Genomic DNA, 144,179 nt, shown 5'->3' on the forward strand with positions numbered 1-144,179 from the left:
TGAAACATGGAAAACAACTTGCAGGTGCTGGCATCCCCATGAACCTGCCACTCTTGCCCTTCTAAGTGTTAGAGGCAACCGAAAGATGCTGTCAAAAAAGCCTTCTTGAGTTGCTGCTGTACATCTTGTAGATGGAACGGACTGCTGCCACATTGTGATAGGAGTAAATGTTTAAAGTGGTGAATAGGTTGACAAGTCAAGTGGCTGCTTTGTTCTGGATGGTGTTGAGCTTCCTGAGTGTTGTTGGAGCTGCACCCATCCAGGCAAGTGGAGACCATTCCATCACTTGACTCTTGCCAGTGGAAAGGCTTTGGGAGTGGACAAGTGAGTCACTTACTGCCTCGTACTCAGAGCTTGACCTGCTCTTGTAGTCACTGTATATTGTGGCAAGTCCAGTTAGATTTTGGTCAGTAGCTACCCTTAAGATGTTCATGTTAGGGAATTTGTTCAAAAAATAAATATAGTTTTAAGGGATTTAGTTTTGTGTTGGTAAAAATAAGCCCTTCATCCATCTGGTTTGGACTGTGTCAAGTACAAATAACACTAATGTCACACCAGGATAATGATCATCAACTATAAAGTGTCTAACAAGTTCCTCTTGACAACAGCAGCACTTTCATTGTCAAACTTATGATGACCCCGGTTGATGTTATAACGGGACAGGAAGATTCCAGAATGAAACTTTAATTCAAAAGATTGTAACTTTTACTTTTCTTTAATAAAACATGGAGGAACAAACCCCCAATTAGCTCTAGCAGCAAGAAAATAAGTTATTAAATGTGAATAAATTGGATTATAATACATTACTGCTTTACTCCTCCTTTAGCCTAACAATAACACACAGGATTCACATGGATTACAAAGTACATTTTAAATACAATGGTCTAGATGACCCAAATCTAGGCTCAAAATGTTTGCTCCATTCACTCTCCATAAATGCTGTCAGACCTGCTGAGATTTTCCAGCATTTTCTGCTAATTTATAACTTGTTGCATTGCTGTTTACCATGTCTGCTACTCACCTATATTGTAGTGTCTTCAGGCTGACACCTTATTTTTAGGAATGCCTGCTCGCTGCATTCTCATTGATACTCATTGAACGAGGGTTGGTGCCCTTGGCTTGATAGCAGCGGTAGAGTGAGGCATGTCTAGCCATGAAATTACAGATCATCATGGAATACAATTCTGTTGTACTGATGACCCACAGTGCTTATGGAAATCTAATCATGAACTGTTGTATCATTCTGAATCAATCTCACTGGTGATTCTTGTTCTGATTCAGATCTCTGTAAACTGCATTATGTCACCTTTTTGGTGTTATGCATTGGTATCCAACAGGCTACACCACCATAGAACATAGAACATTACAGCGCAGTACAGGCCCTTCGGCCTTCGATATTGTGCCAACCAGTGGAACAAATCTAATGACTCTCAAACCTAAACTATTCCAATGTTATCCATATGCCTATCCACTGACCATTTGAACACCCTTATAGTTGGCGAGTCCACAACTGCTGCAGGCAGGGCATTCCACGCCCTTACTACCCTCTGAGTAAAGAATCTACCTCTGACATCCGTCCTATAATTACCATCCCTCAATTTAAAGCTATGTCCCAGGGAAGAACATTGCTGGATCGTATTGTTTAGACCATTGATACGATCAGCAGACAGAGTTTCTCAAACCTACTGCCGGCTTATCACAGCGTCCAAAGTTTAATGGTTCTTGGCTTTTTGCTTCCACTTCCCTATCTGTGAAGCCCAATCTAGGTGTGCACATTCTAAGTGAACTTGATTTGATTTATTATTGTCACATGTATTAGTGTACAGTGAAAAGTATTGTTTCCTGTGCACTGTGCAGACAAAGCATACCATACTTAGGAAAGGAAAGGAGAAAGTGGAGAATGTAGTGTTACAGTCATAGATAGAGTGTAGAGAAAAATCAACTTAATATAAGAAAGGTCTATTCAAAAGTCAGCAGGGAAGAAGCTGTTCTTCAGTCTGTTGGTACGTGACCTCAGGCTTTTGTGTCTTTTTCCCAACGGAAGAAGGTTGAAGAGAAAATGTCCAGTGTGATTGGGGGTTCTTAATTATGCTGGTTGCTTTTCAGAGACAACGGGAAGCATAGACAGAGTCAATGGATGAGAGGCTGGTTTGAGTGATGGACTGGGCTTTGTTAACAAGCTTTGTAGTTTCTTGTGGTCTTAGACAGAGCAGGAGCTGTACAAAGCTTTGTAACAATCAGAAAGAATGCTTTCTATGCAGCATCTGTAGATGTTGGTGTGAGTTGTAGTGGACATGCTGAATTTCCTTAGCCTCCTGAGAAAGTGGAGTTTGCTTAACTATAGGATTGGCGTGGAGGGACCAGGGAGAGTGTTGGTGACCTGGACACCTAAAAACTTGAAACTCTCGAATACATTCATCACCATTGAAACAGAACTTCTGACACCAAAACTAAATTTACTTCTCCAAAGTTAACATCCCCTTGAGACACTGTCATTTTAACCCGTGGCAATTTTCTAATCTGATTCCAGAATAATATTACCTGATATATGAAATCTGAGATACTCTTTAATCACTTACTTCCAAATTTTGGAAGATGGTGTAACATCTTGGACACCAATGCACAACATCAAACAAATGACATAACACAAGTTTACAGGGGCCAGATTTAGAGCAAGGATTGGCAATGATTTGATTTTGATTTGATTTATTATTGTCACATGTATTAACATTCAGTGAAAAGTATTGTTTCTTGCGCGCTATACAGACAAAGAGAAGGAAACAAGAGAGCGCAGAATGTAGTGTTACAGACATAGCCAGGGTGTGGAGAAAGATCAAATTAATACAAGGCATGTCTGTTCAAAAGTCTGTTGGCAGTAGAGAAAAAGCTGTTCTTGAGTTGGTTGGTACATAACCTCACACTTTTGTATCTTTTTCCCAATGGGAGAAGATGAAAAGAGAATGTCCGATGTGTGCGGGGTCCTTAATTATGCTGGCTGCTGTGCCGAGACAGCGGGAAGTGTAGACAGAGTCAATGGATGGGAGGCAATTTGTGTGATGGATTGGGCTACATTCATGACGTTTTGTAGTTCCTTGCGATGTTGGGCAGAGCAGGAGCCGTACCAAGCTATGATACAACCAGAAAGAATGCTTTCTATGGTGTATCTGTAAAAGTTGGTGAGAGTTGTAGCTGACATGCCAAATTTCCTTAATCTTCTGAGAAAGTAAAAAGTAAACATTGCCAAAGGCCAGCAATACATCATCAATGGACACACCATCTGAATGCCTGATTGCGTCTATTATGGGTCATCGTGCTACTGCTGAACTTGAGTCCATTCCATGCTGTATTCAAAGATCTTTTAAGCAAATATGATTCTTACTTCTACGCAAGAAAATATAGCTTTATTCAACTTGCACTGGTTCAACCATGATTTCTTTAAATATAACTGAGCTCCAGAGACAGACCTGTCAATGACAATGTACAGATATGACACTGAATGTATTCATTATTTACTTCCCACTTCCATTCAATCAAGATGAGGGGGGCACAAGGGATACACCAGGAGTTAAAAAAGGAGTGTAAGAAAGGCAAGGTTACAGTGATCATGGGGGATTCCAATATACAGGTGGACTGGGAACATCAGGCTGGTAGTGAATCCCAAGAAAAGGAATTTGTGGAATGTCTACAAGATGTCTTTTTGGAGCAACTTGTGGTGGAGCCCATGAGGGAACAGGCAGTTTTGGTGATGTGAAATGTGGCAGACTTGATAAGGGAGCTGAAGGTGAAGAAAGCCTTTGGAGGGCAGTGACCATGATATGATAGAATTCACCCTGCAGTTTGAGGGGGAGAAGCTGGAATCAGATGTAACAGTATTACAGTTGGGTAAAGGCAACTGCAGAGGCATGAGGGAGGAACTGGCCAGAGTTGATTGGAAGAGGAGCTCAGCAGGAAAGATGGTGGACAGGAAATGGCAGGAATTTCCAGGGGAAATTCAGGAAACACCACAAAATTTCATCCCAATGAAGAAGAAGCATACCAAGGGGAGGATGAGACAACCATGGCTGACAAGGGAAGTCAAGAACAGCATAAAAGCAAAAGAAAGAGCATACAATGTAACAAAGATTAGTGGGAAGCCAGGAGTTTGGGAAGCCATTAAAGACCAACAGAGGACAACGGAGAAAGAAATAAGGAGGGAGAAGCTGAATTATGAGGATAAGCTAGCCAAGAATATAAAAGAAGATTGAAAGAGCATTTTTTAGACATATAAAGAGTAAGAGAAAGGCAAGAATGGACGTTGGACTGCTGGAAAATCACATTGGAGAGGTAATAACGAGGAACAAAGTAATAACAGAGGAACTGAATAGGTACTTTGCGTCAGTTGTCATGGTGGAAGACACCAATAACATACCAAAAATTCATGTGAGTCGGGGGCAGAGGTGAGTATGATGGCCATTACTAAGGAAAGGTGCCAGAGAAGCTGAAAGGTCTGAAGGCAGATAAATAACCTGGGCCAGATGGACTACACCCCATAGTTCTGAAGGAAATAGCTGGAGAGATAGTGGAGGCATTAGCAGTGATCTTACAGGAATCACTGGAGTCAGGTACTTCCCAGAAAACTGGAAAATCATTAATGTAACATCCCTGTTTAAGAAGGGAAGGAGACAAAGGATAGGAAATTAAAGGCTGGTTAGCCTGACTTCAGTCATTGGTAAGATCTTAGAGTCCATAATTAAGGATGAGATTTCAGAATACTTGGAAGTGTGTGGTAAAATAGGGCGGAGTCCGTATGTTTTCATCAAGGGGATGACAAATCTGTCTGAATTCTTTGAGGAGGTTAGATAAAGGAGAGCCAATAGATGTTATCTACTTGGATTTCCAGAAAGATTTTGACGAGGTGCCGCACAGGAGGCTGCTGAGTAGGATAAAAGCCCGTGGTGTTAGGGACAAGCTACTAGCATAAATAAAAGATTAGCTGACTGGCTGAACTGAGGCCAGAACTCTCTACTCACCTGACGAAGAGGCAAACCCCAAAAGCTTGTGGGTTTACTATCAAATAAACTGGTTGGACTTTAACCTGGTGTTGTGAGGCTTCTGACTGGCTGAAGGCAGAGAGTGGGAATAAGAAGGGTCCTTTTCAGGATGGCTGATGGTGTTGCGCAGGAGTCAATGTTGGGGCCAAAACTTTCCACTTTATATATCAACTGAGGGCATTGTAATGAAGTCTGCAGATGATACAAAAATAAGTGGAGCGACAGGGTAGTACTGAGGAGGCGGGGAGGCTGCAGAAGAATTTGGACAGGTTAGGAGAGTAGTTAAAGAAGTGACAGATGGAATACAATGGGAAAGTGTGAGGTTATGCACTTTGGTAGAAAGAATAGATAAAAGTTAGAACTCTTACCTGTCCTTAACGTTACTTTAAAATGAAGAAAACAACGCACTTGCTACCCACCAATCAGCTCCCTCCCTTGTAGTCTCCACTCCCACAGCAGGGCAAGACCACTTTCTGAAGACGAAAAAATTAGACAGCAAAATAGAAAAATAATAGCTCTTGTCCCTCAACACAGAATTCCCACCTTGCTCCAAATTCCCAAATATCCTCACTCACTCTGGCTGTGTCTCACACAGGTAATGTCTCTCCCAGAACTGCCAGTCTGCTAATCTTACCGATCATCAGCTTCCATTTCTTAAACACAGTATACACACTGGTGTCTTTGAGAGAAATTGGTGTTCCAAAAGTCTCAAGAACCCCTAGTGATTTGTCATTGCTGTATGGGAAGATATTTGTATTTCCCTGGTTTGCAGGGAATGTGTTTTTGTTGAAGTTTTGCTGGAGTTTTTCTTGAATGTTTTGTCTCCCATGATGTTACTAGATACTCCTGGATCTATGAGAACTCCTCAGCAGCCAATGGTCATTGTCAATAATGGTTGTGCCTGAAAGAGAGCACAGAAATATTTTCAGGGTCATCCTTCTCTACATTGGCTACATATGTTTCACCTTTTTGTTGTGTTATTTGTATGTGGCATGCTTCTGAAGTACTGGTCTTTGGTGTTGAGTTCTCAAATAAGCAATAAATGCGAGCAAAATTGTTGACTTTTCCACAGGCTTTGTACAGTTTACCAGCAGTGAGACATTCTGTCCGGTGTAGGTGAGGACCGGCACAGTGGAAATATTGCCTGGACAAATCGTAACTCTGATTGTGAGACTGTTATTGTTGTTTTTTTGAAGTGATTTTCTGGCACTGTGAACAGCGTTCACAGGAATTGACCTTGGATTGTGATAGTTATAGTTGGCAATTTCAGCTCCAGTAGCTCTGAACGTGATAGTGATCTTGCTGACTCTCGCAGTTCTGACAGCTTTCTGTTTCTCTCAAGTGCTTTTCAACATTGTTGACAAGAGAGAGACAACCTTCATTTATTTGTTTTTTGAGTGCCCTTTAGACAGGTTTAGCATCACCAGGTTTGCTCGTTGCCTCAGTCATTTGCAGCATTGATCAGTTGTCTCGTTTCCATCTTTCTTTTTCCATCTGTGGGGCATGGGTGTCGCTGGCTGGCCGACATCCCTAGCTGATGTTGGAGGGCAGTTGAGAGTCAGTCACATTGCTGTTGCTCTGGAGTCACAGACCGGCTAAGGGCAGATTTCCTTCCCTGAAGGATTTTGGTGAACCAGATGGGCTTTTCTGACAATCAACAATGGTCATCAGTGGATTCTTAATTCCAGGCTTACTATTTTTATTGAAGTCAAATTCCACCATCTGCTGTGGTGGCATTGGAACCCGGGTCCGCAGAACATTAGCTGAGTTTCTGGATTAATAGTCCAGCAATAATACCACTAGGCCATCATCTCCCCAGGAGGGCATGTGCTTAGATGTGGTTCGTAAGTGAGAAGACAATTGTTTTGTATATTGTATTTCTCTTAGGTGTTAAATTGGCTGTTGTGTGAATTTTGCTGAGTTGTCGTCACTTTCATCTTGTGCAGAATCTCAGAGATGCCTTCCGATTCTTCACTTCGATAATAGAAAAGTAAGGCCTTTATGCTTTTGGCATCTTTGATTACAGTTACGATTGTTACTAATATTGATGAAATTTGTAATCCCAGATGTTTACTAAGTGAATAAAGCCATAAGATCTCAAGGTTTTAACCAAAATGAAGATATTTTAATACATAAGAAATGGCAGAGCAGAATGTAGCGCATGGAAATCTGCATTGCAATCCTGGAAAACCATATAGAGCCATAGAGTCACAGAGGTTTGCAGCATGGAAACAGGCCCTTCGGGCTAACTTGTCCATACCACTCTTTTTTTCAAACTCCTAAACTAATCCCAATTGCTCGCATTTGGCCCATATCCCTCATTACCATCTTACCCATGTAACTGTTTAAATGCTTTTTAAAAGACAAAATTGTATCCGCCTCAACTACTACCTCTGGCAGCTTGCTCCAGATCTTCTGTGTGAAAAAATTGCCCCTCTTTCACTTTTGTATCTCTCTCCTCTCATCTTAAGCCTACGCCCACTAGTTTTAGATTCCTGTAGCTTTGGGAAAAGATATTGACTATCTACTTTATCTGTGCCCCTCATTATTTTATAGACCTCTATAAGGTCACCCCTCAGCCTTCTACATTCCAGAGAAAAAAGTCCCAGTCTATCCAGCCTCTCCTTATAATTCAAACCATCAAGTCCTGGTAGCATCATAGTAAATCTTTTCTGCACGCTTTCTAATTTAATAATATCCTTTCTATAATAGGGTGACCAGAACTGTACACAGTATTCCAAGTGTGGCCTTCACTAATATCTTGTACAACTTCAACAAGACATCCCAACTCCTGTATTCAATGTTCTGACCAATGAAACCAAGCATGCCAAATGCCTTCTTCACCACTCTGTCCACCTGTAACTCCACTTTCAAGGAGCTATGAACCTGTACCCCTAGATCTCTCCCCAACACCACTCTCCCCAACACCATTTACTAAGAAAGTCCGGCCCTGGTTCAACTTACCAAAATGCATTTATCTAAACGTAGTGAGTGTCTGCAGCTTGGGCAATTCTGGATTAGAGTTCCCGAGCTTAAAGCCAGGGTTGTAGGCATTAGCATCAGATCAAGGACTATAAGGTGGATGAGTGGACTGATCAGGATTCAGTGCATGGGCAGTACCTGGGACCAGACCCTCTCCCCCTTGAGCCAAGCACTCACCTGAACACCTCTGATGGGTTATATTCACCAGGTTCGTGCTGTGGGAGACCCGTCATGATTCACAATTGTTGCGCCGCATGTCGCCATGAATCCAACAGGGAGGTTTAGCGGGTATAGATTTAAAAGTACTCAAATGGGGATCCCACCGTTGAACGTTGAGATCACTGGTGGCGCAGGGATAATCACTCCTGGAAATCCCACTGCTGTAAATCCCACTTTAGAATTCCAGTGCGATTTCTTTGCTCCCACCGCCAATCCCCCCTCCCCAAAAAACGAGAACCCGAAATCAGCTCTGGGGAGTTTAACAAAAATTCTACATCAGCGAGTAAGGTCATTTTGCAGTGAATAGAAGTATAAAGACGTAATTAAATATTCTTTATCTGAATGCACAAAGCATCCGCAATAAGGGAGAGGAACTCATGGCGCGAACAGAGGTAAATGATTTTGATCTGATGGTCATTACAGAGACATGGGCTGGGATTTTCCAGAGGATTTGAGAGGTGCCATTCCATTCAGAAATCAGTAGACATCATGCAGCCTAAAAGTGGTGAATGAAAGTGATATCTAATACATAGGATAACAGAGTTGTACAGCACAGAAAAGGCCCTTCAGCCCATCGAATCTGCACTGACAATAACCAACACTAAAAGCGCACTAATCCCATAGCGCTCTAGATAACATTAAAACAAAAATTAATGTGCTGTAGATCTAAGTGACTAACATTGCCCTTGCCCACGATGCGCATCTACAATTTCCTAACCTTACAAATCCTGCCGTGATGTCTAGGTGTGTCCCCAGCATACACATCTGAGGTGGAAGTGGCCTCTCGTCTTCCACACCCTGTTGCCTGAGATGCCCTTGGCAGGTATCCTCTGGAGGACTGACACCCAGAGGGCCTGGTAATCCATCCTGCTAATCCACCTAACCTGCACATCTTTGGAATGTAGGAGGAAACCGGAGCACCCAGAGGAAATCCACACAGGCACGGCGCAAATGTGTAAACCCCACAAAGTTACCCAAGCCCGGAACAGAACAAAAGAAGATAGGAAGAGCTTTTTTCAATATATAAAAGGTAAGGGAGAGGCAAAAATATCCATTAGACCACTGGAAAATGAGGCTGGAGAAGTAATAATAGGAAACAAAGCAATGGCAGAGGAACTGAATAGTTACTTTGCATCAGTCTTCATGGTGGGAGTGAGGTGAGTGAGAATTGCGTTCATAAATAGGGCATATATAGACACAAACTCAATGACAAGATGATGGTTGGGATGCGACCAAACTACTCAACATTCAGGAGAACAGTGACCACGACACCACAGCAACTCTGCAAGACATGCCGGATCATCGACATGGATGCCAACACCTCACGTGAGAACACCATCCCCCAGTTACACGGCACATACTCTTGCAACTCGGCCAACATTGTCTACCTGTTACGCTGCAAGAAAGGATGTCCCGAGGCATGGTACATTGGGGAGATAAATGAATGGACACCACGCGACGATCATCGGGCAGAAGTGTTTCCTTCGTATCGGGGAACACTTCAGCGGTCACGGGCATTCAGCCTCTGATCTTTGGGTAAGCGTTCTCCAAGGTGGCCTTCACGACACACAACAGTGCAGAATCACTGAGCAGAGACTGATAGCCAAGTTCCGCACACGAGGGTGGCCTCAACCGGGATCTTGGGTTCATATCACACTATCTGTAACCCCCATGATTTGCCTGGGCTTGCAAAATCTCACTAACTGTCCTGTCTGGAGACAATATGTAGAGATGCTGGCGTTGGACTTGGGTAAACACAGTGGGGTTGTCAGACTTCTTACTGTGGAGACAATACACATCTCTTTAACCTGTGCCTAATCCACTCTCCACTCACATTGCCTGTATCTTTAATCCTTGATTACCTGTAAAGACTCGCTTTCCAGCCATTATCTTGTAAATTGAACATGTGTCTATATGTGCCCTGTTTGTGATCACAAGTCCTCACCCACCTGCAGAAGGAGCAACACTCCAAAAGCTCGTGCTACCAAATTAAACCTGTTGGACTTTAACCTGATGTTGTGAGATTTCTTACAGTGCCCATCCCAGTCCAACGCCAGCATCTCCATATCTGAGCCATCTTAAATTCTGGTTTTATTCATTTTAAAATGTCATCTTTAAAAGTACGTCTCTAAAGGTTATAATACCGTCAGGTAGGTGTTGTGTTTTGGCAGGCACTGAACAAATACATTTTGATCTGAATCTTTCAGTCAGTAAGCGCGATCGGGCCCCCCAGTGCCAGGGACCCGGGTTCGATTCCCGGCTTGGGTCACCACCTGTGTGGAGTTTGCACATTCTCCCCGTGTCTGCATGGGTTTCCTCCCATGAACACCAGGAGAATGCAATTAGGGGTCAGTTATGCTTTGTGATGGATCTTTCCCATCCCTCCTGCCACGGGAATCATAGCGGGTAAGGGGCAGTGCGTGCAAAAGTCCATTGACCTTGGGTGGGATTTTTTGTTTTTGGGATGAGTGAGGCCGGAAAATCCCACCTATCGAACAATTGGAATCCAGGGATCTCACCATCCTGTCATTGTGATGGCGTTTGTGACAGATTCATGATCTAAACTGGCAATCGCAAAGAGTAATGTTTAAATTCACTGCTGATTCTCTCACTTTTAATGTTTTGGTTTCTAATCAATTGTTCACTTTTCCTCTTTAGAATTATAAAATCTGTACAGTGCAGAAGGAGGCCATTCAGCCCATCAAGTCTGCACCGACCGCAATCCCACCCAGACCCAATCCTCACAACTGCAGGGATTTACCCTGGTCCCCCTGACACTAAAGGGCAATTTAGCATGGCCAATCCACCTAACCCACACAGCTTTGGACTGTGGGTCCAAAGCACTCAGAGAAAACCCATGCAGACACGGGGAGAACATGCAAACTCCACACAGGCAGTGACCCAAGCCAGGGATCGAACTCGGGTCCCTGGCACTGTGAGGCAGCAGTGCTAACCACTGTGCCACAGTGCCACCGTGTTAGATCAATTTAGACATTCAAAACTAGTGCTGACCATCCCAACAATCAACACCTCAGGATGTGACAATGTAGCTTTAAGAACATAAGAACTAGGAGCAGGAGTAGACCATCTGGCCCCTCGAGTCTGCTCTGCCATTCAATAAGATCTTGGCTGATTTTTTTTGTGGACTCAGCTCCACTCACCCGCCCACTCCCCATAACCCTTAATTCCTTTACTGATCAAAAATTTATCAATCCTTGCCTTAAAAACATTCAATGAGGCAGCCTCAACTGCTTCACTGGGCGGGGAATTCCACAGATTCACAACCCTTTGTGTGAAAAAATTCCTCCTCAACTCAGTCCGAAATCTCATTCCTCTTATTTTGAGGCTATACCCACTAGTTCTAGTTCCACCTGCCAGTGGAAACAACTTCCCTGCTTCTATCTTATCTATTCCCTTCACAATCTTATATGTTTCTATAAGATCTCCCCTCATTCTTCTGAATTCCAATGAGTATAGCCCCAGTCTATTCAGTCTCTCCTCATAAGCCAACCCTCTCAACTCTGGAATCAGCCTAATGAATCTCCTCTGCCAACGCCAGTATATCCTTTCTCAAGTTAGGAGATGAAAACTAATCACAATACTCCTCACCAGCACCTTATACAACTGCAACATAACCTCGCTGTTTTTAAACTCCAACCCTCTGATAATGAAGGTCAAAATTCCATTTGCCTCCTCAATCACCTGCTGCACCTGCAAACCGACTCCTTTTGATCCTTGCACAAGGTCCCTCTGCACAGCAGCATGCTGCAATTTTTTACCATTTAATTAATAGTCCATTTTGCTGTTATTCCTACCAAAACGGATGACCTCACATTTACCAACATCGTACTCCATCTGCCAGACCCTCGCCCACTCACTTAGACTATCTATATCCCTTTGCAGACTTTCAAAATCCTCTGCAAACTTTGCTCTGCTGCTCATCTTAGTGTCATCTGCGAATTTTGACACACTACACTATCCCTACCTCCAATTCATCTCTGCAAACTGTAAACAGTTGTAGTCCCAACACTGCTCCCTGAGACACACCACTAGTCACTTATGACTAACCAGAAAAACACCCATTTACCCCCACTATTTGCTTTCTGTTAGTTAACCAATCCTCTATCTATGCTAATACATTACCTGTAACACTGTGCACCTTTATCTTATGTAGCAATCTTTGGTGCAGCATCATGTCAAATGTCTTCTGGAAATCCAGATACACCACAGTCACATTGTCCACTGCACATGTAATGTTCTCAAAGATTTCCATCTTTTCAACATGACTTTCCCTTCATGAACCCATGCTGTGCCTTACCAATGGTTCAATTTATATCCAGGTGTCTCTCTATTTCTTCCTTAAAGCTAGATTCAAGCATTTTCCCTATTACAGAAGTTAAGCTAACCGGTCTATAGTTACCTGCCTCTTGTCTACCTCCTTTTTTAAACAGTGGCGTCACATTTGCTGTTTTCCAATCTGCGGGAACCACCCCAGAATCCAGAGAATTTTGGTAAATTACCATTAGTGCATTTGCTATTTCTTTCAGTACCCCAGGATGCATTCCATCAGGACCAGGAGACTTGTCTACCTTTAGCCCCATTAGCTTGTCCAACACTATCTCTTTTGTGATAATGACAGTTTCTAGGTCCTCATCTTCCTGTCATTAATTTTTGGCATGTTATTTAGGTCCTCCACTATGAAGACCGGCACAAAATATCTGTTCAATGCCTCAGCCACTTTCTCATTTCCAGTTATTACATCCCCCTTCTCATCCTCTAAAGGACCAATGTTTACTTTAGTCATTCTTTCTTGTTTTATATATTTGTAGAAACTTTTGCTATCTGTTTTTATATTCTGAGCTAGTTTACTCTCATAATCCATCTTACTTTTCTTTATAGCATTTTTCATGGCTTTCTGTTGACCTTTAAAGATTTCCCAATTGTCTAGGTTGCCACTAATCTTTGCCACTTTGGATGCATTTTCTTTCAAGTTGGTACCCTCCTTTATTTCCTTAGATATCCATGACTGATTATCTCTTTTTCTGCAGTCCTTCCTTATCACTGGTATATACTTTCGCTGAGCGCTGTGAAAGGTCGCTTTGAAAGTCCTCCACTGTTCCTCAATGTCCCACCATAAAGTTTTTGCTCCCAGTCTACCTTAGCCAACTCCTCCCTCATCCCTTTATAGTCTCCTTTGTTTAAGGACCAGACACTGGGATTGGATTTTACCTTCTCACTCCTTCTGTATTTTAAATTTAACCATACCGTGATCGCTTCTTCTGAGAGGATCCCTAACTGCAAGATCGTTAACTATCCCTGTCTCATTACACAGGACCAGATCTAGGATAACTTGCTCCCTCGTAGGTTCCATTACATACTGTTCAAGGAAGCTACCGTGGATACATTCTATGAACTCCTCTTCAAGGCTGCCTTGACCAACCTGGTTTGACCAATTGATATGTAGATTAAAATCCCCCATGATAATCGCTGTACTATTTTTACATGCATCAGTTATTTCTTTGTTTATTTCTCGCCCCACCATGATGTCATTATTTGGTGGCCTACAGACTACGCCTATCAGTGACTTTTTCTCCTTACTATTTCTAATTTCCACCCAGGACTTACTCCTGGTAGAGTGTTGGGGAGAGTTACAAAACAAAGAGATCTAGGGGTGCATGTTCATAGCTCCTTGAAAGTGGAGTTACAGGTGGACAGAGTAGTGAAAACAGCATTCGGAATGCTTGGTTTCATTGGTCAGAACATTGAATACAGGATCTGGAACATCTTGTTGAAGTTGTACAAGACATTGGTAAGGCCACACTTGGAATACTGTGTACAGTTCTGGTCACCTTATTATAGAAAGGACATTGTTAAACTAGAAAGAGTGCAGAAAAGATTTATTAGGATGCTACTGGGACTTGATGGTTTGAGTTATAAGGAGAGGCTGGATAGACTGGGGCTTTTTCCCCTGGAGCGTAGAAGGCTGAGGGGAAAAAGGTGATCTTCTCGAGATCTATAATGAGGGGCACAGAACAGCTAGATAATCAATATCTTTTCCCAAAAGTAGGGAAGTCTAAAACTAGAGGGCTTGGGTTTAAGGTGAGAGGGGAGAGATACAAAAGGGCCCAGAGGGGCAATTTTTTCACACGGAGGGTGGTGAGTGTCTGGAACAAGCTGCTGGAGGTAATACTAGAAGCAGGTACAATCTTGTTTTTTAAAAAGCATTTGGCCAGTTACATGGGGAAGATGGGTATAGAGGGATATGGGCCAAATGCAGGCAACTGGGATTAGCTCAGGGGTTTAAAAAAAAAGCACATGTTTGGCCAAAGGGCCTGTTTCCATGCTGTAAACCTCTATGACTCTATGACTCTATTTCTCTAAATGGATTGAACCTTTTTTTCCATAGAACCGATATCATCTCTCACTACTGCCATAATGCCATACTTAAATGTCAGAACTACACCATCTCCCTTACCTTCCTGTCAGTCCCTCTGAACAGTCTGATACCCCTGGATGTGTAACTCCCAGTCATGTACATCCTGCAACCATGTCTCTATAATGGCCACCAAATCATACTCATTCGCAATGATTTGTGCCGTCAACTCATTTACTTTGTTTCAAATGCTACGAGCATTCAGATATAGTTCCCTTATACTAGTTTTTGTACCTTCTTTTTGAATTCTAACATTTCCAGTGATAACATCTCCTGAGTTCTCCTTCCTTTTAACATTTTTTGTGATTTTTGATGTAGTTGGAAAATTTTTCCTACATTTTGTCCTTGCTCCCTCCTTCTCGGACTCCTTACATAGGCTCCCACCCCCCTGGCATATTAATTTAAACCCTCCCCAATCGCTCTGGCAAACATTCCCCCTAGGACATCAGTGCCTGTCCTTTATTGGTACAACATTGGTACAGGTCACCCTAATAACAGCATGAAGAAGCTGAGGTGTCCTTCTCATGGGACGCCACAGATGAGAGGTAAAATAAACATCCTGGGGCTATGAAAAGGACAGAATTGACATGGATGAGGCCTGAGCGGTTGACTGAGAGTCTTACCAAAGTAATTATACCCAATGCTGAGAAGTTGAGGTTCTTTTCTCTTTGTAAATACATACATCCGACATATCCTGCCCACAATCAGGAATGGTAAAAAATCGTGAACACTGCCTGGCTGATTGGCCAATACGCCAAGTTGCATTTCTTTTTAGCCAGCCAAGTAAAATAAATTAGACAAACTCAGGGACAAAGCAAGATGGGCAGTACCCAAAAAGAGGGGAAACCACCCAAAAGAGAAGCCAAAGCAAAAAGGAAACTTAAAACATTGAATCCAAATGTGATTAAGGGGGTTGTTAATACAACCCAGCCCCTGCGGTGCCCAACGAGCATGGAAGGCCTTGATGGTGTCCTCGGACACCACATGCCCCCTCTCTAAGGACGCTCGGCCATGAATATAACTGCAAAAGAGGGGCAGACAGTTGGGATGGATTGTCCCCTTGATCATCCACTGCCTGGATCTGTTTATAGTTTGTTTGGCTAGGCTCAGGAGTAGGTTCACAAGGAGGTTGCCTGCCTTACCAGCGACCCACCCGCCCGCACCCCCCCCCCCCCCCCCACCCCCACCCCTCCGCATTGGATGCCCATAAGCCAAGCTGCATGGGCCACATAAAATTAGGACCAATTGCATCTTTATTGGGCTTAAGTGCCCTTTCTGTCAGCAGACGTGCTTCCGACTCCTGCGTGCTCCTGCCAATATCATACAAGGGCACCATAATGTCGGGATGATGCACGCCCAACATGATTCTTCTCACACCATCTCACCTGAGTTCGAGTCAGGCACAGGTTCAGTGAAATTCTGGTCCTTGATCTTATTGTGGTGGGATTAGGGGGAACAGCAAGCAGGCATAATTCTTACTACAGAAGCCACCACCGTGATGTCCCAATCTCATAGAAACTAAAAGCAGGAGGTGGCCATTCAGCCCTTTGAGCCTACTCTGCCGTTCATTTTGATCATGGCTGGTCATCAAATTCAACATCCTGATCCCCCTTCCCCTCATATCTCTTGATCCCTTGAGTCCCAAGAACTATATCTAATTCTTTCTTGAAATCAAACCAATGTTTTGGTCTCACCTACTTTCTGTGGGAGTGAATTCCAACAGTCTCTGGATGAGGAAATGTCACAGAATCTGCAGTGCAGGAGGAGGCCATTTGGCCCATCGAGCCTGCACCAACAACAATCCCACCCAGGTCCTGTCCTATCCCCAGAACGCCACATATTCCCTCTCCTGATTCCCCTAAAACTAAGGGGCAATTTACCAAGGCCAATCAACCTAACCCAGCACGTCTTTGGACTGTGTGAGGATACCGGAGCACCCAGAGGAAACCCATGCAGACACAGGGAGAACGCGCACACTCCACACAGACAGTGACCTGAGGCCAGAATCGAACCCGGGTCCCTGGCGCTGTGAGGCAGCAGTGCTAACCACTGTGCCACCGTGCCACCTCACCCCAGTCCTAAAAGACATCCTCAAACTATGACCTCTAGTTCTGGGCTCCCTCACCATCGGGAACATGTTTTCCAGCGGGGTTAACCACGATTCAACCTTTTAGAAGAATTTCCATGAGCGAGGTCAAACATTTGAACGAAAATTCCATTTCCATTTCGCGTTTGCTGCCTTTGGGGTATTTGTTTTTACAGGGTTCAGACGGGGAATGATTCATAAAGATGACCCAGAAGAGCCAAATCTGTGTTGCTAAATCTGATGCAGACATGAAACCAAAAACTTGCCATTCATGATAAGGGCTACAGTGCTCAATACTCAAATTACAAATAATCCTGCAGCTGTGAATGTGCAATTAGGCAGTCCATCTGTGGAAATAGCTCTGTGAGAACCTCACCATTTCACAAAGCAGCCTACCTTCATGTTAATACTGACACACCTTCAAAATCTATGCCAAACAAATCTCACATTACATATCTGTAAATTCATTAATAAAAGCTTTCCAGTCCATCCAGAGATAATAAACACACAGCTCCTTTCTGGTATTGATACTTCTGATCAAGCTTCTCTTAAGGGCATTGTGTGATGCAAAGGTATCTGTTACCCAGCAGACTTCTTTCCTTCTAATGTGAATGACGGTAGAAAGAGCAGATTTTAGTCTGAGAACATTTTTGGGTCAATTAAAAAAAAAACATTGTGACTATGAAAACCGACTACTGTACTCACACACACCACGCTCCTCACTGTGGCTTGTAAATGTCAGGTCGTGGCATGTCATATCGCAGAGCAGGCAGCGAGAGCGAAAAATCAATCACTCCATTCATTTTGTGTCTGTGTGGTGTGTGTGTTTTGATACCGAAGAAGCCAACTCTTAAGTGAAATCCCAGGGCCACCCATTTTCATGAGAAAATTCTGTGTTCCTTTGCGTGTAGATGGTAATCGACACCTCCGTTTTCGATCCGCTTTTCACTCAAAATGATCAGCGTCGTGTTTTGAACTCTTGGTTGTTGCGGGGGGGCGGTTGGTGGTGTGGATTCTCTGTTCTTGACCATGGTGGGAATTACTGCGAGCGAGAATGGAAAATTCCGGCCAAAGCCCCCATTCACACTCAGCGGCACTGGAAAATCCCAGCCATCAACAAGGATGGAAGATTTTGGCTAAAGTCTCATTTTACAGTTTTCCATTTGTTTATCCAGATGTTTGGCGTTCTATTCGGGGGCAGCCGATGGCCTAGTGGCACTGTCACTAGGCTATTAATCCAGAAAGTCGGATAATTTTCTGGGGACCCGGATTCAAATCCCACCACGGCGGATAATAGAACTCAAATTCAATAAAACATACCTGGAATTAAGAATCTACTCATGACCATGAAACCATTGCCAATTGTTTGAAAACCCCACCTGCTTCACAGGAGGGGTTTTCACAATAACCTCATTGCAGTGTTAATGTACGCCTACTTGTGACAAAAAAAACTTAACGTCCTTTAGGGAAGGAAATCTGCAGTCCTTACCTGGTCTGGCCTATGTGTGATTCCAGAGCCACAGCAATGTGGTAGACTCTCAACTGCCCTCTGAAATGAACCAGCAAGTTACTCAGCTGTCAACCATTCAAGCAGGCAGCTCACCACCACCTAGAGATGGGCCAACTAGAGATGGGCAACAAATGCTGGCCAACCAATAATGCCCGTGTCTCATGAATTAATATTTGATTTGATTTATTATTGTCACACGTATTAGTACACAGTGAAAAGTATTGTTTCTTGAGCTATACAGACAAAGCATACCATTCATAGAGAAGGAAAAGAGAAAGTGCAGAATGTAGTGTTACAGTCATAGCTAGGGTGTAGAGAAAGATCAGCTTAATGCAAGGTAGATTCATTCCAAAGTCTGGTCGAAGCAGGGAAGAAGCTGTCCTTGATTCGGTTGGTACGTGACCTCAGACTTTTGTATCTTTTTGTATAAAAACAATTACTTGGAATAAGTTGCTTCACTCAATGCAGATCTGCCTCGCATAGCACTTATTTCAATGCTTTTATTATTCGTGTTTATCCACTCAAACCTTAGGTTAGAAATGTCCTCTCCACACACACACACACATACACACGCATGTGGCTGAAAAAGAGACTGTGTTAAAATGAACGCTGGAGAGGTTTCAGCAATCTCAGGGCCTCATACTGAGGTGAGTGTTAAACACAATGGGATAGACTACTCCTTCTTGTGGGTGTGGGGCTTGCGCTCAGTCAGCAGAGTGCACTGACTGGCTACCCATTAATACAGACAAGAAGCCACTTTGAGGGTTGACGTTATTCTGAAAGTTAGTCCAAAACAGCAGCCTGGCTGTCAGATCAGTGGAACGGGGGCCAAATGATCTACTCCTGTTCCAAACTCAAATGCTCATTCCCATGTTCACAATCAAAATGTCTTTAGAATCCCTACAGAACAGAACCATTCAGCACACAGAGGCTGAACTGATAACAATCCCACCCAGGCCCTATCACTGTAACCTCATGTATTTAACCTGCTAATCTCCCTGACACTAAGGGGCAATTTAGAATGTCCAATCCACCTAACCCCCACATCTTTGGACTGTGGGAGGAAACCGGAGCACCCGGAGGAAACCCACGCAGATGCGGGGAGAATGTGCAAACTCCACACAGACAGTGACCCGGGCTGGGAATCGAACTGAGGACCCTGGCGCTGTGAGGCAGCAGTGCTAACCACTGTGCTACTGTGCCGCCCCTTTAATTGCTTTATGAAAGCGCAGTTCAGCATCTCCACACTTGGCCTCATCCTACAGTTGCCCCATTTTACTTTTGTTCTATATCTGCAGTACTTATATCATAATGCAATATGCAGGTGTATCGGGAAAAGGCAGGGGAATGTCACTAAACCATAATGCTCTTTTGGAGAGCCAGTGCAGATGTGAAGGGCCAAATGGCCTCCTTCTGGGATGTACAATTCATTGATTCTGTGATAAATTTATAGGGCAATTGATCGATTGTGTCTCCTCACCACTACTGCTTGGTCATTCAGAATGCATCATAATTTATAGTGATATATGGATCAAGCCATGTAGTTTGAAGTAGATTATGGTAGCCTGTTTATGTTTTGATATCCTTTCCTTAATAAGGACCTGAGGAAAGTGGTCAGTTGTTGAATTTCATTAGTGTTTAATGCTTCTGGTTCCTTTAATGCTGCAAAATTTCCCCATACATTTCCACATACAGGAGGGTAGTGAGTACCACAGCGCTGTACACCTTCAGTTTTGTTGCTGAGCTGATTCCTCGATGTTTCCATACTGTGGAGCGCAGTCTACCGAAAGCAGAACTTGCCTTTGCTATTCTGCAGTTAACTTCTGTATCAATAGTCACTGCTTGGGAGAGGGAGCTGCCAAGATAAGCGAACTGGTCCACTGCCTGTAGTTTCTGTCCTTTGATTGTGATTGAGTTCTGTGTACAGTGCATGAGGAGCAGGCTGATGCATGACTTTGGTCTTTTTAATGTTGATGATGAGTCCAAAGTTGCCCCAAGCCGTGGAAGATTTGTCCATACTGATTTGCATCTCTGGCTCTGAGCCAGTATACAGGGCACAGTCATCGGCAAAGAGGAAGTCTCTCAGAACAGTCTCCTTCACTTTGGTAATAGCTTGAAGTCTCCTAAGGTTGAAGAGCTTCCCATCCACTCTGTACTTGAGGCTGATTCCAGCAACACTGTCCTGGAAGGCATCATTCAGCACGGCAGTAAACATCATGCTGAACAATGTGGGTGCGAGCACACAGCCCTGTTTGACACCACTGGTGACTGGGAATGCCTCAGAGGATTCTCTGCCATCCAGTACTCTGGCTACCATGCTATCATGGAACTGGCGTACCATCTGAATGAATTTGGTGGGGGGTGGGGGGGGGGGCAGCTGAACTTAAAGATGCTTCCATCGTACACCTCTACAAGAGGAAGGGCAATCGGCAAGTATGTAACAACCACCGAGGAATCTCGCTGCTCTCCATCACAGGAAAAACCCTCGCAAGAGTCCTGCTAAATCGTCTGGTCACTCGTCTGGAGCTGGGCCTGCTCCCACAGTCACAGTGTGGCTTCCACAAAGGTCACAGGACTATTGACATGATTTTTGCTGCGTGCCAACTTCAGGAGAAGTGTCAGGAGCAGAATCGCGAGCTCTAAGCAACCTTCGTAAATATGCATTAAATAATAAAATAGAAGCTTATGACTAGCTGCACTATTGACAAATCTGGATTAAATTCATCACCATTTTGGTGAGGTATCAAATGCTTATTGGCCCCAGTTGCTTCACATAAGCCAAGCAATGCATCCATAACAACGTTCCAGGGATTTGAATTCAGGTCAGAGAAAGATTGAAATTTCTTCTAGCTGGAAATATGGTTCCTATATTGGGCAGTAGGAAGATGCCACCAATTCAACAAATGTAGGAACATTTGAGTAAGTTTTGCAACTGCTACCTTTTCTACAAATAAAAAAACCCAAAATAACAAAGTGAAAATGATTTTAAGTAGCAAGGATGTGATTGCACTTAAAGTGGTGCAGAGGAGGGTGCAGAGGAGGGTGCTGAGGAGGATGCAGAGGAAGGTGCAGAGAAGGGTGCAGAGGAGGGTGCAGAGGAGGATGCAGAGGAGGATGCAGAGGAAGGTGCAGAGAAGGGTGCAGAGGAGGGTGCAGAGGAGGATGCAGAGGAGGATGCAGAGGAAGGTGCAGAGAAGGATGCAGAGGAGGATGCAGAGGAAGGTGCAGAGGAGGGTGCAGAGGAGGGTGCAGAGGAGGATGCAGAGGAGGATGCAGAGGAAGGTGCAGAGAAGGATGCAGAGGAGGATGCAGAGGAAGGTGCAGAGGAGGGTGCAGAGGAGGATGCAGAGAAGGGTGCAGAGGAAGGTGCAGAGGAGGGTGCAGAGGAGGATGCAGAGAAGGGTGCAGAGGAGGGTGCGGAGGAGGATGCAGAGGAGGATGCAGAGGAAGGTGCAGAGGAGGGTGCAGAGGAGGGTGCAGAGGAGGATGCAGAGGAGGATGCAGAGGAAGGTGCAGAGAAGGATGCAGAGGAGGATGCAGAGGAAGGTGCAGAGGAGGGTGCAGAGGAGGATGCAGAGAAGGGTGCAGAGGAGGGTGCGGAGGAGGATGCAGAGGAGGATGCAGAGGAAGGTGCAGAGGAGGGTGCAGAGGAGGATGCAGAGAAGGGTGCAGAGGAGGGTGCGGAGGAGGATGCAGAGGAGGATGCAGAGGAAGGTGCAGAGGAGGGTGCAGAGGAGGATGCAGAGAAGGGTGCAGAGGAGGGTGCGGAGGAGGATGCAGAGGAGGATGCAGAGGAAGGTGCAGAGGAGGGTGCAGAGAAGGGTGCAGAGAAGGATGCAGAGGAGGATGCAGAGGAAGGTGCAGAGGAGGGTGCAGAGGAGGGTGCAGAGGAGGGTGCAGAGGAGGGTGCAGAGGAAGGTGCAGAGGAGGGTGCAGAGGAGGGTGCAGAGGAGGGTGCAGAGAAGGGTGCAGAGAAGGATGCAGAGGAGGATGCAGAGGAAGGTGCAGAGGAGGGTGCAGAGGAGGGTGCAGAGGAGGGTGCAGAGGAAGGTGCTGAGGAGGATGCAGAGGAGGGTGCAGAGGAGGATGCAGAGGAGGGTGCTGAGGAGGATGCAGAGGAGGGTGCAGAGGAGGGTGCAGAGGAGGATGCAGAGGAGGGTGCAGAGGAGGGTGCAGAGGAGGAATTCTGTTACATGTCTTTAAGGGATAGCAGCACAACATCATTAGAAGGGAAGTATGTCATGTGATCCAGGCAGTTTCACTTTGGGCTGTGAGCACAGCACAGCACACACAGCTCTGATCTCTTTACGCTTGCTATAAATGTTCTCATATGATTCACCTTAATGAGTGAGCTCATTTACCCAATCTCTTGTAGATGATGCTACCTTTATATCATTATAACAATAAAATATATTGTTCAGCGGTGGCAAACAGAATGGCAGCAAGATTAAGTACAGATGTGACATAGTGAACAGCCTTAGATCGTACTACAAGGCATGAGGTGGCATGGTGTGGGTATAATATGTAGGGATATGGGGTAGGGCCTGGGTGGGATTGTGTTCGGTGCAGATTCGATGGGCTGAAGGGCCTTTTTCTGCACTGTAGGGTTCTATGATTCTATGAATGTTTCGGTTAGTCTGCAACAAAGTCACAGCTTTGGACAGTCTTCAAATTGCAGTTTGGTGACTGCACAGGAAAGCTTTGGGAACACTGAGAGAGAAAGGGAGGGAATTGCTGAGGCCTTGAGAGAAACCTTTGTATCCTCACTGGCTACAAGGGAGGTCCCAGAGGATTGGAGAATAGCCAATGTTGTTCCTTTGTTTGAAGAGGGCAGCAAGAATAATCCAGGTAATTACAGGCCGGTGAGCCTTACATCAGCGGTAGGGAAATTAGATTTGGAGGAAAATGTTTGATTAGTAAGTTTGTGGATGACACAAAGGTTGGTGGATTTGTCGATAATGATGAGTTTTATTCATTTGATTCAAGCTGGAGTCCAGACAAGATTCCAGAGCTGATAAGACGCGGTAAAGTTGCAATCCAAATGTCAACCACTTAACGGGGAGGTGTTGGCTTAATAGAATGACCACTAGACTTTTAATCCAGAAACTTAGCTAATATTCTGGGGACCCGGGTTCAAATCCTGCCACAGCAGATGGTGGAATTTGAATTCAATACAAAACATCTGGAATTAAGAACCTACTAATGATCATGAAACCAGTGTCGATTGTCGGAAAAAAAAACATCTGATTCACTGATGTGCTTTAGGAAGGAAATCTGCCGTCCTTACCTGGTCTGGCCTACATGTGACTCCAGACCCACAGCAATGTGCTTGACTCTCAATTGCCCTCCAAGGGCAACTAGGGATGGGCAATAAATGCTGGCCCAGCCAGCAACACCCACCAACGATTAAAGAAAACTGCTTCGATTCTGTAAGCAAGCTGTGCATTGGCCAAGTCTTCTGCAGGATTTTCCAACACTTAGAACGTAACTAATCATTACCAAAATATTCTGCTTTTAGCAATTCATATATCTTGAAGCAAAAGATTAAAGCTAGATTTCGTAGCCAGCTCTCCCAAAGGAAAACTATAAAATCTATGGTCTTCTTTTGTGGAATACTTTTATATGTGCGCTGTTCTTATTTTTTAAACTGCTTCAGGTGCTGATGTTGGCTGAAGCAATCCTCGTGAGCATTCCAACCAACTTCAACATCCAAAGTACCGCAGCTCCTTAAATATTGCCGCAAAACCTCCAAGGGTTTCCTGGGTTTGAATAATTGTCAGTCGCGTTCAAAAATGACCAACCTTCCTACATTTAACTGAGCAAATGTTTGTCTTTGTTTGAAGCTAGTTTGGCTCTCCTCTCAAGATTCACTGGCAACCAAATAAAACATAAAATATATGTATCAGGTTTAGTCGGGTGCTGTGCAGTGGTGACTATTCAGAGGTTGCTCCTTGGATCTAAACAGGCAGCGTGCAACCCTTCAGTTTTTATCTGATGTCCTACCAGTTTATCTCCATGTTTACCCAGAGGTGTTACTGATCACGCGTGCAGCAATGGTATCAAAACATCACACTCCAGGTGAGCCCCGATGCTCAATGACGTTTTGAAAAATCCACCTTCGGGTACCCCCTGTTTATGAGAGGAGTTCTGCATCTGAAACAACTGCTCCCCTAATTGTTTTCTTTGGAGGGCGAGTTAATGGTAGCATTCTGTATTTCATTAAATTGGTTATGTATCTGATTTAACTAGTTACTACAGTGAAATCATTCTCCCCGTGATTTTTCTGCGATGACTTCATTACGATATTTGTCAGGGCCCGCTGTATTTTTAGTGGAAGAAATAATAATTTCAAGATACATATGGTGAATTTTACAGCTTTGAAGCTGGGCGAGACTGGCAATGGTGCATTAACCTTTAATTGCACCCACTTGTGATCTGGCAGCTTGCAATGGGCAGTAATTTAAAGTACATTATTTTGTCTACTTTTGCACCAAACATTACGCAAGGATGATGTAAAGAAAAAAGGCAAGAACATTGGAAAAGTCACAAGGATTTAACTGGAACAATGACCACTACATTGCTTATCTTTCCAACTTGAAGTAGTTGTACCATTGTGGAGCTGACCTACGATTAGAATCTTTGGAGAATAATTGAGGGGAATAAGCAATCTTTTGTTGCTGAATTTCAAAGCCAAACCATTGGCAGTTCTGCAGATGATGTAATGTGGCAAATTGTGCTGAAGTTTGTTATTTTAACAGGGACCGCCCTCGCCCCCTCTCCGTTTATTCGCAGCAGGAATACTCAGTGGGCACTTAGTATCCATCCAAACATTGTTCCAACAGGTTTGAGTTTTCGTACCTTTGAAACTTTGCAATGATCAAAAGGCAAAGGAAGAGACTGGTCCAGAGTAATTAAAAGGGTGATGCGCTGTAACACACAAAGCAGGTTTTGTATTCATGCAGGCCCCCCCCCCCACACACCTGTTCCCCACCACCCCCCAACTCTCTCACACCGTCCCTCCCACCACCCACCCCAGACCCTCACAACCCCCACCGCCAGCCTCACCCAAGAAAAAAGTCAGTGGGTGTTCTGGCCGCACCCCCCCACCCTCTCCTCCTCCCCCCCTCCCCGACATGCTTTCCGACAGCAGACACAGCTCGCCATTGTCCGCTGGTTGCTTCTTCCAGTCCCGCCGATGTCTACATCCCGCTGCTGGGGAACCCGCTGCAGGGGGGGCGGATGGCCACCTTCAGCAGGACTGGAAAATCCCTCAGGCGGGTAGGGCTGGAAAATCCAGTCCCTGACAATATTTAAATTTGGGTCAGTTTGGAGAGGCAGTTAGATGCAGGCTTAATTCCAAACAATGGTGAAATCTTACCAAAAGTTGGTTCCGGTGCGAAAAAACGGAATGTTTCCTGCCCGCCAACCAAGAAGCCACACTGCTCTCCATGAAGGGGGCACGGAAGAGACTGCTCGATGGAGTGGCGCAGAGACAGGAAACCCTATACCCACTCTGCAGGACGCAGCCTCCCAGCAGGGTCACCAGCCTCGCCTGGGATGCAGTTGCAGCCCTGGGCAGCGCGAGTGCACTGCAGAGGAGGTCGGGACAGCAGTGTTGGAAGAAGATGAATGATCTTTCTCACTCAGCCGGGGTAAGTGGACCTTTCCCAGTCTCCCACTGGATGCCCTTGTACACCTCACACATCCCCCAACCCTTTGTCTCACTCAGCAACCTTGGCCTCTGCCAACACCAGGCACTAGGATCCTTCACCCCTCCCTCAATCACCATGTCCCCTCCAATAGCTGCGATGGTCTGCACACTTCAGCTCCCACCCAAGCCCCTGACCTTCCAAACCTCATCACTATCTTCAATGTTCACATTGCCACCTACGCTCTCCCTGTCTGTGTCACTGCAGGACAAACTGAACCACAACAGGCATCAGTGAGCCCATGGCCAGTTGGAGTCAGACCTGAGACGTGAGCTCTCACAGGTCCTCGAGAGGAGGAGGAACATGTCTGCGTTTCTGGTGAAGTTGGAGCAGCAGAGAAATGTGGGAATCTTTGACACATAGACGGTCATTCCTCAAGTCACAAGTGAGTCATGAATGTTCCCTCCGTGTCTCCTGTAATGCACTGATGCCATGTTCCTTCTCTGGCAGGTCATCCTGACATCCCCTGGAGTCAGCGGACTCCACCAGTGCAGAGGGTGACTTCTCCGACCCCACTGTTGTAGAGTGTCACAGCTGACAGCCACACCCAGCACCAGCGCAGATACCCACACCTCGGTGGGTCCAATAATTAGGCAGCCTTTGGGCCACTCACTAGTGAGCCCCTCACAGCTCTAGATCCATAGCGGGCAGAGGTAGGGACATCGCAGGGAAGCAGCACTCGGAGGGATGCCGGAGCCTGAGCCCCTTGCCAGTGATGTGCCCCCAGGCTCAGTCATCTCACAGCTGCTGGAGCTGCAAAGCACGGTGGCACAGTGGGTTAGCACCGCTGCTTCACAACACCAGGGACCTGGGTTCGATTCCCAGTTTGGCTGACTGTCTGAGTAAAGTCTGCATGTTCTTCCCATGTCTGTGTGGGTTTCCTCCGGGTGCTCCGGTTTCCTCCCGCAGTCTGAAAGACGTGCTGGTTAGGTTCATTGGCCCTCAGTGTATCCAAACAGATGGCGAAGTGTGGCAACTTGGGGCTTTTCACAGTAACTTCTTTGCAGTGTTAATGTAAGCCTAATTGTGACACTAATAAATTAAATTTAAAACTTTAAAGACAGAATCGCAAGTCTCAGGTTTGCATACCAGCCTTCACAACCACTTTAAAAGAAGGGGTGCCCTGACATGAAGGGTAGATAATGCCTGCAAGTGACCCCTCCTGACCCCTCTCTGCGAAATGGTGATTCTGGGACCCCTGACCCTGAGTTGAATTTATCTGTGTGCCAGGGTCCTCCGCAGTGTCCCCTGAGCAGTGCACACTGCAGAGGTGGCCTGAGTGCTTACCTCTGAAACCCCCATCTAACGTCAAGGTGCCAGGTTCATTCTTATGTCGACTTTCTACAAACTCGCTGAATATCCAGTGAGAGGGATGGTGGGGGTGGCGGGGGCGGGGGGGACAAAGTCCCAGAGAGAGTGCTCACTAATGACGTGCTAATATATTAAAACGAGCTTTCTATGCCCCCGTGGTGTGTCTCACGCCGCTCCGCCAGATAAGATCGGAACTTGGAAACTCGCTGGCGTGAATCCTGGCCTGTGGATTTTGAGTGTGTGCTGCCACTCCCACAGAGAGATAGTGCAGGCTCCAAACTGCCCCCAGTGTGTTCACAGGAGAATAATCATTCCGGTATAACTCAGGAAAGTATTTTGGTTGGGAGCTTAGCAACTTTTCCAGTCTGAACTGGAATTGTCACACCACCATTACAAATGAATCGAGGGATAGGGAACGCTGATTTGTTGTTTGGCCTCTTTATGGGATCAGAATGAGGCAACCTTCTATTTTTCCATTGCTTTTCTCATGGACAGTGTGCATCATTCCGAGGTAGGGGTTAAGCTGGGCACAATGTACTACAGGGGAGGCTGAATGGTTGCTTTCACCCTTCCCTTTTGACACTGCCATCTTCTAGTTATACAGCTAAAATGGAGCACACCAACTCCCTCCAACACCATTCCTCCATTCTCCAACTGATGGCCTTGCCTGGTTCCATTCTTATCTATCTACTTGTAACCAGGGAACCTGCTGTCATGGTTTATCTTCCCCTCCTGCACCATTACCCACGGTGTCCTCCAAAGATCTACCATTCAGCTCTTCCTATTTTTAATTACATTCTTCTTCTGCTCGGCAACATCAACTGAACACACAGCCTTGGATTCCACGTGTATGCAGGATGGCATGGTGGCACAGTGGGTCAGCACTGCTGCCTCACAGCGCCAGGGACCCGGGTTCGATTCCCGTCTTGGGTCACTGTCTGTGTGGAGTTTGCGCATTCTCCCCATGTCTGAGTGGGTTTCCTCTGGATGCTCCCCTTTCCTCCAACAGTCGAAAGATGTGCAGGTTAGGTGGATTCGCCGTACTAAATTGCCACTTAGTGTCAGGAGGACCAGCTAGGGTAAATGCATGGGGTTATTGGGATAGGGCCTGGGTGGGATTGTGATCAGTACAGACAGGATGGGCCAAATGGCCTCTTCCTGCACTGTAGTATTCTATGACTCTATGCTAATGACGCCGTATACAGTTATACCACTAGAACACAGGAATTGGGTGCAGGAGAATGCTTTTTGGCCCTTTAACCAGCTCCACTATTCAATAGCATCATGTCTGATCTGACTGTGGTCTCAACTCCACATTCCTGTCTGTCCCCCATAATCTCTGACTCCCTTGTCAATCAAAACTCAATCTTACTCAGCCTTCAATTTGTTTATTCAGTAACCCAGCCAGCACTGCTCTCTGGGCAGGAGAGTTCCACAAACTGAGAACTCTCAGAGAACAAAACAAAATCATGCCTTTGGCTTAAATGGGAGTCTCTTTGGTTGGAGCTTTCCTGTCTCGCTGCCAGGAGGAACCAAGAATTTGGTACTCAGCCAAGACTCCATTCACAGCAGCGGGACTGGAGAATCTCAGCCTCAGGCGAAATCAGAGAACTCCAGTCTTTGTTTTAAATTGTGTCCAGATTCCCCGGGAAGCATCCTTCCAAAACCCACCTTGTCAAGTCCCCTCAGGATCTAATATGTTCCACAAAAATTGCCTCTCATTCTTCTAAACTCCAACTCAGCCTGCTCAACCTTTCCTCATATGACAACTCCTCCGTCCTGGGAATCAGTCAAGTTAACCTTCTCTGCACTGCTCCCAGCTCAATTATCCTTAGATACGTAAGGAAACAAAAGCTCTACGCTGTACTCCAGACTTTGTCTAAGGCCCTGCACAGCTGCAGCCTCACTTCCCTTCTTTTGTACTCAATTCCTCACGTAATAAACACTAACATTCCACTTGCCTTCCCACTCACTTGCCGCACCTGATTCCTGAACCAGGACGCCCAGGTCCCTCTGCACTGTGAGTTTCTGCAGTCTCTCTCCGTTCAAATAATAAACTGCTTGCCTATTCCGGCAAAGTGGATAAGTTCACATTTTCCCGTATTATCCTCCATTTGCCAATGCTTTTGCCCACTCACTTAACTATCTAAATCTCCCTGGACTCTTTGGAGGCAAAGTGCTGAACGAGCTTGTAAACGGGAGAGAATCGTGTCGATTCTTTGGACAAGTTCCAAGTCGCAATCATGTGGCACTTGGTTAAAAAAAGGCTTGATGTTATTCTCGTCAGTAAGGGACAGGGCATAGCCTATTCTTGCCAGGAATTCAGCTGCTGAGCTCTAGGGTGCGATAGAAACATAGAAGATAGGAGCAGGAGGGAGGATAGGAGAAGGCCATTCAACCCTTCGAGTCTTCCCCACCATTCATTACGATCATGGCTAATTGTTCCTCTCAATAGCCGAAACTTGCTTTCTCCCCATAATCTTTGATCCTATTCGCCCCAAGTGCCACATCCTGCCACCTCTTGAATACATTTAATGTTTTGCAATCAACTACTTCCTGTGTTCGCACATACATCCCAATCTCCCAGATCTCCCACACAGTGTACACAATGCACTCGGAGACCTCCTGTCACCACCCCGCCAATGTCACCCCACTTCCCAATTACTGTCCCCAGACATCGCCAATATCAGTAACATTGTGAGAGGCAAAAAACTGGGCACGATCCTGATTTTTCACCTCCGCCTGATTTTACCGTCTCACCACACTGATCCATATGCGGGGTGAGCCGGGAAGATCGCTCCCTTTGCCTCCTCTCGATAATTTACTTTCTTACCCACCTTTGCACCATCAGCAAATTTAGCCACCATACATTCAGTTCCTTCGCCCACACCACTGATATAGGGCGAAATCTAGGCAAAAAAATGGCAGAGTTGCCTTCGGTAAGAAAACCAGCGTGTTTCTCTCCAGATCTTACACCACGCTGCCAAATAAAATTAACGGAATGTCTTTCACGCCATCATGCAGGGCCTCGTCATGTTGGCAAAGCCCAGCTGCACTGAGATTGGGATGCCATGTTTAAAGGGCCCTCTGATAAGAATAGCAATAAACCTCTCCCCAGCCCACCACGGGGGTCTCAGGGACTCCCCACCAAACCCACCTCCAATTGGAGCCAGCATTCATTCTGACCCCTCCCCCCACCCCAATGATCACTGGCCCCTTCATCCCCTTCCCCCCCCAAATTACTGACCACTTTCCCCCCCCCCTCAGTAGGAGCTGACACCCACCAGTCCTGATCCCCCCCCACCCCCAAACGCCCATCACTGGCATCCCCCACTTTCCACCTCCGCTCTGGCCCACCACTACATACAATTAAACCCCACCCCCGGCCCCAAGAAGCTCCCACTGTGTCCCACCACCGACAATTCCCCCAGCACAGGCTGTCCACTGTCAGGTTGGCAATCCCAAGGTGGCATGGGCATGGTGCCAACCTGCCAGTGCCAATGTGTGCTAAGGGACAGTGCCAAAGGACATTGCCAGGCCAATGTCTGGCCATGCCCCTCTCTCCTAGAGGATAGATTTACCTTTACAACCCCGAGGTGACCCCTGCGACAGGTTCACGTCTGGGTGAGCCTGTTGTAAACCTTGTTGACGTGGCAGTTTGAAAACGTGGGGGGTCAATATTTGGCGAGGGGGTGCGTCAATAATATGGAAATATATTTAAATAAATGTAAATTAAGTTCACGCCTGTTATGGGCATGAGCCTGATGACATTGTCAGCGAGGGGTGGGGGAAGGTCCAAAATCGCAATCTCATCAGTGAGAACCGGCACCTATGAGCTCCCACTGGCATTCTCACGGACAGCGGGTGCGGGCTCAAGATTGCCCCATGATTGTAAATAGTTGAGACCCAAGCACTGATTCCTGTGGCACTTCACTAGTAACTGTTTGCCAACCTAAAATGATCCTTTTATCCCTACTCTCTGCTTCTTGTTGACTAGCTGCGCTCTACCCACCTTCATACATTACCCCTACACCATGACAAGTAATCTTTGATGTGATAACTTATTGAGGCCAATCTGGAAACCCAAGTACTTAACATCTAAAGGATTTCTTTTATTCATCTTGTTGTAACGTAGAGTCATAGAGGTTTAGAAACAGGCCCTTCAGCCCAACTTGTCCATGCTGCCCTTTTTTATTTAAACCCTTAAGGGATAAACCTTTAAACCCTTAAATGCCTGCATTTGGCCCATATCCCTCTATACCCATCTTACCCATGTAACTATCTAAATGCTTTTTAAAAGACAAAATTGTACCAGCCTCTACTACTACTTCTGGCAGCTTGTTCCAGACACTCACCACCTTCTGTGTGAAAAAAATGCCTCTCTGGACCCTTTTGTATCTCTCTCCTCTCACCTTAAACCAATGCCCTCTAGTTTAGATTCCTCTACCTTTTTGAAAAGATATTGACTATCTATGCCCCTCATTATTTTATAAACCTCAACAAGATCACCTCTTAGCCTCCTACACTCCAGAAAACAAAGTCCCATTCTATCCAGCCTCTCATTTTAACTCAAACCATCAAGTCCCGGTAGCATCCTAGTAAATCTTTTCAGCACTCTTTCCAGTTTAATAATATCCTTTCTATAATAGGGTGGCCAGAAGTGTACACAGTTCTCCTGAAAGAATTTTAATAAATAATTCAAACATCATTTCCCTTTCACAAAACCATATTGAGTTTTCCTGAGCATATTATGAATTCTAAATATCCTACTCTGACCTCCTTAAGGACAGATTTTAACATTTCCCCTGTGGCAGTACTGGGCTAATTGATCTATAGTTCCCTTCTTTCTATCTCCCTCCTTTCTTGAATAGAGGTGTAACATTAGTGATTTTCCTATCCCCTGGGACCTTTCCAGAATACACTAAAAAGTCTGACAACACCAGGTTTAAGTCCAACCGATTTATTTGATAGTAAACTCACTGTACAGGGCACTGGTGAGGCCACAGCTGGAGTACTGTGTGCAGTTTTGGTCGCCGCACTTGTGCAAGGATATTTTGGCCTTGGAGGGAGTGCAGAGGAGGTTCACCAGGCTGATACCGGAGATGAGGGGGTTAGACTATGAAGAGAGACTAAATAGACTGGGTCTGTACTCGTTGGAGTTTAGAAGGATGAGGGGGGATCTTGTAGAGACATATAAGATGATGAAAGGGATGGATAAGTTAGAGGTAGAGAGATTCTTCCCGCTCAGAAAGGACAGTAGGACTAGAGGGCACAGCCTCAAGATAAGGGGGGGGCAGTTTAGATCAGAGTTGAGGAGGAACTTCTTCACTCAATGGGTGGTGAATCTCTGGAATTCTCTGCCCGTTGAAGTGGTGGAGGCTACCCCGATAAATGTATTTAAGACGCGGGTAGATAGGTTTTTGACAGACAAGGGAATTAAGGGTTATGGGGAGAAAGCAGGAAAGTGGAACTGAGCCACTTCAGATCAGCCACGATCTTATTGAATGGCGGGGCAGGCTCGAAGGGCTAGATGGCCTACTCCTGCTCCTATTTCTTTTGTTATGTTCTTACTGGCCAACAAAAACTCATAAGCAGTGGAAATCTGAAACAGAACTATTGCAGAGGGCTCACAGAGTGATTTGCACAAAGGGAAATGATGTTTAATTTCTAATCGCCTGCTGGGTTGCTGCTCATACCCAACATTTGCAGGTTGCAGCTGGGTGGGAAGGGAAGATGAGGTTTAAACAGCAACCATGGTCCTGCGTCTCTATCTCACAATGTGAAAGCGCCCAGTTATCAAGTTATAACAGATTATTGTTAGGTGTCTGTAAGAATGGAGCACATACCCTCATTTGGCAATGTCCACAGCTGAATGAGCAGGTGTAAGATTGATGGGTCAGGACCCTGAATATCAGTGTGATCTCCTGCTTTCTAAAGAAAGTTTATTTGTTTGTGTCACAAGTAGGCTTACATTAATACTGCAATGAAGTTACCGCAAAAATCCCCCAGTCGGCGCACACAGGCGCCTGTTCGGGTACACGGAGGGAGAATTCAGAATGGCCGATGCACCTAACCAGCACGTCTTTCAGACTGTGGTGTGGGGGGGTGGGGGGGACCGGAGCACCCAGAGGAAACCCACGTAGACATGGGAGAAGATATAAACTTCACTCAGACCAAGCCGGGAATCGAACCCGGGTCCCTGGTGCTGTGAGGCAGCAGCGCTAACCACTGTTGCCACTCATTTGTATATTTAAATGGTCGCTCACCTGCCTCTGCTTCTCTGACGGGGGTGGTGGTGGGGGTGGAGGGTAGGGTGGTGAGTGGGTGGAGGTGGGGGTGGGGGTTGAACATCCAGTGCCGGCGCCTCACTCAATAAACCCTGTGGTCCTGAAAAGTCTTGTCAAGAGCTCACAACAGCTGCAGTCTTTGTGTTCATAGGTGCCTGAATGTAAGAGGGATCACTTTCCCAATTTCAAACAGTCTCTCATTTCATAAGTTGGCTGGAATCCCCCTTTAAATGTTGGCAGTATTATGACAAAATATTTTCCTCTGTTGCTTATTTTTTTTGGGGGGGGGCGGGTGGGGGGGAGAGATGGGTGGTGGGGGTCTGGTTCTGACACAAGAGAGAATGGAGGAGGACTGATCTGGAGGTCCCTTAGACTGACTGCGATTGTTTGCAGTGCTTACCCAGAGGAGGCTGGAGAGGATCTGTTTCAAAGATTAAAACAAAAATGCAATTCTCACAAGGAATTAACAAAACAACTGGTCCCACAGATTTCCTTACAAATTTACATTCCAGCTAAAAATCGGGAAAAGAGTCCATTAGTATCGAAAAGCGATGCACACAAAAAAAATAATCTTCTGCAGAGCCGCGAGCTGGGTGAACAGGCATCAGCTGCAGATACTAAAGATGAGTCCTGGTGGAATCAAAGAAGCCAGTAGAGAATTGAGTTTCAGTCTCTGCACCCCATGGGTCAGCTTCTAGTTCACCAAGTGATTCCTTTTTGTTTATCGATTAGTGTCACAAGTCAGCTGACGTTAACACTGCGATGAAGTTACTGTGAAAATCCCCTTGTCGCCACACTCCGGCGCCTGTTCGGGTACACTGAGGGAGAATTTAGCACGGCCAATGATCCTAACCTCAATGTGGAATGCCATAATCATAGACGAGGGTCATGGGTGGAGAGGGGACTCACAGTGTTAAAATGGCGGCGCAGGCTTGTTAGGCCGAGGTGTCTGTTTCCCGTGCTGTGTTGTTCTTTGTTCTTACCAGCACGTCTTTCCAACTGTGGGAGGAAACCCGGGGGAAACCCACGGTGAGAACATACAGACTCTGCGTGGACAGTGACCCAAGTCGGGAATTGAACCCGGCTCCCTGGTGCTGTGAGGCGGCAGTGCGAACCACCGTGCTGCCCACTCAGTGTGCCCGACAGGAAGTGCAGCTGCAGACTAAAGACAAAGTACACACTTGACTCCAGTCTCATTAAGGACCCATTCTCGTATAAAGATTGCCCACCTGTTAATTATAGACCCCATGAAGCTCATTTAAAAGTAGTAACTACTGTTACCTCACTCTTCTGTGGTGTTAGGTAGAAGTTGCAATCATTAGGCCCATTCTCTTTTCCATCCTTTCCTTCACTGTGTGGTGACATAGAGCGTGCACAGCGAGGAGTTGAAAGTACAACACAATCAAAGTGAGGGGGAAACGCAAAGCTTTGATCTTGTAATCATTGAGAACAAACAGCCGACTCAGAACTACTGTCCAGAAAGAGCTTTGAAATCCAATTTTCTTAAGCCTACCCCACACCCCCCCACCTCCCCAACCCCATTAACAAAATCAACAACAGTTGTCAGCACTAATTTTGCATTTTAAGGGCGTTCAGTAACAATACATGTTTATCGATTTAAACATTGAAGCACACTAACAAAGACGCAATAATTGTGTCACGGAACATTTAACTCATGATTAAACTTCTCTCTGTGTATTCTTGTCAAACACTTACTTCACCCCTCACTTTCTTTATTACTCAGGAACATCTGGCAGCCAGCATTTTACATGTTGCCTAATTTTTCTTCCAGAGACAAAAAAAAATGGATAGCATGAACTTGCCAGCTGGTTGACATTACATCACACCTGAAGTAATTGGATCACGATGGTTTAAGTGCTGCTTCACTTTATTTTTTTTTGACCAGTGTAAGCCACTCTAGATGAGACTTAACTTTGACTAACCGTCGAGAATTTCAGCTCTCCAGGTATGTAAAAATCACGAGTCCTGCAGGGGAATACTTCAAGGTTTCAGTGACTTAATGTTTCAGTCAGGCAAAAGGCTCAGCAGAGTTCACATTATTCATCACCTTGCGATCTCAGATACACCTTCAACAGGGCAAGGTCACTGACTCAGCACACACTCATTGCTAAGCCAAGGATGTCTGCCACCTTCATTACATGGGTGGTGGCCATATACCCAAAGATTTTGGGCACAATCTTACTCGCCCTTCACACCAAGCACCCGCTGCAGTGAGGTTAGAGAATCTGGACGCCAGCCAAATCTCTGTTCACTGCGGCGGGATGGGAAAATGGTAAGAACATAAGAAATAGGAGCAGGAGTAGGCCATCTAGCCCTTCGAGCCTGCCCTGCCATTCAGTAAGATCATGGCTGATCTGAAGTGGATCAGTTCCACTTTCCCACTTTCTCCCCATAACCCTTAATCCTCTTGTCTATCAGAAATCTATCTACCCGTGACTTAAATATATTCAGCGAGGCAGCCTCCACCACTTCAACGGGCAGAGAATTCCAGAGATTCACCACCCTTTGAGTGAAGAAGTTCCTCCTCAACTCCGTTCTAAACTGCGCCCCCCTTATTTTGAGGCTGTGCCCTCTAGTTCTGTTTTCCTTCCTAAGCAGGAAGAATCTCTCTACCTCTACCCTATCTAGCCCCTTCATTATCTTGTAAGTCTCTATAAGATCCCCCCTCATCCTTCTAAACTCTAACGAGTACAGACCCAGTCTATTCAATCTCTCTTCATAGTCTAACCCCCTCATCTCCGGTATCAGCCTGGTGAACCTTCTCTGTACCCACTCCATGGCCAATATATCCATTCACAAATAAGGGGACCAAAACTGCACACAGTACTCCAGTTGCGGCCTCACCAGTGCCCTGTACAGTCGCAACAAGACCTCCCTGCTTTTATATTCTATCCCCCTCGCTATAAAGGCCAACATCCCATTCGCCTTCTTGATCACCTGCTGCACCTGCAGACAGGGCTTTTGAAATTTGTGCACAAGGACCCCCAGGTCCCTCTGCACTTAGCATGCTGCAGCTTTTCACCCTTTAAATAATAATCCCTCCTACTATTATTTCTACCAAAATGGATAACCTCACATTTGCTTTTGATTTTGGGTCTTGATTTTGGGTTTTGATTTTGCTTAAGATTTTGGGTCTTTCTGTACGGTGAATTGGCAAATGTGAAGGAAGGTTAGACAAGGTCAGGCAAAATCAGGGAGCTTGCTCAAATGTTATGTGATGCCACGATCATCCAGTAGAGTAAACACTGCCTACTTACTTTTACTGAGACAAAACTAGAGGCATTTTGCATAATTCCTCCTGCACATAGGAACTTAGAGGTAATACTTTCATAAGTTACATGTGCTTATACCATGTTGAAATATCTTAATGTACGTCACACAGTTAGTTACTTTGGAAGGTAGGTGACTGTTGTTCTGTAGCAAAAGCGTCAACAATTCTCTTCTAGAAAGGTGGGTCAAAAAGCAGTGAGATGAATGGTTGCTCCATGTTTTTTGGTCATATTCTTTAAGTGAGGAATGTTGGCCAGGAAACAGCTGAACTTTCTGAAATGCATGATACTTACACATTATTATCGCATCACTATCTCAGATCTTCAATAGGAACTGATTCAGAAGTCCTGCAGCCTGCTACTTCCATCAGCACTCACTCATTGCTAAACCAGCGATGTCTGCCACACTCATTATATGAGTGTTGCCCATATACCCAAAAACGTTCTGGAACATAGAACGTAGAACAGTACAGCACAGTACAGGGCCTTCGGCCCTCAATGTTGTGCTGAGCTTTGTCCAAAACCAAGATCAAGCTATCCCACTCCCTGCCATTCTGGTGTGCTCCATGTGCCTATCCAATAACCGCTTGAAAGTTCCTAAAGTGTCCGACTCCACTATCACAGCAGGCAGTGCATTCCACACCCCAACCACTCTCTGAGTAAAGAACCTACCTCGGACATCCCTCCTATATCTCCCACCATGAACCTTATAGTTATGCCCCCTAGTAACAGCTACATCCACCCAAGGAAATAGTCTCTGAACATCCACTCTATCTGTCCCCCTCATCATCTTATAAACCTCTATTAATTTGCCTCTCATCCTCCTCTGCTCTAAAGAGGAAAGCCCCAGCTCCCTCAACCTTTCCTCATAAGACCTACCCTCCAAACCAGGCAGCATCCTGATAAATCTCCTCTGCACTCTCTCCAATGCCTCCACATCCTTCTCATAGTGAGGTGACCAGAACTGCACACAATATTCCAAATGTGGTCTCACCAAGGTCCTGTACAGTTGCAGCATAAACCCACAACTCTTGAACACAAACCCCCTGTTAATGAACGCTAACGCACTATAGGCCTTCTTCACGGCTCTATCCACTTGAGTGGTAACCTTCAGAGATCTGTGGAAATGAACCCCAAGATCTCTCTTTTCCTCCACATTTATCAGAACCCTGCTGTTGACTCTATAATTCGTATTCAAGTTTGTCCTGCCAAAATGAATCACCTCGCACTTCTGTCTGCTGAATTGATCATTGGGTCAGGACACCCTTTTTTCCACTACAAGGGCACCAGCAAGCAAGATATAAAGACGGTGGACATTGATACTGATAATTGGAAGACAGTTGCAGGAGACCACAATTGCTCAAAGTTGATGGTTTGAAGGAGTAATGGGAGAGCCGAGAAGAAATGAAAAGCTGGCTGGGAGAGGGGGGGTATGCGCCCAGAGGAGACAGAGGCCAGAAAACCAAACATCTACTCAGCCACTGTCTTCCTGTGTGGCAATGCGGCAGAGACTGCCATGCCAGAGTGGGGCTCCTGAGCCACACCAGGCGATGCTTAACAAAGAGTTGGCCATCACAATGCAAACCATCACCTCATGAAATGGAAGGGTGCCACCTCTCACATCATCAAACTGAGGAGGAGATATCCCACCCCCCCTCCCAATCTGCCAGTCCCCGGTTAGCCTAAGCACATAGTAGCAAATAAACTCAAGTGTTTTCTCTTGTATTACTTTGCCATTTTTTATTGCAATGTTGCAGAATGTCTGAAGATAAAATACAACTAGTTACCACCACAGTGCGTGCGTTTATTCCTACACAGACAAGGTTCAGGTATTTGGAAAGAGTAATGTTTGAAATCTGGCTGGTATCTGAATTTCAAACGACTGATCTGAATCATTCTTGTGAGCACAAGTCCTTCGGCGAGTCTTCCCCCCAGTAAGAACTACGGCAACTTGAAGTATCCTTTCCTGGAACTTGTACAAGAAGCAGAGAAAAGGTTGGTCACCTGCTTAGAAACACAATCCATGAAGCTTCATACAACATTAAAATAAACAATTCCTTTGCTGGAAGTCATAAACACATTTGATATCTCTGTTATATAAAGTGCCAGGGCTCTGCCCACTGACACAACTCTGAGACAATAAAGAGACGTGTAGTGAGACGTTCACTGCTACCCAAGCATCAAGTCTAAGTAAAATCATAAGGAATATTGTAAATACTATTAGAATAGAACCAAAGTTGCTATGCAATTCAAACCAATGGTCACAAAACTCAAACCTACCTTCCTCAGTCACTGTTTCTATGACGACTGATGTACTGTTCAACTCTGCCCAACAGCAAGTTACGAACCAGCAAAATTTCCTTCAGTTCAACGTTAGTAAAATTAAAGCCATGTTTTTGTAGCTCTTACCAGCATCTAAAAACTTCAGTGACACTTAACCTCTAACTGTCAGCTCAGCTGACCAAGGTGAACACAGCACTATCTCAGTATTTGTTTCTTCCTGTGACGATCTCTTTACCCCAAATCTGATCATCTATCAGATCTGTGTTTTTTCATAACCAGAACACTTACATCCTACCTCTCTCCCAAATCTATACCTTTATCATCTCAAGGATTGATTTCTCGACTACTTTCCTCCCTAACCCTGGTCTGCCAAACCTCAGTTAATTAAAACTCTGCAACCCAACTTCACTCTTTCTCAAGGTCTCTTGAATCCATCTATAATGTCCTAGCCTTGCCCCGTTGACTCTCTGCATCTCAGGTCCTCATCCTTTCTCCTTTTTGAATCCCACCTTGGCACAGACAATGGTTAGCACTGCTTCCTCGCAGTGCCAGGGACCCCGGTTCAATTCCCAGCTATTTGTGCGGAGTCTGCGAGTTCTGCTCCAATTTCCTCTCACAGTCGGAAAGACACGCTGGTTAGATGAATTGGCCATGTTAAATTCTCCCTCAGTGCACACGAACAGGCACCGGAGTGTGGTGACCAGTGGGTTTACACAATAACTTCATTGCAGTGTTAATGTAAACCTACGTCTGATACTAATAAATAAACTTTAAACAGTCTCCTCCAATTATGTCCCAGTCCATCTCTTCCATTCCTCTGACTGTTCACGCCTGGTTTCTTTTTGTGCAAAAATATACTTTATTCATAAAATATCTGAAAGAATGTTATAAACATTTTAAAATGGTCATCACACTATATTCACCTTCTCCACACAACATCATTTTATATTCTTGAGGCGATTCAGTACAGTAAATTTCCCCAGGGGGAAATAAACTCAGATTGAAAGTCAAACAGTGCACTGGGCAGAAAATGTGCATATCCACTGAGTTTCTCACTGGTTGTTTGCTCACGTCTGCCATAGTCACTAATGTAGTGATCACTTGTCTCCTATGCCTACAGTCTGTGTGTTGTTGTCTGTGAGACAGTGGCCCGACATTTCAACATGGTCATTACAAATGGTGCAAAGGTATTTAAGTTGTTTACCAGACAGCAATTTGCACTCTGAGGCGCTTCCATACAATTGTAATAGATGTAATATTCACTGTGTAAATCGTAAAGCCCAAGGAACTTCCTTACAATTCCCCTCCTTCAGTTCACTCCTGGTTACTTCTACTCCAACACTGGAATCCAATCCTTCCGCCCATTATATTCCAAAGAAAAACCTTGCTATCTCTCCTCCCAAAGCCCATCTTTTTATCACGATTCTCATTATATTTCAGTTTTAATTTCTCTCCTTCCCACTCAGTGGCCTCTTTGTACATTTGAACACAAGAGATTTTCTTATGGATTAGGATATTGCATAAATATGAACCCTCAAACACTTATCTTTGGCTGTGCATTATTATCCTTTACTTTTCACCATCAATGCCTTTTCCCTTTTTAACCACACCTTTTGAAACTTTCAGCTCATCTTCCGTATAAACGGTACTTCACGCGTGCAAATTACTATCGATCCTGATATTGCAAACCACCAAGAAATGCCTCTAGTATAGAAAAGCCTTCCAAGCATCTCACAGAGACAGGAGATATGACAAGAAGTAACACGCCAAAGAGATGGGATGGAGAGTCATTGAAGGAGGAAAGTGAGAGAGAGAAAAAGAAGAGATTGGCATAGATGGCAATGCCAGAGCGGGCTGAAGGCAACATGGGGTAAAGGTGGAGAGGATGTACGAGAAAGTTAAGATTGAGGGGGTAGAGTGGGTGGAGGGGGCAGTTACAGGGATAGGGAAGGGTGTTACCCACCAGAAAATGGATCAAAATATCAACTTATAAACTAAGACAAATGAGATATCAGTTAGGCAAGAGCTTCATGAAAGAAAACTTTCTGCAAACTGAACAAATATACATGATTAACATCCCCACAATCTTCTCCCCTTGTTATCTCTTGCAGATTCCAAGGAACTCATCTAAGTGTGTGAAATCACACAATCCCAACAGTGCATATGGTCCATTGAGCCTGCACCAGCAACAATCCCATCTAGAACTTATACCCACAAACCCACATATTTACTCTGCTAATCCCCCGACCCTCAGGGTCAATTTATCATGGCCAATCAACCTACCCTGCACATCTTTGGAGCATGGCAAGAAACCGAAGCACTCAGAGGAAACCCGCACAGACACGGGGAGAATGTGCAAACTCCACACAGAGAGTCACCAGAACCAGAATTGAACCCGGGTCCCTGGAGCTGTGAGGCAGCTGTGTTAACCACTGCACCACCATGCCACCCCAGCAGTTGATTTGACTGATTTATTTTCCATGTATCTGTATGCATAGTTCCACAGCACTGTATTACCAACACATTCCCTTTTTCCAAGAATCCTACACCCTTCTGAGGGAGAAAGCCTGCCCCTGACTGAGTGTGATTAGGTTATTTGATCAAGGTGCAAGAACACATTTTTACATCACTGGAAGTCCACCTCGTGTGCACATTCTGGCAAGAATTACTGGATAATATTTTGTTATCTAATTCCCTGTTAATGGTCCAAAAGTGGCTGAAAACAATTCTTATTCATTGGTGGCCAGCACAGGCTGGAATCAAATTAGGGGCTCTCAATCTACATGTCTAAATATAAAGAACAAAGAACAACACACTTTTTCAAGAACAATACATTTTTCACTCAGAGAGTGGTGAGTGAGTGGAATCGGCTGCTATTGGTGGTGGTAGAGGTGAACTCACTGGGGTCTTTTAAGAGACATCTGGATGAGTATATGGGATTTAATGGGATTGAGAGTTATAGATAGGCCTGGTAGGTATGGATATGATCGGCACAATTTGTGGGCTGAAGGGCCTGTTTGTGCTGTAGTGTTCTATGTTCTATGTTCTATGTTCTATGTTCTATGTTCTATGTTCTATGTTCTATGTTCCTCAGCCGATTCCTAATCCTTTCTTCAGCCCACTACTTATTGTCTGTACATGGTTACAATCTTGTTTTTTTTTGCCTCCCATTCATCTGTGTATCAAGATATGATTTGAATGTTGTTAAAGTGCCTGCTTGCATCCCCTCCATTGACAGTGCGTTCCAGGTACCCACCGCCCTCTGTGGGAGAATGCTTTGGAAAGTGACTCCCGGACCACTGCGGGTAGCTCAACACAACAAGAGTGAACTCAGCGGCTATCCATATATTCATCATCAGAGATTTTTCCTGAACTATTTTATTAATAATACTTTCCATTTCGGCCACATCACTGGTGAGGATAGATTAGGATTTCTTGGGGTTGGGCTTCTGACTGGAAAGTAAAGTAAATGTAATAAAAAAAAGCCATTCCAAAAATGAAACCATTATTCAGGTTTCAATAAAGATGGTTTATATAAATTAATTTATGTAAATTAGCCTCTGGAATATGGAATGTTCTAAGTCTGGAGAAGTTACAATTTACAACTGCAACTCCGACGAAGAGAAGCAAATTCACTTCTCAGTCTAAGTTTGGTACCGGTTGGATTTTCTGGTTGAGCCGATATTTTCTGGTTGTTTGTACTCCCGATATGGTCTAGCCTATCAGGTTTAGTATAGAGCTAGCTCCAGCCAGGTCAGAAAAATCTGACTATTGTCCTGGAAGTGACACAAGCTCTTCTTTCATAGATACCAGTGTCCATTCACCCAAACCAGTCTCCCATCCATTGACTCTGTCTACACTTCCTGTGGCCTCTGCAAAGCAACCAGGATAATTAAAGACCCCACACACCCTGGACATTCTCTCTTCCACCTTCTTCTGTTGGGAAAAAGATACAAAAGTCTGAGGTCACGTACCAACCAACTCAAGAACAGCTTCTTCCCTGCTGCCATCAGACTTTTGAATGGACCTACCTTGCATTAAGTTGATCTTTCTCTTCACCCTAGCTATGACTGTAACACTACATTCTGCATGCTCTCATTTTCTTCTCTATGTACAGTATGCACGCAAGAAACAATACTTTTCACTGTAAACTAATACGTGACAATAATAAATCAAGTCAAATCAAATCAGTGTCAGTTGGGGGTTTGATATCCAGCTTGGGGACTCAATGGGGAATATTTCGACTCACACCAAGCCTGACTCTTGGACTGCCTCACAGCGCCAGGGATCCGGGTTCGATTCCTGGCTTGGGTCACTGCCTGTAAGGAGTTTGAACAATTTCCCTGTTTCTATGTGGATTTCCTCTGGGTGCTCCGGTTTCCTCCTACTGTGCTGGTTAGGCGCATTGACCATGCTAAATTCTCCCTCAGTGTTCTTGAACAGACGCTGGAGTGTGGCGACTAGGGGATTTTCACAGTAACTTCATTGCAGTGTTAATGATAAGCCTACTTGTGACACTAATAAATACATTTTAAAAGCTTCAACTTAATAGTGGCAGCTTCATTCAGTTGATGTCACCGTCACCACTGAGTCCGTTGGTTTGCGTATCTGAAGCCCACTCTGGTTCTTGAATACAGCGCCCTGGTTAAAATCATAGAACTGAGTGAATGCTGCATTACTATTGGTGTTGGTTTTTGCTTGGGGCAGTGGGGATCATTTTCACCTCTGCCACCTAACTAGTAACCCGGAGGGCCAAGTTTCCCATTCACTGCCCGACCTTCTGTCCCATTGAACATTAGAAAAATTGAAAATTACTCTTAATGAATGAGTGCGTTGTCTACAGTTTGGGTGGACCATCAATAGCTAAAGCAGACCAGGCCACTCTCCTGGCCAACATTAACCTCAAATTCATATTACCCAAGTCAAAATAACTGATCATTTTGTGTGATCTTGATGGGGAGGAATTTAAAGTTGTTTGTCCGCTGCTCTCCAAAGGGATTTCACGCTCTGAGATGGCCTGATGTCATTGTGCTGCCTGATTTTTTGGGGTGGGAGGGGGGTGGGTGGGTTTGGTGGCCACAGTGGCACAGCGGTTAGCACTGTTGCCTCACAGTGCCAGGGGCCCAGGTTCAATTCCGGCCTCAGTTCACTGTCTGTGTGGAGTCTGCCATTCTCCCCGTGTCTGTATGTGTTTCATCCGGGCGCTCCGGTTCCCTCCCACACTCCAAAAATGTGCAGGTTAGATTTATTGGCCAAGCTAAATTGACCCTAGTGTCAGGAGGATTAGCAGGGTAAATGTGTGGGGTTATGGGAATAAGTTCTGGATGGGATTGTAGTCATACAGACTTGATGGGCCAAATGGCCTCTTCTGTCCTGTAGGGACTCTATGATTCTATGAAATTGCCACATAGTGCAAGTTCTTTCTTTAACACCAACCATCTGAAGGTAGTTGAATACTCCACCAATCTCAGAAGCATTCTCAATTTTGGAACAAAAAAACCCACAAGATTTCTTTCCACATTGACTTGCAAGTATATCAGCATTCTTTCACTGGTGCGGGGTCAAAATCCTGGACTTTCCTCCCTAACAGCACTGTAGATGTACCTACATCTCATGGATTGCAGTGATTCAAGAAGGCAGCTCATCACCACCTTTTCAAGGACAACTAGGGATGGACAACAAATGTCTAGAGACACACACGCCCCATAAATGAATTTAAAAATAAGAGAAAATCTGACAATGCCTTTGGATGACTTGCAAAATCAAATACAAGGTAAACTTGCCTCTAAGCTTAAAGTTGTCCTATAAGTCTGCTCAGTACTTGTCACCTCACCTCTCCCCCATGGCTGAAAACTATGTACAATAGCAATACAAAAGAAAATACAGAAGCGATTAATGTAAAACTCATGTGGTATATGCATATCAAAATATGGCAAAATAAAATGTTTACTACTGAAATCTAAATTCAACCAAGGATTAATTCAGCATCAATTGTGACAAAGAAGCCATACCTGTCAGAATGTTGACAAACTCCATGAAGCTTCACTCCCAACTGGGATGGAGAAAAGGACCATCCAGGTGACGGTACATCAACTGCAAAGTCAGTCTTTGTTCCCCATTGTCTCCTTTATATCATACAGACCAAAACTACAAGTGAAACAGCATGAAATTCAGCACTTCAACAAGTAAGCAAATGCAAGCTACAAAAGGTGGAACCACACCAACCTCGGCCTGTGATATGTGGGTGCAGTCGAAACTCAAATATTAATCTTCTGACCTTCAATGTCCCAACACACAAGAGGAATCGACAATGTCCAGCTCGAATGGTGAACCTGGTCCCTGCTGTCACAGTGGATAAACCAGCCATGAGGGGCGGCATGGACAAGTTGGGCTGGAGGGCTTGTTTCCATGCTGTAAACCTCTATGGCTCTAAGACTCGATGAGTTGTAGGCCTCCATCTGGCTTTGGAGGAGGCCCAGATGTGCAAAAGTGTACTTTTACTGGAAGAACGATCCTGCTTTAACTACTCAAGAGTTTGCTTTGTTGTATTTATCTGTGAATCTAAAACCTCAATAAAACTTAATTAAAAGAGAAAAAAAAATGAGGAAAGGGCTACTTAAAGACAAGGAAAATGTAAACCAGCTGTGTGAAAAGATTGCTGAATTTACAACACAAAGCTTGCAGTCTAATCCAAGAGTAATGAATGGGTTGAGATTATACAACATCACCTCCATCAGATACATCAGCTGATAACTGAAAATAAAAACCATCACAGTAAAGTTGGCACAGTGGTTAGCACTGCTGCCTCACAACACCAGGGACCCGGGTTCAATTCCGGCCTTGAGTTTGCACGTTCTCCCTGTGTCTGCATGGGTTTCCTCCAAGTGCTCCAGTTTCCTCTCATAGTGCAAAGATTTGCGGGTTAGGTTGATTGGCCATGCTAAATTGCCCCTCAAATATCAGGGGGACTATTAAGGTAAATACACAGGGATAGGGCCTAGGTGGGATTGTTGATAGTGTGGGCTGAATGGCCTCTCCTTCTGCACCATAGGGATTCTATGGATACATAATATAACCGTTTAAATCAGCAAAAGACACCAACATCTGAAAATGAGTGTCACGAATAGCCACTGTACTAAAAAAGAGAGAGCTCACATTTATACCAGCCTTTTTCATCCATAATTTACGCGAGCAAAATTTACTTATGCTTCCTTCTTGAAGTATCCTAGAGCTGTATCTATAGCTGAAAAGGTTGGAGTTCATGCTGGAAACTTATCGCAAATAATCAGCTTGAAAATGATTGCTGCAAAACATCTGGGAATTAGTCATAAAGTCTGCAGTAATTTTATAGGTTACATGAAAGCTTTCAATTTAGGCCGGAGATGATGACTTGTTAACAGTGCTGAGATCATAGGGAACACTGGTAAAAATGATGACCTTGATAAAACTGTCATGAATCAGCGGAGTTTGCAGTGACGGTCCACAAAGCCGTATCAGGCTGTTACGAGGCCAAAGCTGTGTCCACACACAGCACCAGTCTTTGCTTCTTCATCCACTCCCCCGGGAGAGGGTTCCGATGGAGAGCGCGGATGGCAGTGAAAGTGAATCTTGCTCCATGACTTAGACTCGAGGCAGGGTTCAGAGTCAACACTGTAGGTAGAAGTTTATCTCAAAACGATATACTAAACGGAAAGGAAGTCAATTGTCGGTTGGAGGAAAATAAAGGTCAATGCTTGAGGGCAGATAAAAAGCTATTTAACTAAGGCTGCAACATTTTGAAAGAAATGATAAGATCAAAAAACTAAGCAACATGAGTGATTGGGGTGAACAAACACACAGAAAGATTGAACCACTAAAAGCTACTTTATTTTATCCAAGATGATCTGGAAAGATAACAATGGTTGATTTTGATAAAAAGTGAAAATTGAAGCTGTTTCATAGAATCCCTGCAGAAGGGACGCCATTCGGCCCATCAAGTCTGCATTGACCAGAATCCCATTGCATAATCCCATAACCCCATGCGTTTACCCTAACTAGTCCTCAGACGCTAAGGGGCAAATTAGCATGACTAATCCGTCAAACCGACACATCTTTAGGCTGTTTGTATCATCATACTCCATAGCATGGATTGCCAAGTTCAAGAGCTTACAAATACTATCATCAGATATTGAATATTTGGAATCATTAATATGACATTACAGCACTGGGAGTAAAATAGCATTTGGGGCACATCTGCTGAACTCAGCAGTGTCAATGTGGGGCGAGGTGCCCTTGCCCAAAGCTGTGCAAGGGCACCTTCCTCACTACCCCACCAGCCTCCTCAAACAGGAGGTTCACAGGTAAGGTTTGCAGAATAATCCCCCAAAACAGTAAACATGCACCAGAAACCATCCAAAAAGGAGATTTAAATTTCAAACTTCAGATGGTTCTGATTGGGCTACGTCAATAGTTACCCAGAATTAAATGTTGAAAGAATTAAAACCCCCTTTCTAACATCTGGCTAACTATTTCACAGGCCCACACTGATCACCCCCCCAAGCCCACCCACCCCGGGACTCCTGCCACAAACCCCCGACACCCCTGGCTGCAGCACCCCACCCCGCTATGATTTCTCCATTCTCAAGGAACTGTATCCCCTGATGAGAACTCACCAACCCACGGGATTCCCCCAACCCCAATCCCAATGGGGGCTCTTTCAACCCCCACCACGCCCGACTCTTGGGTTATCTCACAACACCAGGGACCCAGGTTCGGTTTCCAGCTTGGGTCACTGTCTGTGAGGAGTCTGCAGGTTCTCTCTGTGTCTGTGTGTGTTTCCTCTCCTCTCACAGTCCAAAAGAGGTGCTGGTTAGGTGCATTGGCCATGCTAAATTCTCCCTCAGTCCACTCGAACAGGCGCTGGAGTGTGGCAAGTAGGGGATTGTCACAGTAAATTCATTGCAATGTTATCGTAAGCCTACTTGTGACGCTAATCAATAAACTTTAACACTAATTATAAAGTACAAATATAACTTTGTTTTCGTTTGCACTTCTCAGGGAATTATGTATTTGAACACATTTCAACTTTTCCATTGAATGTACACTCCCATTCCTTATTTTTTTCTTTAATCTACCTGACTTCATGCTTATCCACTTTGAATTTCCTCTGTCGTCAGTCTACCCATTTTGATAACCTACTTATGTCCTTCCTCAGTCCAGTATGGATCCCCTTTTATTGTGCTTTCACAGGACATGAACATTGCTGAATCGGCCAGAATTTTTATTGTCCATCTGACTATCCATCTTGAGATCCTCCTCCTGATCACTAAACCCCGACTCTTGTGTCCCCAGTAGCAAATTTTAAGATTGTGTTCCCTTAAACCAAGTCAAAAGTTAGTTTTGTATACAGAGGACTCAATTAAATTAATCAAACATGATTTGCCTTAAATAGATCCAAGTTAGCTGCCCTTCACGGCATGGTAGCACAGTGGTTAGCACTGCTGCTTCACAGCTCTAGGGTCTTGGGTTCGATTCCTGGCTTGGGTCACTGTCTGTGTGGAGTTTGCATATTCTCCTCATGTTTGCGTGGGTTTCCTCCCACAGTCCAAAGATGTGTGGGTTAGGTTGATTGGCCATGCTGAGAAATTGCCCCTTAGTGTCCAGGGGTGTGTAAATTAGAGGGATTAGTGGGTATAATATGTAGGGATATGGGGGTAGGGCCTGGGTAGGATTGTGCAGACTCAATGGGCCGAAGGGCCTCTTTCTGCACTGTAGGGTTCTATGATTTATGAACTTCAAAATGCTCACTAAGTTTAGTTTAGATCAATTTTCCAAATGTTATTTGGACAGTCAGATGCTCTTTCCCAAGTCAAGTACTAGGTGATATAGGTTTAAGGTGCGTGGGGAAAAGTTTAGAGGAGATGTGCGAGGCAGGTTTTTTACACAGTGGGTGGTAAATATCTGGAATACGCTGCCCGGGGAGGTGGGGGAGCAGGTACGATAGCGGCATTTAAGAGGCATCAAGATGAATACATGAACAGGATGGGAATGGAAGGGTTTGGACTCCGTAAATACATACGGTCTTAGTTTCAGCAAGAGTGATCGGCACAGGCTTGGAGGGCCGAAGGGCCTGTATTGTTCTTTGTTATTTGTTTGTTCTTTACATTATAGGGCTGGATTTTATAGGGACCCATGGTACCCTCCCTGCTCGAGGGGAGGTGGGGGCGTGTGCAGGGATCTGAAGGCTTGTCCCGCTGTAATTTAATGCTAGGAGCATTATTTGTTTTAAGGTATGACTTCAGCCCCTTTAGAGCAAGTCCCGCCTTAGAGAACAGCCACCCAACTGGATGGCCAGGAACACTAAAGTCCTATAGGGGGTGCGAAGGCTAAGTGGCAGTGGGGAGGGGGGTAGTTAGTGACCAAGGGGGGAATGATCTGGTGGGGGGGGGGATGTTCCTTTCAATGGCCCCATGGGTCTGCAAAGGAGGTCCCCCTTTTTGTCCAACACCAGTCCACACCAGTGAAGATGTCAGGCTTCTCGCGTAGTATGGGTCTCCCCACAGTACAGCCAAAATACCAGTGGGATGGTGGGGATTGTAAAACCCAGCCCATAGGTTACAAGAGTTTGCCCACAATTGACTTTGGACCATCCATAAATACTTTGTTTACTCTTCTTTCTCTTCCAGATCAAACACTTCACATCGCTTACTGATAAGTCTCACGGCACATTGCGCCTGAGCACTGATATTCTCCATTCCCGAGACTCCATTTTTGGACACTGCAAATCTGCCATCCCCGGTACCTTGAGGATCCATGTTGGCCCAAATGTCAGGCGCAGCACAACAGCTGCTATCATGTCTAACCTTCCAACTTAAAAATGTCCAAGTGTTAGCTTCAAACTCCTACTAATGCTAAACAGCTGGCAGGATTCAGCATGTTTACTCACGGTGGGTGGGATTTTCCAGCCCTGCCCTCCACAGGGATTGTCTGGTCCTGTCCAAAATCAATGGACCAGACACCAGAATCGCCCACGGCAAGCCCCACCGCGACGGGCCTGGAAAATCCCAGTCTTGGGATTTAAATATCATAAACATCATATAGTGAAGCAGAGCGTGTGAACAAAATGGACCAAAGAACAGGTTACACTGCAGGCCAAATAGTAAAACAATGATGTGATAGAATTCATTCTCTGCAATGTTATTAGTGACTCTTTTGCTTTACTTATGAGCAGGATAGAAAAATGATTGGTTGAGCAGTCAGATAAAAGGAGTGTAAGACCATCAGCAATAGGCCATTCAGTCCATCGAGTCTGCTTTACCATTCAATGAGATCATGACTGATCTGATATAATAATCCTCAATTCCACTTTCCCCATTACCCTTGATTTGATTCCCTTGCAGATTGAAAATCTGTCAATCTCAGTCTTGGATATATGTAACAACCCAGCCTCTACAGCCCTCTGCGGTAAAGAATTCCACACTCACCACCCTCTGAGAGAAGAGTTTCGTCCTCATCTCTGTCTTAAATGAACAACTCCCTTACTCTGGGATTATGCCCTCTACTCCTAGACTCTCCCATAAGAATAAACAACCTCTCAATATCTATCCTGCAAAGCCCCCTTGGAGTCCTATTTGTCTTAATTAGGTCACCTTTCATTCTTCTAAACTCCAATGAGTACAGACACAACCTACTCAATCTCTCCTCATAAGAAAATCCCTCCATACCTGGGTTCAACATAGTGAACCTTCTCTGGACTGCCTCCAGTATCTTTTCTATATCTATATCTATATCTAGGGGGATTTTCACAGTAACTTCATTGCAGTGTGAATGTAAGCATACTTGTGACTAACAAATTCAAAAAAATCTTTCATAGATACTCTGCAGTGCAGAAAGAGGCCATTTGGCCCATCGAGTCTGCACCGACCACAATCCCACCCAGGCCCCACCCCCACATATTTACTCACATATTTCCTGAGATTTTCACAAAAGTGTTCACACAATTCCAGATGTGTTCTCTCTTTTTTTCATAATTTTAAGAATGATGTAATTATGTTAGGGTTAGCAAGGAGAAGAATCCACTGCCATAGCTACAAGGCATTGGGGGTAAGTATTAGAAACATAGGAATATAGAAGATAGGAGCCGGAGGAGACCATTCGGCCCTTTGAGTTGCTCTACCATTCATTATGAGAATGGCTGATCATCCAACTCAATAGCCTAATCCTGCTTTCTCCCCATAACCTTTGATCCCATTCACCCCAAGTGCTATATCCAGCTGTCTCTTGAATACATTCAATGTTTTGGCATCGACTACCTCCTGTGGTAATGAATTCCACAGGCTCACCACTCTTTGGGTGAAGAAATGTCTCCCCACCTCCATCCTGAATGGTCTACCCTGAACCCTCAGACTGTGACCCCTGATTCTGGACTTCCCCCACCATCGGGAACATCCTCTCTGTCAAGTCCCTGTTAGAATTTTATAAGCGTCCATGAGATCCCCTTCATGGGCGGGACGGTAGCACAGTGGTTAGCACTGCTGCTTCACAGCTCCAGGGTCCTGGGTTCAATTCCTGGCTCGGGTCACTGTCCGTGTGGAGTTTGCGCATTCTCCTCGTGTCTGCATGGGTTTCCTCCGGGTGCTCCGGTTTCCTCCCACAGTCCAAAGATGTGTGGGTTGGGTTGATTGGCCATGCTAAGAAATTGTCCCGTGCTGTCCAGGGATGCGTAAGTTAGAGGGATTAGTGGGTATAATATGTAGGGATACGGGGGTAGGGCCTGGGTGGGATTGTGTTCGGTGCAGATTCGATGGGCCGAAGGGCCTCTTTCTGCGCCATAGGGTTCTATGATTCTTTTGTCTGAACTCCAGCGAAAACAATCCTAACCTAGTTACCCTCTCCTCGCACATCAGTCCTCCCATCCCCAGAATCAGCCTGGTAAAAATTTGCAGCACTCCCTCCTATGGCTCCTGCTCTGCCCAAGACCACAAGGAGGTACAAACGGTTGTGAATGTAGCCCAATCCATCACGCAAAACAGCCTCCCATCCATTGACTCTGTCTACACTTCCCGCTGGCTCGGCAAAGCAGCCAGCATACCTAAGGACCCCATACACCCCGGACATTCTCTCTTCCACCTTCTTCCATCGGGAAAAAGATACAGAAGTCTGAGGTCACGTACCGACTGACTCAAGAACAGCTTCTTCCCTGTTGCTGTCAGACTTTTGAATGAACTTATCTTGCCTTAAGTTGACCTTCCTCTACACTCTAGCTATGATTGTGACGCTCATCCTGCACCCTCTCATTTCCTTCTCTATGAACGGTATGCTTTGTCTGTATAGCGTGCAAGAAACAGTACTTTTCACTGTATGTTCGTACATGTGACAATAATAAATCAAATCAAAGAAAAGGCTCCAAAACTGCACACAATACTCTGCATGCGGCCTCACCAAGACCCTATATAATTGCAACAATATTAATCAGATTACCGCTGGCATTAGCTGGAAATCATTAGCAGCGACATTCAGGATGATCTAAAATATTTACATATGTGTACTGACTGATAAAAACAAGTGCCAAAGCCAAACATGAATGTCAGGTCAGACGAAAGGAAACCTAATTCTGGATAAGTGACTGACATTTTGACGGCAGCGAAAGACAGGCTAAGAGCAGCACTGGCCAAAAGAAAACATTTTCACTAACAGCAAAATGGGACTTATGTGAGTCAGTGTATTACTGCTGATTGATGAAATATGCATATCCATCACCAGGCTGCACAGCATGGCAACGTAGTTATTCAATCTTCGATCACTGAAAGAATATATACAGTAATATGAAACCTCAAAGGGTTACAATGAGTACATTTAACATCTTTTAATGAGTATCTGTTGGCAGGAACATGTGAAACTGGAACTCTCAGATTCTTTGGCTATTGAAGCTGCAGAAATCATTATATGGATTTATACGTATAGAGTAACAGTTATCAAGCCATCCCTTAATATAATTAAGCAATGTCTCGATATTACATTCGAAATCCTTGAAAACATTCTTGTAACTTATTCAATGTTTAATCAGCACGGTAAACTCTTATTACCATGGCTCTCCAGTTTGTCATAATCTTGGATAACGTGTGATACCTGTTTGGCTCCTCTGCTTTGTCCAAGTCCTGTCTTTTCCTGACCCCTATCAGTTCTTTATTTTCCCCCCTCCTCCCCTTCCCCCACCCCGCACCCCCCCCCCCCCTCACACCCCCCCAACCTTAATCCTCGTCTGGCTTTCAAAGCTATGCATTCTATTTTCTTTCTTTTTTAAGTGCTGGCTTGGCTCCAGCACAATCTGTTCTCCATTCTTCTGTCCCAGCCTTTGCTCCGAAGATGTCCCCTCGGTGTTCCGCAGTCCTGGCTTTGCTTCAACTCGATCTGCCTCGACCTAGAAATCCTCGTTCTGCCAAAAAGCAAGACATTCCCTGCGTCCACCATGCTCCCGATGGATCTGCGTGTCCCTACGTTACCTCCGGAGTAGTTACTTCTCTTCAAAAGCCTCCACTTCTAAAATATTAACTTGGTCTAATCTCTCCTCAGATGCTGCCTGACCACCTGACTGTCCCCAAGACTTGCTCTTAGTGGGTACAAGGGCAGTTGTCCCCTATTTATAGAGTGATTTGATAAGTATATTGAAAGTTTAGCTTTTGGTCAGTTTCTGGCTGAAATAAAATGTAATAGGCCGCAGGAGGTTGGGTGGCAGGGGATGGTGGGAGAGTGTAAAGCAGAGAGTCTGTCTCCTTCCTGACTCCTCTTCATTAAGTCCTAGGCAGAGAAGGTCATGTTTGGCCTTCCCCTGGGATCAATTCAGGGTCTCATCCTACATTCACCGGTATTGTACCAACGTGGCAGGAGGAAATGGGGCCATGCCATGTGGCCAATCCATCAGATATGCCCTCGCTGATCTGCTTGCGGCTGGAGACTTCCTTCCTTCTTTCTCCCTATGCTCTAAGTAGGACTCTGTTGGCAGCGAAACTGCCCCCTCCCTCACTTTAAACCGATAACCTCTCCTTACTGACACCTACCCGACTCGCTCTGGTGAGGGTCCCCCACTGACTGGGTTCTAGGACCTCCAGCAACGACCCACTGCCTTTGTTTCCTGTATTGCCAGCACCACCCCTCACGGCGGCGCTACTGGGTCTCAAGAGCCGTCAGCCTTTGAGACGGGTCCTTGTCTTGGAGGCTCCTGGAACCCTACAGCCGACGACCCGATTGGGTTTTAAATCACATTGGGGTTCACAGAAAAGACCAACGGCAGCGTCGTCACTGGTTCTGTAGCCTGTGGATGGGTTTACGGCCAATGCCATTGAACCCAGCCCAGAGCATCACATCACCACTTGTAGCACGCAGCATCTGGGTTTGTACTTAACTGAGTTTTCACATTGAGCCACAAATTAGAAATTTGACGTATTTTGCAGCTGTTCTAGGGAATCAGCAAAGGGATTTTTTTCAATGCTGGCAATTTGCACTCACGAGAGACAGGATTCCAGGTGTGAAGGAGAGAGTAGAACAGGTGAAATACTGTATGGGGGCTAATTCCAGATCCACTATGTGAAATTCAGCTCATTTCCAACTGGGGACAGAAAACACTTCTTCCCTCTCTACTCTGGGACTACATTGGGTGCCTCTGGGGGAGATCCTGAGCTAGTTCAGGAATTCTCCCCGTAATTCTCCCTTTAGGCCTAATTTGAACACAGCATGAGTTCCCTTGTGGGTCTAATAAGAGGCCCCATTGTTCAGAGGTTAAAGATTTACCAATTTCCTCTCTGGGAGAAATGAAAGCATGTTTTGTTTCATTCTCCCCGAGCCCCAAGGTTTCCCTAGTGGACTCCGGGGTGACACTCCAGGACACAAGCGACCATAAGCATCTGTAGCAGGTTTAGGTCGCCTGTTCTGATCATAGAATCCTACAGCACAGAAGGAGGCCACGCAGCCCATCGTGTCTGCCCCGACCACAATCCCGCCCAGGCGCTATCCCATAACCCCATGCATTTACCCTAGTTAGAACCCCTGACACTAAGGGGCAACTTAGCATGGCCAATCCACCTAACCTGCACATCTTTAGACTGTGAGAGGAAACCGGAGCACCTGGAGGAAACCCACGCAGACATGGGGAGAATGTGCAAACTCCACACAGACAGTCACCCAGGATTGAACCTGGATCCCTGGTGTTGTGAGGCAGCAGTGCTAACCACTGTGCCACCGTACCACCCATGAATGTCATTTCAACTGTGAGACATAGGACAGAGTTAATAGTTCAAACTGGAAACCCACCTTGCTACACCTAGAATCATATATTGCCAACAATTGCCATTCTGCTTGCCCTGTATCTGCTGGCTCTTTGTAAGAGCTACAAAATTTAGCCCTATACCTCAGCTTTGCAAATTAGCTCCCTTCCAGTACATATCTACTTGCCTTTCAAGAGTTTCCATGGAAACTGTTTCCACCAAGCTTTCAGGCAATGCATTCCAGATTTTAACAATGCTCTGTGTGAAAAAAATTCTCCTCATTTCATCAGCCCTTTTAAATCTATGATTCCTGGTCACCAACACACTTTCTAGAGGAAGTTGCCATTAAATCTCCTCTTACCCTTTTCTGCTCTGAAACTAATAATCCCAGAGTCCAAACCTCTTCATATAATCAAAGTTCTTTGTCGCTGTTATCTTCCTGGTAGATCTCCCCTCTACCTTCCTTGACATCTTCTGCGAGTGTGGTGTCCAAAATTGTATGTACTATTCCCCCTGAGGTCTAACTAGTGTTTTAGAAAGGGTTAGAATAAATTTCATGATTATACATCCAATGGCCCTACTTCAAAAGTCTAGTATCCTAAGCAATTTCCAACTGACTTATCAACTTTCCCTGTCACTTTTCAAGATTTGTGAGCACGTATCCTCAGGTCTGCTCTTGCATTCTCCCCCACAATACCATTCAGTTTACATTCATGATGTTTCTCATAAATTGGATCATTTTATAATTATCCATATTAAATTGCATCTGCCCTCTGTTTGCCCTTACCTATATAAGAACATAAGAACATAAGAAATAGGAGCAGGAGTAGGCCATCTAGCCCTTCGAGCCTGCCCCGCCATTCAATAAGATCATGGCTGATCTGTCGTGGCTCAGTTCCACTTTCCCGCCCTCTCCCCATAACCCTTAATCCCCTCTCTTATCAAAAACCCATCAACCCGCGTCTTAAAAAATATATCACCAGTTAATCTATGTCCCCCTGAAGTCTGCAACTATTTTGTTCACTATTTATTATACTGCCAAGTTTTGTATAATTTGCAAATGAAGAAATTGTATTCCAAGTGCCTAGGACAGCACAGGGGCACAGTAGTCAGCACTGCTGCCTTCACAGCACCAGGGACTTAGGTTTAATTCTTGGGTGACTGTAGAGTTTGCATGTTCTCCCTGTATCTGCTCTGGTTTCCTCCCACAGTCATGATGTGGAGATGCTGGCATTGCACTGGGGTAAGAAGTCTCACAAAACTGGGTTAAAGTCCAACAGGTTTATTTGGTAGCAAAATCCACTAGCTTTCGGAGCGCTACTCCTTCATCAGGTGAATGGGAGTACTGTTCACAAATAGGGCATATAAAGACACAAACTCAATTTACAGAATAATTTATCATGTCTGTCCACACTGAGCATAAATACTACAGAGCTGTCTGTTTAATCCTTTCCATTCATTCCTCTCCTGCTGCAGCACACATTCCCTGGGTTTGCTCTATACAATAGAAAATATTCCTTAAATAATGAGGTGGAACAATGAAGATGACGGAAACCTCACTGCCCGTTTCAACAGGTTGTCTGCCAGTGTTACCTTGGGAAGCCAGTGGGCTTCTCCTGCAATTTCAGAAACAGAAGCTGGACTTCTCCCATCCCCATTGCTCACAATTTAAAAGGACTGGGAGTTGACTTTGGCCCTTGTCACACACAGAAAAATATGAACCCAATAAGCAATAAAATGCAAAACACGTTGAATACAGGAACACTGAAGGATAAACTGAGCTGGAAATGCTCAGTATGCCAGGCAGTATCTGTGGTGAGAGAAACAGTCCACGTTTCAGGTTGTCGATATTTCATTGAAACTGGGAATAGTTAAGAATATCACATGATTGAACTGAGTACCGGAACAGGGAAAAGATCACTGGGGAGGAAAGAACATCAGGGAAGATGTTTGATAGCGTGGAAGGCAGGACTGTACGTGCCAAACAGCTAACAGTGCAAAGCAAAATAGGAGGAGAAAAGAAACATAGAGGAGAAGCTGGAAATAAAACCAGCAGAATAAATGCCAGAAGCCGGGAGAGAGCAGGGGAATGGGACTGACTATATTTTTCTACACAAGGAAAGAGGAAATAGGAGCAGAAGTAGTCAAGATGGCCTGTCCTACCATTAATTACAATCATGGCTGATCTTGAGTCGCAACTTCATTTTCCCGCCTGCTCCCCATATGCAAAGAAGAAAGAACAGTACAGCACAGGAAACAGGCCCTTCAGCCCTCCAAGCCTGCGCTGCTCATTGGTCCAACTAGACCATTCATTTGTATCCCTCCATTCCCAGTCTGCTCATGTGGCTATCCAGGTAAGTCTTAAACGATCCCAGCGTGTCCGCCTCCACCACCCTACTTGGCCCTACCACCCCACATATTCCTAGTTCCCTGAGAGATAAAAACCTGTCTAATCCAACCCTTAAAAGTATTCAATGGTGGAGCGTCCACATCCCTCTGGGGTACAGAATTCCAAAGATTCATAACCATTTGAGTGAAGTACTTTCTCCTCATCTCGTACTTAAAGGCTTGGCTCCCAATCCTGAGACTGTTTTCCTGTATTTTAGGCTCTACAACCTGCATGTTTGGTGCTAGGAGATGGCCAAGAAAATTTAAGTGCGCCCTGAACTTAATTGGTTTGATTCTCCCATCGTGACCCTGGTCAGTTGGTGAATCTCTTGGGCTCTACTTGAAAATTGCCCCTGAAGAATGGATGATTCAGTGGTAATAAGAAAGGATCCACTTATTGCAAAATAGCTTTGAGCGTACAATAATGGTGTTAGTTTATTCTGCTGTACTTTATTAATGGACTACAGCATTGTGTAAATACACAGAACTTACAGCACGAAAGCAGGCCATTTGGTCCAGCAGGTCGATGCCAGTGCTTATACTTCACACAAGCCTCCTCCCAACTTAGCTCATCTAATTCTATCAGCATAACCTCTTAATACTTTCTCATGTACCTATTCAACTTCCCCTTAAGTAGATTTATGTTATTTGCCTCAACCACTCTGTGTGGTACTGAGTTCTATGTTAAGGGAGGCAATGGTGTCGTGGTTTTGTTACTGGACTGGTAGTCCAAAGACCCAGAGTAATGCTCTATCTCGGGACCTTGGTTCGAATCCCACCATGACAGATAGCAAAATTTGAATTCAAAATTTTAAAAAACTGGAACTAAAAATCTAATGATGACTATGAAACCATTGCCGATTATTGGAAAAACCTATCTGGTTTACTAATGCCATTTAGCGAAGGAAATCTGCCCTTTAGAGAAGGAAATCTGCTATCCTTACCTGGTCTGGCCTAAATGCGCCACCAAACCTACAGAATGTGGTTGATTTTTAACTGCTCCCTCAAGGCCAATTAGGGATGGGCGAGAAATCCTAGTCATGCCAGCAAAACCCACATCCCATTACTAACTACAAATTTGTTGCCTAAATAAGTTGAAAATTTATAGTTCAGAAGAGCAATACCTGGTCCAACCCCTATGGTAAGGGTCATTTGCTGCATTTTGCACCACATATCTAATAATGCTTTCGTTTTAAGACACCCTAACCTATTAATGAAATTACTCCATGCACTGTGAACAAGGTGGCATAGTAGTTAGCACTGCTGTCTCACAGTGCCAGGGACCTGGGTTCAATTCCAGCCTTGAGATACTGTCTGTGTGGAGTTTGCACATTCTCCCCATGTTTGCATGGGTTTCCCCCGATTGTTCTGGTTTCTTTCCACAGTCCAAAGATGCGCGGGTTAGACTGACCATGCTAAATTAACCCTAGTGTCAGGGGAATTAGCAGGATAAATATGTGGGGTTACAGGAATAGGGCCTGGCTGGGATTGTGGCTGGTACAGACTCGATAGGCCGAATGGCCTCCTGCACTTTAGGGATTCTGTGACTATCATAATTCTTAATAAAACTATGTGCTACTATTATGCAACCTTAACCTGCTCTCAACGTCGCCAATATCTGGCTATCTTTTCTATCTCCTACAAGCCTGTGCACCATATTGTAACAATCTGTACACACACTGCATCAGTGTTGGCCTTCTGCTTTCCCAAGAAAACAATAAAACATAAGAACATAAGAAACATAAGAACATAAGAAATAAGAGCAGGAGTAGGCCATCTAGCCCTTCAAGCCTGCCCCACCATTCAATAAGATCATGGCTAAACATAGCCACACTTTCAGAACAATAAACAAGTTTTTCTGATTTCTCTCTCTTGTTTTTTCATTTCTTTCCACCTTCCTGAAGATTTCAGGATCGCGGTTTGGAATATAACGTGCAAGGAATGGGCCAAGAGAGTGAGAATTAGGAATTATTAGCATCTGGAGAGGAGCAGTCAATAAGCGCAGGCTTTGCACTCTCTAATTTTTGACTTGCAGCAAAGTGAGATGTTTTGAAGGTTTCAACTTGTGTATTTGTTTTATGGGTTGAATATTGCTGAGCTCGTTAATCAGTCGCAGGAAATGAAAGTTCAGCAGACGTTACAACATCCTGCTTTCTGGTCTTAAAGAGAAGACATTCGTTTTAATTACATCACTCCATCGTGTTCAAGTGATTGATTCTTTAAAATGAATGTAACAGTTAGCTGTGCACCTTGCGAATTGAAAACATTATCATCGCGGGTCTACAGAGTTTGGTGTCTCAGGTTTGCTATTCAAAAACTGTGGAGATAAGTCAGGATACTGCACGAATGTGAGCATTGTCTTGTAATGGTTTTATGTGATGAAGATATTACAAAATGTGACAAAGCAGTTCTTAAAGTCATCAACTCATCACTACCATCTGTTCCACTCAATTCCACCCTCATTATATTCCTGTCTACAGCCTTTAACCTTTCATAGTGGAGACATGCCCCTGTCTATATCAACAAGGATGAAGTGGAAATGGTTGAGAGCTTCAAGTTTTTAGGTGTTTAGATCACCAACAACCTGTCCTGGTCCCTGCATGCAGACGCTATAGCTAAGAAAGCTCACCAATGCCTCTAATTTCTCAGGAGGCTAAGGAAATTCGACAATGTTTGCTACAATGTTCACCAATTTTTACAAATGCACCATAGAAAGCGTCCTTTCCAGTTGTGTACAGTTTGATATGGCTCATGTTCCAACTGTGTCCACAAGAAACTACAAAGTGTTGTGAACTTAGCCCAGTCTATCACACAAACCAAGCTCCCATCCACTAATTCTGTCTACAATTCCCGCTGCCTTGGGAAAGCAGCCAGTATAATTAAGGACCCTACGCAGCCCGGACATTCTCTCTTCCACCTTCTTTCATCAGGAAGCAGATACTAAAGTCTAAGGTCACGTACCAACCAACTCAAAAACAGCTTCTTCCCTGCTGCTATCAGATTTTTGAATGGACCTACTTTATATTAAGTTGATCTTTCTCTACACCATAATAACACTACATTCTGCACCCTCTCCTTTCCTTCTCCTCTACGTACCCCATGACGAATGCTTTGTCTCTAGAGTGCACAAGAAACAATACTTTTCACTGTATCCCAATACACGTGACAATAATAAATCAAATCATTTAAGTTTCTCAGTAAATTGAAACAAAATGTCATTACCCTCTACACTGTGGTTCCTCTCCTCTCTAAGACTCACATTATGGGTGAGATGGTAAACATTTCAATGGGCTGAATTTTATGATCCCATCAGGTAGGCAGTGGGACTGGAAAATACAAAAGCCATTCAAAAGTCTCTTCAATTCAACGGGAATGGAAAATTCTACACATCATTTGAAAACTGGTTATAATCAAAGGTCCAAGATTATACATTTCTAATACTTCATCTTTGTTGGATTTCAAGAAATATTGATTAATGTTATATGGTATAAATACTATCAATGTAGTCTCAATTGGCTTTCAATCAAAAGAATTTCCCAGATTCTTTCCTCCAAATTGGCCGTAGTTCATTTTTTTGCCAGATGCTGTTGAACCGTGACATTTCACATATCACCACTGGGAGGGATAGGCTTGTGGAACAGACAGGCCGGAATCTTACCCCCATTCACGCTGCCTGGATTCTCCCATCCCACTGCAGGCAACGGAGATTTGACTGGCCGCCAAATTCTCCAACTTTGCTGGAGAGGGGGCGTGACGTGAACGGCCAATAAGATCGCGCCCATCTTTCCGTGCGCCTCATTTACGCATTTGCAAAACTGCCAATGAGACCCCACAAGGGACCAAGTTCAAACTCCAGCTAAGGCAACTGATTGTTTTTTTAGGAAAAAGTTTTTAAAAAGAGTGTTATGACCAAGATGGGAGGAAAACACAAGCGCCAGATCTCTACCAGCTTGCCCGCCACAGAATCAGAGTGGGCGAGGGTCCGACAACAGAAATCTCCATTGATCTCGGGCAGGGATTTCCAGTCTCGCTCGAGCGAGTCCGTAAAATCCTGCACGGTGTGTTTCTAGTTCCTTTACACCATGGGTTATAACATATGTTCAAATAGCTTCTCCAGCAGGCTGGGGACACACTTTGATGCCCAAGGCTTTGGATGATCTTAGTGGCTATCCTTTGGTCTCCCACTGGCAGAGGGACTGAAGGGGCAATGTTCACATCAGGAGTGCTCTGAGAGAAACCTCTACATGTGAAGAGCTTCTCCTCCTTTGCAAGGCACCTTCCTGCTAACCTGGGAAGAACAAGGGTCTGCTGGAGACCCCAGGCTTCTCCTCCCCCACCCGCCATGCCACTGCTCCCTTGAGCTCAAGGTGATGGAGTGCAGGCCTGTGGGCAACTCCAGTGTCCATTGACCAGCCTATTGGAACTGGTTCTCCATGAAGGTCGCCAACCACAGGATGGAGGAGGCCACGAGTTTAAAGATAAAGTTTATTTATTACTGTCATAAGTTGGCTTACATTAACATGGCAATGAGGTTACTGTGAAAATCGCTTAGTTGCTACACTCTGGTGCCTGTTTGGGTGCACTGCGGGAGAATTTAAGATGGCAAGTGCACCGAACCAGCATATCTTTCAGACTTTGGGAGGAAACCGGAGCACCCAGAGGAAACGCACGCAGACACGAGGAGAACGTGCAAACTCCACACAGACAGTGACCCAAGCTGGGAATTGAACCTGGGTTGCTGGGGCTGTGAGGCACAGTGCTAACCATTGTGATTGCAGATAAGAAGAATATCACAGCATTCATGGGCCAGGATGGACCCCTCCACAGGCCAAGCTATGGTCTGGGTATTGTCTGGAAGCTCCTGCAGATCTTCACGCAGCTCATGGATCTTCCATCTTACTAAGAACTCTAGAGGTGTATTTTCAGCCTGGAGTTCAGTATGGGGCTTGGCTTCCACAATGCTCTGTCTGTCGATTGACTCGGCTATCGCAGTGTTTGAAAGGTAATGGGAAGTGTGTGTGGTGTTTCATCCAGGTTCTGATCCTAGAAATATTTGTGAATGATATTCACTGACGTGGAAGGATCAGTTGGTGGAGTGTAGGGGGAATGTGGTGATGCTGTACCCTCTGAGATCCCGTCCTCTTCTTCAAAGTTAGATGAGCGTCTTCCAGAGATGGCAACTCTCTGCTCCTATGGTTGACCTGCATGAGAGAGCAGAATGGCAAAGAATTAGCTCCAGTTCACATAGATCTCTGTTCACTGGAGAACAAGTGAACACCATCCCTCGTGCCTGCTGATGCAATGACTCACACTCCTGCACTCTGGCCCCACTATCCACAATGGGGGGGGTCACCTTGATACCTGTCCAGCTCCTGAACCTCCTGCTCCATCAGGATGGTGATGATCAGAACCCTGCACCCTGTCTGGACCCCCTCTTGGGCATTCTGTGACCCCTTCTTCCTCAGGAACATGGAACAATAATGTTGGTACCTACACCAGAGCAATCATAATGTCTAACTAAGGAGAGGCATTGGCCCAGTGGTATCATCGCTGGATTAGTAATCCAGAAACTCAGCTAATATTTTGAGGACCTGAGTTTGAATCTCGCCCACGGCAGTTGGTGGAATTTGAATTCAATGAAAGATATCTGGAATTAATAATCTACTGATGAATCATGAAACCATTGTCGATTGTTAGTAAAATTGGTTCACTAATGGCCTACATGTGACTCCAGAGCTACAGCAATGTGGTTGACTCTCAACTGCGTTCCAAGGGCAACTAGGGATGGGCAATAAACGCTGGCCCAGCCGGCAACATTCATGTGGCACAAATGAATAAAAACTAAAACAAAATGATCACCTTGCATCCTTGCTGCTGCGTCTGTAACCAATGATGTACGTAGCATTGGGCCACTCTGGAACAACCTTGCATGAGTGTTCAGTGCCAGGCTTTCGTCAATCCATTCCACTCATTACCACTAATATAGGACTGATCATTGGGGAAAAGCAGACCCAAAGGTTTAACGATGCTATACTAAAGACCTGCTTTCATAGCTCATCAATCATTGATGGTTGGTGAGAACTTTAATTGTACACAATGGTTTGTGCCGTGGTAGTCAACTCTGTGTTCAGCATCACTAAGTGTAGCTTAGGAACCCCATTCTGTCATGGCAGTCCCTGCCACAACAACTGCAGTGGGACTCAGTGGATGAGATGGTGCACACTTTGTTGGCCTCTCTTTTTCTGGACCCTTGTTTTGGCCAGCTGAACTTTTAGTTTCTGCTCATTTCTTCCAAGCAGTTCGCTCAAGAGGTTACGGCCACAGCGACTGTCTTCCAGTTGTCAATATCAATGTCCATCATCTACATATCCTTCCTGGAGATGTCTGTGTAGCAGAGGTATGAACAGCTAGGGGATCTTGACCTAGTGGTCAGTTCACCATACAGAAGGTCTTTTAGTATACAACCTTCATTTATTGGATGAATGTGGCTGAGCCCGTGCAGGTATTATTGACTTGACAATGAATATACGCAGATGGAATTAGCTCCAGGAACTCAGAATTAGAGACCTGTCCTGCCAAGAATAAGCCTGAGACACCAAAGGTGGAAACTGTTCAGCATTTCGTCCTGCTGTTACTCACATGTTGTCCACGTCTCACCACTGAAGAGGATGCAAACATTTGATTTGATTTGATTTATTATCACATATGTTGGGATGCAGTGAAAAGTATTGTTTCTTGCACACTATACAAAGCATACCGTTCATAGAGAAGGAAAGGAGAGAGTGCAGAATATAGTGTTACAATCACAGCTAGGGTGTAGAGAAAGATCAATTTAATACAAGGTAGGTCCATTCAAAAGTCTTATGGCAGCAGGGAAGAAACTGTTTTTGAGTCGGTTGGTACGTGACCTCAGATTTTTGTATCTTTTTCCCAATGGAAGAAGGTGGAAGAGAGAACGTCCAGGATGCATAGGGTCCTTAATTATGCTGGCTGCTTTTCCAAGGCAATTGGAAGTGTAGACAGAGTCAATGGATGGGAGGCTGGTTTCAGTGATCGACTGGGCTTCATTCACGACCCTTTGTAGTTTATTGTGGATAGAGTAGGAGCCATACCAAGCTGTGATACAACCAGGAAGAATGCTTTCTATGGTGCATGTGTAGAAGTTGGTTAGTGTTGTAGCAGACATGCCAAATTTCCTTAGTCTTCTGAGAAAGTAGAGGCGTTGGTGGGCTTTCTTAACTATAGTCTCGGCATGGGGGATCCAGGGCAGGCTTTTGGTGATCTGAACTTGAAGCTCTCGATCACTTCTATTTCGTCCCCATCAATGTCGATGACTATCTCCTTCGTTTTGTTGACACTGGGGGAGAGATTATTGCTGTCTCACCGGTTCACCAGATTTGCTATCTCATTCCTGTACTCTGTCTTATCATTGTTTGAGATCCAACCCGCTATGGTGGTGTCATCAGCAAACTTAAAAATTAAGCTGGGGTGGAACTTGGCCACACAGTCATAGGTGTATAAGGAGAATCCTCAGGTTAGGTGTCTCCAGGGTCTTAAGGATCGCCAAGTCTGCAAGAGATTGAACTAGAGCATCGTTAGAGAGTTTAAGAGATTTTAAAAGATTAAGTTTGAGAAGCATAGAATGAGAGTAAAAGATAGAATTAGAAGGTATGTTGCGCTCTGGCGCCATCTTAAGTCATGGCTTCAAGACTTGGCTTGGTGTTCTTAGTCAGGCTGCTCTTGTCCACTCTACTTCCTCAATTTGGACACAACAGCTGCAGCTTTTGTAATATATGTTGATTTCAGCATTAAGTGACAGATTGCTGGTGATTGTGGAGCTTAGGTATGTGGAGCTATCAACAGCCTCCAGCATCACATTGTCAATGCTGACAGATAGTGGTTAGGCCAAAATCCTGGACCCTGGCACTTGTCTTCCTGATGCTGATGGTCAAACCAAACTCTTTACAAGAGATGCAAGAGGATCTGTCCATTTTCTACTGTAGGCATTCCCCAATATGGAATGCCAGCGTGATACCAGCGGCAGCTACTGTCTGATGCTTTACCCTTCCCGTGCCCCAACCCCTCCACCTGCCCTCCCAGACTGCCTCCCCTGACCCACGCTCCATCCCTCCACCACAAACACACATTCCATACCCCCCCCACCCCCTCCCCCCATCACAAAAGTCGGTCAGCGACACAGTAAAAGCATGCTGCGGCATAGCAAACACAAAAACAGAAAATGCTGGAAAATCTCAGCGGGTCTGGCAGCATCTGTGGAGGGAGAATAGAACAAAGTGATCTATTGGCCAACTAGCTCTATTCTGTCTCCACAGGTGCTGTGGAGATGCCAGCATTGGACTGGGGTAAACATCGAAAGCTAGTGGCGTTTACTACCAAATAAACCTGTTGGATTTTAACCTGGTGTTTGAGACTTCTCACTGTGTCCACAGATGCTGTCAGACCTAGTGAGATTTTCCAGCAATTTCTGTTTTTATTTCAGGTTTCCAGCAGCTGTGGTATTTTGCTTTTACATTATATATAATATTCGGGTCAGTTGGTTTATTAACAAACTCCGTTGCCCACCCGTCTGGTGTGTTATGGGAAACCGGGTGTATCCATGTCAGATTCACGATCCAAAGTCAACACGCTGGAATTTACAAGTGCTCAAGATGACAAGCAGTCCGGATCTACAAATGGAAAATCCCAAACCCTTTTTCTGAATGTTTTTCCATGCGATGAACATCATTGGCCCGACTGCCATCCCTCATTGTCCTTGAGAAGGTGAAAGTGAGCCGTCAGCTCGAACTGCCGCAGTCTATCTGGCGTAGGTCCACCCACAGTGCTGTTGGGAATACCCCAGAGATCACCCGAATGCATCTTCTATCCAAACCTTTGTGCAATGTTTGCAATGGACATATTGTCATTGTAATTGGTTCATCACTGGGGGGCCACTACAAGACAACAAACAATTCATTTGCCTGAATTTTCCTATGGAATAAGTACTTTGAACACTGCAAGTATTCATTTTTAATTGGCAATAGTGCTCCCTGTAAATGCTTCAGAATTAAAGTTATTAACCCAACTTGAAGAGTTGTTTTTTTAATGAGGTGATAAGAGGGTGTAGAACTAGTCCTTCGAGTTCCACAGAACTTGATGTGCTGAATTGGAAAAGCAGGAAACTATGCAGAATCAAATTGTTCTTCATAACTTTACTTCATTTGCTCCAAGTATTTTCCATCTGCAGATCTAGTAATGGACCTGTTGCAGCAATGACTCAGAATCATGCTCATAAAACAGTCATCTCAGCCTAAACTGCTTCTATAAAAGCAGCAGGTTTTCGCATTAGGATGTATCAGGACTTAATCTCTGCCTGCACAATCATTCTCTTGATGCAGTCACTCTTGGTTAACACATTGTGTTGTTTCCCAAGGTTGCTGACAACACCAGCTCAACCTCATCAACAGCAGTCCCGACCCCGCCATTGAGGTCTCACTTGTCCGTAATATCTCTGCCAATTGATTTCCATTGGCTCCAGCTCTGCCAACTCTGTGCGTTTAAGATTTTCAATCCCTGCTTTCAAAAACCTCCTCAACTCTCCTCCAATCCAATAACCCTCCCAGATCACAAGGCGGCACAGGTTCAAGATGAGAGGGGGAATGTTTAAGGGAGATGTGCGGGAGAATTTCTTCAGGCAGAGGGCAGTGGGTGCCTGGAACGCACTGCCAGAGGAGGTGGTGGAAGCAGGTAGATTAACAACATTTAAGAGGATTCTGGCTGGGTACATGAATAGGGAGGGAATAGAGGACTGAGTAAGGGCAAGCAATTTTTTTTAGTCTAGTTAAGGCATCACGATCGGTGCGGGCTTGGAGGCTGAAGGGCCTGTTCCTGTGCTGTACTTTTCTTTGTCCTTTTTGTTCTTAATATCACTGCAGTCCTATAATTCTGGCCTAGCTACCTAACTACCTATGTTTTTGACCAAATCTGCATTCCTAATATACCCTTGAGTGATTTATTATGTCAGATTTTACTTCAGAATTCTCCTTTAAAGTGCTTTGGGAAGGTTTATAATATTACTGGTGCTACACAAATGCAGTTGTTGCTATGCTTTCACAATATATAAACATACATTTATTTATTTGTTTCACAGCCTGTGGCTGACCTCAACGTCCTTTATTATTTTGGGTTTTTTGCCTCTTCTTCGGGAATGTATAACAATTTCTCCTTTTATATAGCTTAAAGTGAACACCGCCACCTTAGCAAATAAATCTGGGAGACAGTTATGGGGAACAAGGAAATGGCAGAAGAGATAAACAGACACTTTGCATCAGTCTTTACAATTGATGATACTTCGAACATTCCATTAAAACCAAAGAATTTGGGGATGGAATTAAATACTATCACTCGTGAAATACTGGCTGGAATTCTCCCATTCCGCCTGCCACTGGAATTTTAGCGGGTGGGTTGCGGACAATGTGAAAGCCCATTGACAGTCGGACAGAAATTTCCGGCTTTTAAACCAGCGCGGCTGGAGAATTCCACCAGAATTAATCAGACTAATGGGGCTAAAGGCCGATATGTCGCCTGGCCCTGGTAGTTTCTATCCTAGAATCCTAAATGAAGTACCCACAGAGATAGTGCATTTGTTGTAAATTACCAGCAATCCTTGGATTCTGGAGAAGTACTCGAGAAAAAATGTTGGAATCAATTATCAAGGAAGTAATAGCAGCACATTTGGAAAATCATAATCTAATCAAGCAGGGTCAGCCTGGTTTCATGAAAAGGATATTGTATCTGACAATTTATTAGAGTTTTTTGAGGCAGTGTCAACCAGAGTGGATAGAGGGGAACAAGTAGATGCATTGGATTTGGACTTCTATAAGGACAAGGTACCTCACAAAGGTTAATTTAGAAGAGCTATGATGTTGGAGGTAGTATATTGGCACGGGTAGACAATTAGCTAATGGGCAGGAAACAGGGAATGGAGAAAACGGGTTCTTTTTCAGTTTGGTGACCTGTAACCAATGAAGTTCCACAGGGATGGGTGCTGGGACTACAATATGTATTAATAAGTTGGAGGGAGGAAGCGAATGTGCTATTGTCAAATTTGCAGATGACACAAAAATAGGTGGAAAGTATTATTTAAATGGAGAAAAACTGCAGAAAGCTACAACACAAAGGGATTTGTGCATTATACACAGAAAGCTAGCACACAGGTGCAGCAGGTAATCAGGAAGGCTAATGAAATGTTGGCCCTCATTTCAAGGGGGTTGGAGTATAAAAGCAGGGAAGCCTTGTCGCAACTGTACAGGGTACTGGTGAGGTCGCAACTGGAGTAGTGTGAGCAGTTTTGGTCCCTTTATTTAAGGAACGATATTGGAGGCAGTTCAGAGAAGGTACACTAGCAGGATCCCCGATATGGAGCGGTTGTCTTATGAGGAAAGTTTAAACAGGTTGGAGTTCTACTTAATAGAATTTAGAAGAATGCAAGATGATGCTATTTACCATTTATATAGATGATCTGGAGGAGGGAACCGAGTGCAGGGTGTCAAAATTTGCTGATGACACCAAGATTGGTGGAACGGCAAATTGTGCAGAGGGTGTGGAGAGTCTACAGAAGGATCTAGATAGGCTGGGCAAATGGGCCAGGAAATGGCAAATGGAATTTAATGTTGGCAAGTGTGAGGTGGTCCACTTTGGTAGGAAGAATGGTAGGAAGGACTATTACTTATGGGGCGAAAAACTGCAGCAGGCGACGGTGCAGAGGGACCTCGGGGTCCTTGTGCATGAGTCGCAAAAACCCAGTTTGCAGGTGCAGCAGGTGGTCAGGAAGGTGAATGGGATGCTGGCCTTCATAGCGAGGGGGATTGAATATAAAAGTAGGGAGGTCTTGCTGCGGCTGTATAGGGCATTGGTGAGGCCGCAGCTGGAGTACTGTGTGCAGTTTTGGGCGCCGTACTTACGCAAGGATATTTTGGCCTTGGAGGGAGTGCAGAGGAGGTTTACTAGGCTGATACCGGAGTTGAGGGGGTTGAGCTATGAGGAGAGGCTGAATAAACTAGGCTTGTACTCGTTAGAGTTTAGAAGAATGAGGGGAGATCTCATTGAGACGTATAAGATGATGAATGGGATGGATAGGATAGAGGTGGAGAGACTCTTCCCGCACAAAAAGGATAGTAGGACTAGGGGGCACAGCCTCAAGATAAAGGGGGGGCGGTTTAGAACGGAGTTGAGGAGGAACTTCTTCACTCAAAGGGTGGTGAATCTCTGAAATTCTCTGCCCGTTGAAGTGCTGGAGGCTGCCTCGCTAAATATTTTTAAGACGCGGGTTGATGGGTTTTTGATAAGCGAGGGGATTAAGGGTTATGGGGAGAGGGCGGGAAAGTGGAACTGAGCCACGACAGATCAGCCATGATCTTATTGAATGGCGGGGCAGGCTCGAAGGGCTAGATGGCCTACTCCTGCTCCTATTTCTTATGTTCTTATGTCTTTAAAACATACAGGATTCTTAAGAGTTTGACAAGGTAAATACTGAGATGTTTCCCCTCATGGGAGAGTCTAGGACCAGAGGGCAAAGTCTCAGAATAAAGAGGCACCAATTTAACACTGAGATGAGAAGGATCTTCTTCTCTCAAAGGGTCGTGACTCTTTGGAGCTCCTTGCCACAGAGACCCGTGGGGTCAGAGTCCTGTGGGCCAGAGAAAGATCAACTTAATGCAAGGTAAATCCATTCAAAAGCCTGACAGCAGCAGGGAAGAAGTTCTGGAGTCGGTTGAAATGTCACTTCAGACGTTTGTCTCTTTTCCCTGACGGAAGAACGTAGAAGAGAGAATGACCGGGGTGCGTGGGGTCCTTAATTATGCTGGCTGCTTTCCCAAGGCAGCAGGAAGTGTAGGCAGAGTCAATGGATGGGAGGCTGGTTTGCGTGTTGGATTTTGTAGTTCCTTGCAGTCTTGGGCAGAGCAGGAGCCCATACCAAGCTGTGATACAACCAGAAAGGATGCTTTCTATGGGGCATCTGTAGAAGTTGGTGAGAGTCGTAGCAGACATGCCAAATTTCCTTAGTCTTCTGAAAAAGTAGAGGCATTGGTGGGGCTTTCTTAGCTATAGGGTGGGCGTGGGGGTGGGGGTGCAACCAGGACAGATTGTAGGTGATCTGGAGAACTAAACCCTTGAAGCTTTCACCATTTCTACTTCATCCTCATAGATGTAGACAGGGGCTTTCCTCCGCTGCATAATCCACAAATGTTCTCCACAGTGTAAGGCTCTCATGACACTAATAAACTTTCAAAAAAACATTCAAATGTCAAAGGGGGGGGAGGGTCCTGAGGTGGAGGGAGGCTGGGGGGGGAGGGTCCTGAGGTGGAGGGTGGGTTGGGGGGAGGGTCCTGAGGTGGAGGGTGGGTGGGGGGGTGGGTCCTGAGGTGGAGGGTGGGTGGGGGGAGGGTCCTGAGGTGGAGGGTGGGTGGGGGGGAGGGTCCTGAGGTGGAGGGTGGGTGGGGGGGGAGGGTCCTGAGGTGGAGGGTGGGTCGGGGGGGGAGGGTCCTGAGGTGGAGGGTGGGTGGGGGGGGGAGGGTCCTGAGGTGGAGGGTGGGTGGGGGGGGAGGGTCCTGAGGTGGAGGGTGGGTTGGGGGGAGGGTCCTGAGGTGGAGGGTGGGTGGGGGGGTGGGTCCTGAGGTGGAGGGTGGGTGGGGGGGAGGGTCCTGAGGTGGAGGGTGGGTGGGGGGGGAGGGTCCTGAGGTGGAGGGTGGGTGGGGGGGGAGGGTCCTGAGGTGGAGGGTGGGTCAGGGGGGGAGGGTCCTGAGGTGGAGGGTGGGTGGGGGGGGAGGGTCCTGAGGTGGAGGGTGGGTGGGGGGGGAGGGTCCTGAGGTGGAGGGTGGGTCGGGGGGGAGGGTCCTGAGGTGGAGGGTGGGTGGGGGGGGAGGGTCCTGAGGTGGAGGGTGGGTGGGGGGGGGAGGGTCCTGAGGTGGAGGGTGGGTGGGGGGGAGGGTCCTGAGGTGGAGGGTGGGTGGGGGGGGAGGGTCCTGAGGTGGAGGGTGGGTGGGGGGGAGGGTCCTGAGGTGGAGGGAGGCTGGGGTGGGGGGGGCAGGGAGTAGTTACAAAAAAAATTTTGAAGAGAAAAAACTTTCAAAAAAAAGAGTGGCACGGTAGCACAGTGGTTAGCACTGCTGCTTCACAACTCCAGGGACCTGGGTTCAATTCCCGGCTCGGGTCACTGTTTATGTGGAGTTTGTACGTTCTCCTCGTGTCTGTGTGGGTTTCCTCCAGGTGCTCCGGTTTCCTCCCACACTCCAAAGATGTGCGGGTTAGGTTGATTGGCCATGCTAAATTGCCCCTTAGTATCCTGGGATGCTTAGGTTAGAGAGATTAGCAGGTAAAATATGTAAGGATGTGGGGATAGGGCCTGGGTGGGATTGTGGTCAGTGCAGACTTGATGGGCTGAAGGGCCTCTTTCTGCACTGTAGGGTTCTATGATTCTATGAACTGGCTTCAGCGAGAGAGGCCAGAAAATTCCTCCCTACATTTCTGCAAAACAAATTGGACAGGAATATGGGCCTTCCGCCTCATTCCAGAGCAATCCCTCCCTAATTCCATTTGCCACCTATAGCCCGATGCATCATGTACTGGACTGCACCCTTTCTTGACTGCTGCTGATGGCACTCAGTGCCTCATAGGTGCCTCGTCTTGAGTTGCTAGATCTGTTCAACATCTATCCCATTTAGCTCTGTGGTAACGTCGCACAACATGATGGAGGGTATCTTCAATGTGAAGACAGAACTCTGTCTCCGCAAGGACTGTGCCGTTGTCGCTCCTGCCAATGCTGTCATGGACAGATGCATCTACACCAGACGGTTTGGAGACGATGAGATCAGGTATATTTTTCCCTCTTGTTGGTTCCCTTATCAGCTGCTGCTGTCCCAGTCCAGCAGCGATGTGCATTAGGAGCAAGCCAGCTCAGTCTGTGGTGGTACTATCGAGCTACTCGTGATGACGGACATTGAAACCCCCCCACCCAGAGTACATTCTGTGCCCTTGTCACACTCAGTGCTTCCTCCAAGTGGTGTTCGACATGTCTTCATGTATTACGTTGCATTCATTTTCATCATTAAATATACTCCCCAGTTTGATATCATCTGAAAATGTTGCAATTGAGTTATTCATTCTTAATTCCAGATGTAAATTATGGATAACAGTGTCCAAACACAGACTTTACTGGAGCACACCTTCCGTACTCCCTCCACTCTTAATAACTGCTCTTTACCCAAGCTCTCTGATTTCTGTGTTTCGGTTAATTTGCTATCCATTCAGCTTCTTGTCCTGTCTCCAGTTGTCCCCTAACCTTAGACAGGAGCCCATTGTGTGTTAACTTGTTAAACTGGAAAGAAGAGAGAAGGAGATAAAACCAGCAATGTGACGGTGATCTAACACTGAACATAGAACATAGAACACTACAGCACAATCAGGCCCTTCGGCCCACAAGTTGCGCCGATCACATCCATACCTACCGAGCCATAGAACTATCTGTAACTCCCAATCTCATTAAACCCCATATACTCATCCAGAAGTCTTTTAAAAGACCCCAGTGAGTTCGTCTCTACCACCACCGACGGCAGCCGATTCCACTCACTCACCACCCTCTGAGTGAAAAACTTACCCCTAACATCTCCTCTATACTTGCTTCCCAGCACCTTAAACCTGTGTCCTCTCGTAGCGACCATTTCAGCCCTGGGAAATAGCCTCCGAGAATCCACCCTATCTATTCCTCTCAACATTTTATAAACCTCTATCAGGTCACCTCTCAACCTTCGTCTCTCCAGGGAGAAGAGACCCAGCTCCCTCAACCTACCTTCATAAGGCATGCCTCCCAATCCAGGCAACATCCTTGTAAATCTCCTCTGCACTCTCTCATTAGCCTCCACATCCTTCCTGTAGTGAGGTGACCAGAACTTCACACAATACTCCAAGTGGGGTCTGACAAGGGTCTGTTACTGAGCAGTTTTTAAATATAGGTGTGTATCTATAAAAGGGGTATTTCAAAGATGGATAACTGGACAGAAGAATAATTTATAGCCAGTTTTGAATTGCAAATGTTCAAAATTCCTTTTCACGATCCTTACTCAGGTTTAAATGTTCTTCTTTTTTACTGAATCGGAATGACCAAAAGGTGGCCGCTTTGTAAGAAAGGTCCTCACTAATCCAATAAATATACACAAAATATAGAAATTAATCATCAATGCTCAGGGGAGGGACAGGGGTCTAGCAGCTATGTGGCACGGTATGTAACAGGTTCACGCTCAGACATTACGCAAAAGAGTCATTAAGTATTGAAATTGTTAACATCAGTCGGTTTGGGAGATGGAAGACAGTTTCCAAAACCTGGTGCTGAAGTGGGTTTGCACATTAACGGCTGAGCAGCTGGATCAAATCACTCGATTCAAAGTAGTTGCAGCCTTCAAGCTTTGGAAACAAAAGAAAACAATCCCTGCCCGGTATGGAAAGCTTCTTCTCTGGAAGACAGATCGAGTCTTTAACCTGCACTGCTTGTGGCTGGACAGCAGACACTGCCTCTGATCGAGCGCTGCGCATCATTGATGGCTCGGAGCCACAGTGCACCCGTGATTCGCATTTGGAAAGAAGCTCCTTTACTTTGGAACCAGAGATTTGATTTCTGATTTGATTTATTGCCATCACGTGTATTAGCACACAGTGAAAAAAAGTATTGTTTCTTGTGCACTATTCAGACGGATCATACTGTTCATAGAGAAAGAAATGAGTGCAGACTGTAGTGTTACACTCACAGCTAGGGTGTGGAGAAAGATCAATTTAACGCAAGGTAGGTCCATTCAAATGTCTGATGGCAGCAGGGAAGAAGCTGTTCTTGAGTTGATTGGTACCTTTTGTCTCTTTTTCCCGATGGAAGAAGGTGGAAGAGAGAATGTCCGGGGTGCGTGGGGTCCTTAATTATGCTGGCTGCTTTGCCAAGGCAGCGGGAAGTGTAGGCAGAGTCAGTGGTTGGGAGGCTGGTTTGCGTGGTGGAACTGGGATACATTCACGACCTTTTGTAGTTCCTTGCGGTCTTGGGCAGAGCAGGAGCCCATGCCAAGCTGTGATACAACCAGAAAGAATGTTTTCTATGGTGCATCTGTAAAAGAACAAAGAACAAATAAAAAGAAAATTACAGCACAGGAACAGGCCCTTCAGCCCTCCAAGCCTGCACTGACCATGCTGCCCAACTCAACTAAAACCCCCTACCCTTCCTGGGACCATACCCCTCTATTCCCATCCTATTCATGTATTTGTCAAGACGCCCCTTAAAAGGACTACCATATCCACTTCCACTACCTCCCCTGGCAACTAGTTCCAGGCACCACCACTCTCTGTGTAAAAAATCTGCCTCGTGCGTCTGTTTTAAACCTTGCCCCTCGCACCTTAAACCTGTCCCGCCTTGTAATTGGCTCTTCCACCCTGGGAAAAAGCTTCTGACTATCCACTCTGTCCATGCCCCTCATAATCTTGTAGATTTCTATCAGGTCACCCCCTCAACCTCTGTTGCTCCAGTGAGAAAAGTTGTGAGAGTTGTAGCTGACATGCCAAATTTCCTTAGCCTTCTGAGAAAGTAGAGGCATTAGTGAGAGAATGAGAATAGAAGGTTCCCAGCATTCTGAAACCTCTGAAACTCTCTCTATTCAACCGGAAAGTCTTCATCTGTCAGTTTCAAAGTTCAGCACTGAGAGAGAGGCCTCCATTGACCTTTTGTTGACCTTTCTCTTCATACTTGAATGCATCTCAAGTGTCTCCATTGATCCTAACCGTAATGTTTATAAAGATTCTAAGCCTGATTGACAACCTGTAGATTCTTCAAAAGCAATGTGGTTTGCATAAGAGGTTAAAGCCCTTGCCCCCAGCTTAAGCCCACCCAGCCCCCAGCACCCATGAGCAACACTTCCTCTTTAGCCTGGCAGCAGCAGAGGGGTAAATAGCTACTGAAATTACCTTCTTGACCACCCCCCCCAACTTTGGGGTCCAAGGTGCAAGGCCAGTATTGTGCCAGGTGCCATGGGGCAATGCACTGTTGGCACTCCCAAGGTGTGCAGCTGAATGGGGGGGGGGGGGTCTGAGTGGGGAGGGGCTTTATTGGTGGGCTGGTCAGGTCTGAGGAGGGGGGAGAACCAGTGGAGGGCCTGAGATGGGGGATCAGGTCACTCTTATACCTATGAGGTGTGGGGAGGGGCTTACCCATTATTTGATGGTGAGGGTGGGAGAATATCCTTCTTTGGTGAGGGGTTTGTGGTGTTCCCCTGGTCAGTGCCCCCCCCTCCCCCCCCACTGAAGATCATACCATTTCACTCTTTGGGGGGAGGGTGGGGCCTCTCTCTGAGATCAGGGTTCCCTTTAAAAATGGTGGCGCGGACGCACAATAGTGAGGCTGGCTGGAGGATTTCCCGCATTCGTCAGTCGGGTAAATCCCACCTATCAGATGCTGCCAACCCGAACGGGAAACATTCCTGTTTTCCTACCGGTGTGGGCACCTATCCCAAAAATGGGGGAATTAAACCCAAAAACGCAATCAAAAATCCTCTCTCTCTCCGAAGGTTGTGAGCCTCTGTCCTCCCTAGTAATTGGCTCTTCCACCCTGGGAAAAAGCTTCTGACTATCCACTCTGTCCATGCCTCTTATAATCTTATAGACTTCCACCAGGTCGCCCCCTCAACCTCCGTTGCTCCAATGGGAAAAGTTGGTGAGACTCACTTCCTCAAAAGGTCGTGGAAGCCGAGTGTATGAATATTTAAATAGATTCTTGGTTATCAAGGGAGGTTATTAGGGCAGGAGTGTGGGGTTGAAGTTACAATCAGATCAGCCATGATCTTATTGAATGGCGGCGATGGCTCAAGGGGTCAAATGGCCGATTCCTTCCCGAATTTGTATATGTGTACAATGTATACATGGTCCCAATCATGACTTACTCATTGACTCCTTGTGGTGTTGTACACTGAAACTGAAGACCAAAGGCAATGCTCAGGCCAACCTTGGCTTGGAGAACTCCAAGTGGTTAAACCTGGGCCAGAGGAAGGCAGGAGACTGTAAAAGGGACAACGGGGAATAAAAGGTGCTTTGTGAAAGGTCAAACTGGCAGCTGAAAAACCCAATTCATGATAAATCAAGCGTTGTCACTGAGCATTGTACACTGTTTCTTCATGTTGCTTTGAGAGTTGCCTAGTGCTTCACGTCGTTAGTGTACATTTAAACTAGACCATCTGACGGGCAACACGACAGCTCAGTGACCATCACTGTTTGCTGTGCAGATACATGGATTTGGGCCGGTGTCTGTGGGAGTTTGCACATTCTCCCCGTGACTGCGTGGGTTTTCTCCGGGTGCTCCGGTTTCCTCCCACACCCCAAAAACGTGCTCTTAGGCTGATTGGTGTTAACAAATTGTCCCTAAATTAGGCGTCCCTCAATCTGGTTATAATTCCTTTACTGTGGAGTCCAATAGGCGTAGACAAAGGTCATAGGTAGAAGAGGGCACTCACAATGTTAAATTGGCGGCGTGGGCTTGTTGGGCCGAGGGGCCTGTTTCCCGTGCTGTGTTGTTCTTTGTTCTTTGTTTCAAGCTTTTCCATTTATATTAATGGCTTAATCCTGAAGGATTGGAATAAGGGATGACACATTATGTTCGTTGGCCTTCTCGGTCATTACACTCCACATTCTCCCTATTAAATGTCAGTTGAAGGATTATTAAGTTTAAATAATTTGTTCCTTGGCGGAGGAGTTGGCTGATCTCAACAATGAAAACACCCATTTTTTCCTTCGTTAAAATTTGAATCAGTTTGGACTTTTCAAATCCAAGGAAGAACTCGCAAATTAGCCATATTGAGACGAAAACTGCCCTCTACAAATACAGATACAACTGCTGCCATAACATCCTTCAACCGTTAGATCAAAGTTCTGCTTAAAGTCCATTACATCTGATAACATAGTTAAATATAACTAGGGTGAGAATATCCCTGACTAGCGCCAGCCCATGGACCTGCTGTATCCCTACTCTAAAACATCACATTATAGAAACCTTCAGTGCAGAAAGAGGCCATCCAGCCCATCGGATCTGCACCGATAACTACCCTACCTAGGCCCTGTCCCCAAATATTTACCCCGCTAGTCTCTCTAACCTATGCTTCCCAGGACACTAAGGTTCAATTTGGCATGGCCAATGCACCTAACCCACACATCTTTGGACTGTGGGAGGAAACCGGAGCACCCGGAGGAAACTCACGCAGGCACGGGAAGAATGTGCAAACTCCACGCAAGCAGTGACCCAAGCCAGGAATTGAACCCGGGCCCCTGGCACTGTGAGGCAGCAGTGCTAACCGCTGTGCCACTGTGCTGTCCATATATCACTGCCAAAATAAATGGAAATTTACTTTCATTTTGAGATGCTTTAAGTGGCAGGATCAGTTAGGAAGGCAAATGCAATGTTAGCATTCATATCAAGAGGGCAGGAATACATGAGCAGGGATGTACATCTGAGGCTGTATAAGGCTCTGGTCAGACCGCATTTGGAGTATTGTGAGCAGATTTGGGCCCCATATCTAAGGAAGAGCGTGCTGGCCTTGGAAAGGGTCCAGAGAAAGTTCACAAGAAAGATCCCTGGAATTCAGAACTTGTCGTATGAGGAACCGTTGGGGACTCTGGGTCTGTTGAAGTTTAGAAGGATGAAGGGGGGATCTTATTGAAACTTACAGGGTGCTGCAAGATCTGGATAGAGTAGACGTGGAGAGGATGTTTCCAGTAGTAGGAAAAACTAGAACTAGAGGGCACAACTTCAGGCTAAAGGGACAATCCTTTAAAACAGAGTTGAGGAGGAATTTCTTCAGCCAGAGAGTGGGGAATCTGTGGAGTTCTTTGCCGCAGAAGGCTGTGGGGGCCTGGTCATTAAGTGTCTATAAGACAGAGATAGGTAGGTTCTTGATTAATAAGGGGATCAGGGGTTATGGAGAAAAGGCAGCAGGATGGGGGTGAGAAAGATATCAGCCATGATTGAATGGTGAAGAAGACTTGATAGGCCAAGTGGCCTAATTCTACTCCTATGTCTTGTGGCCGTAAGGTCTTAACTCATCCCAGATTGCAAGAAATGTTCCCCTTGTGCTAACACCTTACAAGGAGAAAGTAATCGAGGATGGGACTGTGGGGTTTCTTCTGGCTATCTGTAAATTTTTTACAAGAACTTGGCCTAATTTTTAAACCACTGTGTAAACTGTTTTGTATTGCTTTTTTTTAAATAAAAACCTATGCTAACTATCTTTGCAAGCACAGTTGAAGTCTTTTTCTTTCAACCATGCATTCAAAAGACACTGAGACATGTAACAGGAAACAAATGACACTTATTGGAAGTGTGTAAAACCTTTCTTTTAGCATTTATATTATATTCTTTTCCTGCTCCTCCTCCTTCCGTTCAAAAGCGCAACAAGATGGATAACCCACTAGGATTTCTGATGTGACAAAATCCTCTGAAATCCAGGGATTAACTTCCTGAGCACATACCACTACAAATTGGAAAGTTTCTATTTCTACTTACTATAATGCACTGTGTGCACTCCTGGTTAATATTTACAACACCATTTGGTGCATCAGGCTCTCTTGCTGGGAGATGCCAGGCACCTCTAGAGCATGATCGCATTGTCCTGGAATGAAAATTGGAATGCCAGCGAAATTCCTGCAAAAGCCATAGGCTTTAAAATGTAAATCAAGTTTCTATCAATCAAGATTCTCCTTGATGTGTGACATGCATCTATCTTAAATTGGCATTATCAACTTGCAGGCTAAAAGTACTCTACCCCAAATTAATCATAGAATCATAGAATCCAGACAGTGCAGACGGAGGCCATTTGGCCCATCGAGTCTGCACCGAAAACCATCCCACCCATCCTCACAATCCCTCTTATTTACCCTGCTGGTCCCCCTGACACTAAGGGATAATTTTGTATGCCCAATCAATCTAACTCACATAAATGCCACACAGTGGCACAACGGTTAGCACTGCTGCCTCACTATGCCAAGCCTTTGGTGACTGCACATTCTCCCCGTGTTTACATTGGCTTCTTCCGATGCTCCAGTTTTTGATTCAATTTATTATTGTCACATGTATTAACATACAGTGAAAAGTATTGTTTCTTGTACGCTATACAGACAAAGCATACCATTCATAGAGAAGGAAAGGAGGGAATGTAGAATGTAGTGTCACAGTTATAGCTAGGGTGTAGAGAAAGATCAACTTACTACAATGTAGGTCCATTCAAAAGTCTGACAGCAGAAAGGAAGAAGCTATTCTTGAGTCGGTTGGTACGTGACCTCTGACTTTGGAAGAAGGTGGAAGAGAGAATGTCCAGGGTGCGTGGGGTTCTTCATTGTGCTGGCTGCTTTGTTGATGCAGCAGGAAGAGTCAATGGATGGGAGGTTGGTTTGCCTGACGGACTGGGCTACATTCACGATCTTTTGTAGCTCCTTGCAGTCTCGGGCAGAGCAGGAGCCCGTACCAAGCTGTGATACAATCAGAAAGAATGCTTTCTATGGGGCATCTGTAAAAGTTAGTGAGAGTCGTAGCCGACATGCCAAATTTCCTTAGTCTTCTGAGAAAGTAAAGGCATTGGTGGGCTTTCTTAACTATAGTGTGGGCATGGGGGCCCCAGGACAGGTTGTTGGTGATCTAGACACCTAAAAATTTGAAGCTCTCGACCCTTTCTACTCCCTCCCAATTGATGTAGACAGGGACATGTTCTCCTTTATGCTTCCTGAAGTCGATGACAATCTCCTTCATTTTGTTGACATGGAGGGAGAGATTATTGTTGTTGTGCCGGTTCATCAGATTCTCTATCTCAGTCCTGTACTCTGTCTCGTTATTGTTTAAGATCCGACCCACTATGGCGATGTCATCAGCAAACGTGAAAATCATTAGAAGGGAATTTGGCCGCACAGTCATAGGTATAAGGAGTATAGAAGGGGGCTGAGAACACAGCCTTGTGGGGTACTAGTATTGAGGATGATTGTGGAGGAGGTGTTGTTGCCTATCCTTACTGGTTGCAGTTTGTGAGTTAGGAAGTCCAGGATCCAGTCACAGAGGGAGATGCCATGGCCCAGGTCACGGAGTTGATGTTTTGATGTTTTGTCTCTTTTACTCCCCAGGTGTCTCGGTCCACCTTGTTGTCTAACGAGGGGCTTGCACGCGGTGGGTCGTGCGTGGGCTGCTCTTGGATGTTTCAAGAGTGGCCTAGTACTTTGCGTTGTTAGTGTACGCTTAAAACTGGACCAGCAGATGGGCACCACGACATCTCAGTGACTATCACCGCTAGCTGTGCAGATACATGGATTTGGGCCAGTATCTGTGGGAGTTTACGCATTCTCCCCGTGCTTGTGTGGGTTTTCTCCGGGTGCCCCGGTTTCCTCCCACACCCCAAAGATGTGCTCTTAGGCTGATTGGTGTAACAAATTGTCCCTAAATTATTCTCCCCTTAATCTGGTTTCCAATGGGGGTGCCATAAGCATAGATATGGGTCAAGGGTGGTGTAGGAAAAATACATTAAGATGGCGGCGCAGGCTCGTTGGGCCGAAGGGCCTGTTTCCCGTGCTGTGTTGCTCTTTGTTCTTTGAGTCTGGAGATGAGTTTCATGGGAATAATAGTGTTGTAGGTTGAACTGTAGTCAATAAATAGGAGTCTGATATAGGTGTCCTTGTTATCTAGGTATTCCAGGGTTGAGTGCAGTACCAGGGAAATGGTGTCTGCTGTGGACCTGTTGCAGTGGTAGGTAAACTGTAGTGGATCCAGGTAGTCTGGGAGGCTGGAATTGATTCTTGCCATGACTAACCTTTCGAAGCACTTCATAATGATGAATATCAGAGCTACTGGGCGATAGTCATTGAGGCACGCTGCTTGGTTCTTCTTAGGTACCAGGATGAAGCAGATAGGAACCTCAGATTGTTGTAAAGAGATGTCTGAATACCTCCGCCAGCTGATTCGCGCAGGATCCCAAGTGCTCCTATTGGGCCAGTCACTTTCTGTGGGTTTTCTTTCACACTCCAAAGATGTACAGGTTAGGTGGATCGTCCATGCTAAATTGCCTCTTAGTGTCCCAAGATATATAGGTTAGGGGGATTAGAAGGTAAATATGTGGGGATTAGGGCAAGGGGGTGGGCTGGAATAAGATGCTCTGTCAGTGCAGGCTCAGTGGGTTGAGTGGCCTCCTTCTGTACTGTAGATTCTATGATTGATCAATCTTTGGACTGTAGGAGGAAACTGAAGCACCTGGAGGAAACCCACACAGACATGAGGAGAACATGCAGATTTGACATAGACAGTATTCTGAGGCCAGAATTGAACCTGTCTCTCTGGCACAGTGTGGCAGCAGTGCTAACCACTGTGCCAATGTGCCACGCATTTGGCAGCAAACATAGTGAACACAGAAGTCACTGAACTCATAATATAAGAACATAAGAAATAGGAGCAGGAGTCGGCCATCTAGCCCTTCGAGCCTGCCCCGCCATTCAATAAGATCATGGCTGATCTGAAGTGGCTCAGTTCCACTTTCCCGCTTTCTCCCCATAACCCTTAATTCCCCTGTCTATCAGAAACCTATCTACCCGTGTCTTAAATATATTTAGCGAGGTAGCCTCCACCACTTCAACGGGCAGAGAATTCCAGAGATTCACCACCCTTTGAGTGAAGAAGCTCCTCCTCAACTCTGATCTAAACTGCTCCCCCCCCTTATCTTGAGGCTGTGCCCTCTAGTCCTACTGTCCTTTCTAAGTGGGAAGAATCTCTCTATCTCTACCCTATCCATCCCTTTCATTATCTTATACGTCTCTATAAGATTCCCCCTCATCCTTCTAAACTCCAATGAGTACAGACCCAGTCCATTTAGTCTCTCCTCATAGCTCAACCCCCTCAACTCCGGTATCAGCCTAGTGAACCTCCTCTGCACTCCCTCCAAGGCCAAAATATCCTTGCGCAAGTGCGGCGACCAAAACTGCACACAGTACTCCAGCTGCGGCCTCACCCGTATTACATCTTTCATATCTTTCACATTCTATTTTAAATGGGTTCAAAGATGTGGTTGAGATTGTTACAAAATATCATTGATAACCTTAAAGATTTGGTAAGCATTTTGGATTCCCTCAGTTGGACCTAATGACCTCTCATATTAGGCTTTCCTGTTCTATAAGACAGTGTCGTAGTTCTAAGCGTTACAGTGATAGGTAAATTATTGTTATAACTGGGTTCTTTGTTCTATCATTGAAAGACATTTTCACCAGATTTCAGCTGGTATTTCTCCCTTCAAAACCATGTACACGTTTTCCAGGAGCAATCTTCTATTCTGAAGTAAAATTGATTCATTAATCTTTCAGCAGAAGCATCATAAAATTCCTAAGATTTCCTAGTTTAATTCCAAAAGCAAAACAGGAATCAATGCGACACAGCAAGCCCGAAAGGGACAAGTGAAGAAACTTGGGCACTGATAGCTGGACTTCTAAGAGGCTCATTGCAGCCCATTATACACCACAAACAAAACTAATGCTTCCAAACAACATAATTACAGCAGAAATGCTGCCAGAACTGCTGATTATGTCCAACATTTTCTGTTTTTATTTATAATCACAGCAATGCGCTAAAAGCACTTTTTTGAGGGTGGGATGAGGGCTTTGAGAAACTTACGAGAACTTTTCTTCAGAGCTTGCTTTATGCCAAGTTCAAGATAGAATGCATTGTACCTGATTGGTAGAATAAGTGGCGTTTTCTCAATGCATGCTTTTTATCCATGTTTTAGAGTGATGTTATTACATCACATGTTTAAATACTTCAGCATTATCTTTCAGGATTCAAGAACAAAGCCAGAACCTGTGCACCGAAAAATGCAATGGTTAAATTCGATCCTATTTATTTTAGGGCAGCATGGTGGTTAGCACTGCTGCCTCACAGTGCCAGGGACCCGGGTTCAATTCCCGGCTTGGGGCACTTTCTGCGCAGGATCTGCGCGTTCTCCCCGTGTCTGCGTGAGTTTCCTTCGGGTGCTCAGGTTCCCGCCCACAGTCCAAAGATGCACTGGTCGGGTGCATTGGCCATGCTAAATTCTCCCTCAGCGTACCCGAACAGGCGCTGGAATGTGGCAACTAGGGGATTTCACAGTAACTTCATTGCATCATTAATGTAAGCCTGATTATAACACTATTAAATAAACTTTAAAACTGCTTTTGTTTCCAGTATTTTTTCTTTGCCGTTCCTTACTTTTCATAGAATCCCTACAGTGCAGAAGGAGGCCATTTGGCCCATTGAGTCTGCACCAACCACAATCCCAGCCAGGCCCTATTCCCGTAACCCCATTTACCCTGCTAGTCCCCCTGGCACTAAGGGGCAATTCAGCATGGCCAATCCACCTGAACCGCACATCCTTGGACTGTGGGAGGAAACTGGAGCACCCGGAGGAAACCCATGCAGACATGGGGAGAATGTGCAAACTCCACACAGGCAGTAACCGAGCCAGGAATTGAACGCAGGCCCCTAGCGCTGTGAGACAGCAGTGCTAACCACTGGGCCACCCTCTTCCACCTCTCCTATTCTGAAAATAATGTCACTCTGTAGGGGCAATTCTCCAATCCCTCTCGCACGTCAGCCAATTCACAAGATTCCCGCCAGTGTTTGCGCCACATTTGTGTCTCCCAGGCCCGGATTTCCAGCACCGTCTGCATAGCACCGGAAACCGGCTGGGAGGCAGGATTAAATAGTATTTTGCATATGATTTAAATGCTATCAGCAGGCCAGGGGCTGAATTCTCTGGCCTGCCAGCACCTCCCATTCCACCAGGAATATTTCATTCCAGCAAGGTTCAGACTAGCTTCCCACCTTCGGGCAAATATCGGCCTGACCCCTGCCGGAGTGAAAGGTGCCCTGGGAGGGGTTGGGCAGCGGAGTGTGGTGCCCCTGGTTATGGGCACCCTGACACTGCCCAAACAGCAGAGTTCCCATGCCCAGGGGCCACCTTGGAACTGCACACTGGGCATCAGACAATGCCAAGGGGGTGAGGCTTGTTTGAGGCAGGGCTTAGGTGCAATCTCTAGGGGCGGGTGGTCCCGCTGCCACTCTGCATGAGGATCAATGTGGGTAGGAGAGGGGGGGGCCAGTGATTGGGATGAGCCACGGGGGCGTGGGTGGGCTGCGGGTCAGGACTGCTGAGCAAGATGAAACTGTTTTGGGGGGGGGGGTTGGAGATTGAAGAGGCGGGGGGGGTGGTGTTGGTGTCTGCGGGGGAGGGTCTGTCAGAGAGGGAGGTGGAGGTATTGGCACTGCGAGTAAAGGGGGGTGGTGGGGGTTGATGCTGGCCCTGGAATGGTTGGGGGGGTTGTGAGATGGTTAAAGAACAAAGAACAACCCAGCACGGGAAACAGGCCCTTCGGCCCAACGAGCCCGCGCCGCCGCATCGCCCTACACCTATTCTACCCTGCATGTCTACGAATGGGACCCTACTCAGTCAGATTCAGGGAAGAAATAGTGTCAATTTGGTGGAAACCAATTAGCCTAAGAGCACATCTTTGGGGTGTGGGAGGAAACCGGAGCGCCCGGAGGAAACCCACTCAACCACAGGGAGAATGCACAAACTCCCACAGACACAGGCCCAAATCCATGTATCTGCACAGCTAGCAGTGCTAGTCACTGAGCTGTTGTGGAGCCCGTCTATCGGTCCAGGATCAAGCACACACACCGACATGAAGTACTAGGCCACTCCTGGACTTCCAAGAGCAGCCCACGCACAACCTGCCGTGTGCATGCCCCTCGCTTGACACGAGGTGGACCTCCACCTGTGGAATAAAGACAAAACATATTAGTTATACAGCCTGCCCTTCCGGTGTCTCCCGAGGTTTACCCTATTTAATAGCCCCTACCATATCCCTCCATTCCCGTTTCACTCATATGCCTATCTAACTGCATCTTAAACGAGTCCAACGTGCCTGCCTCCACCACCCTACTCGGTAGCGCATTCCAGACCCCCACAACTCTCTGTGTAAAGAACCTTCCTCTTACCTCCAAATTATACCTCCCCCCCCTCACCCTTAATTGATGACCTCTTGTGTTCGTACCCAGTCTAGGGAGCAGTCTCTCACTATTAACTCTATCTATTCCCTTCAGTATCTTATATACCTCTATCATGTCCCCTCTCAATCTCCTTCTTTCCAAGGAGAATAGCCCCAGTCTCTTCAGTCTCTCCTCGTAACCCAGTCCCCCCATGCCAGGCAACATCCTGGTAAACCTCCTCTGCACCCTTTCCAGAGACTCCACGTCCTTCCGGTAATAAGGTGACCAGAACTGGACGCAGTACTCCAAATGCGGTCTAACTAATGTTCTGTATAACTGAAGCATTAGACGGCAGCTTTTATACTCTAAGCCCCTTCCTATAAAGGCTAACATCCCATAAGCCTTCCTAACAACGTTCTCCACTTGTGACACAACCTTCATGGATTTGTGGACCTGCACTCCCAGGTCTCTCTGTACATCTATACTCCTAATCAGCCTACCTTTTATCACATAACTCCTCTCTGCATTATTCCTTCCAAAATGCATCACCTCGCATTTGTCAGGATTAAATGCCATCTGCCACCTATCTGCCCACTGCACCAACCTATCTATATCCTGTTGTATCACCTGACAATCCAGTTCTGTACCCGCCAACCCTGCCATCTTGGTGTCATCAGCAAACTTGCTGATCACACCACCTACTCCCTCTTCTAAGTCATTTATGTAGACTACAAAGAGGAGAGGTCCCAGTACCGAGCCCTGCGGCACACCACTGGTCACTGGCCTCCAGCCCGACAAGGTACCCTCCACAACTACCCTCTGTCTCCTATTTCCCAACCAGTTCTCAATCCACCTAACTACCTGGCCTCGTATCCCATGCGCCTTAACCTTTTCTACCAGCCTACCGTGAGGGACTTTGTCAAACGCCTTACTGAAATCCATGTAGATGACATCAACGGCTCTCCCATCGTCAACCGTTTTTGTCACCTCCTCAAAGAATTCCACCAGATTCGTAAGGCAAGACCTCCCTCTAACAAAGCCATGTTGCGTATCCCTAATCAGATCGCAACGCTCCAAATGCTCATACATCCTACCCCTAAGTATTTTTTCCATTAACTTCCCTACCACCGACGTCAAACTCACTGGCCTATAATTCCCAGGGTTATCCCTACTACCTTTTTTGAACAACGGGACCACATTTGCTACCCTCCAGTCTTCTGGGACCTCACCTGTGTCCAAAGAAGAGACAAAGATGTGCGCCAGAGGCCCAGCAATTTCATCTTTCGCCTCCCTAAGCAGCCTGGGATAAATACCATCAGGCCCCGGAGCTTTATCCGTCCTTACGCTACCTAAAAGCCCTAGCACTTCCTCTCTCGTAATAACTATATCCTGCAACTGAACCTCCGCTCCCTCCAAGAGACCGCACGATTCCGAACCCCTCTCCTTCGTGAATACCGACGCAAAGTATTCATTCAGGAGCTCCCCCATTCCCTCCGACTCAATACACAACTCTCCACTCTTGTCCCTAAGAGGACCAATTTTCCCTCTAACTACTCTCTTGCCTCTAATATAGGAATAAAATGCCTTAGGATTATCCTTAATCCTACCGGCCAAAGCCATCTCATGCCCTCTCTTCGCCCTTCTAATTCCCCTTTTTAGCTCCCTCCTACTCTCTCTATATTCCTCCAGCGCACACTCCGTACCCATTTGTTTTGACCTATCATACGCCTCCCTCTTCTTCCTAACCAAGTCTTCAATATCCCCCGTAATCCACGGCTCTCTAATCCTACCTTTCCCATCCTTTCGCTTAACCGGAACAAACCTCCCCTGCAACCATTTCATTTTATCCCTAAAAGCCTCCCACTTGCCAACCGTGGACTTGCCAGCTAACAGTCCCTCCCAGTCAGTTTGCTGCAGCTCCCTCCTAATCCTGCCATAGCTCGCCTTTCCCCAGTTCAGCACACTCCCGCTTGGACGGCACTCGTCCCTTTCCATTTTTATCCTAAAGTAGACGGACTTGTGGTCACTGTTCGCCACATGTTCGCCTACCTCTACCTCACCCACCTGCCCTGGCTCGTTTCCCAACACTAAATCCAGTATAGCCCCTCCCCTAGTCGGGCAAGTTACATACTGTTCTAGCGACCCTTCCATAACACATTTCACAAACTCCTCTCCCTCCGTACCCCCAGCTCTAGGCCCCCTCCAATTCACTCCGGGAAAATTAAAATCACCCACTACAACCACTCTATTCTTTCTGCACCTGTCCAAAATACCCCTGCAAATTCCCTCCTCCACTGACTTTGGGCTGTTGGGTGGCCTATAGTACACCCCTAGCAGTGTGATCTCTCCCTTTTTATTCCTCAACTCCACCCACAGCGACTCAATCCCTATCTCTTCCATATCGCCCTCCCTCTGCACTACTGTGATGTTTTCCTTGACTAACAGTGCCACCCCTCCACCTCTCTTCAGCCCTCCTCTGTCACACCTAAAACACCTGTACCCAGGAACATTCAGCTGCCAGTCCTGCCCTTCCCGTAACCACGTCTCCGTTACAGCCACCACATCCAACTGCCTCACAAACATCAAGGCCCTAAGCTCATCCGTTTTCCCTGCCACACTCCTAGCATTGAAACAGACACAGTTCAACCCACAAATGTCCCTCGGAACCACCTTCTCCCTTATAATTTTCCTTTCACCCGTCTCTCTCCCAGCCACCTGGGGTGGGGTGCAGCATAGTGGGGGTCCCAGGCTGGTCAGTGATCGAGCTAGCCAGCAAACAGGGAGACGGACAATTCATAGCCACTGGGCGCATGCAGGGTTGCGCTGGTTTTAGCCTCCCGGGTGCAAATGGGCCCCACCTCCTGAAGTTTAGTGATATTGGCAGTGGTGGCCTCTGCTTTGTACAGAGTGTGGGAGATTCTAGTCTGAACTCCCACTGAAAAGAGAACAGTTTGATTTACTCCAGGTTTCCCGCAAATTCAACACGAAGAACTTTTCTGGGAGACTCCCGGCCTGTGTGTGTCTCCACCAATGCATTGCCCAGTTGGCCATCATTTGCACGTTAGCTCAGTGAGTGTCCACAGGTCTCAGCTGTGGAGTCTGGAGAACAACGCTGCCAAGTTCCTGTAGTCAGCAATGTCCTCGTGTGTTCATTTCCTGGCAGGCGCTGGCTGATTTTTATCCTCTCCTGTATCCAGGGACACCTAAAACTCAACTGGCATTGTCAGCTAACTGACTTTAAATCAACTAACTCAGCACACAACAAGAATGCATCTTGTGATTCTATACGATTTCTCCAGTTCTATCTTAGAATATCCAGCAATTGAGAATTACATAAACAATGGTTAACTGCACACTCTTAAAAGAACAAACCAAGGCACTTAGAAAACGTACGTGGAATTCCTTGAGAGATTGCTACAGGAATGTGGAGCTTGAACTTCTTGGAGTTTAGAGGGCTGAGAGGGGATATAAGAGACATATAAGATAATGAAGGGGCTAGAGGCAGAGAGATTCTTTCCACTTAGAAAGGAAACAAGAACTAGAGGGCACAGTCTCAAAATAAGGGGAAGTCAATTTAGAACAGAGTTGAGGAGGAACTTCTTCTCTCAGAGGGTAGTGAATCTTTGGAATTCTCTGCCCAGTGAAGGCTACCTCGTTAAATGTGTTTAAGTCACAGGTAGATAGATTTCTGATCAATAAGGGAATTAAGGGTTATGGGGAACAGGCGGGTAAGTGGAACTGATCCACTTCAGATCAGCCATGATCTTATTGAATGGTGGGGCAGGCTCGAGGGGCTAGATGGCCTACTCCTGCTCCTATTTCTTATGTTCTTACGAAGCTCAGCTTGAGGTTTAATAAGTGATAAAGGATAAATGGAATTGGGTTCAGCCACGGAGGGAGATAGCATTGGCTCCTGAGGTGCAAAGCTCCTGGTAGGGAGTTGCGTATTCTCGCTGATTGTAAACTGGGGGTAACATTTTGGTTCATGCACCATTTGACGCCAGATAACTGGACAGTTTAGCATTGTAAAAAGTCTGACAACACCAGGTTTTAGTCCAACCTATTTATTTGATAATATACTCACAAGCTTTCGAGGGAAACCCTCTTCGTCAGGTGAATGGAGAGTTCTCCATTCACCTCTCCATTCACCTGACGAAGAGGGTGTCCCTCGAAAGCTTGTGAGTATATTATCAAATAAATAGGTTGGACTAAAACCTGGTGTTGTCAGACTTTTTACTGTGTTTACGCCAGTCCAACGCCGGCATACCCACATCATGACAGTTTAGCATTGGCCAGAGAAGCAATGATGGTAATGGAGAGAAAAAGCTCAATGTTATTGGCAGCTTTTAGGCAGTGGAATAGGGGTGGAACTGCCCCACCCAACCCCCCTCCCCCCACCTCCCATCCCCACCGCACCACCCCTCTCCCCACCACACACACATACAACAAGTTTCCAGCAGCAGAGTTAGAATCCATAGAATCCCTACAGTGCAGAAGGAGGCCATTTGGCCCATCGAGTCTGCATCACAGTCCCACCCAGGCCCTATTCCCATAGCCCCATATATTTACCCTGCTAATCCCCCTGACACTAAGGGGCAATTTATCATGGCCAATCAACCTAACTCGCATATCTTTGGACTACAGGAGGAAACCAGAGCCCCCGGAGAAAACCCACTCAGGGGAGAATATGCAAACTCCACACAGACAGTGACCCGAGACCGGAATTGAACCTGGGTCCCTGGTGCTGTGAGGCAGCAGTGATAAGCACTGTGCCCTCTTCCTCCCAAGTCATTGTGTGATATTCTAGTCCCTTCAAAGTCAATGACAATTTGCACTGCTCACCACCAGGGAATGCAGCGTGGTGGGTTGCCTTCAGCCCAGCCAGTAGATCCCTCTGGTGGGCAGGACTGGAAATCCCCAGCCTGGGTGGACTTCTTCAAACTCATTGACAGGATGTTGGACATCGCTGGCAAGGCCAGCATTTATTGCCCATCCCTACTTGCTCTTGAGAAGGTGGTGTTGCCTTCTGCAGTTCCTGAGGTGTAGGTACACCCACAGTGCTGTTAGGAAGACAGCACCAGGATTTTGACCCAGTAATGTGCCCAAGCAGGAAACCTTGGAGCACACTTGCAAGGAGGAACTATTGGAAGCGAACTGACTGACTGTATAGAAATCGAACCAGTAGAGAGCAGTGACCTGGAAGCAGACCAGAAAAGAGTAGAGGCGAAAGTCGCGATTATCCCAGATCAATACTAAATACTGCAGTGTTTTTCTTTGCTTTCTGTCACATTGACACTTCTGAGAGAAAGCAATGGAAACTCCCCCAACCCAGTGAAACTGACATCTCCTGTCAATCAGAGTACATCAAAGGGATCTGGTCACACCTGGGGCTTCTGAAATCAACCAAGGGCAGTCCCTTATTTAGAATGGAGCTGTGATTTTGAAGGTTTCCCAGTGTTCAGGAGATGTAGCCACTTCAAAGGTTTTCCAGAACATAGACAATAATAAAGATCTTTAACAGAAAGTTGCCTGAAATCACAATGACAATGAAATCACAATGATAAGAGTGATCGCCACCTCTCCCAAGGAAAGCAGGGGAAATCCAGCCACAAGACCCTGCGAAAGAGACCTGAGGTCAACCCCTTCCACCCAGCCAGTGCCCATCCAACTCTCAGGTCCCTGCGAGGACTTTCCTTCTGCACCCTGGCAGTGATAGAGGGGCACATAGGCACAGGACTTATCTTCTTGCACCCTTTTGGAGTCCATGGTGTCAGGTCCACGATTATCAGGGCTGAGGGGGGCTTTGAAACTTACAGGATACTGCGAGGCCTGGATAGAGTAGACGTGGAGAGGATGCTTCCACTAGTAGGAAAAACTAGAACCAGAGGGCACAACCTCAGACTAAAGGGACGATCCTTTAAAACAGAGATGAGTGGGAATTTCTTCAGCCAGAGAGTGGGGAATCTGTGGAACTCTTTGCTGCAGAAGGCTGTGGAGGCCGGGTCACTGAGTGTCTTTGAGACAGATAGATAGATTCTTGATAAATAAGGGGATCAGGGATTGTGGGGAAAAGCCATGAGAATGGGGATGAGAAAAATATCAGTCATGACTGAGTGGTGGAGCAGACTTAATGGGCCGAATGGCCTAATTCTGCTCCTATGTCTTATGGAGAGCATACTGGGAGGCCATAGCATTGACCTCAATCCTGATCATTAGATTAAAGTGAACTTAAACGGGGTTCTTTCCCACTCTGGGCATGGATCTGATTGGGCAGGCACAGTGGGCTGGGGGTTTGCTGGTCAGCAAGAATTCCTCTTGTCCGATGCATTGGGCGATCGGGAATCCCGCCTATAGTTAACGGTCCCGGAGGATTGCACCCAAAGTCTCGGTTAACCCTGCCCATCGGTTCGGGAGGAATGGGGAAGGATTGTGGGAGGAATTTGCCCATCCCGCCTGCCAGTGGGAATCGTAGAGGGCGGGATAGAACCGCACAAAAACCTCAGCCGAGGTTTTCCAGTCTTGGGTCCGGAAAGCACCAACACCCCCCCACCCCACCCCACCCCCACCACCTCCCCCCCCCCACCCCCAAACCGGGTGTCATAGTCCTGTTGAAGAAATGAAAAATCAATGGGACTCACACGGGAGCCACTATTCTACACCTTCTAGCAATCAAGTGGAGATTGAGAATTGGCAAGTACCTCGCGCAGTTTTGGCAGGTGCTGAGGAACAGATCACAACCCTGGGCCTTTCCATCTGGAAATGATACGAGAGGCCAAAGAGAGTGGAAATTATGTAAAAATGAGGTCAAAATATAAATGTCTTTTCTAAATTGTGTCCCTTTCTTTCAACAATGTAATAAAACAGATTTGGGGGAAAAAAATGTAGAATAGTGAATGCGGGGAAACTAGCTCAAGGCACGAGAGGCAGGTAACGCCACATTTCGAATAACTGTCAAAGCTGAAATGTACATGATTATTGTACTTTCAGTAACTCCAATTAAATAATTATAATTTCCATAGTAACTTTCCAACATTTTAGATCCATTACTTGATATACAATTGAGAGGCCTGGTTAACTTCTCAACTGGAGTAACACTGCTATGTTCTATCATGGACTGATTAAATATGTTTTCTTTTCGAGCTAATTCTAATATAATGAGGGGTCTCTGGTTTAACCTCCTGAAGGTAACAGTGAACCAAATCACTCTCTGACTGCCTGACTCTGAATCATGTAGGTGAGCCCATCACTGATTTAGACCAGGCTGGTTTATTTGTAATGAAGTGATCATAAAGATATTAGTTACAAATAATTAATTAGTTATATATGTTAAATATATGTATAATTTATCAATATATAGGGGGTGATTCTCCCTGCCCGCTGCACTGTCTTTGGAACGCACTGGGCTGGGACATTCAAGTGGAGGCCATTTTTTGGGCCTCCCTCAGGCACCATGGCCTCCGCGAGTCTCCGGCATCTGGATTTCCACCGCCACCAGCTCCACGCCAGGAATCAGTGCGGAGCTGCATAATTTATTTAAATTATCATTTACATATATTTCATATCTGATTAGAGTCTCTCCCCACGTTAGGGGTGGTTCACAACAGCCCCCCATTTGTGGGGAGCTGGCGGCCTGACCCTGCTGGAGTGGAGGAAGGCCATCGAGGTCCCTCAGAGGGTCGGGCGCCGGGAGCTGCCCCCACCCCGCCCCCCGGGCATTGCTATCTTGGCAGTGCCGGCCTGGGCTCCCGACACTGCCCAAGGGGCAAAGTGGCGATGCCCGGGGACACCTTGGCACTGCCCACTGGACATCAGACAGTACCAAGAGGGCAGGGCTAATGGGGTGGGGCCTAGTGGGGCGTGCCTTTGTGGGGGGAGATTGGTGGGGGTGGGAGTCCCGCTGCCACTCTAAATAGAGATCGTGAACAGAGGGAGGGAGGTCAGCGATCAGATCTTCACATTGGTGTGGGGGGAGAGGGTCAGCCTGCTTTTGGGGGGGGGGCAGGGGGGGGGGTTGGGGCTGCCGGTGGGGGGGGGGAGATCGAGGCAGGCTGGGGGCAGGATCTGGGGGTCAAGGCTGGCCTGGACACATTCGGGGGGGTCAGTGATCGAGCTGTGGGAGGGGATGGAGGGACAGTATTGCAGGGTGGCAGGGCTGGTCAGTGATTGGGAGGTTGGCATTGCGGAGCCACCGTGCATGCACCGGTTTCAGGGCTGACAGATCGGTGCGTGTGCAGTGGCCCACTCAACACTGCGCTGCCGGCCTCTCCAGCAGGAATAGACTCCACCCACTGATTCACCCTGTACTCTGCAATGCATGGAGTGTGGGAGATTCACTTTGAAACTCCCACAAGCGGGATCTATTCCCGTTTTTACACAAATTCGACACTTGGAATTTTTGGGGGAGAATCACCCCCCCCCCTTTATATTTACAAATCAGTGCGCAGATCAATAATGCTTACCAAGTAAATTTCTCAGCAGAATTTATTGGTGGCACAGTGGTTAACATTACTGTCTCACAGTCTTTGCGGAGTCTGCATGTTCTCCCCATATCTGTGTGGGTTTCCTCTGGGTGCTCCAGTTCCCTCCCACAGTCTGAAAGACACGCTGGGTAGGTGGATTGGCCGTGCTAAATTCTCCCTCAGTGTACCCGAACAGGCACCGGAGAGTGGCAACGAGGGGATTTTCACAATAACTTCATTGCCTTGTCAATGTAAGCCTACTTGTGACACTAATAAATAAACTTCGAGCTTTAATTTACATCCTACTTATGATTGTTTAATTAACTCCAATTATGTGGAGAGGCCAGAAAAGCTGGGCTTGTTCTCCTTGGAGTGGAGAAGATCCAGAGGACATTTCCAAGGGGCACTCATAATTAAGAGGGTAGTGATTAGGGAGTCAGGAGAAACTTGTTTCTACTATGAGGAGAGTCACAAGCAGACGGCATAGATTTAAGATAATTGGCAAACTTACAGGGGAGGTGAGGAGAACATTTCTAAGACAATGAGGAGAATTTTCCATGCTCTCCGCAGAGTGCCGGGGGAGGAATGAGAAAATGGGTGTGTGGTTCCCAGGCTGCACGGTCGGATTCTCGCTCCAGATAATCCAGCACATTGTGCCGAATAAATCTGGAAACGTGAAGAACTTATCCCTGACAGAGGAGATGTCAGGGGTAAGTTTTTCACTCAGAGGGTGGGGACTGAGTGGAATCGGCTGCCGTCGGTGGTGGTGGAGGCGAACTCGTTGGGGTCTTTTAAGAGACTTCTGGATGAGTCCATGGGATTTAATGGGATTGAGGGTTATAGATAGGCCTGGTAGGTAGGGATATGATCGGCGCAACTTGTGGGCCGAAGGGCCTGTTTGTGCTGTAGTTTTCCATGTTCTACGGCTCACTCCGTCACGCTGGCCAGGCGGGGCTGGCTAAAGCTGGCAGCCAGAATCCTGAGATCAGGGTGCCCCTATCTCCGATAGGCAACACAGAAACCCAACCCCCCCACACACACACATGGAAACTGACCCCCACCCTCCACTTCATGTACATAAGGGACCCTGGTGATGTGAGGCAGCAGTAGTTAACCCCCCAGTGTGCCATCTCAACATCCAATAAATCTCCACTTTCTGACTGGGAGTCAAACACAGTCGCAGCAGTAAAAGCACCAAATCCTAACCAGTAAATCACCAGAGAAGATAAAAAGCAGTTGTTAACCTTGCCGATGTGACATCATGTCAGCGGGTGGGGAGATCTCAATGTGGGTTTCCTTCGGGTGCTCCAGTTTCCTCCCACAGTCCAAAAGATGTGCAGGTTAAGTTGATTGGCCATGATAAATTGCTCCTTAGTGTGAGGGGGATTAGCAGGTAAATACATGGGGTTAAGCGGATAAGGTCTGGCTGGGGCTGTTGTTGGTACAGACTCGATGGGTCGAGTGGCCTCCTTCTGCACTGCAGAGGTTCTGTGGTTGGGATTTAATGTCGAGGCTCACACACAGAAACCAGTCAGAAGGAAAGGGAGGAAAATGAAAAGTAAATAATTGTGCTTGTTTGCCATTGAGAACGCCAAGAAGATTACATATTCCTTGTAAAATAAGAGCCCCACTGGGACAAAGGAACAAAGGGATCGAGGAGCACAGATTCACAAATTGTTAAAAGCAGCCACAGTGGTTAAAATTGCAATTCATAGAAGTTCATTTCCAGAGGAAGCTAATGGAAAAGCAGGGAGGTTTTATAGAAATTTGATTAGACCACACTTCTAAGCATAGTTGTCAGCTCTATATTATAACTACAATATAGAGGCCCCGGAGAAGGTGCAAAAAAGATTTGCAAGCATGAGTGGCAATAAATATGTGAAAAGACTGAACAGGCTGGGCCTATTTCTTCTTTGGAAAAGATAAGGCAGAGGGCAACCTAGCAGAAAAATTTACATTTTTAAACAATTCCTAAAAGGTTTGATAGGGAGACAGTATGGGAAGGTGAAAAAAAGGGGCCATAAATGGTCACTAACAAATCTAATAAGAAATTCAAAGTAACTGGTTTACCCAGGGGATAGTTAGAATTCACTACCAGATAGAGGTGAGCTGTATTAATCCTTTTAGAGGAGGTTAGATCGTAACCTGAGGGAGAAAAGAACAGAAGGATATGATGTTGGGGTTAGATGAAGAGTGATAGAAGGAGGCTCATGTGCTGCATAAATACCAACACTGCCTGGCATGAGAGATGGTAAACGTGTGGTCCACCCAGTTTTTACCCAGTGTCACCACTTTGGTATTTGCAACACTGAGCAATTGGGCAAAATGACCCTGCCTCTGTGCTGTAAGTTCCCCACAGCCTAATCAATGCAAACCTCATTCAGCAAACATATAACTCTGCATTGTTTCTTTAGAAGAAATTAGCCTCCGGGGCTTACATGAAGAATTGTTTATCTATTGGTGTCACAAGTAGGCTTACATTAACACTGCAGTGAAGTTACTGTGAAAATCCCCTAGTCTCCACTCTACAGTGCCCGTTCAGGTACACTGAGGGAGAATTTAGCATTTCCTGTGCATCCAACCAGCTCGTCTTTCAGGCGGTGAGAGGAAACTAGAGCAACCGGAGGAAACCCACGCAGACATGGGGAGAACATGCAGACTCCACACAGGCAGTGACCCAGACTGGGAATCGAACCCGGCTCCCTGGCGATGTGAGGCAGCGATGTTAACCACTGTGCTTGGCCTCCAGTCAGGCGATGTGCACTCAAGAGGAGGTCCAGGGGTCAGATAAGCCTAATTCCCCAACCCTGGAAGAGGAGGTGGTCCGGTTACAAAGATGGCTGATCCTGACAGGGAGCAGGGGGGGAGGTGGAATTTGGTAGCCCACCCCCAGGAAGATGTTTTCCATTCTCAGTGGTCAGAAGGGGAGGGATGTGATATTTTTTGGGATGGGGTAGAGGGCGATCTGACGGTGGGGGAGATCAAGGGTGGGGGAGAGGGAAGTTCCTCTTGGCCCACAAGAAGTGCTGTGAGGTCATTACCTTTCCCACCACCCCCTCCCCCCCCCCCAAGCTCCCCCTTCTCACTGCAAAACCAGCCAGCTCCAGTCGAAGCTGAAAGACAGGTTCATTCGCTGCTTCCAACCTCATGGACACGTTCAAAATGTCAACCCACCTCTCGGCCCAGCTTCAGTAAAACAAAATGGAAGGCAGAGCGTTGGAGCCAGTGTCCCAATATTCTTGGAAATGTTGCCCGTGTAACCGCCCACCCCTCCTCCACCCACACACACAAGCCAGCCCAAACTCTTTCCCCAATTTTAAAACTCCTTCATTGTTAACAGCTCCCACGTTGAGTGGGAAAGAAAAGGAGATCTTAAATACATTACTTCACTAAAGTGATTATATAATCCTACACTTGCCGCCATCTATCTTAAGTTGCAACGACATTCCGTGATCACAGCCAGAATTCTCAAGCCATTCACGCTTCCAACCCCCCTCGCAAGCTGCCGGTATCATGAGGACGGAGAATTTTAAGCTCAGGCAAATCTCCCTTCACTGCAACAGGACTGGAGAATCCCGTTGGCATGAATGGTTGGAAAATCTCACCCCGCATTTCAAAGCGACTTTACTAGACTCCGTTTCCCACTGCCTCAGAAAAACAGCCGGCATAACCAAGAGCCCCACGCACCTCGGACATTCTCTTTTCCACTTTCTTCCATCGGGGAAAAGATACAGAAGTCTGAGGTCACGTATCAACTGATTCAAGAACAGCTTCTTCCCCGCTGCCATCAGGCTTTTGAATGGACCCTACCTCATATTAAGTTGAGCTTTCTCTACATCCTCACTATGACTGCAGCACTTCATTCTGCATCCTCGCCTTTCCTTCTCCCCATGTACTCTATGAATGGTATATTTTGTCTGTATAGCGCACTGGAAAATTACTTTTCACTGTATCCCTATATACGAGACAATAATAAATCAAATCAAATGAAAAAGCGCTTTGGGATGTCCTCAGGTTGTGAAAGGTGCTATATAAATGCAACTTGTTTTCCTTTCTTTCTACATGGATGGAGAATGAAAAATTGACAATGTCAAATAAAATCATTATATTAATCGGTTGTAAGTTAGCAAACAATAAAAACATTAATTTTAATGTAATTGTGTTTTTTCCACTCAGTAATTAGTTAATGCGTCTCAATATATCTCCCTGTGACAGCTTATGATTTTACAGATAGGTGAAATGTTTCCTTAAAATGTACATTTTAGCACCATCTACTGGTACTAACAAACTTGTTCCCGTAGTGTACACGGTCAGCTCGCCCTTTTGTACAGATGTTATTCTGCTTTCTTCATTCAGGTTAATCATCTGCCTTTTAACTGGGTTCGATGTGTCACAAAGCTGCATACCTCATTCAACTGACTGATTGAAAAGAAATCAAACAGTGGAAAAATGCAAAGAGCCCGGCTTCCAATCCACACAGTTGAGTTTACGTAAGGTCAAGTTTTTCCTGTTACAGAACTCAGTTGTAAATTCAGGGCTCAGTGATACAAGGTTTCACATTGGATCAAAAGCTGCATTCCTTAAGATTATACTACTTCACTGGGGGACTGGATACATTCAACTTTATTGTATTCTCCATGACAAATTAAATAGACGGCATGCGTAGTTTAACTTCATTCTTCTTTGAAACAATCAGCGCCAAGAATTTGCATTTATTTCTTTGCGTGTGTGTGTTTTCTCTTCAATTGACCGACTCAGGTGGAGGGTAAAAGCCCATAAAGTGAAATGCTACCCTGGCAGGGAGAGGGCGAGAGAAATAATAAACTGAATAGTTGTGATTAGGCGATGCCAAACTCGAAAGCCTGTAGGTAGTAGGAGGGAGGGATGACCTAGGCAGGTAAGACATTCCACAGCTTTGTGTGCCTGGGAAGCAGGACGAATGCAGTTTGAAACAGTCCGAGGCTTGGTTTCAGTTCAAGAAATGCACAGTGCAGGAAGGGCATACAAAGCGGTGCAGTAAACACAAGCGCGCTTTATAAAAACTACACTCCATTCCAGAATCCCTTTTGATCTGGCCTGACTCCTATTTGCTTGTTGGAGCTCATCCTGACACCAGCAAAAATAAATCAGACCCATTTTACAGGGTTCCATTTCACAACACAAAGGAGTAAACTAACAGCCACTCAAAAGTTCTTTCATTTGCAGAATCAGAGCAGCCAAAAACACCCGACAATCCGTTTTCTTATTTTATGAATTAATAAGGGGCAAGTTATGTAACACTCCGGTCTAAGGTTTCACATTCCAGCACCTGCCTCTGTGTTTATGCACCGTTTGTACAAGGTTCAGATTTACATAACAAGATTTTTCATGTCCACATTTCCTAGCTGTTGTTTTTGTTACACATATTACAGAAATGAGGAGGCTGTATTATAATCAACTAAAATATGATGCAGAAAGGGATCTAGTGCACGGCTGCAGACCACACCCCAAATTGTGTCCATAAAGGCTCCTTAGACACCACCTTCCAAACCCATGATCACGAACATATGATAAGGGCAGCTGATACCTCATAGAGAATCATAGAATCCTTACAGTGCAGAAGGAGGCAATTCGGCCCATCGGGTTTGTACTGACCACGATCTCACCCAGGCCTTATTCCAGTCATACCTCATATTTACCCTGCCAATCTCCCTGACACTAGGGTCAATTCAGCATGGCCAAACAACCTAACCTGCACATCATTGGAACTTGAGAGGGAACCGGAACACCCAGAGGAAACCCACGCAGACACGGGGAGAATGTGCAAGCTCCGCACAGGCAGTGACCTGAGGCCAGAATTGAACCCGGGTCCCTGGCGCTGTGAGGCAGCAGTGTTAACCACTGTGCCACCGTGCCACCCCTGGGAACATCACCTGGGAGCACACCACCTGGAGGTTTCACTCCAAGTCACTCACCATCCTGACTTGGAAATATATCACTGTTCCTTCACTGTCACTGGGTCAAAACATGGAACTCCTTCTCTAACTGCACAATCTACAACTCTGGGGATGCAACGGTGTGAGAAAGCAGCTCGCCGCCACCTTCTCAAGGACCATTAGGGGTAGGAAATAAATGCTAACCTAGCTAGCGACAGCCATATCCTGTAAATGAATAAACAAAATGTTTAAAATTGACAATATATTTAGGCAACATTAATGTAACAGCTTCTGTGATGGTTCCACGTCAAAATAAAGCAGGTTTTCGACCTCAATGTTTCTGAATTTCTGAAATTGGGCGATGATAGCCTAGGTGTGCTATCGTTAGACTATTAATCCAGAAGCTCAGCTAATACTCTGGGGACCCAAGTTCAAATCTGACCACAGCTATAGGTGGAACTTGAATCCAATAAAAAATATCTGGAATTAAGAATCTATTGATGAAACTTTTGTTGATTATCAGAAAAACCCATCTGATTCACTGATGTCCTTTAGGGAAGGAAATCTGCTGTCCTTACCCGGTCTGGCCTACATGTGACTCCAGAGCCACAGCAACGTGGTTGACTCTCAACTGCCCTCCAAGGGCAACTAGGGATGGGTAATAAATGGTGGCCAACCAGAAGCCCCCTTGTCATATGAATGAATTAAATTAAGTTAATACATGCTGGCTACATTGTTGGTTTGGGTGGGGGGCATACGTGAGAGGACTTTACTTCCTCAGGACTTTAACACTGCAATTTGGGCAAGGTGTTCTTCCTAGCTGTAAGCTGGAAATACTTGCTTATGTTTCTCTCATTCTAAAGTTAGGCTGTGGATCGGCCGTGGGTCCGTAGGTCGTCCTCTTGCCTCTGAGTCATAAAATTCTGGATTCAAGTCCCAATCTAGCACTTGACTATGAAAATCATTCCAGTGCGGTGCCAAGGGAGCACTGCACTATTGGAGATGCTCTCCTTTGGGTGAGATGTTACAATGAGGACTCCATTTGCCCGTTCAGGTGGATGAAGATTCCATGGCACTATCTGGAAGGACAGCAGGAGGATGATCCCCAGTGTCCTGACCAATAACCATTCCTCGCTCCACGTCATAAAAAAACAGATTACCGCAAGCAGAGCAGAGGGGTGATGGACGCCATTAGTGAGTCCCAGACTTAGGTTTGGACCTAATTCTAAAGTTGCACTTCTACATTTCCGTCAATAGACAGCAGAAGCTAATTTGTAGATCATGAGAGCACTCCAGCACGCTAAAGCACAATATCCAATGTGATTACAATTGTGAGTTTCAAAGGTTACATACAGCTTTTTTATTTGAACAGAGAAAGAGACACTTTGAACACTGGGGAATAGTTTGGGAAACACATTGAAGGGTGGAATATGTTGCACTTGATCAGGGAAGATTATGTAAGTAGTTCTCGGAGCTACATAGAGAGAGAATGCCAGAGACGTGCCAGTGAAAGGAAGCCCATCCCTTTGGCAGTTATCAAGTTGAAGGTGTAACTTCAAATATTTAAGAGTTTTTCAGAAGTGAAAGGTGAGTCAACACAGCCAGCGTGGCAGCAAGTTGTTTATTAAATGCAAGAGACTTGTACTTTAGAGCCATGGCTCATTACTATTCACTACTAAAGTATTTTTCCTCAATCCAGCGTGCATCTTTTATCATTTTCTCCTGTTAGTGAGGCGCTGAGAAGCCAACGCTCACACGACTGGTTAGTTTGCTGTTATGCTCATAGAACATTACAGCACAGTACAGGCCCTTCAATGTTGTGCCGAGCTGTGTCCGAACCCAAGATCAAGCTATCCCACTCCCTATTATTCTGGTGTGTTCCATGTGCCTATCCAATAGTTGCTTGAAAGTTCCTAATTGCTTGTTCGACATGCCCACAAAACAGCTGTTCTCCTCTTCGTTGTGGCCTCCATTAAAAGCTCAAGTTCTCTTTGCTGAAAGGGCAAATTCTCTTAGCCGTGTTGTCCATTAACGTAGGAGCATAGAAAATCAATGGCTCAGAAGTAGGCCATTCAGCCCATTGGGTCTGTGCTAGCTGACAATTAGCGATCTCGCCTAATCCCAGTCTGCAGCTCTTGGTCTTTGGCCTACCGGTTACGACAGTTCGGAGAGAATTTTCCTGTCCTGCCCACAATGGGAATTGTAGGGGGATGGTCCGTGCAAAGGGCCGTTGACCTCAGGTGGGATTTTCCGGGTTTTGGGGTGAGTGTGGTTGGAAAATCCTGCCTTCAAGTCTATATCCAGGTAATGCAGTGAGTCTCTCTGCCTCTTTCAGGGAGCGAGTTCCAGGCATCCATCACCTTCTGAGAAGAACTTTCCTCAACTCCACACTCATCCTTCTACCATTTACTTCAAATGAAGAAGGTTATAGACCTCTCTGTTAAAGGAAATTGATCCTTCCGTGCATTCCATCGAGGCCTCTCAATTTTGAACATCTCAATTAAATTTACCCTTAGCCTCCACTGTTCCAAAGATGGTATCCCCAGGTGCATCCTCCCAAGCTCAATCACATCTGTCCTAGTGACCAAACTTGCGTTTTCTACTAAACAAAGTAGATGCTGGAAATCTGAAACAAGAACAAAAAATTCTAGAAACACCCAGCAGGCCAGGCAGCATCTGTGGTGAGAGAAGTGGAGCCAATGCTACAGGATGTTGATCTTTCATCAGAACTTTTTTAAACGGGTGGCACAGCAGGTTAGCGCTGCTGCCTCACAGAACCAGGGACCCGGGTTTGATTCCCAGCTTGGATTACTGTCTGTGCGAAGTCTGTATGTTCTCCAGGTTTCCTCCGGGTGCTCCAATTTCCTCCCACAGTCCAAAGATGTGCTGGTTAGGTGCATTGGTCATGCTAAATTCTCCCTCAGTGTCCCCGAACGGGCGCAGGAATGCGGCAACGAGGGGATTTTCGCAGTAAATTCATTGCGGTGTTAGTGTGCCACAAATAAATAAACACAGTTTAGTTTATCCCTGGCGTTATTTTCTACGTTTTGGCTAATAAAGGAAATAGTTCCATTTGCCTTCTTAACCATTTCATTCTAGCTGTCCTGCTGCCTTCAGGGATCAGTAGATATTCACTCTGTTCGTTACACAGTTCCATTTTATTTGCAGGTTTTCAAGAGTGTTGCGGCCCTTTAAGATTTACTGGACTCCTTATTGTGCACTCTCGTGGTAATAACAAGTGCTCACTGATGGGAAGGAAGAAAGCCACAGACAGCAGATAACACATTCCAACAAAATCTAGTGAGGTAGGCCCGCTACTCTGCCAATGTGGTTTGTCCCAAGAGGTGATGGCCTAGTGATATTATTGTTAGGCTACTAATCCAGAAACTCAGCTAATGTTCTGGGAACTTGGGTTCGAAACCCACCACGGCAGATGGTGGAATACGAATTCAATTTAAAAAATCTGGAATTAAGAATCCCCTGAAAACTGTTGTCAATTGTCGGAAAAACCAATCTGGTTCACTAACATCCTTCAGGAAAGGAAATCTGCTGTCTTTACCCCGGTCTGGCCTACATGTGACTCCAGAGCCACAGCAACGTGGTTGACTCTCAACTGCCCTTCAAGGGCAACTAAGAATGGGCAATAAATGCTGGCCCAGCCAGCGAAGCCCGTGTCCCACAAATGAATAATAAAAATAGAACCATCATGAGCAATCCAACCATGGAATTGACCCTGTGAACTCACCAGCCTGGATTGAATTCATACCCGGGACTAAGTTTCTATCATAGTCGCAAAGCCATGCAGTCCCTGAAGACTATTTTTAAAAAATTATACGAGGAAGATAATTATATTGTTGCCATCAGTTCTGAGACAATTTGTCTGTAACGCACAGGTTGATTTACTGTGTTCAAAGATTTCAAAGAAATCTAATACTAATTTTTAAAAATATGGAGGTGTTAGAACCTGTTGAAACAACTCAACCTTTCATAAAAGGTATTCCTTTCAGTGGGGATGTGTCTGTTAGTCACAGTTGTTACAAGATTGCTCGCACCCTGAAACTATACCTGGCCGTAAAGTGATCTTATCATTTTCAAAGGCTTTGGGTGGATTTCCCCGGCTGCGCTCGTCCTGAAACCGGAAAATCCCGCCTGAGGTCAATGAACCTTTCCATAGTCCGTCCCTCTCCTGCTCTGATTCCCAAAGCGGCCGGAATGGGAAAATTCACCCACTTATAGAAGAGCAAAATACTGCAGATGCTGGAAAGCTGAAGTAAAGGCAGAAAATTCCGGAAATACTCGGCAGGCCTGGCAACTCCGGAGGAGAGAGAAACTGTGTTAACGGACTGGAATTAGAAACACTGACAATAGAAGCAGGCCACTCGGCCCTTCAAACCTATTCCGTCATTCATTTTAATCATGGCAATTCATCGAATTCAATATCCTGATCCTGCCTTCAGCCCATAACCCTCGAACCCTTTAGCTCCAAGAGCAACATCTACAAAAACATTGTATCCCTGGGTTGGGTAGCAGGAGTTGGCATAATTCCCAGCTGGGACCACCTGCTTTGGGATACAGTGAGGATGGGAGTTTTATTGGGGGGAGGGGGCGGTGTGACTGTGGCTGAGACGGCCACAAGTGTGGCTGTCAGGTGTGGAGATGGTGTGTTTCAAAGGTCCACCTCAGAGATGTGGATCTCTATGCCAGGATGCAGAATGGCCTTCCAAACCTCACCCGTCTATCCCCACACCTCCACACACTGCCCTTGTCCGTCCATGATATCTCATGGTTCCCAGCAACCCTTGATAGCTCCTTATGCATCCCAAATGCAAACGTTTGCCCCCCCAAACAACTGGGGGGCTTCCACATACCCGATGAAAGAACACCGTTTCCGAAAGCTTGTGGGATTACTATCAAATAAACTGGTTGGACTTTAACCTGGTGTTGTGAGACTTCTTACAATCCCCATGGACAGCGAGGACCCAAAGATCAAAGCTAAAGTCTCCTCAATCTCATCCCTTGCCTCCCAAAGTATCCTAGGATATATCCCATCTGGCCCAGAGGACTCGTCAACCCTCGGGTTTTTTTAAAATTGCTAATACATCTTCCCTCAGAACATCTACCTCCTCCATCCTATCAGCCTGTATCACACATTCATCCTCAAAAACATGGCAGTAGCCAAAGTCATTGCACCTCGGTTGGTTCTGCTGCAGAGGGGAGGGGTAAAAAGTGTGTCAGTACAATAGTTATAGGGGATTCAACTGTAAGGGGAATAGACAGGCACTTCTGTGGCTGCAAACAAGACTCCAAGATGGTGTGTTGCCTCCTTGGTGCTAGGGTCAAGGATGTCTCAGAGTGGCTGCAGGATATTCTGAAGGGGGAGGGCAAACAGCCAGTGGTCGTAGTACATATTGGTACAAACGACATAGATTAAAAAAAAGGGATGAGGTCCTAAAAGCAGAATAGAGCGAGCTAGGAAGATAGTTAAGAAACCAGACTTCAGAGGTAGTGACCTCAGGATTGCTACCAGTGCCACGTGCTAGTCAGAGTAGAAATGAGAGGATATATCGGATAAATACATGGCAGAAGAGATGGTGTTAGGGGGAGGGTTTCAGATTCCTGGGGCATTGGGACCAGTTCTGGGGGAGGTAGAACCTGTACAAATTGGATGAGGCAGGGCTGGGGCTGATGTCCTGGGGGAGTGGTTTGCTAAAGTGGTTGGGGAAGGTTTAAACTAATCTGCCAGGGGGATGGGAACCTATGTAAGGATCTGAGAAGGAGGGAGCAAGGACAAAATGTGGAGAGAATGTTCCAACTACATCAAAAATCAGGAAAAAAGTTAAAAAGGAGAACTCAGGAGATGTTATTAATGGAAGTGTTAAAATTCAAACAGAAGTTACAAAAACTAGCATAAGGATACTTCATCTGAATGCTCGTAGCATTCGAAACAAGGTGAATGAGTTGACGGCACAAATCATTGCGAATGAGTATGATTTGGTGGCCGTTATAGAGACATGGTTGCAGGGTGTACATGACTGGGAGTTAAATATCCAGGGGTATCAGACTGTTGGGAGGGACCAACAGGAAGGTAAGGGAGGTGGTGTAGCTCCGATATTTAAGGATGGCATCAGGGCGGAGATGATATTGGTTCTATGGAAAAAAGATTGAATCCATTTGGGTGGAAATTAGAAATAGTAAGGAGAAAAAGTCACTGATAGGCATAGTCTGTAGGCCACCAAATAATGACATCACGGTGGGGCAAGAAATAAACAAAGAAATAACTGATGCATGTAAACATGGTACTTCAATTATCATGGGGGATTTGAATCTACATATCAATTGGTCAAACCAGGTCAGTCAAGGCAGCCTTGAGAAGGAATTCATAGAATATATCCGCAATAGCTTCCTTGAATTGTATGTAATGGAAACTACGTGGGAGCAAGTTATCCTAGATCTGGTCCTGTGTAATGAGACAGGGATAGTTAACGATCTTGCAGTTAGGGATCCTCTCAGAAGAAGCGATCACGGTGTGGTTAAATTTAAAATACAGAAGGAGTGTGAGAAGGTAAAATCCAATCCCAGTGTCTGGTCCTTAAACAAAGGAGACTATAAAGGGATGAGGGAGGAGTTGGCTAAGGTAGACTGGGAGCAAAAACTTAATGATGGGACAATTGAGGAACAGTGGAGGACCTTCAAAGCGATCTTTCACAGTGCTCAGCGAAAGTATATACCAGTGATAAGGAAGGACTGCAGAAAAAGAGATAATCAGCCATGGATATCTAAGGAAATAAAGGAGGGTATCAACTTGAAAGAGAATGCATCCAAAGTGGCAAAGGTTAGTGGCAACCTAGACAATCTTTAAAGGTCAACAGAAAGCCATGAAAAAAGCTATAAAGAAAAATAAGATGGATTATGAAAGTAAACTAGCTCAGAATATAAAAACAGATAGCAAAAGTTTCTACAAATATATAAAATGAGAAAGAATGACTAAAGTAAACATTGGTCCTTTAGAGGATGAGGAAGATGATGTAATAACTGGAAATGAGAAAGTGGCTGAGGCATTGGACAGATATTTTGTGTTGGTTTTCACAGTGGAAAACACAAATAACATACCAAAAATTGATGACAGGAAGGGTATGGCAGGTGAGGACCTAGAAACTATCATTATCACAAAAGAGATAGTGTTGGACAAGCTAATGGGGCTAAGGGTGGACAAGTCTCCTGGCCCTGATGGAATGCATCCCAGGGTACTAAAAGAGATGGCAGGAAAAATAGCAAATGCATTAATGGTAATTTACCAAAATTTGCTGGATTCTGGGGTGGTTCCCGCAGATTGGAAAACAGCAAATGAGACGCCACTGTTTAAAAAAGGAGGTAAACAAAAGGTGGGTAATTATAGGCCGGTTAGCTTAATTTTTATAATAGGGAAAATGCTTGAATCTATTATCAAGGAAGAAATGGCAAGACATCTGGATATAAATTGTCCCATTGGTAAGACGCAGCGTGGGTTCCTGAAGGGAAGGTCATGTTTGACTAATTTAGTGGAATTTTTTGAGAACATTACATGTGCAGTGGATAATGGGGAACGTGTGGATGTGGTGTTTCTGGATTTCCAGAAGGCATTTGACAAGGTGCCACACCAAAGATTGCTACAAAAGATAAAGGTTCACAGTGCTATGGGTAATGTATTAGCATGGATAGAGCACTGGTTAACTAACATAAAGCAAAGAGTGGAGGTAAATGGGTGTTTTTCTGGTTGGCGATCAGTGATTCATAGTGTGTCTCAGGGAGCAGTGTTAGGACTGCAATTGTTTCCGATTTACATAGATGATTTGGAGTTGGGGACCAAGTGTAGTGTGTCAAAAATGACACTAAGATGGCTGGAAGAGAAAAGTGTGCAGAGAACACTGAAATTTTGCAGAGGATGTTGAAAATCTGCAAAGGGATATTGATAGTCTAAGTGAGTGGGTGAGGGTCTGGGATACAATATTGGTAAATGTAAGGTTACCCATTTTGGTGGGAATAACAGCAAAATGGACTATTATTTAAATGTTAAAAAATTGCTATGCAGAGGGACCTGGGTGTCCTCGTGCAGGAATCACAAGGAGTTGGTTTACAGTTGCAGCAGGTAATTAAGAAGGCAACTGGAATTTTGTCCTTCATTGTTAGAGGGATGGAGTTTAAAAACAGTGAGGTTATGTTGCAGCTGTATAAGGTGCTGGTGAGGCCACACCTGGAGTATTGTGATTGGTTTTGGTCTCCTTACTTGAGAAAGGATATACTGGGATTGGCAGAGGAGATTTGCTAGATTGATTTCAGAGTTGAAAGGGTTGGCTTATGAGAAGAGACTGAGTAGACTGGGGTTATACTCATTGAAATTCAGAGTTGAGGAGGAAATTCTTCTCACAAGGAGTTGTGAATCTGTGGAATTCCCTGCCTAGTGAAGCAGTTGAGGCTACCTCATTGAACGTTTTTAAGGCAAGGATAGATAAATTTTTGAACAGTAAAGGAATTAAGGGTTATGCTGAGGGGCAGGTAAGCGGAGCTGAGTCCCCGAAAAGATCAGCCCTGATCTTATTGAATGATGGAGCAGACTCGAGGGGCCAGATGGCCTACTCCTGCTCCTAGTTCTTATGTTCTTATGTTATTATAAGGTCAAAAGCACAAGGTTTTTTCAACCTGAAATAGAAACCCAGCTTGAAAACACGAGAAAGGCTCTATAGACGGCTGAAAGTAGAGGCCCAGAAAAAAAAAGGCCAAAAGAATAGATGTTAGGTGGAGAAAGTGCAGGGGATCCAGCAACTGGCCACCAACCATGACGTGCAGCCAAGACCACCAATGGCCCAAGCACCCAAGGCCACACCCACTGCTGGCCAAGTACGGAGAGGTCCTCCTGAATAACAGAGAGACAGTCAGCAGCCACTGGAAGGAGCCCTCTGAAGACCTGCAGAATAGAGGCTTTTGCCTTCAAGGAGAACATCTTCAACTCCATCCTGCAACATTCTACCCACCCCCATCTCAGCGTAATCTCTCCCAGCACAAAGTAGAAAAGACTCCGATAGTTAAAGAACAACAAAACATCAAGAGCAGATGCAATCCCTGCCAAAGCACTAAAACATGGCAAGGAAGCACTTATGGTGCAAACACATGGTCTCATTTCCCTTATCTGAGAGGGGGAGAACATTCCAGGAGATCTCCGAGATGGTGCAATGATGAACATCTTCAGAAGTGACAAGTTTGACTACAGCAACTACTGAGGAATTTCTGTGCTGTTGGCCACAGTGAAGGTCATCGCATGAGTCCTTCTTAATCACCTTCTCCCTCTGGCTGAAGAGCTTCTCCCAGAGCTGCAATGCTGATTCTGCCCACTAAGGGGCACAATGGACATGATCTTCACCACATGGTATCTACAAGAGAAATACAGGGAACAGCAGCAATCCTTATAGGTGGCTTTCTTTGACGTCACAATGGCCTTTGACACTGTCAATTGCGAGGGATTGTGGAGCATCCTACTCCGTTAGCTGCCCCCAAAAGTTTGTCACCATCGTCTGCCTGCCCCATGAGGACATGCAAGCTGTCATCCTGACCAATGGATCCAGCACAGACCCAATTCGTGTTTGGACTTGGATCAAGCAAGGCTGTGTCATTGCAGAGATGCTCTTTTCAATCTTTCTTACTGCAATGCTCTATCTCACTCTCAGCAAGCTCACCATTGAAGTGGAGTTAAGCTACAGAACAAATAGAAATCTGTTAAACCTCCGCTGCCTGTAGGCCTGATCCAAGATCATCCCTTCCTCTGTCATTGAACTGCAGTCTGTGCACACTCAGAGATTGAGCAGCAAGCCATCGCCAATACCTTCAGTGAGGCAAACAAGAACCCTACACTAAACATACATAAGACAAAGTTCCTCTACCAACCTGTCCCCACTACACATGATGATATTTTGGCAGAAGGAGCGATTCATTTGAAAACAAATGGTACCAAACAATTTACACCTGTACATTTCTAAATTTTGAACCTATGCGGCTGTCTGGAAGTTTGAGATCTGTTTGGAGTTACTTTTCATAGTGTACTTTTTATAGTCTTTTATTGAATCATCTTTTCTAATACTTTCCTGCCCTGCCAGTTATCAAAATCCACAACGAGGCCTTGAGTAATGAGGACATTTTCCTTTCCTTGAGAGCCAACTGTCAACAGTGGCAGACCTCAACACTGAGGTTCAACACCATCTTCAGTGTGGTCAACTGGGGAAGATTTGTTTGAAGACCAGGACCTCAGATCTGGCACCAAGCTTGAGTGGAAGTGATACCCACCCTACTTTATGACACAGTGACATGACTATGCACAGCTGGTACTCTAGAGAAGGACAGTCAGCGCTGCCTGTGCAAGATCCTGCAAATCCATTGGCAGGACAGGCACACTAAAGTCAGCATTCTCCCTCAGACCGACATCCCTCACATTGAAGTGTTGACTACACTCGATCAGCTTCGATGGGCACATCATCCGCACACTGGACACAATACTCCCAAAACAAGCATTCTACTCGGAGGTTCAACACAGCAAGTCAATCCCAGGAGGGCAGAAGAAACTAATCAAGGACAGTCTCAAATTGCAACATCCCGTCTCGGAATTCCTGGCTTTAGGTCACCCAAAGTGGAGGAAAAACACCCAGAAAGGAGCTGAAAACCTCGCAGTTCATCACCAAAAGCATGATGAAGCCAAATGTGACAGTGAAAGGAGAGTGTGACAATACGGACATCCCACCCCACCAACCAGCATCTGCTCCACCCACGGCAGAGAGTGGAGGCCTCCTGACTGGACTCCTCACTCACCTGAGAGCTCATTTTCAGTCTGGAAGCAAGTCGTCCTCCCGCTCTGAGTGACTAAGAGAAAGAACACCCAAAATCTGGACACCATCTACAAGGCACATGTCAGGAGTGTGATGGATACTCCCCACTTGCCTGAACGGGTGCAGCTCCAACAACACTCAAGAAGCCGAACACCATCCAGGACAAAGCAGGCCCGCTTGATGGGTATCCCATCTACCCACTCACAGCCTTCTCCAGTGACATCAGTGACAGCAGTGTGTACCACCCACATGATCATGGACTCCCTACAGGCAGAAGGAGGCCATTCGGCCCATCAAGTCTGCACCGTCTCTCCGACAGATTACCTTACCCGTTCCCGTAACCCTGCACATTTACCATATTTGATCACCGCGCCCCCCCCCACAACTTACACACCTTTGGACACCCCATATATTTCCCCTGTTAATCCCCCCGTCACTAAAGGGCAATTTAGCACGGCCAATCAACCTAACCTGTACATTCTTGCACTGTGGGAGGAAACCGGAACGCCCAGAGGAAACCCACGCAGACACGGGGAGAATGTGCAAACTCCGCACAGACAGTGACCCAAGCTGGGAATTGAACCCGGGTCCCTGGTGCTGCGAGGCAGCAGCGCTAACCACTGCATTGCAGCAATTCAGCAAGACCTCTTCAGCAGCCTCTTCCGAACCCAAACCACGCTCATGTTTTCTGGCTCCATTCATAGGTAACATTCCTGGTCCCTGATTGGTTCTATTCTTTCCTTAATTATCCTGTTGCTTTTTATGCAATTATAAAGTAGGTCTCAGCTTTCCTGATTTTATTTGCTAACCTTTTTTCACAGGATCACAGAATCTGAGAATTGTTACAGTGCAGAAGAAGGTTATTTAGCCCATCGTGTATGTACTGGCTTTCCAAACAAGCTATTGCCTTGTCTGTTCCCTGTACTCCTGCACATTGTTTCTATTCAAGTAATCAACTAATGCCTCAACGTGACCACCACATTCCAGACCCGAAACACTCATCAGTGAAAAAGATTTTTCTCACACCACACGTGCTTCTTTTGTAAATCATTTTAAATCCGTGCCCTCTCAGTATTGATCCTTTTACAAACTGGGACAGTTTCTCCCTATTTACACTGTCCAGCCCTCTCATGATTCTGAACATCTCTATCAAATCTCCTCTTAACCTTCTTCTCTCCAAAGAGAACAGTCCCAGCTTCTCCGATCTATCCTCAGAACTGAAGTTTCCCATCCTTGGAATCATTCTTGTAAACTTCTCCTGCACCTTCTCTCCAATGCGTTCACATTTTTCCTCTAGGGCAGCAGCCAGAACAGTACACCATACTCCAGTGGAGGGATTTTCATCTACCTAGGGAGAAATTGCTTTTTAAATTTTCTTTTCTAATGAAACCTTTGCACTTCCTGTATACTTTCGGCTGTGTTGAGCTCTCAGTATCTGACACAATCTTCCTTTTTTTGCCTCATCCTACCCTGCATACTCCCAGACATCGAAGGGACTCTAGTTTTTGGAGTCCCACTATTTCAGTTTGGGATCTAAATGTTCTGCACATTCTTCCTCCTCAGTTTAAATGTTCCATCTTACAAGCTGTTCTTTAAGTTGGTGTTGAACCCACCACACCACCATCTTTCCTAATTCGTTATTTACCACAACTGAGAAAACATAGAAGATAGGAACAGGAGGAGACCATTTGGCCCTTCGAGCCTGCCCCACATCACGATCATGGCCGATTGTCCAACTCAACAACCTAATCCTGCTTCCTCCCCACAAGCTTTGATCCCATTCGCCCCAAGTGCAACACCTAGCCGTCTCTTGAATACATTCAATGTTTTGGTTTCAACTACTTCCTGTGGTAATGAATTCCACAGGCTCACCACTCTTTGGGTGAAGAAATGTCTCCTTACCTCTGTCCTGAATGATCTACCCCAAATCATCAGACCGTGACCCCTGGTTCTGGAACTCCTTATCACCCATAACTTTTCCATCTTCCACTGAACAAAGATGTGCGGGTTAGGTTGATTGGCCATGCTAAAATTGCCCCTTAGTGTCCTGGGATGTGTAGGTTAGAGGGTTTAGCAGGGATATGGGGGTAGGGCCTGGGTGGGATTGTGGTTGGTGCAGACTCGATAGGCTGAAGGGCCTCTTTCTGCACTGTAGGCTTCTATGTTCTATGTTCTATGTTCTAAATCCTCAGCTTGTGACTTTACCTTGATTTACTTAATTTTCTCTCTCAAATCTTTTGAGGTGGTATCCTTCAATTTTGTCTTTGTCTTTCACCTAGGCTTCCCAACAACAAAAGCTCCAGCTGGAGCAGGTCATCAACCTACAGCAACTTGTTCCTGCTGCAGATTTCTTCCAGCGCTGCTGGGTGTGATAGTGCCTCCAGGATTTTGATGCACTCAGCAAAGTCTAAGAGAAAATCTGAATATTTAACAGTTCAGCCAGCATGCACTAAGCTAAAAAAATGCATGAAGGATTGTGCATAACTTGTTTGCAAGTTCCATTCCTAATGAATTTTCAAGTCATCTCAAGGATGATGCAGAAATGGTATTAACCTCATACCTTATCTTCCTCCTTTGAGAACATACCGGACTGCTACACAGTGATAGATCTGACTCCTGGAACTCAGCCAGGTCAGTGTAGACCAACAACATGGTGATGTGCCTTTGCTATCTGCTTAGGATTTCTTCCCACTGTCAGCAACTATACAATCATTTTTATACCATTAAAATCTGCCATTTATTTTTCCATCTCGTTTCTTTTTTCATTAGCTGCCATCTTGTGTATTGTTTTCTGCTTTCTGTCTCCCTCCTTTCTTGAATTGTAGGGTTATATTTGCAGTTTGCCAGTCCACTGGGATCTTTCCAGAATCTAGGGAAATACGAAAATTACTACAAATGCATCCACCATCTCTGCAGCCTAGGATGCAAGCCATGAGATCCAGGGATGTGTCAGCCTTTATTCCTATTAGTTTTCTTAGTGCATTTCCTCCAGTGATCGCGATTGCCTCTTGATTTTCTATTGTTCTTGGGGTACATTCAGCCCCTTTCTACCGTCAAGACAGATACAAGATGCTTCTTCAACATCTCTGCCATTTTCTTATTTTCTGTTATTAATTCCCCAGTCTTATCCCCTAAGCAACCACCAGTACTTTAGCTACTCTCTTCCTTTTTATATGTATTTATATGTCTTGCTAGTTTTCTCTCATCCTCCAATTTCTCCTATTTGTTGGTTATCCTTTACTGGTTTCTAAAATTTTCCCAATTTTCTGGGCTAATCTTTGCAGCAATGTACATCATTTCTTTCAATTTAATTCTATCCAAACCATTAGTTAGTCACAGATGATGCATCATTTACCTAGAGTCTTTTTTTCTCAGTCAAATATATCTTTTGTTGAGAATTATAGAATGTCTTCTTTATTGCCTACCACTGCTTCTCTACCATCTTACCTTTTAACCTAGTTTCTTGATCCACATTAGCTAAATCAGTCTTTATACCCTTATAGTTGTTTGTATTAAAATTTAAGACTGCAGTTTCAGACCCAAATTTCTCACCCTCAAACTGAACACAAATTTCTATGATGGTATGATCACTCTTACCTCGAGAATTCTTTACTTTGAGGTCATTAATTAACTCTTATATTTAATAGCAAAACATGTCAACTGCCTCACAGGAATGTTATCAAACAGCCACCGAGAGATATCACCATTGGTGACCAAAGAGAAGTGTGTTCTATGACATAGAATCTATGGAGTGTCTTCAAGGGAGTTAGAAAGATAAAGAGGCAGAAGGGTTTTGGCCAGGAATTCATAGACAGCTGAAAACTTGGCCACCAAATGTGGGAATATAAAAAGCAGGAATGTTTATGTGGGTTGTCAGAGGCTTTTTCTAAGGGTGGAAGTGTCAATTACAAGGGGCCACTGGTTCAAGATGAGAAGGGGAGATGTGCGTGGAACATTTTTCATGCAGAGAGTTGTGGGTGCCTGGAACGTGCTGCCAGAGGAGGTGGTAGAAGCAAGCACATTAGCAACATTCCCATACTCCAAAGATGTGTGGGTTAGCTTGATTGGCCATGCTAAATTGACCATTAGTATCAGGGGGATTAGCAGAGTAAATACTTGGGGTTACAAGGATAGGGCCTAGATGGGATTGTTGTTGGTGCAGACTTGATGGGCTGAATGGCCTCCTTCTGCACTGTAGGGATTCTATGATTCTATTCAATGATTTAAGAGCCATCTGGATCATAGAATCTCTACTGTGCAGAAGGAGGTCAATTGGATGGGTACATGAATGGAGAGGGAATAGGGGAATACAGGCCAAGTAAGGGCAGAAGGTTTTTTTACATTTATTTACAGCATCATAATCAGCTTGGCTTGGAGGGCCAAAGATCCTATTCCTGAGCTGTACTCTGCTCAAAATTGAAGGAGACACAAAATTATTCTGTTGATAGAAAGAAGAAGATAGATCTTCACCACCGCTGGAAATCCCCAAGCATTTTACAGTAAGTAACAGCTAAGTTACCACAATCTGCAATGTGGTAACAAAATTAACTTTCAGAGTGACATTAGTTAAGGTCCATGACCTGTCTCACTTAAAGGCACTGATTACTCGTACCACTGCCCGATCCATACTGACTTTTGATTATTTTGCCACGGTGACAAAATTGAATAAATAAATATGAAAATTGTAAAGATAATGGAAATAAAGGGGCGGCAGAGTGGCACAGTGGTTAGCACTGCTGCCTCACAGTTCCAGGGTCCTGGGTTCAAATCCGGCCTCAGGTCGCTGCATGGAGTTTGCACATTGTCTGCGTGGGTTTCCTCTGGGTGCTCCATTTTCCTCCCACATCCAAAAAGGTGGGCAGGTTAGGTGGATGGTTGGTTTTGGTCAGGTGAGGTTACGGGGATAGGGCGGGAGAAGACTGGGTAAGCTACTCAGTCAGAGAGTCAGTGCAGACTCAATGGGCTGAATGGCCTCTCCTGCACTGTTTGGAATCTATAATCAAATGTACTTTGAGCAAATAGAGCAGTGAAGACAAGAGCGCTCTTTGTTGAGTAGGATTGGCCGCAGTCTAGTTTTATTGTTCTCATGGCTTGGGTGACTTCTGGTACAAGTAAGAAGTATTTCTTCTGTGTAAATAGCAGAGTCTTTTACTAGATTAAATAATGTGAGGAGTTTCACTGGTAGGGCTGACTGTATAAACATCATTGCCCTGACTGTTAGATGGACAACAAGATTAACTGGATAGGATTGGAATCATTTTTCCATTAAAATTAATTTTCTTGTTATTTTTATCAAAACATAGCACACACTGGAAAATTCCAGGTGGTCACGTTCAGTACTGCCCTGTTACTCGCTTAATCAGCCTAAGTAGGTTACTATAGTAATGAGCTGTAAGAGTTATGAACCAATTTGTAATGAAAAAATAACATTTTTGTGTGTGTAAGTTCAACAGTGGGTTTTACAACAGCCTGATGAGGAAATAGTGACTGGAGTCCACCCTTGAACAGATGTCAGGAGTGTTGCTTTAGTGTTTTTGGAGCGTTGCCCAGATCTCTTTCTTTACCTATCTTTTCAACTTTGAAATGAGTTGAGTTGTCCAGCTGTGGTTTGAAATTCCATACGTTCCCAGACTTGTTGGTGTAGGATATTCGAACAGAGTAAGGCTGGCATTACGTCTTGTTATATTCTCTTCGTGAGCACGCACTTCTCTTTGTCTTCCCACCTGCAGTGCACTTGCAACAGTGGAGAGTAACACGAAAGCAGCACCCTAAGGTTACGGCACCCAGTTACACTGTGGCAAATTAGACCTGTTTAGAAGCAGCTAATTTGATAAACTAACATTATCCCAGGATATGTCGCTGGAAGATCCGTGAATCTGGAAGAATTTTTTTAAAATTGTATATTTGGTTTGGATTACACAGGGAAATCTGTAAAAATCACTGGAATATCAACATATTTTTCTGGATAAAATTGCCATTTATTTATAATTCACGATTTTTTTCAGCATGGAATGGCTTTTTTTTAATAAAGGACACTTTTACTATCTAAGAGTGCCTCAGTTTTGTGAGGTTTTAACATTATATAACAATTAATAATGCAAGATATGACTGCTGGTAATCTCTGTTTGGTGGCTACTGCTAATCTGTGGTTAAAAATATTATCTCCCCAAGAATTTGGAAAATGTTGGTCTTTAAAGCAATATCAAGTGAAGAGAAGGTATCATGTTTAATGTTTTTACAGCCACTATCTGATTGTAATAATAGGACAGCACAGTGGCTCAATGATTAGCGCTGCTGCCTCACAGCGCCAGGGAACCAGGTTCAATCCTGGCCTTGGGTGATTGTGTGGAGTTTGTACGTTCTCCCCCCGTCTGTGTGGATTTCCTCCAGGGCTCCTCTTACAGTCCAAAGGTGTGCAGGTTAGGTGGGTTGGCCACACTGAAGTGCCCCTTGGTGTCCCAGGATATGTGGGTTAGGGGGATAAGCAGGGTAAATACATGAGGTTACGGGGATAGAACCTGGGTACAATGCTCTGGCAGAGTGTTGGTACATACCTGATGGGCTGAATGGCCTTCTTCTGCAATGTAGGGATTCTATGATTCTATAATATGTACGTCTGTGATAATAATGCAGCGTAGACACATTTCCCCCTTCTATGGCTATCACTCACTATTGCTGATATTACCTGCAGTTCCCTCAATGGCTTAGCAAGAAGTTGCTCTAAATCGTGATGTACTGATCTGTGTCACTGAGACAGAAAGTCACACCTCACTGCACTCCACAGGAACAAAGAGTATTCGTCAAAGGATAGAGTGAGGAGGTGGTAAAGAGCTGGTCAGAGTGTAAGCACAGTTGAGGAAAATGATCTTAAGGATCCTTCTGAAGATAGACAGTAACTTGCTGGGATTGGGGTGATAAAGAAAGGGTCTTCAGGAGTTAGGGTGCATTGGCTTAAAGCACATCCCCAGTGGTGGAACAAAGTAATGAGGAAACAATGGGTTCACCAGCGATGGCGCAATAAAGGTTTCATATGTGGAGAGAGGCCTGAGAGAGGACACTGCATCTGGATGTTAAAGCATGAAGAAGGATTTTGCCTTCTCTCCTGGTAATTGGTAATTTCTGGAATAATATTTTTAAAGTGAAGACAAGTAACCCAGTTTAGGGTTAGTGCTATTTTAATTAACTTTTTTTTAAAGTTAATACCTTCAGGACAGACAAAAGAATGCAAGCTGTCAGTGAAACTAATAATTTCACCACTGCATGGTAATACTTCAACCAATCAGAGTCAACAGGCCAACCAATCAGAACCATTTTTGCATGCAGTATAAATTGGTGTTCCTTTTGAAATTTGGCAATCTTGCTCCTGTCCTGGTGAGTGCATGATGAAAAGCTTTGACAGATTGTTTCTTTATTTCATCAATATTCAAGTTTTGCACTATTAAGCATCAAGCGTCTATTAACAAAATATCGCAGACAACTTTCATACAAACACATTAATCATTACTATCACACAACCATTTTTAATACTTAACTTCTGTGTATCCTTAGCATAGTGATGTAACCAAAAGTTCTGTTTTTATTTGAAATTTGACGTACCAGGAATGTGAGGTTATAATCATAGAATCCCTACACTGCAGAAGGAGGCCATTTGGCCCATCGGATCTGCACCAACTCTTTGACAGAGGATCCTATCCATGCACTTTCCTGTAACCCCAAATATTTACCCCACTAATCCCCCTAATCTACACATTTTGGGACACTAAGGGACAAGTTCTGCATGGCCAATCCATCTAACCTGCACATCTTTGGACTGTGGGAGGAAACCAAGGCAGCTGGAGGAAACCCACGCAGACACGGGGAAACTGTGCACAAACTCCACACAGGCAGTGACCCAAGACCAGAATTGGACCCGGGTCCCTGGTGCTGCGAGGCAGCAGTGATGACCACTATGCCACTATGCTGACCCTTTATGAAGTGTTCTTTTGAGGGGTATAGAAAAGGCTGACAAAGGAAATAATAGTTTTCAGATATAAATAAGTTTGAGGCTAATTACTTAAACGTTATTTTCATTTGTTGAAGAGTTGGTTACAAAGAGCTGTGGACTAAAGACCATCACAGACAAATGAAGAAAAAGTGATGAGATTTATTTCCACGCAGCTACTGCAACATTACAAATATTTATTACAAGTGGTTGCTCAGGAAGGAATATAACATCACATAAATGATAATTGGATAGGCATTTGTCAAGGGTAGAATATAAAAGCACTTATGAAAAAGGCAGGTCATTAGGATTAGCGCAGAAAAGTCCAGCTAAAGAGCTAATGCTGGCTGAGGCACACAAGGGCAAGGACCTTATCCTAGAAAAGCAATGTAAATGGCTGGTTACAACTTGTATTTTTACAGCAACCTTAATGTAATAAAATGTCCCAAGGCCCTACACAGTAGCTTCATGAAAGAAGCTCCTCTTCTCCTTCATCAGAGCCACAAAAGAAACATTTGGTAAGATGACCAAAAACCTGGGCTGGAATTCTCTGACCTCACCCATGGCTGGGGTTCTCCAGTCCCGCTGCAGTGAATGGAGTTTTGGCTGAGCGCTGAATTCTCCATTCTCACTGACATCAGTGGCAGGGTGAATAAGATCGGAGAATCCAGGCCATTCTCGTTTCAAAGGAGGAGCAAGAGGGAGAGAAATATTGGGAGGGAATTCCGGAGTGAATAATCTGGGTAGCTGAAAACATGGTAGACAAGGCTGAACCTGAATAAAATTGGATTTGCCCAAGAGGCCCACATTACAGGACACAGAAATCTTGACGGGTTCTTTGCCTAGAGGAAATTACAGAGATAGGGAGGGGTGAGACCATGGAGGAATTTGAAAACAAGGATGAGAATTTTAAGACTGAGTGTGCTTAACCTGGAGTCAATGTAGGCATTGACCACAGGGGTTTTGGATGAATGGGCTTTGAACATAAGAACATAAGAAATAGGAGCAGGAGTAGGCCATCTAGCCCTTCGAGCCTGCCCCGCCATTCAATAAGATCATGGCTGATCTGTCGCTGCTCAGTTCCACTTTCCCGCTTTCTCCCCATAACCCTTAATCCCTTCTCTTATCAAAAACCCATCAACCCGCGTCTTAAAAATATTTAGCGAGGCAGCCTCCACCACTTCAACGGGCAGAGAATTCCAGAGATTCACCACCCTTTGAGTGAAGAAGTTCCTCCTCAACTCCGTTCTAAACCGCCCCCCTTTTATCTTGAGGCTGTGCCCTCTAGTCCTACTGTCTTTTTTGATCGGGAAGAGTCTCTCCACCTCTATCCTATCCATCCCATTCATCATCTTATAAGTCTCAATGAGATCTCCCCTCATTCTTCTAAACTCTAACGAGTACAAGCCTCATAGCTCAACCCCCTCAACTCCGGTATCAGCCTAGTAAACCTCCTCTGCACTCCCTCCAAGGCCAAAATATCTTTGCGCAGGTGCGGCACCCAAAACTGCACACAGTACTCCAGCTGCGGCCTCACCAATGCCCTATACAGCTGCAGCAAGACCTCCCTACTGTTATATTCAATCCCCCTCGCTATGAAGGCCAGCATCCCATTCACCTTCCTGACCACCTGCTGCACCTGCAAGCTGGGTTTTTGCGACTCATGCACAAGGACCCCGAGGTCCCTCTGCACTGTCGCCTGCTGCAGTTTTTCGCCACGTAAGTAATAGTCCTTCCTACCATTCTTCCTACCAAAGTGGACCACCTCACACTTGCCAACATTAAATTCCATTTGCCATTTCCTGGCCCATTCGCCCAGCCTATCTAGATCCTTCTGCAGACTCTCCACACCCCCCGCACAATTTGCCATTCCCCCTATCTTGGTGTCATCAGCAAATTTCGACACCCTACACTCGGTTCCCTCCTCCAGATCATCTATATAAATGGTAAAAAGCTGAGGCCCCAGCACCGACCCCTGGGGCACTCCACTAGTCACCATCCGCCAATCCGAATAGCACCCGTGTGAGTTAGGGAGACAGGCTCCAGAGTTTTGGACAATCTCAACTTTACAGAGGGCCAAATATGGAAGGCTGGCCAAGAGTGCATTAGAACAGACAAGTCCAGCAATGGCAAATGCATATTTCATTACTGAGGCAGGTATGAAGTTTAGCCAATGTTCTGGAGTTGAAAATAGATAGTGTTAATGATGGCGTGAATGAGAGGTTGAAAACCTTACCTTGGGGTCAAAGAGACACCAAGATTGAGAACAATCTGTTCAAACTCAGACAGTTATCCGGGAATGGAGTCAATGGGTACGCAATGGAGTTTGGGGCAGGAACTGAAAGTGGTAGTTTTGGTTTTCCCAATATTTAATTGGAGGAAATGTCTTCCCATTATGGTGTTGAAGATTTGATAAGCAGTCCGATCATTTAGAAATGGTGGAGCAGTTGAGAGAGATGGTGGTGAGTCAGAACTGAGTGTCACTAGCATATATATGGAAAGGGAGACTGTGTTTCAGATGATGTTGCCAAAGGATGATAGGTAGATGTGAAACGTGGGGGGATATCAGATGTATTGGTGCAGGAGGAGGTAGAAATAGGGAAGTATTGCTGCAACTGGACAGGGTACTGGTGAGACCACATCTGGAGTAGACTGAGCAGTTTTAGTCCCTTTATTTAAGAAAGTATTTCATTGCAAGCAGTTCATAGAAGGTTCACTCAGATTCTCCCCGGTATGGAGGGATTCTCTCATGAGGAAAGATTAAATAGGTTAGGATTCTACTCATTGGAATTTAGGAGAAGGAGGGGTGATCTCTCTGAAACGTATAGGATTCTGTCGGGGCTTGACAGGGTAAATGATGAGAAGAGTTTCCCCTCATGGCAGAGTCTATGACCAGAGGCAGAGTCTCAGAATAAAGGAGCACCAGTTTAACACTGAGATGAGGAGGAATTCCTTCTCTCAGAGGGTTGTGAATCTTGGGAATTCCTTGCCACATAGAGCTGCGGGGGACAGAGTCCTTGTGTATATTTAAGGCTGAGATAGATTTTTGACCAGTAAGGAAATCAAGGGTTATGAGGAATGGGCAGGAAAGTGGACGTGAGGAATGTCAGATGAGCCATGATCCTATCAAATGGTGGAGCAGGCTCCCCATGTCAGTGTGGGTTTCCTCCACGTGCTCCAGTTTCCTCCCACAGTCCAGAAACACCCAGCTAGGTTGATTGGCCATGATAAGTTGTTCCTTAGTGTCATTAGCTATTAGCGGGGTAAATATATGGGGTTCTGGGGATAGAGCTTGAGTGGGATTGTTATCGGTGTTGGGTCAATGGGTCAAATGGCCTCTTTCTGCACTGTAGAGATTCTATGGGAAGAGCCGAGTGGCTCCAGTATCTGTTGGTTCCCGACGCACACTACTCATCTTCCCCGACTCTGAGTGAATCCAAAAGCTAAAATTCAACCACTTGTGTCAGACAACAAAAGTGCAGGAGAGCTTTAGTTAAAAGTGGTGCTGCTATTTACCTTCAGCATTATTCCATGTTATTTAATTTGGATCCTTTGACATGTGACTCCTCTCAGACTAATTACTAAAATTCATTATTCATTTTAAGAGAACTCAGGGGACTGAATGGAATACATTTGATCTTGTAGAAGAAAACTAAAGTGGTAATAGTAGCCTCTGCAGTGATATTGAATTCTTAATACGTAACGAATGAAAGCTTCTATTCTTTGGCACTGTCACAGGCATAATCAATGAACGAAAAGCGGTAACTGCCTTTAATCAATAATTTAAGTCTCCAAATTTTGAGAGCGCTCGATTTATGGCTCAATCTCGTCCTCCTTCTCCACTATCTTTTGCAACCTCTCCATCGTTTTGTGCTGTCACATTTTTTTTGTCAAATCTTGGATAAGCCGCAATTTCCAACGAGTTAATTATTGGGAAGATTACACCCATTCTCCTTAGCCTGTGCTGCATGAACTCTGTTTTCTGTCTCTGGCCACTGTTTCAGGCTGAACAAACTGTTCGCAACCTCGGTGTCCAAACTGACTTAGGGCTGAGCTTTTGAAACGATATTCTCCCCATCACAAGGGCAACCCGTTACCAGGACTGCAACTTTATCTGCACCTTCCCCAGGTGCACACTTCCCCATTATGCAGTGAAGCAGCGAGTGTTAGTCATGGCTGCATTCACCAGCTGTTGGCTGAGTCAAATGTCATTGCAGGAAGGCTGCGGCAGAGCGACCAGAGTGACTTGCAACAAGGAGGGGGAATTCGGAAGTCAAGGTCAAGCTTCCATAGTGCCATCTGGTTCTTAGCACTTGGGAGCATTGAAAGGGAGCTGAGAGGAGTGGGAAAACAATCCTTCCCACTGGGTGTGCCCACCTACCAGAGGCGTTATCCGCTCAGGAGTGAGTCCTCTAGCAAGGGAGAGCAGCAGCAGAGAGCCAGGAGCAGCCACAGACACCTGGACACCCATAACCATGTGGCCACCTGCAGAGGCAACATTGCGATGGGGGAGCAGCTGCGGGCACTGAGAGGACAGTGAGCAGGCACCACTGGCGAGAAGGAGGTATCCGGTGGCAAAGATATACACGCAGAGGATGAGCTACCTCCAGAAGTCAAAGTGACAGAGTCACTGAAGACTATTCCTCTTATGCCAAGAAGCTGGACAAGCCCATTGGTGTTGGAGGTCCCCTGATACCCATGACAGTGAAGGTGATTACAATCCTTCATTTCCACACTTCTGGTACATTCCGAGACTTGTGTGGCATTTCTCAATCAGCCACTCCTTGGTGCATCAAGGTGGTAATAATGGCATCCATGGGGCAGCCAGTCAATCCCATCCATTACCACATTGATCCAAACACTCAGTCCGAGAGAGTGAAAGGATTCAACGCCATCACTGGATTCTCCAGACGTGAAGTGTGATAAGTTGCACACACATAACCATTAAACCTCCCAGAGCCCAGCCAGTGGCCCTTGTTGACAGGAAGGCATTTCATTCCCTCAATAACCAATTGATTTGCCACCACTGCTAACAGGTAAATGTTCCATATTCTGTAAGTAAGCACGATGCCTCCATTTCCTCCCAACAAGTTCAAGGTTGAATTCTTGGTGATAAGGATTACCCATGGACGAGATGGCTACTGACTTCAGTGAGGAATATACTTTGGGATTTCTACATCTGTCCCTTAACACTTGCCATGATACTACACACCCTCTAATACTTGCACTCCTGTCTCACCCTGTGAGATGTCGTGCTGCCATCAGGACTGACAAGTTGAGAGGGTTTGTAGATGTGTATCTTGTCGGTGTTAACCGTATCTGGGGACTTCAGTTAAAACATGGCTGAATGTGACCCGAGGGCCAAATTGATTGAGTGGGAAAGTGAGAGATGCTGCATAATGGAGGCTGAGATAGACATCTTTGGAACTGCACTCGGTGCTATGTGTGTGTCAGAAGTGATGAGGAGTGCTTGTGATTGTGTAAGTCATATTTATGAATATCTAAAGTGAAATTTGCCTGTTAACTCAGTTTTAATCTATGGTGATTCTGATTTGTGTTAAAATAATCGTTGAACAAAATGAAATCTTGGTAAGTTCTGCATTTGGAGGGACCATTTGGTAAATTTGCTTATTTTGGTTTACTGTCACCCACAGGGATTGTAACTGCATTATATATTTCCGGAAATCTAGCCAAAGCATTTAATTCAAAAGTGGATTGATCAGAATATCAGGCTTATATCAAAGTTAGAATTTATGCTAAAAAATCTGGTAGCATAGACTACCAATATTTCCCATGGAGCTGCTGAAATAATATTGACAAGCGACCTACTTTCCTTCCCTCCTCATTCTGCCAAATGTTAAAAAATAAATATCTGGATGGAAACTAATTGGGCCCAATCTGGCTGGAGAGCAAATTTTGGAAAATAGAACCTCTGGAAAGAAAATGAATACATGGCCATGTTGAACCGAACTAATAATAGGGTTTGATCGCTGACCAAGAGGGTATGACTTTCAAAGAAAATTATAAGACAATTGTTTAGTCTGAAAAAATTATGTAGTTTATATTGGCTAGGCTTTTCAGAACCTGAGTGATCCCACATTTCTCCTTGTCTTCCATGCAGTTTTTGATCTATAGTTCATGCATCTAATTTCTGTGAAATCTTGCTCAGAATTGCCTTTCATTTGGCACTACTCAACAAATCATAGATCCATAGAATCTCTACTGTGTAGAAGGAGGCCATTCAGCCCATTGAGCTTTTACCAACTCTTTGACAGTGTATCTTATCCAAGCCCTCTCCCCGTAACCCCATACATTTCCCATGGGTAAGCCATGTAACCTACACATGTTGAGACACTAAGGGGCAATTTAATATGGCCAATCTATCTAATCTGCACATTTTTGGACTGTGGGAGGAAATCAGAGCACCCAAGGAAATCCATGCAGACATAGGGAGAACATGCAAACTCCACAAAGATGTCACTGCTGTCTCATAGCTCAAGGACAAAGGTTCAATTCTGGGCTCGGCTGACTGTCTGCGTGGAGTTTGCATGTTCTCCCTGTGTCTGTGTGAGTTTCCCCCCACAGTCCAAAGATATGCAGAGTAAGTGGATTGGCCATGCTAAATTGCCCCTTGGTGTCCAAAGATGTGTGAGTTAGGTGGATTTGCCATGGTGAATGCACAGGGTTATGGCAATAAAGCAGGGGTGTGAGCCTGGATAAGATGCTCTTTTGGCGAGTTGGTGCAGATTTGATGGGCTGAATGGCCTCCTTCTGAACTGTGGGGATTCTGAGTCAAGAGAGTCTCGCAGCAGGGGAAATAAGCTGAAAGGCTGAGAAAAGCATTGACAAATGGTTAATGAGACAGTGAGAATGGAATCTGACAATCTGAGGCACATGATGAAGGAGTGAAAATCCTCAGAGCCAGGATCCTTGACATAGATTTAGTAAAGTAAGTTCCAATAGGTGCCAGAAATGTGAAATAAAAACAGATTTATAGCCTTCCAGATGCAGCGTTGAGTTCAATAATCCGATCGTAACTACCTAAGATCATTTATTCAGATGTTGGTGATGATTCTGCTATTTCCATTGACACCCCTCTCCAGATGTTTAGTTTCTTTACGTACCCCCTTATTATCTCCTTTTGCCTTGTACCATCATCCCTTTTACCATTTAATCTCTCTTGCCCTCCACTCTAACACAGACTTTCCCTTTGCTTCATTTTTCTATTTGCCCCACCAACCCCTTTCCTTATCTCTCTACTTGCTTAACATTTGCTGCTCTCTGCTTTGCCCAACCATTCACATACCAACACTCTGGTCGCACCGCGACCATCCCAACATTTATTTCATTTTCTTCGGAGTAGTAGCCGATTTTAATTATGCAACTCTTGAACTTCAACCGATTTCACTAAAGGAGACTGCCCATTTGACTACGCAAACAGCCAAAGACATCATCAATGGGGGTGACACAGTGGCAACAGTGGTTAGCACTGCCGCCTCACACCGCCAGGGACCCATGTTCAATTTCAGCCTCGGGGTCACTGTCTGTGTGGAGTTTGCACACTCTCCCCATGTCTACGTGGGTTCCCACTGGGTGCTCCAGTTTCCTCCCACACTCCAAAGATGTGCGGGTTAGGTTGGTTGGCCGTGCAATTGCCCCTTGGGGTCAGAGGGACCAGCGGAGTAAATAGATGGAGTTATGGGGATAGGGCCTGGGCGGAATTGTTGTTGGTGAGGCTCGATGGGCTGAATGGCCTCCTTCGGCACTGTAGGGATTCTATGATTCCAAAGCAATTATTTTCTGCTCCTATTCTTTTATTATTTGAATTACATAAAGTGACATTTAATGCCATGTGGCCCCAGGGTGGTATTTTTTAGATGGATAGCTCAGCCATTCAATTCTCCTCTTGCCAATATCCCCCCCACCCACCTTCACCAGAACAACACCCTGTTATACCGGCGCTCCCTCCACACTATTTTCTTACTGTCACCTATGTTTTGCAGATTTTCAATTGTCGGCTCCATCTGGAAACATTTTCCTCCAGCTCCTGCAATCCCAAACCCCAGCCAAACAGTGTAAAATGAGGTGGGAGCACCGTCCAACAACTTGGCGAGTTCTTTGTTAATTTAGCTTTTCTTCCAACTGCAGTAGCTGCACAATTAGAATTGCACATTTCAACAATGCGTTTCGGATTTCATTCGACCTGTCCAGGAGGCACTTCCTCGAGAAGAGGAAGACGAGTATCAGGAGAGCAAGTGCATCCATCTCTGCTGTGGGGTCACTGGCCGAGGCCAGCGAGTAGGTGACAGAGCAGACCCTCTCCGTTAGAAAATGGTTTAGTAAGATCCTTCATATCAATAGAGGAAGTGGCCATTTCACTTTCCCCATCACCTTCTTTACTGGAGACCTTTCAAAGCTCAGGCAGACCAAGAATCATAGAATCCCTACAGCGCAGAAGAGACCATTCAGCCCATCGAGTCTGCACCGACAACAATCCCACCCAGGCCCTATCCCCCTAACCCCATGTATTTACCCTGCTAATCCCAATCACACCGAGGGGCAATTTAGCATGACCAAACCGCCTACATCTTTAGACTGTGGGAGGAAACCAGTGCACCCAAAGGAAACCCCACACAGAAATGGGGAGAACATGCAGACTCTAAACAGACAATCTCCCAAGGCTGGAATTGAACCTGGGTCCTGGGTTCTAACCTACTGTGCCACCTTGCCATGGTAGGAAATATAAATAACCTAAAACTTAAAGATTGGTGTCATATAAGATCTAATTTACAAAGAGGGGTTAAATAGGGACGAGGAAGCTCTGAAATTTGAAGTTTAAGGGATATAAGCCTCCCTGCCTGGTTGAATTATATTAACATATCCATTCATTTCTAATATTTTACTCATTTAGAAAAAATAACTCTGTAGTATGACAACAAACTTTAGGAATGTAGATATCAGTAAATAATTGGTAATGTGAAAATAGTGAATATATTGGGCAGGATTTTCCAGCCACGCTTGCCCCGAAACCGGAAAATCTGCCCGAGGTCAATGGACCTTTCCATGGTCTGCCCCTCGCCCGCTCCCATTCCCGTGGCAGGCGGGACTGGAAAATTTGCCCCATTGACTATTGGCCTGAGGTCATGTGACATCAGCAGTGCAACTTCAGAGTAAAGAAATAATGCAACAAATATTATTTGTCATCTCGGATGAAATGTAAGGTGGAACCTTCATGAGCAGTGCTGCATTCCACCCTGAAACAACCCAGCAGTTTGGTAACCATACAAAAAGTGTAGTTTAAAAATAATTTAGGTTCAAGATGCTTTACTTTTCATATAAGCCAACTCCCCCAGTGAGAAGAATTTGCAGGCCACATTTATTTTATTACTTTATTGCTATAACCATTCACAGGCTCACAACTTTGCCAGTTTTACACTAGTTCTACAGGTTACGTCTCCCCTGAAGTTAAGTCTGGATGCAGAAGGCAGGAAAACAGATGGAACTTAGTGATACAGCTCAGCACATGTTCAATTAGGTAATAGTGCCTTATGAACATATATGTTTAATTTGGATATCAATTTCAAAGACAGAGTTAATTTATTTACTTTCTTCATGAGAAACTATGCTGAATAGTTCCATCTGCTTTGTAAAAATTAAGAGGTAATTTCTAAAATCCACAATTTTAAACTAAATTGCTTTCAGATGGATCAAAATTAATATAGAAAATATGAGCACTTTTTTATGCAATCTCACATTTCACACATCACTTGTTGGAGGTTGCACAATATGGTTTCTAAGGAGAAAATATAAAGAGGCAATTGATACTTGCTCACCATTCCCTACGTTACAGAGAAATTCGTAATATCTCCACCTGTTTCCTGAACTTAATTCGAATTTTTTTTTTAAAAGTCTGGCACAATACCATTAAAAGAATGACTTGAAACAATCAAACTTGGAGTTTCCTGTGCAAAATTTTCAAATGTTGGCAATTCTCGGGATAAATCAGAAAAGACATTCCGGTGGGAACGCTTACAAGAAAAACTTGGTGCAAATTTTCTAATACTATCCTAATTGTCCAAAGAATAGGAATATTACTCACCGTAGTGACTCATTCATTACCCAACCGATCCAATAGGAGAGATAATGACTGGCCCATTTTTTGTCTGAATGTGGTAGCACAATGATCATTTGAAAACTAAGAGTGAGATGAATATCTTCTTTTTCTAATTTTATGGCATTCCCCCCACCCAGCCCCTACTTTTCTCTTTAAACTTACCAAACCCAAGAATTGAATCAATTAAGGATCAACTTTTTTTCTTAGAGACAACTTTGTTGGCAGGGTCATGAAAAATAATTATAAAGCATCAAGAAATTCTTGGAGCGAACCAGATGCAGTGAAATTCAGGAAGACAGCAGAAGAGGAATTGCCAGCTGATGTCAGATAGATGGGAGCTTTCTGTCTCATCACTGGGGAAATAGATGTTACTACCTTCTGTTTAACAATGGCAGGGTGAGTGTAATTTATGTCGATGAAGAAAGAAATAATTATCCACTTTTTTTTGGATTCCTTTTCATTGACTGCATCTACCCTTCCCACCATCTCGGAAAAGCAATAATCCAGGACCCCACACACCCCAGACATTCTTTCTTCCGCCTTCTTCCGTCGGGGAAAAATATAGAAAAATTTGAGATCATGTACCAATCGACTCAAGAACAGCTTCTTTCCTGCTGCTGTCAGACTTTTGAATGGACTTACCCTGCATTAAGCTGATCTTTCTCTACACCCTAGCTATAACTGTAACACTATATTCTGCACCCTCTCATTTCCTGCTCCCTGTGTCCTCTATGAACAGTATGCTCCGTCTGTATAGCACACAAAAAACAAGACATTTCCTTGTATACTAAATAATAAATCAACTCACATCAAAGAGGTAATTTTATAATAATTACTAAGCAATGGCTGATGTGTTTCCTGCTTTACAACAGTGACGTTAATAGTGACAATGGACAGCTAATCTCATTGACAGATAGACATATTAACCAGATCACTTCAGATAACTCACCTCTTCTCCTTCATAGAATTCTTATGGGATCTGATACATTCACCCAAATAGGCAGGCAAGGACTTGATTTAACATCTCACCCTAAAAGGATGCACTCAGCTCTAAACATGTGTTGATGGCACCTGGACTTTTACTGAAAACATTGTTTCTTTTGAGTAGTAAACATCTATTTCCCCATGTACTGGTTCAGTGGGTGGCACAGTTATATCTGATTCATAAGACTGTGGTTTCAAGTGCCAGTTCAGTTTAAAGTTTATTTATTAGTAGCATGAGTCGCAAAAACCCAGCCTGCAGGTGCAGCAGGTGGTCAGGAAGGCGAATGGGATGCTGGCCTTCATAGCGAGGGGGATTGAATATAAAAGTAGGGAGGTCTTCCTGCAGATGTATAGGGCACTGGTGAGGCCGCAGCTGGAGTACTGTGTGCAGTTTTGGTCGCCGCACTTACGCAAGGATATTTTGGCCTTGGAGGGAGTGCAGAGGAGGTTTACTAGGCTGATACCGGAGTTGAGGGGGTTGAGCTATGAGGAGAGGCTGAATAAACTAGGCTTGTACTCGTTAGAGTTTAGAAGAACGAGGGGAGATCTCATTGAGACATAGAAGATGATGAATGGGATGGATAGGATAGAGGTGGAGAGGCTCTTCCCGCTCAGAAAGGACAGTAGGACTAGGGGGCAAGATAAAGGGGGGGCAGTTTAGAACGGAGTTGAGGAGGAACTTCTTCACTCAAAGGGTGGTGAATCTCTGGAATTCTCTGCCCGTTGAAGTGGTGGAGGCTGCCTTGCTAAATATTTTTAAGATGCGGGTTGATGGGTTTTTGATAAGCGAGGGGATTAAGGGTTATGGGGAGAGGGTGGGAATGTGGAACTGAGCCACGACAGATCAGCCATGATCTTATTGAATGGCGGGGCAGGCTCGAAGGGCTAGATGGCCTACTCCTGCTCCTATTTCTTATGTTCTTACATTAACACTGCAATGAAGTGACTGTAAAATCCCCTAGCCGCCTCACTCGGGTACACTGAGGAAGAATTTAGCATCTAATCAGCACGTCTTTCAGATTAAACCAGAGCACCGGAGGAAACCCACGCTGACACAGGGAGAACGTGCAAACTTTGCACAAACAGCGACTGGCAGTCGGGAGCGAACCCAGGTCCCTGGCGCTGTGAGGTAGCGATGCTAACCACTGTGCCACCATCAGCACAATGATCAAGGTTGATGTTGAAGCTGCTCCTTTGAGGGTGGGATATTAGACCAGTCTGTCTGCTTGGGTGGATGGAAAACATCTCACAGAATTTCTTTGAAGGAGAGCGGGGCAGTTATCCTCGGTGAACTGATTAATATCCAGCCCACAACCATCATCACAATAAATCCAATTATTTGTTCATTAACGCTTTGCTGTTGGCAGAAGCTTGCTGGGTGAAAATTGGCTGATGTGTTCCCTGTATTACAATAGGGAGTTAAAGGGGAGAATTTTCCTGTCCCACCCACCATGGGAGTCATAAGATAGCAGTGGTGGTGGGGGGGGGTGGTGGCGTGCAAAGGTCCAGTGATCTCGGGCGGGGTTTTCCAGTTTTGGGGTGAGCACCGCTGGAAAATCCCATCCCAAAAGTATTTCATTCTCTGTAACACGCTGAGATGATCATGAAACCTGTTGTATAAATGCTCTGAAGAAGTCATAATATTAACTCTCTCCACAGATGCTGCCAGACCTGCTGAGTTTATCTGGCATTTTCTGCTTCTATTTCAGCTGGTTTTTCTTTTGTTATTTCAAATTTACAAAGAGAGATTTCAATTTGCTTACACCTTCACCTGTATGGATTGTTCCCCCATGATTTGTGATGCATAAACCCTTGTTAAAAAAAAGTAGGCTCCCAATTTAATTTAAATCCTAAATATCGGGTGAATTTTGGTACTTGTGCAGGTGAGGGCTGAGTGCTGAGGAATGGTGGAATATTTTCACATAGTATATTCTGAAATGTCAACATGAAGTAGTCTGGGATCAAGAGTTGCTTAGCCTAATGTAGCACAAAGCTTCCTCTACGCTGCCCCACAATATGCCTTAACAGCTGTCCCAGAAGTGTACTCAGAAGGAAATATTGCATCAGTGTGGATTCTCTACTCCCACAGCATCTATTGTTATTTCCTCTTGAGTGTGAGATCGATCATTTGTTCTTAGTTATGGTCAGCATGTGCCATTGGCTTGTCCTTTCCAGACGTTGGGTTTGGAATGATCAGGTTAATGTCATGTAAGACACTTACAGCCAGCAGTGAGAAGTACTGTTTATCCCATTAGTCTGGCCTCTGCTGAAATCCCAGTCCCAGCGGTGAAATACACTGCACTAATCCATTCCCTTACAAAGCACTGAAATCAAAGCTATTGTGACACTTTGTACACTGCCAGTGTAACTGCAATGAAAATAGTTTAAAATCACTGTTGGTGATCACAAGCGTTCAGAGTATTATAAACAAGCTATCCGATTGATTAACCTCAATTTCCATGTCAACCACAGCAGCAGCAGATCATCACCGTGGAAACGATTGGAATAACATTCAATCAATAATTTTGTGGAATCATTGAATCGCCCTTTCCTGCTGTTTCCAGAACAGGGGAACAACGGAGAGTGTGGATCGGACAAAAAAGCGTGGCATCAAACCTTTTATAAACCCGAAGTCCTCAAATCCTCAGCCGTCCACGTTCCAACTCGCACCAAGGATTGTAGTTGCTGTGTCCCCATCAGACATGTTTTAGGCAAAGGAGGGCATAAAATATAGGGTGGGTTCCTCCCGTTCCTCCCGCACCCCCCCACACGCCCCCCCACCAGCCCCCCACCAGCACCATCCTAACATCCCCTCAAATCCCTCCCACTGTACCCCCAGATTATGCCAAAATATGGTGTGGAGTATGTCAGCTCCTGACCCACTATATTGTTATCGAGCTAGTTGGCCTTGATAATGCACTGCCCACACCATGAAATATTTGGTCTGGGCAATCAGGCGGGCTCCGCCAGCCCAGGTTCTCCAGAGGGCGGGACAGAGAGGGGCTTCCATGTCCGGAAGCTTCTCTTTGGTATTTGAGGGCAGCCCCATGAGATTGAACCCCCCCTGTTGCTTGACTGGTCTGTGAGACAACTCCTCCAACTTTGACACAAGCCCCCAGTGGTTAGTAAGGAACTCTGCAGGGTGGACAGTTTGCCATTATTGCTTCCGGTGCATTGGTCAAGGCTCCGTGGCCCGTCTGGTTTCATTCCTTTTTGCTCCATTTGTAGCAGTTGAATACGAGGATTGAGAGGCCATTTCAGAGGGCATGTGGGCCTGGAGTCACATGTAGACCAGACCAGGTAAGGACAGCAGATTTCCTTCCCAAAAGGACATTAATAAGCCAGATGGGTTTTTACAACAATGCTGTAATGGTCCTTGTTAAACTTTTAATAGCAGCTTTGTTATTGAGTTTTTAAATTTCACTATCAGCCACATTGGGATTCTGACCCAGATCCCCAGAACATTATCCTGGGATTCTGGATTACTAATCAAGAGACAATATCACTGTCCCACCGCCTAGCCCAGAGTGCTATGGATGGTTGGTCATTAAGAATATTCAATGAGTTTTAGATACCAAGGGAATCAAGAAATATGTGGATAATGCAGGAAAGTGAAGCCATAGAATCGCTACAGTGCAGAAGGAGGCCATTCGGCCCATCAAGCCTGCACCGACTACAATCCCACCCAGGCCCTATTCAGTTACCCCACATATTCACCCTGCTAATTCCCCTGACAATAGGGTCAATTTAGCATGCCCAATCATTCTAACCTGCGCATCTTTGTGACTGTGGGAGGAAATTGGAGCACCCGGAGGAAACCCACGCAGACACAGGGAGAGTGTGCAAGCTCCACACAGACAGTGACCTGTGGTCAGAATTGAACCCGGGTTACTGGCGCTGTTGGAGCAGCAGTGATAACCACTGTGCCATGGTGTCATGTTGGATGATCAGTCCTGATCTTACCGAGCAGTGCAGCATTTAATGGAACCAAATCGTGTACTCCAGCTCCAACAAACTCAAACATTGGGCGGAAACCTCCCATGACCCCACCAACAGGTTCAATGGTGGGCAGGGGAGGAGAGATCTGCAGGAGGCCCGGATTTGAAAAGTTGGCTCTATTCTCCATCCACAGACGCTGTCAGACCTGCTGAGAGCTTCCAGCATTTTTTGTTTTTGTTTCGGATCCAGCATCCACAGTAATTGCGTTTACTCACAAGGCATTAGCTTGGGCTTTAGGATTGCTAGTTTAGTGACAGTAACACTAAATTTGGAATGTTTAATACATTTCTGTATCAGTGCTCTGACTTAAACAGTGATGTCAATCCAATGGATTAACATCTGCATAAAAATAGCAGATTGGGCAGCACGGTGGCACAGCGGTTAGCACTGCTGCCTCACAGCGCCAGGGACTCCGGTTCGATTCCTGGCTTGGGTCACTGTCTGTGTGGAGTTTGCACGTTGTCCCAGTGTCTGTGTGGATTTACAATCTATATCACCTGGTTATTGGCCGCCATAGAACTTAAGCACAAAAAAAATCAAGTTCTGAAAGAGTGCTGCACTGTTGGAGGTGCTGGCTTTCAGGTTATACATCAGAGATCCCATGCTGTGATTTGAAAATGAGCAGGGGGTTTTATTCTCTGTGTCCTGGTGAGTACTTGTTCTTTAATTAACACCGGAATAACAGATTAACTGCTCGTTATCACCTTCCCAGCTTGTTGGAGCAATCTATTTGATTTGATTTATTATTGTCACGTATTAACCTACTGTGAAAAGTATTGTTTCTTGCGCGCTCTTCAGATAAAGCATACCGTTCATAGAGAAAGAAAGGAGAGAGTGCAGAATGTAGTGTTACGGTCATAGCTAGGGTGTAGAGAAAGATCAACCTAATGCAAGTTACGTCCATTCAAGAGTCTAATGGCAGCAGGGAAGAAGCTGTTCTTGAGCAGATTGGTAAGTGACCTCAGACTTTTGTACCTTTTTCCCAATGGAAGAAGCTAGAAGAGAGAATGTCCTGGGTGCGCGGGGTCCTTAATTATTCTGGCTGCTTTGCCAAGGCAGTGGGAAGTGTAGACGGAGTCAATGGATGGGAGGCTGGTTTGCGTGTTGGAGTGGGCTACATTCATGACTTTTTATAGTTTCTTATGGTCTTGGGCAGAGCAGGAGCCCATACCAAGCTGTGATACAACCAGAAAGAATGCTTTCTATGGTGCATCTGTAAAAGTTGGTGAGAGTCATAGCTGACATGCCAAATTTCCTTAGTCTTCTGAGAAAGTAGAGGCGTTGGTGGGCTTTCTTAACTATAGTGTCGGCATTGGGGGGAGGGGACCAGGACAGGTTGTTGGTGATCTGGATACCTAAAAACTTGAAGCTCTCGACCCTTTCTGTGTGACCCAATCTGTGTGCAAATTGGCTGCCATGTTTCCCACATGACAACAGTGACGACTCTTGGAAAGATATTTCATTGACTGTAAAGTGGTCATGAATGGTGTCCAGCAAATGCAGCACTACTGCCTCACAGCGCCAGGGCCTGGATTCGATTCCCAGCTTGGGTCACCGTTTGTGTGGAGTCTGCACGTTCTCTCCGTGTCTGCGTGTTTCCTCTGGATGCTCCGGTTTCCTCCCACAGTCTGAATGACGTGCTGGTTAGAGTGCTTTGACACAAGCTCTCTATCCAGCACGTCATTCTGACGTAACCAGCACAGGCGCAGGACTGTGGCAACTAGGGGGATTTGACAGTAACTTCATTGCAGTGTTAATGTAAACTTTATTTGTGACTAATAAATAAACTTTAAAATCTTTTTATTTCTTTTATTCTCTCCTACTACTAAAACAATCTCTGGAGAAGTGGAACTGATAGCCAAGTTCCGCACACATGAGGACGGTCTCAACAGGGATCTTGGGTTCATGTCACACTATCTGTAACCCCCGTGACTTGCCTGGGTTTGCAAAACCTCACTTACTGTACTGTCTGGAGACAATACACATCTCTTTAAACTGTGATCAGTGCTCCTTCCACACACATTGTCAGCCACTTCAGGTGTTGAACAGCAGGTTAGGTGTAAGGATTCGCATTCTAATCAGTAATCTGTAAACTGTCTGTGCTTTATATGCTCTGTCTGAGGCCAGAACTCTCCATTCACCTGACGAAGGGACTAACCCCAAAAGTTTGTGAGTCTATTATCAAATAAATAGGTTGGACTAAAACCTGGTGTTGTCAGACTTTTTACTGTGTTTACGCCAGTCCAACGCCGGCATACCCACATCATGAAGTGGAGCTGCACAGATGTGTTTGCTCTGCTGACTGACAGAGTGTGACTTACAGCACCTGCAATACACAAGCCTTACAGGATATACTCTGCAGTCTACAGCTACTGGCTTCTAAATGAGAGCATCTTGCTAATTAGCCATGATCATTGGAATGTACGTCTCCAGCTTCTTGTGTTGGGATATCGCTGGTGACACCTTCTCGCGAGAACAATAACTTCAGTTAATTTGGCAATTTCAACTTTAATAGAAGCGTTTCTGATCGAAATAGTTAACCAGAAAAGGTGCTAAATAATTAAGTAGATAGTTAAAAGCAAATCATTCTTACTTATCAAACTGAGAAATACGTCTGACGCTGGTGGGACATTCAATCAGTTAACAAGCTCAGAGGAAGTGAAATGGTCATCCAGCCAGGAAGGTCACAGTCATTATCCCCAAGATCAGCACAGTTCTCCTACAGTGAAACAAACATATAAGAGATGTGTATTGGACAGCTAGTCGGTAACCTCCCATTAAACGCAACTAGACAAAATTAAAATTGTCTCCATCAAGAGCAAACTATTGATGTATTGACACCTGGTTGGCATTCACTAAAATTGTCGGCAACACGTTGGTTCCAATAATGTGTTTAAAGCAACCCGTACTATACTAGGCAGCACGGTGGCACAATGGTTAGCACTACTGCCTCATAGCATCAGAGACCTGGGTTCAATTCCAGCCTTCGGTCATTGTCCTTGTGGAGCTTGCACATTCTCCCCGTACCTGTGTGGGTTTCTTTCGGGTGCTCCGGTTTCCTCCCACACTCCAAAGATGAGCAGGTTAGGTAGACTGGCCACGCTAAATTGTCCTTTAGTGTCAGGGGGATTAGCTGGGTAAATATGTGGGGTTTCAGGAATAGGGCCTGGCGGTGCAGGTTCAATGGCCTGAATGGCCTCCTTCTGCACTGTAGTAATTCTATATGCTATAATAATTAAGGCAAAGCTTACGAGCATGAAGATTTAGGATTAGGGTTGTGTCTCACGTCAACATTTAGAAAACACAGCAGTAGGAATGCACCAACCTCGCCCCACGACTGGGATTTTCCAGTCCTGCTGCAGTGAATGGAGATTTGGCTGATCGTCAAATTCTCCCTTCTCACCGGCAGCAGTGCGGGGCAAACGGGATTGGAGAATCCTGGCCAGTATCTAAATCATGTAGGGACATAACTCATCGAATCCCTACCATGCAGAAGGAGGCCATTCAGCCCATTGAATCTGCACTGACCACAATCCCACCCAGGCCCTATTCCCACAACACCGCATATTTACCCTCCTAATCCTCCTGACATTGGGGTCAATTTAGCACGGTCAATCAACCTAACGCGCCCATCTGTGGACTGTGGGAGGAAACCGGAGCACCCGGAGGAAACCCACACAGATACGGGGAGAATGTGCAAACTCCACACAGACAGTGACCTGAGGTCAGGGTTGAACCTAGGTTCCTGGCGTTGTGAGGCATGATGTGGAGATGCCGGCGTTGGACTGGGGTAAACACAGTAAGAAGTCTCACAACACCAGCTTAAAGTCCAACAGGTTTATTTGGTAGCACAAGCCACGAGCTTTCGGAGCGCTGCTCCTGTCAGACTGGAAAATCCCAGCTGTGGGGCGAGGTTGGTGCGTTCCCGCTGCTGTGTTTTCTAAATGTCGGTGTGTGACACAACCTTAATTTTAAACCTTCAAGGTCGTTTAACTTTACTTTATTATAGTATATAGAATTAGAATTACTACAGAGCAGAAGGAGGCCATTCAGGAGCAGCGCTGTGAGACAGCAGTGCTAACCACTGTGCCACCGTACCACCCTACATATAATCGTATAGATCAGCTCTTAGTCTTCAGCCCGCTCACCTCCAGTGGTTGTGGGTTCAAACCCCCACTTGAAAGATTTCAACACCTACTTAGAGTTAACATTCCAGTGCTGTGATGACAGATGAGATGTTAAACAGTGGCCCTTTCAGGTAGATGTAAAATATATCAAGAAATTATTCAAAGTGAATCCAAATTCCTCCAGTGCCTCACTAACATTTATTTTCCAAGACAGATCACAAAACAGGTTAGTTCTGCATCTTTCACACTACTGTGTACAGGTTAGCTGTCACATTTGCCTGCATGATATTGACTATGGGTGAGATTCTCCAGCTTTCCAGCCACGTGTTTCCTTCCAGTGAGAGATGGCACGTTATAGAATTCTACAGTGCAGAAGGAGGCCATTTGGTCCATCAAATCTATACGTACCACAATCCCATCCAGGCCCTATCTCCATAACCCCATGTATTTACCCTGCTGATCCCCCTGACACTAAGGGGCAACTTATCGTGGCCAATCCACCAAACTCGCACAATTTTTTTGGACTGTGGGAGTAAACCGGAGCACCAGGAGGAAACCCGCGCAGACACGGGGAGAGCATGCAAACTCCACACCGACAGTGACCCAAGCCGGGAATCGATCCCAGGTCGCTGGCGCTGTGAGGCAGCAGTGCTAACCACTGTACCACCACTGTGCCGCCCCGTTGTTTGCTAGCAGCAGGGTTCTCTGGTTCCGCTGTTGTCAATGGGAATTTTCACTGATGCCACCCACACCAGTGGGAAACCCACAACCAGGGATGAGCTGCCAGTGGGACCAGCCGGAGAATTCCCTCTATATTTCTAAAGTACTGTGTTTAGTCATCTGTAAAGCACATCGGGCTGAGAATGGGAATGTCGCTATATAAATGTATGTTTTTCCTTTCTCTTTTTTTTGTTAACTGGATGTCAAACTTAAGTACACAAACGTATTTTGACAAGTATTACATGCAAGCTAATTACATTTGATGACACGTTTATTTTATGTGTAAGGCTGCTTAACAGCATTTGATCAGAGTTGGAAAAATAACTTTTCATCTCAGTGACAACAGAATTTTCGCAAAATCACTCAAACACTTGATGATCAGCAGCCTGGCTACAGCACAACATTCAAAATTAGCCCAAGGCTCTAAGTTTCTTGTATTAATGTTCTTCAAAGACATTTTTGAAGTTTTTCTCTTTGGTCAAAGAAAATAAACCAGCTGTTTCTTTGCATTCATTCTGGCCACATTTAGAGTCGCAATCCTACTATTTCCCTTCCGTACCTAGAATCACAGTATCCCCACAGTGCAGAGAGAGACCGTTCAGCCCATCGAGTCTGCATTGACAACGACCCTGCCCAGGACCTATTCTATAATCCCACATATTCACCCTGTTAGTTCCCTTGACAACTCAGCATGGCCAATCAAACCAATCCGCACATCTTTGGACTGTGGGAGGAAACTGCAGCACCCGGAGGAAACCCACACAGACACAGGGAGAGTGTGCAGAACTCCACACAAAATTAGGAGGGACATAGGAGGGACATTAGGCAGATAGGAAGGAACTTTTACCCTTAGTTCCAGAATGGTCAATAATCAGGGGGCTTAGTGAAGCAGGAGATTTAGAGGAAATTTGAGGAAAGAGCTTTGCATCTACAGGGTGGTGGGAATCTGAAACTCACTGCCTGAAAGGATGGTGGGAACCCTCACAACATTTCAGAAGCATTTAGATGACCATTTGAAACACTTTAACCTACAAGGCAATGGACCAAGTGCTGAATGGGGACAGGATCAGAATAGATAGGTGCTTAATGGCTCGCTCAGATACAATGGGCTGAAGGGCCTCTTTCTGTGCTGTAAAGCTCAATGAGTGTGACTTGCTAGGCCGCCATTTGTTGCCCATCTCTAACAACCCTTGAGAAGGTGAAGGTAAGCCATTCCTGGCCAGTGCCCAATGTTCCACTGTGGGACATGCTGCCAGATGAAAGACACACAATAAAGGCCATCTTTGTGCTTACTCGAGAAACTAAACATAAAACGGTGATGTTGTATTTCTAAACAATGATTATACGACAGCAAGGTATCAACATTTTGATGGCCATTCTTACCTAAGTGATAGGACTTGCATTGTAACAGATCAGAAAAAGTATTTAATTGGTTACAAGGGACTTTGGAATGTTCTGAAGCAATGAAACACAAATCTACCTTCTTTTGCATTAACACAAAGAGTAATATGTGGCAAATGGATGTTTGAAGTTGGCAGGCAAATGAAATGATGGTTTTTATCTTAAAAGAGCTATAGATAGCTATAGACAATAATAACTCAAAGTGTAAAATTAAATGCCATCCAAATGGGCACTGTGTAAGCATTGCAGTTACATCAAACCAAGGTGAGATGCATTTAGAGAATTGTGTTGCGTTCTGGGAGGATATATTGGCCCTTGGAAGAGATGTAGCAGCAACTCAACTGATTAACATCAGAGCCAAATGAGTTAAATTATGAGATAAGATTGCATAGATTTAGGTTTGTATTCCTTTCAGTGTAAATGATTAAGGAGTGATGCAACTGACCTGTTTAAGGTGACTGAATGAGTTGATAGGGGAGCTGGACAGAAAATATTTTTTCTGAGTGGGACATCCAGAGCAAGGAGGCATCATGTAAAAATTAAAACCAGGGCCCTCAGAGGTAATGTCAGGAAACAATCCCTCACGCAAAGAACAGTGGAAATCTGTAACTCTCTTCCCCAAAAAAATACTTATTAATGCCACAAGTAAGCTCACAATGAAGTTACTGTGAAAATCCTCTAGCTGCCACACTCTGGCGTCCGTCTGGGCACACTGAAGGAGAATTGAGTATGGCCAATGCATCTAACCAGCACGTATTTCGGATAGTGGGAGGAAATCGGAGCACCCTGAAGAAATCCACGCAGGCATGGGGAGGACATGCATACTCCACACAGCGGTGGCTCAAGCCGGGAATCGAACCCGGGTCCATGGCACTATGAGGCAGTAGTGTTAACCATTGTGCCAATATGCCACCCCAGGCTGGGGACCAATAGCAAGCTTCGTGTTGAGATTGGTAATTTTTAGAATATTAAGGGTAAATCAGCCCTGCTCTAATAGATCTACATGTCTATGATTGTGGAAGGTTAAAATAATATTTTGACCTTAGTGTTTGTTACTGTGGCCACCAGGCTTCTATATTGGAGATGGTTGGCACTGCCTCACAGTGCCACGGATCCGGGTTCAATTGTGGCCTTGGGTGACAATCTGTGTGGAGTTTGCACATTCTCCCTGTGTCTGCGTGGGTTTCCTCCTGCTGTTCCAGTTTCCTCTTACAACTCAAAGATGTGCGGGTTAGATAGATTGGCCATGCTAAATTGCCCTAGTGTCAGGGGGATTAGCAGGGTAAATATGTGGGGTTACGGGAAGAGGGTCTGGGTGGGATTGTGGCTGGTGCAGACTCAATGGGCCAAATGTCTTCCTTCTGCACTGTAGGGATTCTATGATTTCTATGACAATAGCTACCTGATCAAAACCGAACGGCATAATACTAATGCGAAACAAATCGTTATATAGAGATGTCAAGTTCTTAGAAGTCTTCATTCATAGTGCCTTGATAAGCCTAGTAATCACCCCATCTGTCATGTTACTGATCCATTTATCACACAAGGTCCCTCAAAAGATTGAGCATTTTTATCATGTTGACAACTGTGCATCCCCTGTAGGAGGGCAATGCTCAAGAGTTCCCAGTCTCCAATAGTCATGCATTTAATGAGCTTTACTGGCAAGCAACTGAGGTGGTCTAAGGAAGAGGGACAGCGGGACCATTCGCCCAACAGCAAGTGCAACAATGATCATCGGCTGGCCAGCAATAGCGGGGTCAAAAGGAATAAGAGCAAAATTCTTGTTGGGAAATCAGTCACACAGAAATGTCAGCACAGCAGCAGTTATTCAATCTAAGACCACCCAACGCAGAGAGGAAAAAAAAAGACAGCAATGTAAGCTCCCAGAGGACTTGAATGAGTACACTTTAAATCCTTTACCAGGAATTCATTGGAGGGGAAACTTGGTAAAAACATTGGCATTCCTCACAGAAACAGTGTTCTCGACACTGCTATAGTACATCTAAAGCTGCTGTGGTTAAAGGTCAGAGTCGCTCTTGGAACTTATTTTTGGAGAAGGGTTTTGTGAAATCTTTTCACCAAAAAAAAGGCAGAAGGCAGCAGTTTAAGCCCATAGGACCGGATAAAATCCTTTACAATGAAACTGTTCGGTGGGGGGAAGGTCTGGGTGAGAAAAAACTAGCAGTTGCACTGGAATGAAACTGTGATGTCCAGTCTAAATATCTAATTGCAGCAATACAAACGTATGTAGTTTATTTTGCTGCTTCTGAGATAGATCCCTTGACCTATCACAAGGAAAGACATTACATTTGCTGAAGGATGTCTTTTCTTCTCGTTGTTGTTCCCTTCTGTGCTCTAGGTGCCCTGGGGGGTCCTAACATGTATATTTGGAACAGTGATCAAGTGTTCATTGCAGATCAATTGCTTGAACAGTCTATTGGAGGATAATAGAAAAGGGTTCTTGTTCTTTTGTTGTGGGAGGTGCCTGAGGTGAGTGGGTGAAGAGGGGAAAATCTTACACTGTATTCAGTTTTTAACACTTCCAGCAGCTGTGCCTGTCCAATGCATGGACAAAGTTTCTTACAATAAAAACTAGTCCAATGTTATTTCCTGAAAAGTGAATATCGCAGAGGAGGTCGGTCAAAAGTTTGGAATGTCAACGGCACTTATAAAGTCTAGTCGTCTAATAATGCTTGGAGGTAGGAGACTTGGTGCTGATGTCAGAATCTTCTAGAAATGTATCAAATTGTGCTTGGATATATCTATAAACAGACAGGTGACAGTACATGAAATACAATCAAAAAACTCAAGCTGATAAACACCAAACCTAACTTCCCAGTGACCGATACTTGTGACGTGTAACTTGAGCATTGTAAAGCACTCTTAAGTGTTAACCATTCTACATATTGTAATATAATATGGTAATCACTGTTGATTATTCTGAAACGAATGCAGAAAATGTCTCAAATTCATTACTTCTCCCCTGCAAACATTAAGGACCCAGATTTTTTTTTAAAAAGTCCCACAAGTTCTCTGAGTAGCATGCGAACATTTTGCAAATTTTTCACTCAGTTTTAACTCAAATTACCAACATTTTGGATGGGCTGGTGGGGAGGCGAGATGGGGGGGAGGGAGTTCCCTTTACAACATGAACCTTGAGGGTTTTGACAGCGCTCACTCACACTGGCAGCTGTTGTTGGCATTAAGGCAAATTAGTGTCAGCACACCGCACCGCCCCCCCCCATCCATATAAAACTGCGGAATAAATTATCAACTTCAGAGGGTGGGAAATTATTTCAAGGGTGTAATCTATAGCCTGAGCTTAGACAACAGCTGTAAACCGCTTACATGTTGCTCTCATGTCCGATGGCACAATTCTGAAGCCCTTGAACAGATCAATGCCACGTTACACTCAGGTATTCATAATTATATATGAGGCAGCAGCAAAACATTTCAACAGAAAATTGATTAATGCATGTTGCCCCTCAGTTCAATGGCTTAGCCTGGCTTGTGCATAGGAGGGAAGGGAAGTATTTATGACTTCAGGTGTTTTTTTTCCCCCATCGTTTAAAACGTGCCAAATGGTTCAGTTATTTTCTTGTTGTGTGCTGCCTGTCAAAGCCAACCTTCACTTTGTTTCCCTGTCCCGATTTAGAATATCCAAAAGCTTCAGTGAAACACAAGTTCCAAAAGCGGATTCAGATGCCAGTCACTTGTCTAAGTAATTGAAAACATCAGAGCCTTTGCATGGTCCGTATTGGGCTGAGTGAGCGAAACACAGATCCTCATCAGTTCAGGACACAAATACAACAACT

This window comes from Carcharhinus amblyrhynchos, chromosome 4, assembly GCF_965287045.1.
Source record: "Carcharhinus amblyrhynchos chromosome 4, sCarAmb.v2.hapA, whole genome shotgun sequence".
In the NCBI taxonomy this organism is placed as follows: Eukaryota; Metazoa; Chordata; class Chondrichthyes; order Carcharhiniformes; family Carcharhinidae; genus Carcharhinus; species Carcharhinus amblyrhynchos.